General features: G+C 38.9%; 1 protein-coding gene and 1 long non-coding RNA gene across 6 annotated transcripts; one reads left to right on the top strand and one right to left on the bottom strand.

The window, feature by feature from the left end:
* Positions 1–29,807: 29,807 nt before the first annotated feature.
* On the bottom strand, positions 29,808–125,650 carry TBC1D32 (TBC1 domain family member 32). Of its 5 annotated transcripts, XM_020794087.3 has the most exons (34): positions 125,201–125,650; positions 121,438–121,592; positions 118,629–118,790; positions 114,905–115,082; positions 112,905–112,976; positions 110,763–110,888; positions 108,771–108,849; positions 108,583–108,686; positions 108,422–108,483; positions 107,485–107,629; positions 106,821–106,880; positions 106,322–106,421; positions 105,832–105,969; positions 104,696–104,785; positions 104,259–104,401; positions 100,683–100,813; positions 98,715–98,916; positions 97,722–97,804; positions 91,476–91,614; positions 91,108–91,195; positions 87,577–87,695; positions 85,983–86,099; positions 81,113–81,201; positions 77,223–77,345; positions 76,367–76,475; positions 75,264–75,357; positions 66,905–67,030; positions 59,277–59,360; positions 48,594–48,660; positions 42,727–42,845; positions 41,876–42,030; positions 36,565–36,705; positions 34,489–34,677; positions 29,808–30,689 (listed from the first exon to the last, which is right to left on the bottom strand). In XM_020794087.3, the coding sequence occupies exons 1-34, from the start codon at positions 125,246–125,248 to the stop codon at positions 30,570–30,572; spliced, it is 3,957 nt and encodes a 1,318-aa protein (XP_020649746.3). In that variant the 5' UTR covers positions 125,249–125,650; the 3' UTR covers positions 29,808–30,569. The 5 variants fall into 5 exon arrangements, 3 of the variants coding, with proteins under 3 accessions (XP_020649746.3, XP_072853453.2, XP_072853456.2); XM_072997352.2 differs by lacking the exon at positions 59,277–59,360; XR_013540643.1 differs by lacking the exons at positions 41,876–42,030; positions 42,727–42,845.
* Positions 125,651–125,916: 266 nt separating this feature from the next.
* On the top strand, positions 125,917–127,247 carry LOC140706583 (uncharacterized). Its single transcript, XR_012086306.2, has 2 exons — positions 125,917–126,473; positions 126,982–127,247. It is a non-coding gene; the product is annotated as an uncharacterized LOC140706583 (long non-coding RNA).
* Positions 127,248–144,179: the final 16,932 nt, after the last annotated feature.

Here is a 144,179-nt window from a genome sequence, read left to right as displayed (position 1 = left end):
CCATGGTTGACGAGGCCACCATGGAGCGATGAGGATAGCATTGGCGTGGGATTGTCGGAGTTGAATGACTGATCGTTGAATGAGAGGGATTGGTGGGAACAGGTAGAGAAGTTCTCCAGTCCAGTCTATCATAAATGCATCACCTAGTGATTTTGGGTTGATGCCAGCTTGGGAGCAATACCGTTGACACTTGGCGTTTGTGTCGGAAGCAAAAAAGGTCAATGGACAGGACACCCCACTGACAGCAAAGAAGGTTGAAGACATCATTGTCTAGAGCCCACTCGTGTGTCCCTGTGGTAAGACGACTGAGGCTGTCTGTGAGGCAGTTGTCATTTGTAGAAGCATGGACGGCCACTGGAAAGATACAGTGCAGATAGCACCATTCCCAAAGTTCTATCGCCAGATATAGAAGTGATAGGGAGTGGGTACCTCCTTGTTTGTTGACATACTACAGTGCTGTGGTGTTGTCTGTAGCTACCTGTACTGCTCGTCCTGCAATGAGTGGTAGAAAGGCATGAAAGGCTTTGGTGATTGCCAAAAGTTCTAGATGATTGATATGTAGTGATTGTTCTTGTCCACAGACCATGTATCCTGTGATGTTGACAATGGGCTCCCCATCCTGATGGGCTGGCATTGGTAGTGACTTTTATGGAGAGCTGTAGATGTTGGAAGGGTCTGCCTACCATCAAATGAGGGAGGAACATCCACCAGGTAAGTTGACTGATGAGTTCTGGTGTTACTGTGAGACTTTGGAAGGGTGATCTGCTATGGGATCGAATAGTGACAGGTACCATGATTGTAGGGATCTCATTTTGAGCCTTGCATGCTGGATCATGGCTGTGGTAGATACCATGATCCTGAGAAGTTGCTGGGCTTGATGTGCCGATACTGATGCCAAGGGTCGGAATGGTCAGATGGCTTATTTTAATTTGATGATTCTCTCTTGGGGTAGGAAGGCTCTGGCTTGAAGGGAGTCGAAGGACACGCTGATGTAGGTGGTGGTCTGCGAGGGTTCTAGGTGAGACTTGGTAACGTTGACTTTGAGACCCAAGCTTTGAAGAGTGTAGAGGGTTAACTGAGTAGCTCTGATTGCATCGTAGTAAGAGGGAGAGACTATTAGCCAGTCGTCTATATACAGAAATTTGGTGATGCCTTGGAGTCAGAGGTAAGCTGCGACTGGTGCCATACATTTGGTGAATGTCCTCGGTGCCATGGAAAGTCTGAACAGAAGGGAGCAGAATTGGTATGATACATTGTTGAATCTGAATCACAGAAATTTGTGATGAAGTGGATGGATGGAAATGTGGAAGTAGGCATCTTGCAGGTTGATAACAATAAACCAGTCTCCCTGTGAAAGGAGGGGGGTGATAGTTTCAAGAGTTTGCATTCAAAAATGTCTGGGTCAAATACATTTATTGAGGTTCCTCAGATCAAGAATAAGGCGAAGTCCTCCATCCTTCATAAAGTATCTGGAGTAGAATCCCTGATGAAGAGGAAGAGACTAGGAGTGTGGCTTGCTTTTGTAAAAGGAGGGAGACTTCTTCATAGAGGGCTAATGAATATGAGGTAGTCTGAATGATGCCAGAGGGTGCGGTGTGGTAAAATTCAGTGAAATAGCCATTTTGGATAATAGAGAGGACCCAATTGTCATTAGTAATTTTTTTCCCAGACAGAGATGAAAGGATGGAGTCTGGTTCGGAATGGAGAGGAAAAAGATTTATGGATATTGCTTACCCTTTTTCTGTTGGCGTTGAGCGTGTGGTTGTTGGGGCCAAAAGGGCGGGACTGCAGATGAAGATGGTGTAGTGTAAGATCTATCAGGAGCTTGTGGTCAGAATGATCGGTATGACGGTTGGTATGATTGGAATTGCTGCTGGTAGAAAGGTTTCCTGCCATATTGTGAGCATTGATAATGCTAGGATTGTTGAGCAGTATAGGAACGTGCCATCTTAAGAATTTTATAGAGGTTTTCCATGACCTCATCGGTTTTGGCGTTAAAAAGTCCAGGAGGTCATCTATTCTTGTTTTGGTGTCATCAGAGATGCCTGCAGATCGCAACCAAGCATGACGCCTAAGGGCAATTGAGGTGGACATTGCGTTAGAGGCTGCATTTGCTGAGTGATGGGCAGCTATTCTCTGTTGCTTCGCCAAGGTGGAAGCCTTGGTGTGTATTTTGAGTGCTTCTGTTTTGTTAGCATCTGGAGCTGATTGAACAACAGATAAGATTTTGTCCCAGAGTTGACGATGGCTTGATATTTAGCTACCCTCATGATGAAGGAGGTGAGGGAATATAGTCTTCTGTCAAGAATGATAATTTTGCAGTGTTTATTGGTAGGAGTGACAGACGATTTATTTTGCGTCCTCGACTGAGTAGATTCCACTATGACAGAGTTTGGCATAGGGTGTTTGGAGAGAAAGCTATATCATTTCCATGAGTTTTGTAATGGTTTTCTACACGCTGTGAGATTTGAAGTGAGGAAGGAGGCTTATCCCATGACTCTTTAATTAAATCAAACATAGCAAGAATAAAACTGAGGCTAAGTGGCGGTGTTTTGTCCTGATTCAAGTAATCAAATCAAGATCCTTTTTCTGAGGAGGTGGCTCCTCAATGTCAAGCTGCAGGGACTTTGCCATTTGGAAGATCAACTGGGAGTAAGACGTAAAATCCTCAGAAGGTGATGGAGGATGATTCTCCCCAACGTCAGATGAAGGGATGGGAAGATTGGATGGTGATTCATTGGATAAAGTGGATGCAGAATCTAGAGATGATGTGGATGACTGTGAAGGTGATCAGTGTGGTATCATAGTAGATGTCAATGGTAATGATTGATGAGTTGTATGAGTCGGTACCGAATGTTGTTCTGTTTCAGAGGGTCGGTGAGGAGCGCCCTTCTAAGTAGTAGTAATGTGGAGAGAGGTGTAGTGTCTTAACTGCTTGGTATGTTTTGTAGGGATCTGAACTTCTGGCAATTGAAGAGGCCGCTTGAGTGCAGATTTAGTCGGAATCGAGATCTGAGGAGTCAATGAGGAATGAGTGGCAGTAGGTTGGTGCCAATGATGTGGTGGCAAGGGTGATACAGATGTTGAATACCGTGGTGGAGAGGCGTATCTTACTCTCCTGGGCTCATCATAATACACCTGTTCAGTAAATGCCCCTGAGTAATAGGGATCATAGTGATGATACCGGTCTCTATAATCACCTCTGACGTGGTATTGAAATGGCTCAGGGTAATAATATATGTCCCTCTGAGAAGGGGCATAGTGGATTGGAGAGATGTGTTGTCTTTTTCCCCAGTGTTTATGGGGAGAATGATGGGACGACTCTGATTCTGAAAGCTGAACAGTTATCAGCCGCCCTGATGACCGAGGGCCTGAATGCGCTGAGGCCGGGCTGGAATGCACATCAGCTGGAGATAGGCCACTACTAGGCAACAGGCTAGCGATGGAAGCTACAGCCTGGGCCAGTGTTATAGCAGGATCCTCCCTGTCTGAAGTTGAAATGGGCATCTCGAGATTATTCCTCAAGGATAGGTGATGGAATCACCGAGGAGGGTCAATTTGAGTTGATTTCGTCATCTTCTTTGGCTTTTTTGTCTTAGCCTGATCCCTTTTCTTTTTTTGATGATTAATCAGAGCAGGTTGGAGCTCTCGAGATGGGAGTGGAGCTCGACTTCGAGGAAGGTTTTGAAGGTTCCTTTAGGTGAGATGGTACTGATGTCGGGCTCAATATGGAGGGAAGTGTTTCTCTCAGAGTTGGTGATGTTGTCAGGTCCATGGTCGGATTGAGGGACGGTTACCAAAGGTAAGATCGCAGTCTTTGCAATTGTAATTTGAGGGTTAGTTTGGCAAGCTTTTTACATTTGGGGCACAAGTGGGTCTGATGTTTTTCTCCCAGACAAAATAAACAACGATCGTGCCTGTCCATGAGTGGTATTTTGTTGGCGCAAAGGATGCACTGTTTGAATGGTCCTGGGAGGGGGCATAAAAACAGGACAAGAAAGGAGAATGCGGCAATTTGGGGGGGGAGAGAAAACACAGGAAGAGAAAAAACTGAGAATGGGGGAAACAAATAGTTGATAATCACAGGGGAACATCAAAGAAAAAACTTGATTGGAATCTATATAGAAGAATTTAGATAATTGAAAAACACTTGTTAGCCTTCCAAAATACATCCTTCCGAAGCAGCGGTAAAAAGGAACTGAGGGAATGCTGAGAGGGTGGAGCACACGCTCCACAGAGAAACATCTCTTTATAATGTTTTTAAGCTCTAGAAACTTCTGAAACATCCTGCGCAGGCACAGAACAACCCAATTATGTGCATCCACAGAGGCCACGAAGAAGAACAGACCAGTGTTAGCAAGAAAGGGCTATCAGAATTAGAAGTGAAACTATCTGGCTACATGACATCTTTTTTTGAACTGGATTTAATCTGGCACCTTGTAAAAAGCCTGTCCTCCACTTCTTAGTTCTTTCCTTTGCTACATTATGTTTAACACATTAATATGGAAAGTAGTTTGCTATGGGGAGCAAGTAGCCTTTTCTGTGTTAATTATAACTGAGCTACACCCCCATATATCTCTGGGTGTGACACAGATGTTGAAAAGAGAAGACAGAAGACAGGGATGTGGCCATGCACTTAAGGACATGCCACATCTTATTTTGGGGCCCTTCCGTCTTAACAAGGACTTTTAAGCAGGCTGATAGGTGCCGTCAGCCTGTGTCAGGTCAGAGAGTGAAAATAATGGGCAACAGCAGTTTCCAGATAAAGTGACAGATGAAAAGACTCAGCTGCTTTCATCATTTCATTTAGTTCCAAGCTGATGAGTTTCAGCAGGTTTTGCATTTCCACCTGATGTGGAAATCTTTAAGAAGAAAGCTTAGCACTCACTGGGGACCTTCTAACAGCTCTGGAAGAAGCAAATGAACTGTAAGACCTGGAATCCAGCAGGAAGGTAGAATCACTAAACAAAGCAATAAAACAAGATATTTCTCGGTTCTCTCTTTGCATTCTCAAATAACATTAGTGTCTTATTGATCCGTTATGTCACATGTTCAAGAGCTGGATATTATTTCTGAGGACTAACCAACAAGGAGGAAGAGAGCAAAGAATAGACTGGGGCTTTGGTAGCATCATTCTCACATGGATCTACACTCTTCTGGTTTCTAAGAATAACGTTGTTTAAGCCCCTGGAGTCAACTGTCTGGACAGTCTCTTCCAGGCAGTTCAGAACAATATGGAGATGGATGCAAGGAGAGCCCAAGACAGGTTGCTGCCTGAGAGGGAGGGAGACCACTCACACATAATCAAAAAGGAAGCTAACAAAAGACATTGATGTGCACAAAATTGAATGGGTTAATGTATATATTCATAATGTATATATATATTTGAACTGGATTTGTATGTATGTATATATGTATATATGTATGTATGTATATATATATATGTATATGTGTGTGTGTATATATATATGTGTGTGTGTGTATGTATGTATGTATGTATGTATGTATATGTGTGTGTTTACGTGTGTGTGTAAATATGTATGTATATGTATATATGTATATATATATATATATATGTATATATACCCAAAAAATATATATACCCCAAAAATAAGCCCCAGTTAAGTGAAACCCTGCCCTCCACCATTGTGTAGCAACCAGAAGAAGACAACATGACTGTATCTGAATAAATGTAGATTGTTGTACATGAAAAAAAAAATCCCCTGAAAATAAGCCCTAATGTGTTTTTTGGAACAAAAATTAATATAAGACACTGTCTTATTTTGGGGTAAACTCATATTATAAGACACCTAACCTTCTACCCAATGACAGGGCCAGCTCCACTTAGATGCACAAGGGTCTAACTCCTAATGCATGGGTTGCAGCCTGATACTATGCATATTTACTGAGCAGTACATGCCATTCAATTTGGTTAACTGTGTTTAGGATCACATCATGGAACATGAACCATATTCAGATATCTGTGCAGGGTCCTTACTCCTTCTTTTATTGTAGTTCTTCTGATAGGATACCTGGTATTTGCTTTAGGACAACGTTGTTGTTTTTTTAACTGCAGTGTTAGCTGGAAACAGCAGCATACGCGAGCTTTGAATATGAACCGAGTAGCATTTTTCTCATGCATTTTCCTGGTATAAACAATACGAACCGTTCAATTGTTTTACTTTCTTTGTTTGGATTGCAGCTCCCATCACTCCTGGGCAGCACAGATAGTGGTGACAGTTGAGGAGAGGTGCAGCCAAACAACTAGAAGGCAACATATTGCTGGCTCTATTCTAGAACATCTTGAATACAAATGTCCCAAGTTGTGCTCTCCAGAAATCTTGGATTGCTACTCCTATCAGCAAAGCCAATGGCTGGTAATTGTGGGGTTTCCTAATCCAAAACATCAGGACACCACAGGTTAGCCGCTATCAATAGTTGCTCTTCATTCAGAGCTATGCAAACACACAAGAGGGATTTGAACATGTGGATTCATAGTCATGACTTGATGAGGAAAACTGATCTCTCCACAATATAATTTCCCCAAAAGCTGAAAATTAGTGATGAACCATGGCATTAGAGGGACGTGGTGGTGCTGTGGGTTAAACTGCAGAAGCCTCTGTACTGCAGGGTCAGAAGACCAGCAGTTGTAAGATCGAATCCATGCGACGGAGTGAGCCCCTGTCGCTTGTCCCAGCTCCTGCCAACCTAGCAGTTCGAAAGCATGTAAAAATGCAAGTAGATAAATAGGTACCACCACAGTGGGAAGGTAACGATGTTCTGTGTCTAGTCACACTGGCTACGTGACCACACAAATTGTTTATGGACAAATGCTGGCTCTATGGCTTGGAAACAGGGTGAGCACCGTCTCTTAGAGTCAGACACGACTGGACTAAATGTCAAGGGGAACCTTTACCTTTACCTATGGCATTACAGAGCAAAAGATCCATTTACTGACTTGCTATTGGATATAATGATACAATGCAATGGAAGATTGGGTCTGAACTATCTGCTGATGTGTGGAAGCCAAGCCATTAACAGTTATGATGGAAGTATAAGTGGTGATAAAAGAGCAGCATGTACAAAATTGCAGCTTGAGTAGCCATTGGAACAGGGGAGGGAAAACCTGTAATCCTTCAGATGCCATTAGGCTGCAGCCTCCATCATACTCAGCCAGCATCACTAGTTGTATGTAATAATGGGAGGTCTAGCGCCACAACACCTGGGGCCCCTCATCAGAGGGGCCCTGCTTCTGCAAAATAGTGGATCTGCAACTTCAGCTGATCCAAAAGGAAAGGAAATATCCCTAAAGATGAAATACACTTTTAATAAATGAGTGAATATGGTTTGTTAGGGTTTTTTTTCCCCCCAACCACATTGACAAGAAAGCCTCAGCATCTATTTTATTCTCTGTCATACAAGCAGCATAGCAGGGTGGAGGTTGTACACATCTATGCATTTCATTTTAATCGTTTGATTAGGTTTTCATCCCACCTTTCCCCTTAAGGGGACCCAAGACAATGTAAAATAGTTTAAATCAACATTTAATTGAAACAAGCAGATTAAAGCTTTAAACTGTAAGTATTCAAATATCTAAAACCTTATTTAAAAACTATGAATCATGTTTTAAAAGACTCCCACAGCACAAGGGCTTCTGTAGACTTATAAAGGATGGGGCAGACCAGCATAGCCTCTTCAAATGTATTCAGACTCTGTGTGGAACACACAGGAATGTGCTGTTAACAAATACTTGTTAGTCTGGAGAGTTAGATGCAGGTGCCACAGTGGACAGATACTGTGAGGAAACATCTTTGTAGTTGTTTAGGTTTTCTCTACCTATTAGGGATGTCTAGAGGTCACCAATGGTACATCCCTTTGCTTTAATTCAATTTGTGCTGGCTGAACTGACTCCTGTCTTCTGGTTAAAAAGCTCAATAGGAGGCTGCCTGTGGAAGAGATAAGCTCTTTTCCTCTGCTGGGCACTCATTTGCTGCACTGAAACGTAAGGTCTGAACTATTAGCAAAAGGTGCCAACGTGCAGTTTGTGGCTCCTTATAAAAGCTGTTCTTAATAATGGGCTTTTCAGAAATCCAGGTCCAATTTGGATTCCTCCCACCCCCAAGAATTTGCTTTTCCCGCTGTTATCTGGCACGCACAGGGCTCCTGTCCAACAACATGCATTGTAGTGAGCACAACGTCATTGCAAGACAGAACTTCATTGCTGGGAGAAGCCAGGAGAGCTTTCATCATCAAAGTTGTTTGTTTTGAACTGGAAGGAATTTATTTGCATTACATGCAGTGTTGGAGTCACGAGATGAGCAGGCTGATAGTTTATGTAGTCACAAGTAATTTGGTTAGCAAATAGTCTTAGAGAAGAGAAGTTAAAGAAGTCAGCCACACACAAGGATGTCTGCCAGCAGTGCTTCTGATGGGCGACTAGAAGAAGAGGACCTCAAATAAGATGACTGCCCTGCCCCCAGGAGGACTGTGCTTATTAACCTTACAAGCTCACGGGTAGTTGACAGTATACAGATAGTTGACAGAGTTCAGATAGGACAATGCCATTATGATTGGCCATTACGATTGGCCAAAGGAAAGGCAATTAAGCAAGCTCTCTATCACCTATGAGAAAGAAGAAGAATGGGTAGCCGCTCCTCCCAGAAGCAGCTGTGATCTCATCCAAGAGAATTTGCTCTACTACTGTAGAATCACCCAACAGCTTAGCAACTTTGAGGAGGGGCATTCCCCCACAATGCAGTTAAGAGGTTTAAGTCTGGGCACGTATTTGGGAGCAATTTTTATTTCTATTCTTGAACTCTGAAAGTTTTGGCCACATAAGGCAACAGCATCACCTCTCACAGAGCACAGCTACCAACTGTAAGGTGTGTGTAAGTTTAAATACAGTTACCCTCCCTTTGCTAACAAATGGTCCAAGACAAGCAAGAAATGGCATCAATGCATCTCCTTCAGGTGGCAGACTCTTAAAAAGTGACTACAGTATTTCCAAAGAGGATACAAAGTCCCAGGTCAGAAGAGTAACTATAATGTGAGATAACCACTTCAGGTATGAGAAAGCATCCAAAACAGAAAATTGAAAATCAACCATCTTTCCTAAAGGCAGACTTCAGTAGCCACTGCTGATCGCTATAATTTGAGACCTGCAGAAGACCAAGGCAGTGAGAGAAGAAGCAAAATGATAGCCTAAAGCATCAAAGGCATCTGTGGGTGACTGGTACAGAACAAGACTAGCTTTCACCTTCTCAGAAAACCCTTTTGACTCGTCATCTGGTTTCTTTTCCTGAAGTGACACCTAATGACACCGGAAGTGTTGATATATTCCAGTCCTTGAGGGTTGCAATACTGCTGGAGTTGTATTTTGTGGATTAGGGCAGCTTTCTCCAACCTGCTAATCTCTGGAGGAGTTGGAGTATAACTCCCACCATCCATAGCCAGCATATTCAATATAAATAGTAACTGGGGGAAGATGGGAATTGTCACCCCAAATATTTGCAGGGCAGTAGCTGAGGAAGGTACATAGTATAGTAAACAGACTCCAAAGTCATAGTCTTTTAGCTGTACATCTACCTTATAGGGTGGCCAGAAGGATGATGTCAGGAGGAGAAAAACCATGTACAGTGGAACCTCTACTTATGAATGTCCCCACCTACAAACAATCCAACTTACGAACAGCTCCGTTTGCAAAATTTTGCTTCTAATTGCAAACGGAGCTTCGACGTATGAAATGAAAAAAACCTGGGGGGGGGAAGCAGGGAAAGCGCGAAATTTGAACTTTCAGTTGAACGTTGGTCAGCAAAGAGGCTGTTTGTCTGCTACCTCGCTCGTCCCAGCGGTTAGAGAGTGGATAGGGAGAGAGTCTTCAGACTGCCTGATACAGTACTGCCTGGTACTGTACTGTACGGACTGTATTTTTTGGGCTTTTTTAATTTTTGATTTTTGACTTTTTTTAAACAGAGAAACTGCCTGTTCTGGGTGAGTACATACACTGTACAGTATTTACTATACTGTACAGGGTTTTTTGCAGCTTGGTGGGGGGGTTATATTTCTGTGTCCTGATGGGTCTTGCAGGGTGGATTTAAAATGTGAAAAGTAGACTGTAATATTAAATTAAAATTAAATGCGAAAATTAGACTGTAATTTTAAAATGTAAAATTTATTTATTTATTTTTGCATTTTGTGGCTAGGGTTTGTGTACTGTGACCTCTCTGTTGTTTTAAAATGTGTGGGTTTAAAATGTGACTCCAAAGTCTTTTTTCCCCCCCTTTGGGGATCTGTTTGCTGTAATAATGGTTGCTGGTTGTTGATGCAGGCAGGCTGTAAAATGCAGTTTAGACTCCACATTCTTTTTTTCTTAAAATCGGAAAATATTCTGTGAGGGGTTGTGCTGGCTGTTGATGCAGGCAGACTGCAAAATGCAGTTTAGACTCTCCTTTTGTGATGAGGAGTTCTGTGCTGGAATAATGCTTGCTGGATTCTGTGGCTTCTAGGGTTTGTGTACTGTGACCTGTCTTTTGTTTTAAAATGTGTGTTTAAAATGTGGCTACAAGGTCTGTCTCTTTTAAAATCAGAAAACTGTGGTGCTTGTTGATGCAGGCAGGCAGGGTTTAAAATGGAGTTTAAATGGAGTTTTAAAATGGAGGCTCTCCCCCCTTCTCTCTTTTTGTGCTTAACAGCACAAACCTTTGTCTGAGGGGTCTGTGTGCCCCAGTGATGACCCTCTTTCTTTATTCTTTTCCCCATTGTTCCTTCCTTCCCTCCCTTCCCCTCCCTTCTTTCCTGCCCTTTCTTTAAGCTAAAAGGTACTTGGTTTTCTTTAAAAGGTGCTTGTTTTTAAAGGTATTCTCTTTAGAAAGTGTTCCTCCCCCCCTCCTTTCCTGCCCTTTTTTGACCTAAGTTCATCTTAGTTACAATCAGTGCATGGTTGATTGCCTGTAGCGTACTTTTTTAATTGCATTTTGTGTGTTTTGACCGTATAGTGTGTTTTATGGATTGGCTATACATTTCTGAACTGTATTTTGGCCACATGGTATGTTTTGTGAATTGTTTCTATATTTTTGAACTGTATTTTGTATGTTTTAGCCAATAATATGTTTCGTGGGCTGGTCACCTAACAATAATAAATAAATTCTTCTTCTTCTCCCCCTAGTGGTAGAGTATGGATTAACCGGCTTTGCATTAGTTCCTATGGCAGCAATGGTGAACCTATGGCACTCGAGCCATAAGCCACCATCGAGAAATACTTACCTGTCCTCCAATCCTGGATCAGTGGAGGGGTGTGATGACGGCCATTACTGGTCTAGCCCAACAGGGGATTGGAGGACTGGTAAGTATTTCTCTGTTAATATTGCCCCTAGGAGGGGGGGGGGGAGAAAAGCATTTAACCCTTACAGTGCAGGGCAGTTGATTTTTTTTCTAAACTAAAACCTCAGTACAGTGGTGCCTCGCATAGCGAGGTTAATCCGTTCCGGATTAACCTTTGCTATGTGAATACTTCATTAAACGGAACAAAAAAAGCCATTGTTTAATGCGTTCCAAATCGGCAGAAAACTCACCGGTTAATGAAGTCTTCCCATAGCCGGCAGCCATTTTCGTGCCCTCGGTAAGCAAGGGGAGGGCATGAAAACGCTGCGTGCGGCCATTTTGGCTGTTCCGGCGGCCATTTTGGACCCGCCGAACAGCTGATCCGCGGGTCGCAAAGCGAAGGTCGGTAAGCAAAATGCTTACCGATCTTCGCTATGCGAGTTTTGGCCATAGAGGCTGACACGATGCCTCCGCATTAGCGATCCCGGAAAAGGGATTGCTATGCGGATTCGTCGCTATACGAGGCGCTCGTTAAGCGAGGCACCACTGTATTCAGGTTTAATTGCAGTGTTGGCATTTCGAAATAAATAAGTTGGTTTTGTGTTGCAGTTTGGGCACTCAGGCTCAAAAAGGTTTACCATCACTGTCCTATGGGAACTAATGCTTCAAATTAAGAACGGTGCCTCCAGATAAGAACCAAAAACAGCTGGAATGGATTAAATGGTTTTCAGTGCATTCCTATGGTAAATTTTGCTTCTACTTATGAACGTTTCAACTAACAAACATCTTCTGGGACGGATTAAGTTCGTAAGTAGAGGTTCCACTGTATGCTACTTTTAGGTTACTGAGGGAAAGACAGGATAAAAGAAAAATAATCAATAAAGAAATAGCAACATAAATCAAAGATAATGTTTCTTACAATAACCCAGGGTTTGGTGACAAAGAAAAAAGACACACCAGCTGTATTCAGGCATTTGTTTGAATGTGCAAGGGCTACTTGTGAGCACTTTTAAGGCTACAAACTGAAGAAATCAGATTTGCACACAAAGCCTCTCTTGCCTAAGCATGAGGCTTTTGTACTTTCCAGACTTCAGCTCCCAGAATTCCCCCAGCCAGAACTCTGGGAATTGCTGCCAAAAAATCAAAGTCAAAAGAAGAAAGTGGATGGAAGTGGCTAAGCTCCATGGGAGCTGCAAGGAATTGACTCTGTAGAGGGTTCCCCTCAAAGAAATTAACTGTCCCCTAGTCCCTTTCTGCTTAGCCACTCCTACCCTGTCATTCTTTTTCACAGGAATGTTAGGGTTCCCAGTGGAAGCTTCATTCCTACTCCCATGAGAAACTGAAAATTCCTCTGAGGATTTTGATTTTTTTGGCAAAAGTTCCAAATATTCTGGTTGGGGGAGGGTTTTCTGTTGCATTTGGGTTGAAGTTCAAAAAATATGGAAGTCCAATGCCTACTCTTATCTCCCAGTGACCCACTACAAAATAAAATTAAGCTACTTTGAAGATTAAAGCAAACTATTGTTAGAATAAACAGTAGTGCTGTATGTAAAGGATGCATACAACTGCGAGATGATTCATGAGCTAGAGCCTAGAAAATTGGTGGTAAGCATTTAGGTAAATCACAGGAGAAAGAAACAATACTGACATCACTGAGGAGGGTGTCTACTACATACCTTCTGTCTAGATTGAAAATTTGGATGATGCCTCCTTGATCAGATTACTACACATCAAACAGGAAAGGGGTTGTAGTAATGGGAGATTTTGATTATTGTGATACCTGATGGAAGTCCAAATCAGCCAGAACTGTAGAATTTTGCTCTGTCTCCTCCCTAGCCCAGTGTCTGCTCAGACATATGGAAGCCACCAGTGTGCAGTGATTAAGAGGAAACTGCCACCAGTTCAAGCTATGCCACAGAGAACTGAACAAGAAGGCCAAAGCTGCACTACCCCGCAATCCATATCTATCTATCTATCTATCTATCTATCTATCTATCTATCTATCTATCTATCTATCTATCTATCTATCTATCTATCTATCTATCTATCTATCTATCTATCTATCTATCTATCTATCTATCTATCTATCTATCTATCTATCTATCTATCTATCTATCTATCTATCTGTCATCGTCTGTCTGTCTGTCTGTCTGTCTGTCTGTCTGTCTGTCTATTTACAACAACAACAACAACAACAAACTAGTCAAACCTCTCTCAAACCAAAACTTCTAGAATATGGGGAGATTTTTCTCCCTCCTATTACTTTGATGCCTGCAGCCCACCAGCAGCAGGTGCTAATTCACAGGCAGAGAAAGCACACAGATTGATGGGATCCCCACAAAATCAATATAAAAAGGAAAAAATCCATATATCGAAGAAGGCGGCAGTAGAGGCCTAGAGCAAGCAATGTAAGATAGAGGGCAGGGCACAAACAAGAACTCAGCAGCACAACAATCTCATAAAGAGTGACCCAGCAAAAATCAGGTTTCACTACTTTCCAGGCCCTTTTAAATTTTTCGATTCCTTATCCGACCCTGCCTTCAGAAGTTCTGATTGGAATCTAGTAGCCCTCATCATGATACTCAGAACATTATTTGATGAAAAATCAAGCAGATTTGCATTCAATGAGTCACAGGAAGGTAAAATGAAAGATGAAAACATGAAACAACAGAGAATGCAAGTGTTTTCTCTTTTTAACAAATGTTTTGTATTTCAAAGGCTTTCTTTCAGAGATCAGTGAAAGAGCAAAAGTACGAGCCTCTTTTGTGTTTTCCCCCATTCATTTCAATTAAAAAATCCCATCCCTGGTTTCAGTGCCTCTTGTTCAAATTCAGATGTCCATGTATGCTCATACACACGTACGTTTGTGTGGGGGGGGGGCACAGACAGACACACACAGAATGAAATCATTTTCAAAGTAACCCTATTCAACTGCAGAAAACGGTTTCTTCAAGCCTCTTGGGCATCAGCTCTATCATAAAGATCATCACAACAAAAATATGCTGAGCAGCCTTGAGTACAAATATTAAATGCAGGATGAAGTTTTATTCTGTTCTCTCTTATCAGCCGGTACCATTATGAAGCCAATAAAAAGCAGCAAGACAGCAACAGCTGTAATCAGCTCAGACCAAAATATATTGGCATCCGCAAATGAATGACAGACATCAACAGAAAAAGTAATTTTCTGTTCTTGAAAACATAGTAATATAAACAGGCAACAATCAGCAAAAGTATTAACTGGTTAAGTCTCTTTTATGATTTTTTTTAGCCATGCCTGACATAAGGGGGGGAAAAACAGCCAGTAAACAGGCTTGAAAAAACAGAACAAAATCAAACTTGCTCATAACTTGTTTGAATATATTTAGCTGGTGGTTTCTTTCTGACAGGAAAAAATGAGGCTTCTGAATGGGAAGATGAAAACAAACAAAACAGCCAAGTAATTTATCTCCCCTGGCAGAATCCCTTCAATCTTTCTAACAAGAGTTTGTGATTTTTAGAGAGGAGAAACCTCAGTGAAAAAGCCAGGTGTAAATAACAGCTTTCTGAGAACAATGCCAATGCATAATTCACGTGTTAAGACAGGGCCACCCAAGAGGTGACGAGAACCATTTCATGGTGAGCCTGAACTTGGAAAATCTAGTAGCAAAGGAGTGAGTTATTAGCCCTATGTGTCTCCCAGTTGTCTGTGTTATATTTGCAGTACCCAATCAATGCATCAGCAGTGACATTCCATAATGGCAGGCTCACTGCCTTTCTGTCATGCTGTAAAAAGTCCTATTATTTAAGCCTAGGTAGTTAAGCAAAATGGAAGTATTTCATCTCTGCCTTTTATCAGAAGGACTGGACGGGAGGGGGGGTTGGAGAGATGACATTTACTACCAGTGTAACATAAGATGAGGTCACGGTGCTGAAAATCCCCCTTCTAAATGGGCTGCACTCCAAATCATACTTAGTGTCTCTGGACATGAGACTGAATCCACTCACCAACAACACAAACTCAAATGGCAATCTCTTTTTTCTGACCCATTGAACATCTCTTTTTAGGTTATTACCCCCTGAAAATATTCCCCAGTCTTTTGTCTCAGCAGATAAGAATAGCCCATGAAGAGATATGGGGTTAAAATGGCAGGGCAGAAGTGGGGAAAGAATTCAGACTTTGCTTTTCTTTTCTTCACAACACCAGAAGGCATAAAGTCCTTTCATGGAGGATGAGATGTACATTCTTGGTGTGACTGAAGACCTAGAAATAGGATGCTTATCAGATTCTCGAAAGGGATCACCTTGAACTAGCCTGCTCAATAGGAGGCTGACAACTCAGTCCTGAACTTCAGAGCTAATCATTAGGAGCAAGACAGCAAAGCAGGTAAACAGCATATAAACCATGACTTAAAATGATGTAGTCAACAGGCTGGCACGATTGGAGCAGAACCTTTGGAGAAAATATGTTTGTTGCCTGTTTATCACTGATCCAGCACTAAAAGCAACACCATGAAGTGTGACTAGAATATTACTCTTTCCTTTTGATGACTCAGGCCTATTTGACTCCTTTAATGAATTTTATTGAAACACATGTGCTGGTGTGTGGGTTCTGAGGGTTTTTTTTTTCTCCAGCAAAAGGTGAGAAAATGTTGATAATGATTTATTTCTAATTTGGATGTTGCAACGATCAATGCAATTAGTGATGGTCCCAGGGTTAGAGGCTGTAGCAAAACATGCCTCTTTTTTAAAGTGTTCTCCACACTCTTTGAATGCTGAAAAACAAAAACAATAGCACACTCTGGTGAAAGTAGCTTGAGCAGTGCCATTCTTTGTTGCTAATTCTCTTATTGATCCTGCTACTACAGCACATGCATATAGATTTAACTGTAGCAGCCATTGAACAAGGCAGAAAAGTCTGCCAGAGAGAAAGATGTTGATTTTTAGCTTGAATTTCATTTGAATGTTGTTTGAGAGAAATACTTAGCCGCTAGTCATATCAGAGCAAATTGACCTTGATTCACCCACATGTTTACAATATTTGATTCTCCAGCATAATACATTTGCCTTGGTAACGGGCAATGGGAACAGACTATTAAAAAGTATTACATTTAAGGGGGTGTACATTTCTACAAATGATTACCCACTCACGTATACAAATAATAGCTCTTAACTCAAGCAATAACACAGTTGTACAAAGAAAGCGGTTACTTGAAAGTCGTTGAATAGGCTACTGACTGGTGTTGGCAGAACCAATGGGAGCCTAAGAAAATGGGGGTCTGCACATTAACACAGTCCTTTGTGATTGCAGAGAAGAACGGACAACTTCACCTAAGGGTACTATGCATGTCTAAACAGGAACCATGGAAGACTTGATGGCAGCTGCCCCAAAATACTCTTGATATTGCCTGTCATTGGTTAAAAAAATATCTGGCATGTTTATCAGTTCTACTGTGGGGCTTCTGAAGCAATCAAACAAAGAAAGAATAAATGAATGATGCCTTTAGATTCCACCTAATCGTCCAACATGCAGATCTAGGTGCATTACGACATGCTTACTAATCTCCATAGCACTGGTCTCATCTAGAGTATTGTGTCAGGTTCTGGATACCACACTCTAAGGAGAATGCCAACAAACTAGATAAAGTTTAGAGGAGGACATGATCAGGGGACTGGAAACCAAGCCCTATGAAGAAAGACTGAAAGAACTGGGCATGTTTAACCTTTAGAAAAGAAGACTGAGGGGAGGTGTGATAGTACTTTTCAAATACTTTTCAAATATTTGAAAAGTAGTAATACAGGGGAGGAGCAGGAGCTGTTCTCAGCCATCCCAGGGTGCAGGATTGTTGTTGTTGTTTAGTCATGGTCATGTCCAACTCTTCGTGACCCCATGGACCAGAGCATGCCAGGCCCTCCTGTCTTCCACTGCCTCCCAGAGTTGGGTCAAATTCATGTTGGTAGCTTAAATGACATTGTCCATCCATCTCATCCTCTGATGTCCCTTTCTCCTCTTGCCTTCACTCTTTCCCAAAATCAGGGTATTTTCCAGGGAGTCTTCTCATGAGATGGCCAAAGTATTGGAGCCTCAGCTTCAGGATCTGTCCTTCCAGTGAGTACTCAGGGTTGATTCCCTTCAAAATTGATAGGTTTGATCTCTTTGCAGTCCAGGGGACTCTCAAGAGTCTCCTCCAGCACCACAATTCAAAAGCATCAATTCTTCAGCAGTCAGCCTTCTTTATGGTCCATCTCTCACTTCCATACATCACTACTGGAAGAACCATAGCTTTGCTTATGCAGACCTTTATCGGCAAGGTGATGTCTCTGCTTTTTAAGATGCTGTCGAGGTTTGTCATCGCTTTCCTCCCAAGAAGCAGGCATCTTTTAATTTTGTGGGTGCTTTCTCCATCTGCAGTGATCATGGAGCCCAAGAAAGTAAAATCTGTCACTGCAGGATGCAGGATAATGGGTGTAAATGGGCTCAAGCTACAAGAAGCCAGGTTTCGGCTGAATATTAGGAAAAACATATTTTAAACTGTTATAGAGCAGTATAACAATGGAACCATTTACTTCAGGAAGTAGATGCTCCAGCGCTGGAGGGGTTCAAGAGAAAATTGGACAATCATCTATCAGATCTGCTTTAATTTGGATTCTTGCACTGAGCAACGGATTTGATTTGATGGCCTTATCAGCCCCTTCCAACTCACTTTCTTCTATGATTCTACTCTTAAGTAGCGGGGAAGTGTTCTGCCTTGCTATTGTATCCACTGAATAGAGTCACATAAATGGCAGCAAGCTACCACTTTGCCTAGGTACAAATCATTCGTCCCCTCCCCCAACTCAGAAACCCACCACATTGCTGTTATTCTCATGGGAGCTGCTACAAGATTGGTCACCTGCTTGTATCAGATAGTTTCTGTAGCATAACTGTAGTTCTGGTTGTTCATAAACATATGATTTCCTGATCAGGGGATGTGTAATCCTAGCTTGGAGATCAAAGCAGCATTAGCACCCAGATCACACAATGTAGCAGTTACACTCTAAGAACTGCTGCGCAGCTCAGTGGTTTGAGCACCTGGCATAGAGCCAGAGGCAGGGCTGGGTTTAGTGATCCATAGGGTCCCTTCTAGTTCTGCAGGTCTAAGATTATTATCACACATTAGTTACTGTACATCTGGAAAACTGACTAATTCTTGACACCACATTTTCAGAGTTTGGATTTAGCAAAACATAAAGAATTGGCAAAGTACAGGATGGCTAGGGTTAGTAGGAGAGTAGAGTGTGGACTCCGTATGCAACAAGGATCAGTTGAATGAGGTGGGTAAAGGGGAAACATGGCAGACAAACATGTGTAAGACTGTCTTGAAGAAGACGGAACAAATGTCTTCTTGTGTCACTCCACAGCAAGGGGTGGAGATTCAGGAGGTAGATTTTATTAAGCAATAGGATAAAGAACATTGGAAAAGTTCACACCTTTACTAAGTGTATTTAAGAAGAGACTAGGCAGATTTCCATCAGGACTGCTGTAGCAACATCTTGGATTGTAAATCCTGCATGGGGTTAAATCAAATGATCTTGAGGTTTTTTTTTAAAAAAATCTCTATAAGCCTAGCACTGAGAGTAGCTTTTGAGAGGAGGAAGGTAAAGGCTACTGGGCATCGCTGACAACAGAAAACTGTATAGCCCAGTGGTTTAAGTATCTGGCTGAAGAGCCAGGGGTTGGGAGTTTGATTCCTCCTGATGTCTCTTTGAAGGAGTTAGACTCGATGATCCACAGGTCCCTTCCAGCTCTGCAGTTCCAAGATTAGTATTATTAAAACCATCATTAGATCTATTGTATTTGGAAACAACAACAATAGTGATCATTTCAGATTATAGCAGCCAAGGTTACACAGAAAGCAGCAGAGGTTGTTAAAACAACTCTAGGACATTGGAGACTGCGCTTGTATTCAAGGTTTGTTGTCTTCCGTCCTTTCTCCCCGTTGAATTGTTACAGCTGCTTAAATTTGCAGTATGCAATGGGTGAAATGCTGCATTGCAGTGCAAGTTTATGTATGACCCCTTCTGCTCTTGAGAGAATAATTGTGGTGCCACAGCCTTGCTTTTCAAGGAAGGAATAAGGCTTCGTTCCATCTCACTATAATCAGGAAGAAAACATTTCCCTAATTAAATCCTTTCATGCCACGGTCCACCGAGGAGCTTTATTTCATGCTATACATAAAGGCGCTGGGATGGGTTCCTGCTATTGCTGTTGTTGCTGTATATAAATGCTGGGGTGGTGGTGGGGAGGGTTCAAATTGAAAGGGTGAGCCATGCAGCCAAAGGCATAATTAGAGGCCAGCTTCTTCTCTAGCCAGAACAAAGTCTATCAGTCACAAATGATCAGAAAACAGGGCTGGGGTGATGGTAAAGAAATGAAGTTCTGTTCCGGGCTCAGTTTAAGAATCCTCTTAAAGATCACCAGCTTCAAGTTCCAGATATTCACTTCCATGTGCGATGCTTCCATGAATGAAAGCTTGCATGAGTTCAAAAAAATAATTCTTTCCCTTATCTGTATCACACTATATATGTGGCTTTCATCTAAAATCTAAGGGGAACAGGGTGGATAAATACTTCCTCCCTTCCTTTATCATTTTTTTTTAAATATCTAAATGTTTGTGCCCTTCTTGTAAAGTGGGTAAGCAGTCCAAGTGCACACAATTCTATGCATGTTTATTCAGAATCAAGTACTGCCTGCTTCAATGGGACATGCACCTAAGGAAATCTCAGCAAAACTGCCACCTTAAATTTTAGAAACATACTTATCATTGAAAAGATAGCAAAAAAATTTTTCTATCAGATAGCGCGATCATATGAAAGTGTGGAATCAACACCGGCTGGGAGATTCTAAGAGCTTTCATCCAAAAAGAAACTTTTACATTTGTAGGAAAGGCAGTGTTTAAAAAGGCTAGAATAATTTCTCTACATTTCTTGCTTAAAGGCTGGAGGCAATCACAGATGTTACCCAAAGGTAGGGCCGTGTTTCTTTTTAATAGGACGGCCACTTATACAGCCAAACAGGCAAGCAGAAAAAGCCCACATTTGCATAGGGTACTTTATATATATGTACCTCTGCAAAGAATTGCTGTAATTTAAACAGAAATATGATACATCTCACCAAAGTGAGAGACATTTGTCGTCAAAAGACCTTTCTGCTTACATGGTTTACTGTATATTCATCTACTAACTGCAGTTGGCAACTTCAAGGACTCTGATCTCCCTTCTTAGATTTGTTTAAGTATATATTTTTTGTTCTAATTCAGTTGTTTAAATATAAAAACATTACAGGAATAATCGAGTAACATAGTGACATGGAAGTCCAAAGTTACCAAATAGCTCACAAAACCCAGTTTACATAATCCAGATAATCCAAAAATGAAAGCATCTGCAGCCCCCAGTCCTAGTGCCGCATAGTATTGACCAAAATCCACATCAGCTATAAGATTATTAAGAAGATTGAATCTGGAACAGTAGCTGATACTCCATGCTACAGCAATTTCAAAACCTCTTTTAGCTCCAGTGTGCATTTAAAATGAAGATAATGAATAAAGAATTAATTTTTCCAAGGCCAACTTCACACTCCTGGCTCCAAGTGATTTGGCTGCGACATACATTACATTTCCTTTTCAGTGTGGTCTTCAAAAGCTTTGTAATATCAAGGGACCATGGTTTCAAACTCAGTGCTCAGATTTATGCAGAATGAATTTCCTAAGAGGAACTGGATGAATCCGAAGTCATCTAGACAGATGGTCTCTCTTTCCACTCACTTGCTGTCTTGGTACATAATTTTTCTGAAATACGCATCCCCTGCCAAAAAAAGTTGACTGTGTTCTGAATCCCACTTTTCAGTATTCCAGCAAGAAGTATGTCTGTTTCTTTGGGAAAGTAAAAAGTAATGTGCAACGTTTATAGGCAAGCAGATAATATGTATGGAGTTGATTCAGTCTATAAAGACTTAACCTGGAATTTTAGCACCACTGGATTTCCTCTAATACAGTGGGACTGAAGCACCAGATAAGAAAGCACTCTAGAACAAATCCTCTCCATGACTCACTCCTTCCTTGCAGAAAATGACACCTGTTCAGACCTTTTGGTGTGTCTGGAAGCACAGAAACAGCCCTGCCTGCACAATGTTATGGACTTAATGACTTGTCAGATCCCATAGAAGTCCGTGATTTTATGACTGTGGGATTAGTGTGAAGTTTCTTGTCGACATGCCACAATCCAGATGAAATATTTGAGATAAATTTCTAGTCTTTGAGCTGCCCTTTTCAAGGAACAAATTGCTGATTCCAGTGTTGAATATTTGGGGCGATGTTTCAGGATGCCTGATCTGCTGTGATGTAGGGACTCATTTAGTGACTCTTTCTGCAAATAATTGATTCTAATTGTCTGCCTTGGGTGAATACCATGCACAGTACTCCTTCATGCAGTGTCTATTTTCTGCAACAATAAGGTCAGGTATACATTAAAAGAATAAAAAGCTTGAGCTTTCATCATCATAGAGCAAGAGGGCAGCTTAGAAATGTCGCTTTGTTTGCATAGCAGTGTATTTTAATAGAACTGTAGTAATAATTAATGACAATGACCAAACTGGCTAATTGCTTCCTCCCAAAATGAAAATTGTGTGATAATTCAAAATATGAACAGTTCCACTATCTTCTTCTGTGATGAGAATCCAGTCATTCAAGATGATGCAGAAGCCCTCACTCAGCAGACAAATGTAACTCTTCATTTACTGCAACTTATTTTGGCTTCTTTGATGCCATTATTTCCTTTGTTAAAACTTCCAAAGTCCACAAATTAAATTTGTTTGCAGCTGCCAATGATCTTCGCTGAATGCTATATACTTTCTCTTCAACCACAGATATGGGAAGTGAGTTTATTTTGTTCTTTGTTAACACTTATATCCCACTTGGCTTAGTGGGACCACTACTCTGGATGGTTATTACAACATGGTATAAATCCTTATCCCCACCCAACCATTCCTCAACATAATAAACAAGCAAACAAGCCAGCCAGCCAGCCAGCCAGCCAACCAACCAAACAACCCCAAACGAATAAAGCAAACCAAGTAAACAAACCAAATAGAACAAAGCTTAGAGAAGGTAGATATGTTTCTCTAACACTATACCTTAGTGATTCCAAACTTTTTTGACTCATGGCTCCTTTGACTTAATGGCCACTACTTGCACAACCCCTACCGCCCACCCCCGGTGGAGGGGAGAAGGGAAGCCCAGCCTGAGTAGTACTTTTGAAGAGTCTGTGGAGCCCCTGATGGGGTTTATTTATTTATTTATTTGATTTTTTTACCCTGCCCCTCTAGACCGCCCCTCTAGACCATGCCCTGGGTCACTTTTGGCGCAGTTTGGAAACCGCTGAAGTACCTCATTAGATACGCCTAACTCTCATAAAAGCTGTACTTGACTGCTTCATAAGGATGTGGAGGCCACTCTGAGCTTTCAAAGGCTACCACCACAGAGCACAAGTTATGTCAAGTTTTACTAAGGTGGTAAGACTCTGAGTGCAGCCACGTACACCACACAAGAACCAGCCAACATAGGCATGGAGAAGCTAATCACTAGAATGGTCACCCATTGATAAACTAGTGACAGCAACTGTGAGCACAAGATGATGTGGAATGGTTTTAATGTTCAACTAGGGACTGTGTAATGCTTGTACTGGTACAATTTCACCTGTACCAGTGAAATTGTTGATCTTCAAGTTATAATGCCCCATACTGAGACAGGTTTGGCCTACATACCACACAGGCCATACTGCTTCTGTAATTGTCCTCATTATGAATGAGGACAGCAAGGGCAGATGTAATGCAGATATATGCTAAACAGAGTAACTGGTTGTCTGAATACATGTGTGCATATCCCCCCTATCCCAACAGCATGTCAAAATAGGCATTCCTCACCTCTAGTTCTCACTTTACATTTGTGTAATTGGTTATGAACTGGATTACAGACACTTCTTATGTCCATAAAAAACTTGACATGCATCTGTCAGAAATGAGCTGTGATGTGTTTTTAGTTAGCAGCATTTTCAAGGGCTTCAAATAGGGATCAGGACATATGCACATTTCAGGTTCACCCAACTTCCATTTTATATTAGCCCATATTTGTATTGGACTGCAAAAGCATTTTTCCTATTATGTGTAATTTTTATAGACACTTCACATATTCACCTTAGGATAATGTGTACTGCGTAATTTTTCCTATGTGCCCTTGTCTTCAATATACACATTGTTGTATGCCTTGACTTGCAAAACAGATCACAAAATTCTGAAAAGTATACATTTGAAAATGCAAACGAGATTTGCCTGCTTAAGTCTGATAAATGCACACACAATTAAGCCCCAAGAAACCTTGTACATCCTTAGCTGTGTGCCAAATTGATGGCATATTTATGGCTATACCACCTTGCATGTTTTTGGATGGCACTTTCCATCTGAAATATAACTAATGTCATCCAGGGAAAGACTGCAATAGAACTGGGGTTGAATGTCCCTCCATGAGTTTATCTGGCACCAGAGTTATTACTCTTTAAATACCCAGCTATAACCTCATTGCTTGCAGAGACATATGAAATGCTTTTGTTTTATTTCCTGTCTCCCATTGATACTTTTATGTGCTGTACATTCACTAGCCATTTATTTGCTTGTTAAATTGTTCAACTCATTTTTATATAAAATGCCAAAGGCAAATAAGAGTTTTTTTTAAAAAAAGGTAACTGCCCCCCCAATCCAAATAGAAAACAAATGTTGCCCTTTTATTATTGTAAACTGCCTTGAAATCAATTTGATAAAGAGCACTATGTCAATAATTTAGCTTAAAAAATAAATTGCACACACCCCCATTCTTCAGCCTTGGCAGTTTACAGCTATTGGTTAGTTGCATTTGAGTTCAAAATATAAAAGTGAAAAACTGGCCCTCGGCCTCTGTTCTCTAATGAGGTTTGGAACAAGCAGCACTAGCACATCTTTATAATTCAAAAGTCACAGGAAGTAAACTATTGTATCACCATTATAAGCCAAATGCCATATGCTTTAAAAGCAAGGTCACTCAGCTTAGAAACCATAGCAAATCCTTCCACCCTGGCAACTTCAGGCAAATTCAGATGGAAGCTGAACTATCTGAAAGACTGGTTTGATGATCTCAGCTCCTGAGTGAGGTTTTATTTGATGCAGAATAGTGTAGTTAGAGGGGCCTGGAAAAAAATGATGGGAGGAAATTCAATAAAATCCACAAATGTGTTTCTCCACAGGGAGGGGAAAAGAAAAAAAAAATCACTATTACTTTATAATCTGTGGAATAATAATGAAAAACAAAAAAAAAAATCTTACCATGCTGTCATTAAAGCTCAGCGTTTTCCAATCTGTTTTTCTGTATCACTTTTCTCTATATTTTTTTTTGGAATGCAAGGTGCATCTTTGCTTTCAGTTCACTCACTCTATATTAGACATGTTTTGGGAATGCACATATACTGTACACTTTTAAAGCATTGTAAAACTGTAATTGAATGGAGACAAAGGGAATATTAGGTCTCCAAAACAGAGAGACTGATTAACACCAAATCTACTAATTTCCAGTTGCTTAGAATAGATGGTACTTACAAGTTTGAGATAACCAAACGTGTCAGCACACACCAAAAACTCTATGTCAGGTATGAAGTTCAGTGGTTATACACCTGGAGAATAACTACTACTGTTCTTAGTCCTTTTTTATTTTAAGATAGGACTGCATTGCCCCTCCACTGCTTCAGAGAAACGGTCAGTCATCCCTTAGAGAGACAATTCAATATTAGTTATCTGTTTAAATAATTGACATTTCTTAGGGAGTTCCATTTTCCTTTCAGAATGTTTCAAATGAAATTTTGCAGGATATCTGCCATACGCATAATCTAATTTAGGGGTACTTTCAACATCACCATATTCTTCCTCTGCATCCAAATTTCAGTATGAAACTAAAGAACTCTTAAGTAAAGCAAAATCAGGAAAAGGCCACATGGTTGTGGAAAGAACAGGGCAAGCAACAAACTGCCATGGGTTTGCACAATTCATGGTAACTGCTTTGGCATCAAGCAAACACTAAAAACAAGTTTTGTTGGGGCACAGCTGGTCCAACATACTGAGGTGGAGCAGCAACACTCACTGCACAACTCAAAAAGTGAACAGTACTCAAGGTCAATTAAGTTATTTTGGGACAAGAACCAGAAAATCCCACCTTCATGTTATCTTTGCTCTGGCAGCACAGCCGTATCAATAATAAAGACATAGCAATGTTATTTTTTTCATGATCCCAAAAATGTGTTACCTGAGGCAGTTGCCTCACTCTGACTACTAGTAGCCCTGAACAAGGGAGACAACTGTTATGAAACTTTTTTTGAACATCATTTTAAATTATAGATTACCCATTAAAGAAGTTCTAGTTAAGATATTCCATAAACATTGCCCTGTGATTTGGATTTGACCTGACAGGGGACTCTACAGATCTGACCTCACACAGATTCCCTCTAGCACCAATGAGCATCAGACAAACAAAGCAGAGGCATGAACGCAGAGCTTCTTCTGGAGTCCTATGAATGATTTTTCAGAACCTTTAGGGACAAACTTCCCAGCCATTTGCCCATATGATCAATAAAAGAAGGCTGAATATAATGAGAACAATATAATGACGCATCATTATGTAAGTGCATCTGTTTGGATCCAGAAATGAAAGGTTCCTCCTAACATGATCCACACTGCCTATCTTGTACGTACCAAAGTATCCATTTGTCGCATTGTCTCCTGGAAATAATTCCTTAATTCAAGCTTTTGCTGCAGTATGTGTGGCATCACTCCCCACCCAATCGCTGCGTCAGAAACATTTGCCAAAATGTGAAACGAAGTCAAAAGATTGTGCTTGTTGAATATACAATACATGTATTTCAACAAACAGAGTATCTTTTATATCATTTTTCATTTCAGCAACCAGTGCTATTTGGTACCTCTCCCTCCGGCCCGATGAACAACCCTTACATTTTCACACAGTGATTTACGATTTATCTTAAACAAGAAAGTATGTTTGCTTTAGTGGCAATTCTGATGGCTGCAATTTGTGCCCTCTAGTTCTTTTCCTTTTATTTTACAGACATGATGCTTGGAATAGCTATTCCTATCAGCATAGAAGCTGTCAACATGACTATTTATACATTAGAAAAACAGCTTGGAAAGAAAGCTCATTTCAGATACATACCCAGATGGACCCAAAGAGGCTGTGGTATCTCTTTCAATTTCCAGCCACTGCTGTTATAAACTATCCCTTAAAATGTCAGGGTTCTCTCTCCCCCCGATATGTTGTTCTGCCTCTTTCTGAGAGGAGCAAGTGCAGACACCTGGCATATAAGTACACAATTGGTACTGATGCATCTATCCAGTTTTAAAGTCCATTTACAATATCGATCAATCACATATTATAAAAGGCAGGCTCTTTGTTTCTTCTTTAAATGTTTGAAATGCCTGGTAATTTAACAGAGTGCTTTTACCATATGACCTTACAAGCTCAGCTGTGTGTTCTCAGCACTGCAAAACATAGCCAGGACACAACTAAAGATAAAACAAAAATCATAATTGATGTCCAGAATACGTTCCAAGAACAGCTGGATTGTGAGTTTGCATAAAATATACAAATTAGGCAAATGTTGTTGTTTAGTTATTAAGTTGTGTCTGACTCTTTGTGACCCCATGGACCAGAGAACACCTGTCTTCCACTGCCTCCCGGAGTTGTGTCAAATTCATGTTGGTAGCTTTGATGACTGTCTTACCATCTCGTCCTCTGTCGTCCCCTTCTCTTGCCTTCACACTTTCCCCAAATCAGGGTCTTTTCCAGGGCGTCTTCTCTTCTCATCAGATGGCCAAAGTACTGGAGCCTCAGCTTCAGGATCCATTCTTTCAGTGAGCACTCAGGGTTGATTTTTTTCAAAATGGATAGGTTTATTCTCTTTGCAGTCCAGGGGACTCTCAAGAGTCTCCTCCAGCACCACAGTATAAAAGCATCAATTCTTCGGCAGTCAGCCTTCTTTATGGTCCAGCTCTCATTTCCATACATTGTTACTGGCAAAACCATAGCTTTGACTATGCGTACTTTTGTTGGCAAGGTAATGTCTCTGCTTTTTAAGATGCTGTCGAGGTTTGTCATCGCTTTCCTCCCAAGAAGCAGGTGTCTTTTAATTTCGGGGCTGCTGTCACCATCTGCAGTGATCATGGAGCCCAAGAAAGTAAAATCTGTCACTGCGTCCCTATCTTCCCCTTCTATTTGCCAGGAGCTGATGGGGCCAGTGGCCATGATCTTAGTTTTTTTTTTAATGTTGAGCTTTAGACCATTTTTGGCGCTCTTCTCTTTCACCCTCATTAAGAGGTTCTTGAATTCCTACTCAATTTCTGCCATCAGAGCGGTATCATCTGCACATTGGAGGTTGTTGATATTTCTTCCGGCAATCTTAATTCTGGCTTGGGATTCCTCCAGTCCAGCCTTTCACATGATGTATTCTGCAAATAATTTAAATAAGCAGGGAGACAATATACAGCCTTGTCATACTCTTTTCCCAAATTTTGAACCAATCAGTTGTTCCATATTCAGTTCTAACTGTTGCTTCCTGTCCCACATACAAATTTCTCAGGAGGTAGATAAGGTGGTCAGGCACTCCCATTTCTTTAAGAACTTGCCATAGTTTGCTGTGCTCCATACAGTCAAATGCAAACATACATATGTAATATTTGCATGATTCATTCTGTTCCAGTAAGCATTGAGAACAACGTCTTGGAAAGTCTACTGAGCCACATTCTGGCTTTTTTGATTTCATCAATGGCTTAATACAATTGTTACTCCTAACGAGAGTAGATTCACCGAATCAGTGGAACTTGTGTTAAATATTAAATAACATGATCCCATCGGTCAAAATACTATTGACATAAATTTACTGCATGGAAGTTGAATGATGTCATCATCAGGTGTTGGTAAAATTTAATATAAATTCATTGAAAGCTTCCTATCCCCAACCACACCTTCAGGTTCCAAGATTTCCCATATGGCCTGGGGCAACCTTTGGGAGCTTCAGGAAAGATTTTTGATGAAAATTTTGATTTTTTAAAAAATGAGTAGAATGCAGTTTCAGAAAATGAAATGAGAGCTGCTCTCAAGACAACTGGAAAAAATAAAACAGGAGTAGATGGGATATCAATAAAGCTACTTCAAGGTACAGAGACTGGCTCTGTCAAAATGCCAACAATATGCTAACAGTTGTTGGTGGGTTTTCAGGTTCTTTGGCCGTGTTCTGAAGGTTGTTCTTCCTATCGTTTCGCCAGTCTCTGTGGCCGGCATCTTCAGAGGACAGCACTCTGTGCTCACCAGAGCACAGAGTGCTGTCCTCTGAAGATGCCGGCCACAGAGACTGGCGAAACATTAGGAAGAACAACCTTCAGAACACGGCCAAAGAGCCCGAAAAACCCACAAGCATTAGATCCCAGCCATGAAAGCCTTCGTGAATACAATATGCCAATATATAGGCTATGGTAGTCTTCATTACTATATATGGATGTGAAAATCAGACAAAGAAGAAATCTGAAGGGGAAAAATCAATACATTCAAAATGTAGTGTTGGAGGAGACTTCAACAGATACTATAACTAATAAGATAAATAAATGGGTTCCACAGCAAATCAAACCTGAACTCTCATTAGAAGTTGAAATACTGTACTTTGAATGTATCGTAAGTTATAACTAACTGGAAAAGACAATAATGCTAGGAAAAGTGAGAGGCAGTAGGAAAAGAAGACAAAACATGAGATTAATTGACTCAAGAAAGGAAGTTATGGTCTTTTTGTAAGATTTTAGTGTGGCTTTTAATGATACGACTTTTTGGAAATGTATAGCCTTGCTGTATAAGGTACAAACATCTAGAGAGGGAATGGGCTGAAATCCTGTTTTCACAGCTCCACACTCACAAGACTGATGACATCACCTGTGTCACCAATTAGTTTCTGACCCTCCCTCCCAAATTTTAAGACTCCTTGGGGAAGCCTTTGGGAGCCTCAGAATGGGACAGAGTCTTTAATGTCTGATAATCACCACCATTTTTAGACACTAAAGGCTCTCTCTCCATTCTGAGGCTTCCAAAGGCTTCCCTAGGTTCCAAGGGAAACTCAGAACCTGGGGGAGGAAGGGATTGGAAACTTTTAATTTTTAATAAAAGGCTGTAGTTGATGAATTGTATCCATATCTGGATACAATCTAGCCAAATTTATATACTTTTACATTTTAGTGATTCCAAATGGAAAAAATTATCAGATGTTTTCAGATGAAAACATTCAGAGAATACTTGCCCTTTGTTTTAAATCAGCAAACCAGATAATGTTCAGTTGTGCCACAATTTGATGCACCACAGAAGATACATTTCAGTACACATATTGCACAGACGATGTTAATACCTTGATTCCATGTCTATTTTTAAAATTTTATTAACAGTATAAATACAGTACAACATATATACATATAATGGAAGACTTCTTACATTCTCTTTTGACATGAGAAGAAAATAAGAAAACTAAAGAGAATACTGCATTTTATGCACTTTTAATGTATTCACTTAACCAAAATGTAAATTTCAAGGAAAGGTTTCAATATGTGTTGTTCAAAAATTACAGGTATAGAAAGTAATACCAAATATTTTATTCTATCTCAAAATGAGATACTCCAATTTTCTGTATTCAAATTGAGATACCCTTATTTCCTAACATCTCAAGGTCATTCTAGTAAAGAAATATACAGTATTGCTATTTTTCATTATCAACCAAGGCTGCATTCTCACTGTGGGTACTCAGGATTACTGTTTCTTACTGCCAAACCTGCATGCATTTTGGAAATTTTAGGGAGGATGTGAAGGGAGGCTATGTTTAATAATATGGAAATTACTCCTAGGAAATAAAAGAAGAATGTTTAAATAATTCAAGGGCAACTTCTGAAGCTAGTTGTAAACAAGGTGATAGTGTACAACTAGAAAAACACATTATTTTTCAGATGATCCAATTTAGAGGACGTTGTCCTGTGAAAACAGTATGCTAAAAGGCCCTATTAATGATTTGGCAGTCTGCATTTTTAGAATGGATGCCTTTTTACAGAGAAGGGCAGAAAACAACACACAGTGTTTCTTTAAGAACATAACTAAAATTTGAAATGAGATTCTCCTTTGCTTAATCTATGTGTTCTGCTCCCTAATGTTTCTCATGTCTCTTAGCAGCACTGGTCTGTAGGTTACAGCCAAGTTTTCCATGTATTTGACGTAATCGCTCACTTGAAATCCATGAAGTGCTTCTTCCTGCACATTGCAGAAAACAGAAATACTATCAGCTAAGGAAAAATGATGCACACTATCAGGCTAATGTATTTAAGCCCTTTCCATAGGTAGCTAAATTTAATTTTTAACCTCATTGACAATTATTCCCCCCTGTTTCTACTAAATCATGTGAATGCACATTGCAACTAAAGTAAGGAACCAACATGTCTCTTTGTGAATAATTCTCATTACTTATTTGCTGAAAGAATTAAGAGTTAAGAACCAAACACCGAACATGTCCATTAGTATGACTCACTACAAAGTTTCTACGGCGTATTAAATAAGGTTCAATTGGTAAGGGTATAGTTGAAAATTACCCTTTCCAGTAACAAAATGTCATTGTCATTAGGGATTATGGGAATTATAGTCTAACACATCTGGAAGGCAAACCAGATTGCTGAAGGACGTTCGAAGCATAAGTGATTTTGAGCTACTTCACATACTGTATAGCTGAGTGGTTTGGGTAACTGACTGTGGAGTCAAATGTTGGGAGTTCAATTTCCCACTATGCCTCCTTGACAGGAGTTGCACTAGATGATCCATAGGGTCTCTTCCAGCTCTGCAGTTCTAAGATTGTTGTTGTATTTAACAGTGTTTGGAAAAATAAAATTCCACATGCAACTTTAAGTTGACTCTCAAATGTGGTAATCTGACTAGCCCTGTCTGTAAATACTCCAGTCCTGAGGCTTAAGAACAAGCAAGCATAAGCCTTTGTGAACTGCTTCACTGGATGCTGCAGGTGAAGGGAGCTGCAATCCACAAATGGATATGTTCAAAATTCTTCCCGGTTTAATTGTTTTGTAAGCTACAAGATAAACCATTTAAAAATTTTATTGCATTTTGTATTAAGAATTATGAGAAAAGGCTTGTGTAACTGACTCTTTATAGGGAATTCATTCTGAACACATGCTTGCAGATAATACACTGCATACTATGTGCCCTAAACCAAAAGTCCCCAACCCCCGGACCGTGACCTGGTGCCAGTCCGTGGCCCGAGCCGGACCAGGCCATGGAGACAGACCTTCTGCCTCACCCCCCGCATACACTCACCCCCGCACAGCTAATTTGAACATGCGCTCCTGCTCCAGCGCACCCGTGCAAGCGCTGTGCCATTTGCACATGTGCCCAAGCGCCCGCACGAGCGCCATTTGCACATGTGCGAGAGAGCGCTTGTTCACGCATGCGCAAAAGCATGGGGAGTGCCCCGCCTTCCCCAGCTGGTCCGTGGGGTGAAAAAGTTGGGGACCCCTGCCCTAAAGTCTACCTAGAATTGTGCTGTTATGAACTATGGTCTGGTTTATGTGAATATGTCAGTGTGTATGGTGTGTGAGAGATAGAGAAGGAGAGAGAAAGAAGAGATGTGGGGAGAGAGAGACTGATACTCTCTCAGAATACCATGGGCTATCATAAAGATCACATAATGCAAAAGACAGTCCTTTCTTTACAGAAGCTGTCTCTTCCGCATACATTATTAAGAAATAACACTCCAAAGAACAGCAGTTTGTAACAGTTCCAGGAAAAGCTAAATAAATTTTTTTAAAAGCAAACAAATTTGACACATGGACTTTCAGATGTTTGTGGATAGAAGAGGGAGATGTAATTTGAGATGATACAATTTTCTAGTAATTAAAAAATGACTATTGAAGGCAATGGCATAATAGGTAATTAGCTGTTTTAAACATATGACACTTGCTTTAAAAGAAATATTTATTTTTTTCTGAGAGATTTGTAGTCGATTATTCTATTCTAGCAAAAGAAATCTATGTCCACAAGGAGATTTTCAGGAGAATAACCAACATGCTGAAGTCCTTTTGCATTAGCAATGCCCATCTGGATTGCAGAAATCTGGCTGATATGTTAGTGGCTTCAAATGAGAGTTATAAGCTCATTTGCATCTAACTGTTGCACATGGCTAGAGGTAGAATGGAGCCTCCAATTAATTACCCATTTTAATGATGCATCACTCTATTTTCATGCATTTAGTACTATGTTCACTTAAATTGTTCCTAGAGTGAAATTAACAACCAATTAAAGTCCATGGTATATACCGTATTTGCCGGCATACAAGACAACTTTTTGTCCCTGAAAAACATGCCTCCAAGTGGGGGGGGTCGTCTTGTACGCCGGGTGCATGTCTAGCAAACCCTCCCTCTCTCCCAGCGAAGTCACTTACCTGGTAGTAAGACCCAGTAGAGCCCCACTCCTAGCCTGGGAACAGCCTGACTCTAGCGCCGAACAGCTGACTGTCGGAACAGCAGAGAGACGGCAGCCATTTTGAGATGCGACCACATGGCTGCTGCCTCTCCAAAATGGCTGCCACCTCTCCAAAATGGTTGCCGCCTCCGAAAAGGAACCAAAAGGGGCAAAAGGAACTCTCCCCATGATGCAGCCAAAGCAGAATCACACATGCGGAAGAGGGGGTAGTCTTATACAGCAAGTATATAACAAACTCTACATTCTGAGTGGGAATGTTGGGGGGCCGTCTTATACTCCCAATCGCCTTATACACCGGCAAATACGGTAGTTAAAAATCAGTGGGATTCTGTTCTGGATTTCATTCCTAAATGTCTGTCGGGTTATTTAATTAGTAAACTAGGATATTTTGACAGATGATAAAAATTTAAATCTTGTTCTTTCCTCAAATATTTATTTCCACCTTTTCTATAATATAAATAGAATTAGCCCTGCTACTCCTTCTAAAATGCATTCAGTAGTTTTAATGAGAGTTTTATAATTTCTGACCTATCATCTGGCCCCTGTGCCTTAAGAGCTATTTAATCTTGATGGCCTGTCATCAGATGTTAACATGAATTCTATTAGGAGGAAAAACAGTTCTGGTGTGTTGTCATCTACGATATAATGAGGACTACAGTTCTGCCATGGTATTTTAAAATTAATGTCAGAGCTTTTAAATTAATGGTATGCTTGGGCATTCACATTATACAAGATGGCTGTTATAGACAGACCACAGCTCATGACATGTTTAAACAATTAATATTTCTTGCAAGCCTAAAATATTATGTTAATAAAAATTCAGCTCTGATGTTATAGTGATGGATACCAAATACAGCTGATCACATTTAATATTCACAAGGTCCAAGGCCATTTCTCTTTTCATGTAAGTCCAATTTGGAATTCTGGTTTGCCTATCCCTAGAACAAGGGTGAATAAGCTTCAGACGAAAGTCCACTTCTGGTTTCATAACTCTTGTTTTTTGAGGGCAAGGGGACTGAGCACCTTGAATAATTGTTCCTGGAGATTTCTAGGACCGGCAAGAAGCTGAATGTTTAAGCGGGGTATTGCATGTATGTATTTGTTTGGATGGGGTCTAGGGGGCACAAAAAGAGTGGAGGGATGCATGAAGATGTTGGCTGCCATTACCATGAGATTCACTCAAGCAGGGTGGCTAGAATGTGCTACTCTGATCATATGAATCATTGCTACGAAGCAGTGCCTATTAGCATGACTGCAGTCGGACAAAATTCAAGAGAAAGTGCTAGATCTATCACAATTCCCTGTATAAAAACTGTGCTATTCTACTGCTCTTTTTAAACTTCTGTTTCTTGGTCTCATTGTGTCACAGTATGGCCATCTTTCTGTGTCCATTTGCCCCTGTTTTGTCACTATTAAAGTGTACATGCCTACAACATGTGCAGAAAAATCCATAGCTTAAAAATGAACATTTTGAATACTACTTCTTGTTGGTCTCTCCAAATGTTTTACCTCAAAATCTTTAAGCTTATTCTGATATTAAAAGTTATAAAGCTAAACGAGAAATTACTTTAAGAAAAACCTGGAGGTCCTGCATCTGGGTATGCTGGAGAATTTCTTGCTGTAGATGTTTGAAAACAGATATACACATATATATCTGATAATCTGCGCCAAGAAAAATACAAATGGCAATATAATGGCAGATCTCACTCCAGTCCATGTAATTCCAGAAGCACTGAGTTAGCCACTGCTGACAGATCTAGAAAAAAAAATACATTCAGAGTTTAACTCTGTACCTTGCTCCAGAGGAGACATTTTATTGTCATTTAACAGATCAAGACAAAACTTCTACTCATTCATTCTTAAATCCTGTGGTATACACACATGATGAAGGGGAACATAGTATTTCTGCCATTCTCTGTCAGTTCATTAATTCAGAAAGTGTCTGAGTAACAGTTGCTTTAGCAACTATTTGAAAAGGGAGAGGATGCTCTATCTTTGTAGTCTGTGTTTAAACCCACCATTTCCATTTTAGCTAGAACTCCACTTTTTCAAGTTCTGGCTCTAATGAGAAGCCAACACAGCTACAGCAGTTGCTCCATCTTCAGATAGTCCCCTTCTATGATGGGGACGAAAAAGGATGCATGGTTGTCAAGCTACCCCTCACCACATTGGCTTTTCAGACATTTTAGTAACAGCTAGATATGGCTAGCACTTTTACAGAAGCATGTTCTTTCTCGGAGCTGTGTGTTTCTTCCAATAGCCAAAATCCTCTTGCCTAGTTATGCCGAAAAAAGACAAACACCATTACTTTTGGAAGCAAATTGCCTCACGTTAAGAAATCACTGTAGATATTATCTGTTGTGTAGTGAGTAGTGTAACTCAGCATGCAACATAATCGCTATGGTGATTTCTTAAAGTAAGGCAATTTGTCTCCAAAAGGTATATGCTATGCAAAAGGATTTTAGCCACTATCTTCTTTATAGGGCTGAATAATAAAAGTGACTTAGTAAAAAGAAACAGAAAGCTCAGGCTCATGAGTGCAGCATCAGTGATCCAACACGATTGTACATTACAGTGACAGGATGAAGTGAAATATGAACAAATTTGGTTCCTCCTCATCCCATAATTTCAATTAATGCAGGAACTGCAGTGTTCACCATTGTCCTTGTTCTGGTATATACAGCTCTGGAAACACAACTTCACAAGTTGTCTTGGCTAGAAGCATACCTAATTCTGAATGAGCGAATTATGTCACATTACCTTTTCCTAATTTGCCTTTGCAACATCCCCTTCTGGCCAATCCAAGTACGGTATATATACTTCTCTGCCTTCAGTCGACTTACTGCCAGCGATTAATGCTGACAAAACTTCAGGTGTGAGTAAAAATCTCTTCATTGATTCAAAGTTATTAATTAATCCAGAATTTTAATTTTTAGGCAATTTTATCTGTAAATATGTACTCATTTAATTGAGGAGTCTTACATGTTTTAAATAAATCTGGCAACATATGGTAATGAATTTGATTTTGGAAAATATTATTGTAATAATTGTTCTATTTTAGCAGCATATTTCAACTAGCTGTGAACTGTCAATCTTTTATATCTACACTACTTTGATTGCAAAATGCTTTAGAGTAGATTTGAGAAAATTTTGATGCTTTTATTTAGAAAATAGAAATACAAGTTACAAAGGCCAGTATAACAAATACATTTTTGATATCCACTCATAGGAATTTTTATTCACAAGAAAATCTTGCTATTCCCCTAAGCATTTATGCATTTGTCTCCTTTTGTAGGTAATTTGTGTGTGTGTGTGTGTGTGTGTGTGTGTGTAGATAGATAGATAGATAGATAGATAGATAGATAGATAGATAGATAGATAGATAGATAGATAGATAGATAGATAGATAGATAGATAGATAGATAGATAGATAGATAGATAGATAGATAGATAGATAGATAGATAGATAGATAGATAGATAGATAGATAGATAAGTACATTCAGATCACAGCAGCAAGAAGGCAAATCAACAACAACAAATCTTTTGGCAATTTCAGTCAATAGGATCTATAAGGCACTTTTATTTCATTATTGCAACTAAGGCAACCACTTCAAAAAATTTCTGGAACAGTTTTTGTATTACCTGTGATGAAGTAAAACCAGACATACGAAAAGCAGAAGATACAAGTGGCAACTCAGCCTTCAGCAACATCTCAACATAATGTGCACTGCAGAAATAGACTGGATGGATGCCAGACATCGCAGTGCGAGGAGGCAGGTGGATCTGACCAATGAAGGAACAATATACAAAAAAGAACATTATCATGCAGATTTTGAAAGAGCATGTTACTTTCTTTCTGCCTCAACACCTAAGCAGGATGGCAATTATAAACACTCTCCAACTAGAGAGACAGTACCAAATATCATCTGGTGCCTACCAAAACTACAGTGGGGTCTTGACTTGAGAACTTAATCCGTATTGGAAGGCGGTTCTCAAGTCAAAAAGTTCTGAGGTCAAATCTGCATTTCCCATAGAAATGCATTGAAAACCATTTGATCCGTATCTGCTCTTTTCCGTCCATAGAAACTAATGGGAAGCTGCTATTCTGCCTTCGACCACTAGATATTTTGTTTCTTTTTTTTCTTAGGTCAAGAAAGGTTCAGGGAAGGCAGGGAAAATACAGTCCAGGCAGTACAGTACCAGGCAGTCTGAAGACTGTCTCCCAATCCACTCTCTAAACGCTGGGAGGAGTGAGGAAACAGACAGGCACCCTTTTCACTGGCCAACAGTTAACTGAAAGTTCAAATTTTGCACTTTCCCTGCCTCCCACGTGGTTTTTTTTAGTTCTTAACTCAAATCTAAGTATGTAAGTCAAGTCAATATTTTCCTATGAGAGTGGTTCTTAAGTCAAAATGTTCTTAACTCGAGCCGTTCTTAAGTCAAGACCCCACTGTACAAGACTTTTTTTTTTTTTTGGTGGCAAAATGCAATGGAGAAAAGTTTGTCACATTTAGTAGCCTTTTTATAGTCTGTAACTTTAGTCTGTGGAACATCACTCCTTCAGTAACAGAGATTGCACACTGTTACTAGGCATCCTTCATTCTCGAGAGACTATGGTAACGTGCTCTGAAGAGAGGTCTTGGAACAGTGTCTAGTGTGGCTGAGAAGCCCAATTCGAGAGTGACAATCCCTTCTACATGGAACACAAATACAATCTATCTCCTGTCCAGCTCCATGATTTTGCTGGTTTGGGGACTGCCTCTTTGCCTCAGAACAAGTGTCTCTTCAAACTGGGAGAGGCCATGCTGCACCGCCTGCCTTAGGCTTAACAGTCAGATGTCAAGGCTTCCCATCTGTTGAGGTCCATTCCTAAGGCCTTCAGATCCCACTTGCAGATATTCTTGTTTCAGAGCTGTGGTCTCCCTCTGGGGCTGCACCAATTCTCCATACAGGAGATCTTTTGGAATCCATCAGTTATTCTCACGATATGCCTGAGCCAACATAGATGTCGCTGTTTCAGTAATATATACATGCTAAAAATTCCAGTTCATTCTAGGACTACTCCATTGGGAACTTTGTCCTGCCAGGTGATACCAAAAATGCATTGGAGACAACGCATATGGAATGTGTTCAACGTCCTCTCCTGCTGTGCACAAAGGGTCCAGGACTCACTGCAGTACAAGAATGTACTCAGGACACAGGCTCTATAGACCTGAAACTTGGTATATGCCGTCAGCTCCTTATTAAGCCATACTTTCTTTGTGAGTCTAGAGGACATGGTAGCTGCTTTCCAACTCGACATCTAGAGAGAGTGAATGTCAGAGATTATTGAGCCAAGGTACACGATATCATTAACAACCTCCAATTCTTGTGGAGAGATGGTAATAGAGGGAGGCGAGTCCACGCTCTGGCCCAATGCTTGTGTTTTCTGCAGGCTGATTGTTAATCCAAAATCTTGGCAGGCCTTGCTAAAATGATTCATAAGTTGTTGGAGGTCTTCGGCAGAATGGGCAGCAACAGCTTCATCACTGGTGAAGAGTAAGTCCCGCATGCATTTCAGCTGGACTTTGGTCTTTGCTCTCAGTCTAGAGAGATTAAAGAACTTTTCATCTGATCTAGTCCAGAGATAGACACCTTCTGTTGCAGTTCCAAGAGCGTGCTTCAGCATGACAGCAAAAAAGATCTCAAACAGAGTCAGCGTTAGGACGCAGCCCTGTTACACTCATCTTCAGATGTCAAAGGGATCTGATGTTGAGTCATCAAAAACCACAGTGCCCTTCATTTCCTCATGAAAGGACCTGATGATGTTAAAGGAGTCAAGGTGGACATCCAATCTTGGGAAGTATTTTTAAAAGACTGTCCCTGCTAACCAAACCACAAAGATTCATTGTGGCAGGGAAAGAATGAAATACTCCACTCCAAATTCTTATCATCTCTCTTTTATCTTGCTTGTCATGTACGGTTCCAGACACTGTTACAATTAAGTGACAGAAAGGGAAAGAAATAGCCCTGAAGGGCACAATGGGACTTCTGAAATGATTTTTTTTGGGGGAGAGGCAATGTTAATGGCCCTAAAGGATACAGTATTGGCGGTGACATCTGAGATCCTGGGAGCTACAAGTTGTCCATTCCTGGACTATCCAAACAAGGACAACATGGGTTTAGACCCATGTAACTACAACGTAGGAAAGTACTGATTACCTACAGCATTTCATTTTACAGAGATCAATGCAGGAATGACTTAACAAGATCTGTAATAATTTTAGTTTCTACACTGCTTGTTAATGCATGCAGCTCTTTAAAAGGAAAGAACAAGCAAAGAGAGGTGGGGTTTTCAGAAACTTAAGATTAAACATATTTCAACTATATCAAAGAAGTGAAGATTTCTAGTCAAATGAAAGGTGACAGACTGCTGTGAGCTGTGAAACCACATGATTTTATCTCTTAGTAACTAGATTTGCATTACATTGATAATTTTGAGGTTTTGGTAATTTGTTCACAAAGCACACTCTTATTTTTATAAATCCTTGTTAGACAGCCTAACACGATTAGTGGAACTCATATTAGCAGCAATGGCTTTCGTATGGTAATTTAGGGCCAAACTAAACCAACATGGCAGATACATGATCTTATACTCTTCTTTATCCATTTGTGAAAATGGCAATGAAGAAACTTTATTCAGACTGGAGTTGTGGAACTGGCAGATCTTTTTGTTTTGAACCCCATCCAAGACCACTGGCCTAATTTAACCTTCCCGATGTTTAGTAACAGAAAGTGACGGAAGATGGTACAATACAAATACATGTTTTGTTTCTGTTGCTAACAGCTTTGAAGGCCTGATTGCATGGGAGAAATCACAGAGGTGGGGAGTATGTTCATGTAGTGCTAAAGTCCTGCAGTACCATATTTTCAGTACCTTCAGGGCTACTTTTTAAAGCAAAATGGAAATATAAAAAAATTTAACCATGAATATTCCATGACATGCCTAATTTGGCTCTTAAAATGCTGATTTCACTGAAATGAGATTATCCATATTCTGCATAATACTGGCAGCAATGTTCCCTCTAATTTTCAGCCTCACTGGGTGGGGCTCTACCTCTTTCATGCACAACTTCACCCCGGTGTGCATGTGTGACTCTGCCCTCCCCCTGCATGCAGGGTTCTGTTCTGACCGGAACCTAACACAATCATTGCACAGAGGAGGAAGACACAGGGAGGCAGAGACGTGCATGCACATGCACACACCCAGCTTAGAGGGAATCTTGAATGGCAGTAATGCAGCAGCCAGATTGCTGACTGGGCCTGGTTACAGGGATTACATAAACTCTCTCTTACAGCACCTCCACTGGCTGTTGATCAGTTACCAGGTACAGTTTAAAGTGCTAGTTTAAACCTATAAAGCCCTAGATGGCTTGGGCCCAAGCTATCTCAAAGACCATGTCTCCCATTATGAGCTGGTTCAGGTGTTAAGATCATCAGGAGAGGCCCTTCTCTCAGTCCCACAATCTTCATAAGTGCATCTGATGGGGACCGAGGAGAGGGTCTTCTCTGTTGCTGTTCCCAGACTCTGGAACTCCTCCCACAGGTCAGACTGGCTCTATCTTTGCAGTCCTTCCACAAGCAGGTGAAGACTTTTCTCTTCAGACAAGCCTTCCCTCAGTAACCAGCTGTGTGTAAATTATAGATAGATTGTTATGTGTTACTGCTTTGACTGGATTTTTAGAACTTGTGTTTTCCATTTTTGTGTCTTCCATTTCTCTGAGTGACTTTTACTTTTTTTTGTATGCTTATTGATCTTTGCCTTAATATTGCCTGTTAATGATGTAAGACACATCCTTGCTTGTTTGTACCATATTTTTCCATGTATAAGACTATACTTTTGTCTCAAATCTTTAGACTAAAAATTGAGGATCGTCTTATACACGGAAGTAAGCTGAGGAGAGAGAAAAAACAAGTGGAGGGGAAAGCAGGGATTAAAGTGATCCTGCAGGGCTTTGATCCCTGTTTTCCCCTCTACTTGCTAAGCCTTAGCAAAAGGAAAGCAAGGATCAAAGTGCTGCAGACGGCTTTGATCCCTGTTTTCCCCTCAGTTTTAAATAGTGTTTTTAATGATGTTAACTACCGTGTATACTCATCGTTTTCAAGTTTCAACTTTAAATACAGTATTGTCTTTCATTGTTGGGTCTTTTTTAAGGGAAAGGTGGGCTAAATATTTTAAATAAATAAATAATAAATTACCACTAGTAGATAGTGAAAGAGTTTTCTAAGTAGTAAAGAAGCTTTAAATAAAGGGCAGGTTTTGGTGATACTAATATGTTATAAATTGAAACCCAACTAATCTTGCTATGCTAAAACTAGATTGGAGCAGAGGATATGAAAGGATATTTTAAAAATAAGTATATTATATATTTTATTATGTTTATAGTAACTAATGTTAAAAGAAATTTTCATAGCTAAAGAAACCATTGAAAATGATGAAACAAGACTGCAAACGGAACTGACAACACAAGCTGTCATTTTTTTAGTACAACATTGCTAGTTCATGGCATTTAATGATTTTACAGTAAAACAAAAGCTAATAATCTAAAGAATGGGCCTGCACAGAGCAATAATAATAAAAAGGCCATTGAATAGTTTTCTCTGCCTACATACAGAATATAACACTACTAATAAAGTGCATTTTATTGCTCACTTTGAAATTCAATAACACCAGCACTGCTATCAGTCTACCTGTTTTTCCCTTTTCACCAGGCTACCATATGAGCAGATGCCAAAGCCAAGGTTTTTTGGAGATAAATTTTACAGGGAAAAATTTGGCCAGAAAGCCTTTAAGTGAATCCTTTCTTTTCTTTTCTTTTTTCTTTTCTTTTCTAAAAACATTCTGAATTAATAAACAGTCATTTAAAATGCTCAAAGTAATCTTGTTAAGATAAAACCTCTTTTGAAGTCTTACAGAACAATGCAGTCGTGGCATCCAAAGGAATGCTGAAACAAGAAGATGAGAAAATTGTTGGAGGAATGTTAATGTCTTCTCTTTGTCTCCCATCATTATTAGAAACACAGAAGATGCAAACCAATCATAGCCTGCATAGCCTCCCTCCAGACCACCTACAGGAGTATGTTAAGGAAATCCAGCATTACTTAATTATCATTAGAAAACATTGTGATCTAAAATGCTTTTCTCTCTCTCTCTCTCTCTTTCTTTCTATCAGAGTGTTGCATAATTTTAAATTATGGAATATATGTAATGTAGGTAAAATTAAAACAAATTAAAGACAATCTTCATTGTCTTAATGTTAATTGGACTATTTCTGACCAGAAGTCAAAATAACTACTTCAATAGCATTATCTTGGCCATTTGCTAGATTTTCTTTTGTACACGTTGTGGGGCATAAATTGCATGCACTTAAGTGTTGCAAATTGGTAGATGATTAGAAATAGCTATAGAAAACATCATTATGCTAAGCCAGAGATTCATGTGTATTGTACATTGAACTCTTCATGTATAGGACATCCCTAAATCTGTATTTGTAGAACATACGTGGGAATCTGCATTCTACACTGGAATGAATAGGAAAGCCAGGTGTAAAAGCAACGCAAAGAGATCAAGCAATGTCTCTTTAGAATGTATGCCTTTACAGTAAGGAATGTTTGATGAAGTTTATCTTTATATAGCAGAAATAGTAGTTACACAGTATTTAGTATACACAGCAACAGAATTCATGAGCAGGCAGAAACAGTTATCATGACAGTTGCCCTGACAAAACACATAATGAAGTCTAACTCATCATAAGAAAAGGATACGTAATGATGTCATTACAAATGCTTGTTGTTGTTTCTTCAAATATTTCTCACAGTACATTAATATTTCACTTAGATCATTCTCAGCATTTTCTCCAAGGAGGTTCAAATGTTTACCATAGCTTTAAAAAGAAAGAACAGTTTTTAAACTGAGGATCTCAGGAAATGTCACTTATGCCTTCTTTTAGTCAAGAAAGGCTGTCTTAACATAGTGAAGCAGCCTACTAAAACCTCCACAATTCTCACCTCAGTGGAACAGTGGGACACCAAGTGCTTTTTTTTCTTGTTACAGTCTGCACAGTCTGTGCAAAATATCTTTAGCATCTTTTTGTTCATGAAACAAAGCACCTGCTGAGCATCAAAGGACTAGCTTAGCTGATTGCTACAAAGACACAAACCATCCATCCAATGCTTCTGCTTGTTAACAGTGCATGCAACAAGGCAGTAGTTACTGTATTTTCCAATTTTGCATAGACATATATAAAACTGCACTCTGGATCCCAACAATAAATTTTTGGAGGTGCTTTTGTTTACTGCATAGAGAAGAAAGAGGTAATGATTTACTTTGCTAGTTTAACTGGAAAATTTCTAGGGCATAGAAAGATCTGCAATGGGCACCCCAGTTGGTAAGGTTGGCATCTGTAGTAACCTGGATTGTGGGTGGGGTTGTTGAAAGAGCCGTCCCACCATCAGGTTCTGAGTGGAGTACCACCATGCAAACTGGGAAGCGCGTTCTGGAGTGACTCGCAGCAGCATCTGTGGTGGGTCTGTCAATGGGTTGAATACGGCTAGGAACCATGCCTGGTGTGATCTCATTTTGAGGCAAACATGCTGAATCACAGCAGTCATGGATGCCATAGTGCCTAAGATACGTTGGACTGTTAGCGCAGATACAGACATGTGAGGAGTAAAGGCACATAGTAAAGAAATTAGATTGAGGCATTTGTCTATGAGAAGAAATGCCCAAGCATGTTTGGAGTCTATAATTGGTCATATGTAATGAACCAGTCTTGTGGGTTTTAATTTGGATTTTTGCAGGTTTACTGAAAGGCCGAGATCCCGGAGAAGAGACAAAGTGAAGTGAATATCTTGTTGTGCTATGTGACGGGAGCATGCTTTGAGCAGCCAGTTGTTGATGTACGGGAATATGTAAATTTTGGGAAGCCTGAGGTATGCTGCCACATGGGCCATGCATTTGGTGAATACTTAGGGAGCTGCTGCGAGTCCGAATGGAAGTCTTTTGAATTGGTAGACCTGAGTTCAGAGTTGGAAAAGTAGATAGGGTCTGTTAGAAAGATGGATGGGGACGTGGAAATAGGCGTCTCTGAGGTCTACGACTGTGAACCGGCCTTTTTTGCAGAGTAGGGGAAGGACAGATTCCAGCGTAACCATGTGGAACTTGGTGGTAGTGATGTATTGATTTAGCTCCCTGAGGCTGAAGATGGGGCGAAGGCCTCCATGTTTTTTGGAGACGGTGAAATAGCGAGAGAAAAAACCTTTGACTGCATGTTGTAGTGGTACTGGTTCTATGGAATCTTTGAGTAGTAATGATTGTATTTCGTCCTGTAGAGTTTGCAACAGAGGTGTGACAGTGGAGGAAGCTGGTGGAATTCGATGTGCTACCCGTTCTGTATGATAGAGATGACCTAGGCATCTGTGGTGATGTCTTTCCACGTAGGCAAGTGCTTCCAAATGACAAAAGAAGAGGTGTAGTATTGGGATCTCGGCCAGTTGGACATCATTGCACCTGGTTGTGGTTCATTGATGAGGTTTGGCTCAGTAAGGTTGTTGTTTATAGTAAGGCATATAAGATGTTTGCCTTTGAGGTTCTTGTTGGAATTTTTGATAAGAGGTGTAAGGGCAGTGCCACTGATTGTGCTGAGGGCATTGCTGCTATATGGGGCAGACTCCCCAACACCTGGCAGTTGTCCTCTTTTTCTGAACATTCTCAAGAATGTTGTCCATCTTGGCATTGAAGAGACCAACATCAAATGAGAAATCTTCAATGCATGCATGCACATCCTCAGCTAGACTCACAGTTCTAAGCCAGGAATAGCGTCAAAGTGCTACAGAGGTAGCCATTGATTTAGACGTGGCATCAAAAGTGTGTCTAGCAGATAGCATCGTTTCGCTACTGAGAGACCCTCTTGTTGAAAAGTTTGTGCTAAGACCCTTTTTCTTCTGGGAGTGCATCAATAAAGGTAGACATAGTGTCCCAAAGAAAATGTTGGTAGGGCCCATAGCTCCTTGATAGTTGGCACCTCTCATGGTGAAAACAGCAGAGGAATATAGCCATCTGCCCATTGAGTCAATGCGCCTGCCATCTTTATTAGGTGGTATTAGCACTTGTCTGTGTCAAAAGTGAGATTGTGAAGCTTCAACGAAGATGGAATTGGGAGCCGGCTGTTTCTGTAAAAAGACTGCGCCCTGGTCATGTACTCGATAAAGGTTATCGATGCATTTTGACACCAAGTGGGATGATGCTGGTTTGGTCCAAGAATGCCTAGCTGTGCTTAGGAGAGAAGGGTGCATGGAGATATGGACCAGTGTGGTAGTATCTTTAGAGAGGGGATCATAAAAATGATCTGCTGGTTCAGTAGTGGGTCTGTCGATTTGTAGGTCGAGGGATTTGGCCATATGAACCATTAATTGTGCATAGGTTTCAAAATCCTCCGCTGGCAATGGAGGGTCTGTGTCTGCCAGGTCAGAGTCCGGTGATGTGAAGAGTACTGATGGTGTTTGGGGCCTCTAACTGTGGTCAGATGGATCGGTCTCAGGCCTGGAGTCAATTGACTGTCGATCAATATCCCTCAAAAGACTGGTGTCAATGTTGAGGGGCCTTTGATGGACAGTGGTTCATATCGAAGGTCGTCGACTGCTGTAGACATTGAAGGTGCGCCTATGAATAATGGTCGATATTGAGGAACATTGATATCTGAAGGGCTGGTATGGAGTTGATGTTGATATGGAGGTTGTGGTCGGTGTCGAGACAGCTGCCAGGTTGGTAAAGACATAGATGGACCACATTGTATTATAGTGGAATAGACAGATGCCGGTGATGCCGAGCGGATGAACACTCACGGTCATCCTGATGGGCAAGAAAATAATAACTTGATGGTGCTGCATATGTGCCTGGAGTCGAAGAGTATTGATAGGCTTATTTGGGTTTCTTAGGCACTGTCAGATAAGAGGTGCCAGGTAATCCTGGGCGATCATGGTAATAAGATCACTTTGACACCGAAGGCTCCCTTACAGGGACAACATGGTCTGGCAGCACCGCCGGACCAGGAAAAGCAACTGGTCGATAGTGTTTCGCGGGCCTCTCCTTTGGGCACTGATTGGGGCAAATGGCATCCCGATGATGGTGCTGAGCATGATCTATTTCTGCGCGAGAAGGCAAACGGACACTCTTATAGGCTTGGTGCCTTTGTTGATGTGCCAGAGGCCAAGGTAGTAGGCCTACCGGTGCAGAGTAAGGCATAGTTTCTAGTTGCATTTTGGCACCGTGGATGTCTGGCGAGGCAACTGGTGAAGACTCACTCGGAGAGCCCAAAGATTGTTGTGGGCTATTAGGAGAAGTGGTAAGTCGATCCATACGCTGTTCCCATTCAGGAGACTGCAAGAGTGATGGTTGATGAGGTGAATGTGCCTCCTCATCTGAAAGAGAACCGACACAGATTAGGTCTCCGGACTCCAGTGGTTGTGGAGTTGGGGAAATGGTTTTGGAAGGCTTCGACTTCAAAGACTTGGCCTTCTTTGGAGGCGAAGTTTCAGATGCTGAGGAAACATCCATGGATGTTTTTCTCTTAGCGGCTGTTTTTGATGTTGAGGGTTTTGACATCGACTGTTTGGCTTTGTGCACCAGAGTGACCATTGATGTCAAGGGGAGAGTAGATTCCCGATGATCGGAACAAGATGGGGTAGCTGTTTTGTCGCTTCAGAAACAACTTTATCCATGGCTTTAGTGTGGGACATGGATTCACTGGAAGGTTGGGCCATGGGTTTAGAAGGTTGGAGAGATTGCTCCCAAAGCCAAAACTTCAGCCTAGAAAGGCGACTGCGGAGAACTCGACATTTAAATTATTTGTAGTGAGGGCACAAGGAAGTTTGACAAGCCTCACCAAGGCAAAAAAGCATTTAGTGTGGCTGTCAGAGAGTGGGATCTTGTTGTCACAGGCCACGCAGCATTTAAACAGGCCTGAAGAGGCCACAAACTGAGAGCCGGTTGTGAAAAGAAAAAACAGAAGGGGGGCGCTTCAGCCCTAAGGCCGGAGTGTACTTTGTTTTGAAAATAATAAGTATAATAATAATAATTGGTATGGAAAGATTATAAATAAAAGTTCAATAACTTTCCTTCTTTCACTTTCAGATTTCTCACAGAAGCAATGATCAAGGCTCTCAATGTGGCACTTGAAAGAAACTGAAGGGAGAACCTTGGCACCAAGTACATATACCGGGGGGAGGGGTCTGCATTAATGTAACTTTTTGCTACCATAAAAACTCTAGAACATTCCAGCGAGGCTCCTCGCATGCGCAGATTGACCAGAGTGTGATTCACAGAGGCCAAGAAGAACAGCAACTTTAACTAAATAAATTAGACTGCTTTTAATTATATAAAAACAGTCTGACCAAATACATTAAAATAAATCCTCAGCAGGAAAAGCAGTCCATGCTTATATTAGAAGCAGATAATCAATCACAATAAATCTGGCCTGATACACTTTGCCCAGGAAAAAAGAGTCAGGAAAGAGAACATGGAAATAAATTTATAAAGCATAATCAACCAGTCCACTTAAAAATTGAACAAATTAAAGACAAAACTGTCAAATCCACTGTAAAACTAGTAGAGATTACTCTTAAAACTTGACATTGGCATTAAATGTTATCTAGGTATGACATTTGGTTCCAATTCTTCATTATAAAGTATCTAAGATACTGTATTTGCATCATAACACTCAATTTCAATGCACCAGTTGCATCCAATTAAAAATACTTTATGCTGCACCCATACAATAGAAATTTAGAAACAAAAACGTTTCCCCTCCAAAGTAAAATAAAAATACATAAACATAAAATTGCAAAAAGTACAAACACTGATAATCACCTTAACATTCATTATTAATCAATGGTAGCTGAATGGTGACAACAGCAAAAGCAACACACATCATTTTTGTTGCATGTTTTTTACTTAAAATTTTAAAAATGGTGGCTTCTTAAATGCTAATGGTTCCTCTCTCTTGGACTGCAATCAATACCCTTGGACCCATGGGCCAGAATCCTAGTGATTAGTTATGCTAGCACAGATGCAATGGTGCAATTTGCTGTGACAAATTACTCTTCATTAGCAACTCACTGGATCCCTTGTTGCACGTTGATTATATGAGATGGTGCAAACCAAGACATACAAGTAAGAACTCATTAACTAGCAGCAATTCACCACTGCTATTTATGCTGCTACAAATCCATCAGCATAATTTAAAAGTAGGATTCTGGCCACTGAGTACAGAGAATTTAAAATTACTGTGATACATTAATGATAACCCAGAATAGGCAATAGTATAGTTGGGTGCTGCCAGGGCATTTCATAACAATCTTAATTTACATTCCATACACTTCATTTACTCTTACAGTATCTAGATAATCTGGCAATTCTTCTGAACTCCAAAGTACTACAATAGTGCTAAAATAAATCATAGGTTTATGCAGAATATAGAAGTCATCAGCAATTTTGTAGTTCATGGCTATATATTCAAAGAAATTATTGTCGCCAACAGAAATAGTTAAGATTAGATAATGTTAATGCTTTAATGTTGAGTTGATAGATTCAATGTTACTAAAAAAGGAAACATAAGTAAACTAATTTGAGTTACCTGATTGTGATTTTAATGCCAAGCTGCTGCACAGATGAAAGGTTTTTTATTTCCACATTTTCATCAGCTGAAAACAAAAGAAAAAAGATACATTTACAGACTTTTTGCTACTACAGTAGTACAAAATAAACATTTTTGGAAATTATGATGTAAAATATGCTTAGAAAATGGAAGTCCTGAAACTATTTATAACTGAACATTGTGAAAGAAATCAAGTTTTCATAGCCATGATGAGCCTGCCTCAAATACCAGTGACCTTCTTTTTAACAACTGAACTCTTTCTGAACTCAAAGTAGACTTTGTCTAAAAGGGCGGGAAAGAAATCTAAATAAATAAATAAAAATTTGCATAATCCTCCAATTTACAGATTCATGGTTCGGCTCTCCTTATGTAATTTAATAAAGCTGTACAAATAGTTCCTCTCCTACATCTTTTGAAGAAGTAGACTGATGGCAGCATTCAAAGCACTTAACTTTTTACAGCACAGAAGCCAGCTTCACTTCTTCACTTCTACTTTTTCCTCAGTATGGCAGCCTGATTTACTATAATTTAAATATGACAATACTAATGGCCTTACCAACAAAAAATGAAGAAAAAAACATTAAATGTTTTAAAGTGCACCACCTTGTTATTCTCGACAATAGCAAGGAATATATGGAGCAGTTACCAGGTTAGAACAGCGACCAGGTTATTGTTGAAACCATCATAGTACATGTGTTAATCAGCTGATCTAGTCAAATATAAGTATCTAAACCCAACTAATGTTTGTTACTGATTACCATTATGGCAATTGTCAATATTTGTACTTTTTGTATTTCAGTTCATTTTCACCCACTAATTACATCCCTATTCATTCATTAGTATAATAATTTGTATATATTAATTTGTCATTCGTATAATAATTTGCCAATTGAGCCAACACTCTATGCCTGTGAATACCTGGCTAGTGCCATAAATTTTCATATTAAATAAAACCTGTTAGCCTTTACAATGACACCGGACTCGTTTTTCATTGCGACTAATATGACAACTCCCTGGACAATACAGCTATGTCTTAGCTGTAATGAAAACTTGTAATAAACCCTTTTGACATTAGGATTTTAAAGACCAGAGTGACTTGAAGGAGAACTTGAACAAGTGAAATATCCTTAATATTCAAAGATCAAAAAGCCCGCAATTAATACCAGTGTTAAAGCTAACTAATTCTGGCCTATGCTCCACAAAGCCAAGAAATCAGAAACCAATATTCATGGCTTCATAGAGATATCCTGCTGTTAGGACTGATGCTGGTGTGTCTTTCACAAATTGTACTTATGCACAAATAAAAAAAAAAGTTCCCTAATAGAATAATCAAAATGTAAATAGGTATTGCCTGGCCACACCTATCTGTATGCAGATTGGTAGTCCTAATAGCTTCACAAAGCCACACAATAGAGGGGGAAATATTACAGCCATCTGTTGATTTCCAAATATAGGAAATTGGAGGCACAGTTCCATTTAACATTACAGTTAGGAAACTGGTAGTATTAGCATGCTAGCTTCAGAATGAAACTGAGCATATCTGACATAACTCTGCCAGCAGCAGATTGCATTTCTTTTCCAGAGGGCATGAAAACCTTAAGAATTTCCTAACCACTGATCAGGATCTCACTAAACCAATGAAAGACTTTATTGATAATCATGAACAAAATGCAATATTAGTATTTTTAAAACTACAGAAGTGTATGAAACGGCTTTCTAAACTCTGGAGAAATTTGTTTCAAAAGTATACATTTTCAGCATGATGCACCTCTGATGGTGTGCATCAGATAGATTCAAAATTTTAATTCTTGTTAGACTTTTTCAAATTGATCATGAATGTGAAGTTTTGCACTTAATAGCTCCACAGGGCACATTGTATGAGCCATAATACTTTGGCGGGTATAATAATGTAACATTTTTCTTGGGGAAGTTAATTTGCACTGATTAAAGCAACTAAACTAAACCTTAACTCTTTGATTAAGCAATTGATTAATCATTGGTTTGACCCACTATGACAGTTCTTATTTAAAAACAACAACAGATTAAGAACATACCAATTGTGTTTAAAGGGAGGGCCTATGAATTGCACTGTTTATGTTTTTTTTTTAATGCATCAGTAGCTTAAGTATTCAACCGGGAAAAAGAGGAGATATGAAAGCTGTGATTATAACCACGCACAAAATGTATCTTGTTTATGTAAGATACTGTACATTATTTAAATTCCCACACAACTGATATTAAACTTGTTTCACAGCAACTGTCTGTCTCACTTTCCTGTACGATTTGTAACAAGTCTCCTTTCCATAACAGTACGGATAAAATAAGGATTAAAGGAGAAAAGAAAGAGAATTAATTAATTAATTAATTAATTAATTAATTAATTAGATTTATATCCCGCTCATCTGGTAAATCTATACCACTCTGAGCGGCTAACAGGAGCATGTATACAATTATAATAAAATAAATTAAAAATATCAATTAACAGAAAATGACAAAAATCATAAATAATCGTAAATAATAAATAGATAAGGAAGAGAAAAATAAATTAAGTTAGATTAGGTGCTGGCAGGAGGGAAGGCCTTGACATAGAGCCATGTTTTTAATTGAGTTTTGAATGTACCCAGCGTAGAATAAATGTAACATGTTACTACTTTGCGGAATTTGAAACCATTTGCCTTTTTATCTCTATATCTTTTATTTCAGTGATTAGAAGGAGCACAACTTCCTATGCATGCACTTCTCAGAGCACTGAGACCAATGAGAAGAGACCTCTTCCATATCCCACCAGTGAAAGGAATAACTAAGGGAGACACAGGAGAGGGTCTCCTTCTCTGTAGCACCTCACTTACAGAATATCATCTTTATGGAGGTCCAGTGGGTGCCAGTGTTCATCTCATTTTAGCATCAAATCTTTGGAGTAAAGGATTTGCCATGAGTAGGGTGTGAAGTTCAGTTTAAATAGTTTATTAATTTTTTAAAAAAGATTCAAATTGTTTCAACCATTTTATGCTGGTTTACATCATTTAAATTGCTGCTTCTTTTAAACTGGCTCTGAGATCTTTCGATGTAAACAGGATGTTGTTGTTGTCTAGTCATTAAGTCATGTCTGACTCTTCATGATCCCATGGTCCAGAGCACGCCAGGCCCTCCTGTCTTCCACTGCCTCCCAGAGTTGGGTCAAATTCATATTGGTAGCTTCAATGACACTGTCCATCCATTTTGTCCTCTGTCGTCCCCTTCTCCTCTTGCCTTCACACTTCCCCAATATCAGGGTCTTTTCCAGCGAGTCTTCTCTTCTCATGAGATGGTCAGAGTATTGGAGCCTCAGCTTCAGGATCTGTCCTTCGAGTGAGCACTCTGGGTTGATTTCCTTTAGAATGGATAGGTTTGTTCTCCTTGCAGTCCAGGGGACTCTCAAGAGCCTCCTCCAACACCACAATTCAAAAGCATCAATTCTTTGGTGGTCACCTTTCTTTATGGTCCAGCTCTCACTTCCATACATCGCTACTGGAAAAACCATAGCTTTGACTATGCATACTTTTGTTGGCAAGGTGATGTCTCTGCTTTTTAAGATCCTGTCGAGGTTTGTCATCGCTTTCCTCCCAAGAAGCAGGGAATTTTGTGCCTGCTGTCACTATCTGCAGTGATCAGGGAGCCCAAGAAAGTAAAATCTTCCCCTTCTATTTGCCAGGAGGTGATGGGACCAGTGGCCATGATCTTAGTTTTTTTGATGTTGAGCTTCAGACCATTTTTTGCTCTCTCCTCTTTCACCCTCATTACAAGGTTCGGTAATTTGTCCTCACTTTCTGCCATCAGAGTTATATCATCTGCATATCTGAGGTTGTTGATACCAGCAATCTTAATTCTACTTTGGGATTCATCCAGTCCAGCCTTTCAGATAATGTATTCTGCATATAAGTTAAATAAGCAGGGGGACCATATACAGCCTTGTCCTACTCCTTTCCTAATGTTGAACCAATCAGTTGTTCCATATCCAGTTCTAACTGTTGCTTCCTGTCACACATATAGATTTCTCAGGAGATAAACAAGGTGGTCAGGCACTCCCATTTCTTTAAGGACTTGCCATAGTTTGCTGTGGTTCACGCAGTCAAAAGGCTTTTGCGTAGTCAATGAAGCAGAAGTAGATGTTTTTCTGGTACACTCTGGCTTTCTCTATAATCCAGCGCATGTTAGCAATTTGGTCTCTAGTTTCTCTGCCTCTTCGAAATCCAGCTTGTACTTTTGGGAGTTCTCGGTCCACATACTCCTGACGCCTACCTTGTAGGATTTTGAACATAACCTTACTGGTGTGTGAAATGAGTGCAATTGTACGGTAGTTGGAGCATTCTTTGGCACTGCCCTTCGTTGGGTTTGGAATGTAGACTGATATTTTCCAATCCTCTAGCCACTGCTGAGTTTTCCAAGCTTGCTGGCATATTGAGTGTAGCACCTTAACAGCATCATCTTTTAAGATTTTAAATAGTTTGACAGGAATGTCATCACCTCCACTGGCCTTGTTGTTAGCCATGCTTTCTAAGGCCCACTTGACTTGGTTCTCCAGGATTTCTGGCTCAAGGTCAGCAACCACGCTATCTGGGTTGTCCGGGACATCCAGATTTTTTCTGGTGTAATTCCTTTGTGTATTCTTGCTACCTCTTCTTGATGTCTTCTGCTTCTGTAAGGTCCCTATCATTTTTGGCCTTTATCATGTCCATCTTTTTACAAAAGGTTCCTTTAATATCTCCAATTTTCTTGAACAGATCTCTGGTTTTCCCCTTTCTATTATTTTCCTCTATATCTTTGCACTGTTCATTTAAGAAGGCCCTCTCGTCTCTCCTTGCTATTCTTTGGAAGTCTGCATTCAAGTTTCTGTAACTTTCCCTATCTACCTTGCATTTTGTTTCCTTTCTGTTCTCTGCTATTGGTAAGGTTTCGTTGGACAGCCACTTTGCTTTCTTGCATTTCCTTTTCTTTTGGATGGTTTTTCTTGGTGCCTACCGTACAGTGTTACAAGCCTCTATCCAAAGTTCTTCAGGCACTTGTCCACCAAATCTAGTTCCTTAAATCTGTTCCACTGTGTATAAGGGATTTGGTTTAAATTATACCTGACTAGCCCAGTGGTTTTCCTACTTTCTTCAATTTAAGGTTGAGTTTTGCTATAAGAAACTGATGATCAGAGCCACAATCAGCTCCAGGTCTTGTTTTTGCTGACTTTATTGAGCTTCTCCATTTTTGGCTGCAGAGAACATAATCCATCTGATTTCGGTATTGCCCATCTAATGATGTCCATGTGTAAAGTCACCTCTTGTGTTGTTGGAAAAGAGTGTTTGTGATGACCAGCTTGTTCTTTTGACAAAACTCTATTAGCCTTTGCCCTGCTTTGTTTTGAACTCCAAGGCCAAACGTACCTGTTGTTCCTTTTATCTCTTTACTCCCTTCTTTAGCATTCCAATCCCCTAGAATGAGAAGAACATCTTTCTTTGGTGTCCATTCTAGAAGGTGTTGTAAATCTTCATAGAGCTGGTCAATTTCAGCCTCTTCAGCATTGGTGGTTCGTGCATAAACTTGGATTACTGTGATGTTGAAAGGTCTACCTTGGATTTGTATTAAAATCATTCTATCATTTTTGAGACTGTATCCCAGTACAGCATTTCCCACTCTTTTGTTAACTATGAGGGCTACTCCTATTCCTTCTATGGGCTTCTTGACCACAATAGTAGGTATAATAATCATCTGAATTGAATTCGCCCATTCCCATCCATTTTAGTTCACTGACGCCCAGGATGTCAATGTTTATTCTTGCCATCTCCTGTTTGACTACATCCAGCTTACCAAGGTTCATAAATCTTACATTCCAGGTTCCAATGTAGTATTTTTCTTTGCAGCATCGGACTTTCCTTTCACTTCCACAGGATAGTGGAAAAAAGATACTTGTAAACAGGATATGAGTATGCTAAAAATATATGATTTTTGCAAAGTAAATAAATGAAGGACAGTCTGAAAAACACAGTAGAGAAGCTATTGCTCAGAAGTAGTCACTCTGCCCAGAATACTGAAAAATTCTCCTTCTTTGATTCTTCCTAGTCAATGTAAAAAGAGAGAATCTTGGATGAAATCAGGTTGTCTTCTTACAAAATGGCAGCCGCAACACGTGATGCCTTGCCATGTGTTGCTGCTGTCTCATTATGTTTACCCATAGAATTATTATGTATACTTTCCGTAAAAAATGGAGACGGATCCAAACTTCCCAAGAACCATACTCTTGATTAGAGATCAACTGTGATGAATCATGAATTACAATTTTTTTCTGACAAATTGATGAATTGATTTGTTGTTGTTTTTTTACTTTAAAACCTTATAAAATGCCCCCCAAGCACCTACAAACACCTACAGACACCGGATTCACAGAAAAGCTTCCCGTGATTTACAAGCCTTGCAACTTGGTGAAGACTGGGTTTCAGACACCCAAATTATATACCCATAAGTGCTCCCCCAGCTGGCTTGGTGAAACCCAATCTTCACCAGAACTGGAGGGATTGTAGAGGAGAGTCATGGGAAATGTCATTGTGATTTTGGTTTCTCTAGGTACCTGGGAGGGGAATTTCCTGGGGGTGGAATTTTTTGTGGGTGTATGACTCAGACATCTGAACCACACTCTTCACCAAACTTTGAGGGATGTTAGAGGAGCGTCAGATGATGCATCGTTGCAATCTTGGTGTCTCCAGGTGCCTGTGGAGCCATTTTATAGCCCAATGAATCCAAAATCACTATGATTCATTGATTCATATACATCAGGCAGCGTTGATTGATATGAATGTCAATAGATGAAAAAGTGACTTTTTTGAAGAAATCTGGCAATTCAGTTTTTTAATTTATGTCTGTCTCTACTCCTGATACTACCACAGAACTGGTTAAATTGTAGTAATGAAGTTTAATGTATTTGTGATTTAAACCATATAAGTAACAAAACGATATAAACAATAAATAAAGGGGACAAACCTAGCTACACGAGTCAGAATATGGGCAACAACTTATCCTCATATGTATGTATATATATTTTCTGACATCAGCATAGAACTATATCAATATTCCTGATTGCTTACAGACTACAGTGGTGCCGTGCATAGCGATCACTCCATTTAACGAAGAAATCGCTTTGCGATGATGTTTTTGCAATCGCTTAGTGATGGTCCCTATGGGGAAAATTCGCTTTGCAATGATCGCAGGAAAGCTTTCATCGCAAAGCCCCCATTTTCAGCCAGCTGATCGGTGGTTCCAAAATGGCCACCGGGTAAACAAAATGGCCACCCGCTGTGTTGCCTCGCTTTAGAGGCACTGAAAATGGCCGCCCCTATGGAGGATTTTCGCTTAAGGTTAGTTTTTAAGGCTATAGGAATGCATTGATGCCGTTTTATTGCGTTTCTATGGGCTTTTTAATATCGCTTAGTGATGAAATCACTTAGCAGCGATTTTTGCTGCACGGATTAACATTGCTAAGCGAGGCACCACTGTACTACATTATTACGACATAACACTGTAAAACTACAATTGAACGATATTTAGCAGCAAAGCATAAAAACTGCTACTAGAACAATATATGCAAGTTAAAATGCTTTTATAGAGGTCATGAAATTTCAAAAAGGAACAAGCAATTATCATTTTTCTTAATTTACTAAGGTCTAACCTGTGACAAGTCTACATATTAATGAAAATGCATTTCTCTATTTCCATCTTTACTGTCTGTTTGGTAGGCTGGCAAAAGTGTCCTCATTTGTGATATCTACTGGAAAGACTGAAATAAATTCAAATAATAAAAGGTCAGATTTTAAACACAGTCCATGAGTTTGAGATTTGATTGCTACCTTGAATGAAAGAGGTGAAAAAGAGATGTAAAATCTGTGCCTCATCAAATTTAATGAGACACATTCAGCTCCATGCTTAGATTTAGCATGACACTAAGTTTGTCAGCACTTCAAGGAATTCTTTCAACTGGAGTTATATGTCCTTTAACAAATAAGTATTCCATAGAGTTCAGGCAGGTTTTACAGAAGAAGAAAATTAACCATGAATGAAGTACAGTGGTGCCTCCACTTACGACCATAATCCGTTTCAGAAGATAGACGTAAGTCAAAATGGTCGTAAGTTGAAGCACCATTTCCCATTGGAATGCACTGAAACTCCATTAATCCATTCCAGCCAAAGAAAAAAATCACCAAAAAAATCACTGCAAGACTCATTGGAAAGCAATTAATCCCTTCCAGCCAAAAAGGGGGGGGGGGGAAGAAAAGCAATCAAGCGTGCAAGACCCATTGCAAATTCACAGAAAACAAATGGAGCAGATTGAAAATGCACAGAGAACAGAGGGACAAGGTCAGAAATGCAAAGGAAAAAGCAAGGGAAGCATGCAGAACCCATCGCAAATGCACAGAAAACAAATGGAGCAGATTGGAAATGCACAGAGAACAGAAGAACAAGGTCAGAAATGCACAGAAAACAAAGCATGCAGGACCCATCAGAAAAGGGGGAAAAAACCCAAAAGCAACCAAACCCCCCAAGACCCACTGGAAATTGGGGAAACCCCAAAAAACAAACAAACCCCCAAGACCCATCACAGCACAGAAACATAACCCCTCCAGCCTAAAATCACACTGCGAAAACACCCAGAAGTTTTTAAAAAGCAGAAACAGCACCTTACCTCCTGCAAACACACACACACTCACTCCGAAGCAGAAGGAGGCAGTCCCAAGCCTCTGATGATGACACAATCTCTCTAACTGTCGGGGTGAAAGAGCTACAAAGAAGCAGCCTCTTTTGCCACATACAGTTAGCAATTTGAATTCCCGCCTTTTTCCCCTGCCTTTTTCTGTTCATAAGTGGAAGCTCCGGTCACAAGTAGAAGCAAACTTTTGTGGCCGGAGCTGGTCATAAGTCGATTGGTCGTAAGTAGGGATGTTTGTAAGTGGAGGCACCACTGTAAGAAGTCTAGGCTTTTAGTTTTAGACATCAGTTAAACCCACGTAAGTGCCATGCACGCAAATAAAAACACTGTAGGAATCAACAAAGAAATGTTATTTTAATAGCCATTTCTCAAATCAAACTTGCAGTGTATCTTATACTTGTGTAGTTAGTGCTGTGCTTTGTAATTACTATCACAACTATGAGGCAGTAAGTGTGGGACTTTGTTTACTTGGAGGCAAGGCCAATTCCACTCTCAGTTGACAGTCCACATGACCAACAATGGACACCAAATATGAACAAGGAAACGGAAAATATGTTTTGAGATTGGGGGCAAATCTACCTTGAAACATGCAGAGTAGGACTTTACTGACCAGCTTTCTTTCAGCGGTGGCTGGAGCATACTACTTTAAAGTGAAAGTACCATATGACTGAGTATTCTTGCATGCATGCCAAATGAAATAAATTTCAAGACCCTAAAAAATTACACCAGGGAAATGGGTTTTAGCACAGCCTTTTGCCTAACATGGTATTCTTCTGCAAAGGAACATTAAAGCATAAGGAGCTCCCATCTGCAGTCTGAAGGAGCACAGTACAAAACCACATCCGGTACCATCATAGTATCTTTATATTTAAGTATGAACACTGTTATCAGCACTGACAAGACTCCACTATTACCACTAGAGCTAGTTGGTTAGCCTAGGTACAGGAAAAGAACAAGTGTGTGCTGTGTGCTGTGTGCGTGTGTGTGTGTGTAGGCTTCTGATATCTGTAAGAAGGCATAGTTCTGCAACAGTGGTTAAATCCTAGAAATGACACATTCACTTCAAGTTTAAAGGATTTCCTACAGTCTTGTGACAGAAACTTTAAGTAGACTCTTTACTTAAGGTCACATAGGCAGGCAATACAGAGTTAACTTTTGCTGCTGTTTATAATTAAAAAACTGCAACTGCATAAATGTCAATATATTAGCTTATTATTCACCCTCATCTTTAAAACGTTAAGCAAAACTAATTTGATTTTTCCAGATTTGCAAATTTTGTAATGGATTGAAATCCTGAGGGATTTCACAACAGCTGGATGAATTGTGTTATTCTAATTTCAACTACCTAAGGGTTTAGAAAGCTGCTGTAGTTTAAGATAATCAATTTCTCATTTCCAGAAACATAACACTGAATATCAATGCATTGTCCTAAAATTACTTTCATATAACACATTGATTCTATTCATTAAAATTCTAGAATAAACTATTATTACACTCCCTGTTGGTTAGAAAACTAGCTAAGGGATTTCTCACTCTCTCTCTCCATGCGTGTGTGTGTGAGAGAGAGAATTTACAATATATGTTGCAATGGTATACTGTTCAATACTTTTAACAAAGAAAGTAGAGATATGGAAGATACCATAGCACAAATTTTAATTGTTGTAAGCCGCCCAGAGACCTTTGGGTAGAGTGGGTGGCATATAAGTTAAATAAATAAATAAATGTCAAATGACTAATCCTTTGAAAATACAATGGGTGGCCATTGCCTTTTGTCAATTCAATTCTCTAACACAGGCTAGAATAATAAAGTTAAAGAATTTATTTATTTATTTATTTATTTTGTACCCCACCCATTTAATCAACTGACTACTCTGGGCGGCTAACAACATACAAAATAAGCCACTTAAAATATAGAACAAGCAATAGAACAAGAAGAAAATTACCTTCATTTTCTCTGCTACTGAAGTAACATTCCGATGGTGTTTCAGAAAGATGCAACACAAACTTTTCAATTAATTCGGACAAATCTGCAATAAGCCAAATGATTAAGCAACAGCACAAAAAAACAAACCGACTCCTGCAAACCCATATCAATAGCAAAGTTAATGCGTAGAGGAAAGCAAAGAGGTCTGAACCGCTGCATATTTATCGAGACTTACCCTGCAAACAATTCAAAACATCTATTCTATTTTTGTATTCATAACAGCATGCCCAATTTAAACTTTTAATGGCTTCTCTGACAATCTATTCAGTGTAAATGGAAAAGGAATAATTTGTTATGCTCATATCCTCCAAGGATTACTTCAAATTTGTTGGACAGTTCCAACATAAGAAAAATTAGCTGTAATTAGATTGTGCTGTCTACTTTGCCTATGCAAGTGAACTGAGGAGGAAACTTTGGCCTTCATCTTGAAGTAAAGGTCAATGCACTTTAGAGTTTCTATTCTTCCTTGAAATACAGAGTGCCAACACAGCTATCTGCATCCTTTCACATAATCAACAATCTTGCTATGCTGTCTAGGCAGAGTCTGCATGTACTGAATGAGATTGCCATGAATTAGAGTTGGATGTCGACAGCACCTGACTGATCTTCAGTATAGTTCATCTCCACACAGGTTAAAAAATGATGGTGCAGATATTAGTATTTTTATTAACTATTCTTTGTTCCTATCAGAAGCATTTCAATGATACTTCTTGAGTGGAAGTATCAGCAGACAGGGCACTGTGAATGCTAATTAGACATGCAAATGTGTTCCCGGTCCTCACATTCTGTGTCATTCTGTCACCTTTTAATAACTACAGACAGGATTGTTTGGCTCCCCAAGGATAGATCCCTGTTACAGTTCATAGTGGTATAATAGTGATAAACCAGACAAAAGCAGAAAGATATATACCTCAATAGTACCAAAATCATGACACTATATGATGGCACACTCCTTCTCTACAAAAGGGATTGAACTAATCTTGTCTAATATTACCAGATGTTCACAAATTCACAGGACAAGCATTCTATCATCCTCAGCAAGCATACTGAGGTAACCCAAATGCAATGGAAATGAAGAAAACACAACGTTCAGAGTTTCACTGTGCAGAAAAATATTGGTATTAATTAGTGGTCTGTTATTTTCTCATTCTTTCTGAAAGTCATCTGTATAAAGGCAAACTTGCTAACACTGTTTTTTTTAAAACAAATAAAATTAAAATTAGGAAACGAACCTCTTATGTCATTATCGCCTCACTGATTTTCTTATACGTGGGCAGTAAACCATGCAAATAGTTGGAGCAATGTTCAGATAGTCATACAAATTACCTAAGCATAGATCTGACTCTAAACATAATTTTGATTGATTTACATAATTATATATCTGATTTCTTAATCACATTTAATTAAAACATGAATACTGATAACATAACTCTTGGGTTTTTTAAGAAATCAAGGGCTTAATACTACAGGAAAATATTCCTTTAGTTGACTCTTGTCTTTCACCTTAGCAAAAGGTGCAGGGCACCTTGTAAGCAATGTAAGTGGAACAATTAGTACTATGTAAAATTTCCAAAGTTTCCTTCCAATTGTCACACTGAGGAATTCAATACACTGCTTTAGCACAACTGTGGTTAAGGACCCCAAGCTTAAAATGGTTCTTCTCAGTTCACAAGACACAAGTAATCAGACAAGTGGATGCATTGTAAAACATAGAAAGCTTTTAGAGATGTGATAAATGTGGTGTTCAGATCAACAAAAGGTTGGAAGTTTAAAACAAATAATGAGCCAGTATGAATAAACAGAATGAATGCAGTAAAGTAGGCTGGATATGCTCCCACCTCCCCAGCCCTTATCCAGAGGTGGATAGCAGCATTTTGTACCAGCCAAAGCTTCCAAGCCCCTCAATGTTAGATATAGATAAAATGCAGAGATCAATATGGATCAGTGTGGAAAGATCCCTTATTTATTATTTCAACTTCTATATTGCCCCATTAGTGTGAACACTCTCTAGGAGGTTTACAACCTATCTGATGACATAATTATAGATCACACAAAACAATAACCACAGTATACAAGAAATACAGTGGTGCCTCACATAACAATTTTAATTGGTTCCAAAAAAAAAAAAAAAACGTTATGTGAAACATCGTTATGTGAAACACCATTTCCCATAGGAATGCATTGGAAACTGGTTAATCCGTTCCAATAGGCACGGATTGCCGTCCTTAAGCGAAAAAAACCATAGGAAACATCGTTAAACAATACAATGTTTCCTCCATTGGAATGTATTGAAGCTGACTCAATGCATTTCAATGGCTCTGCGAAGTCAATTTTTGCAAATTTAAATGTGTCATAAAAGGGTCAAAAATGGTTTTAAATGCTTGGATTAGCTTCTGCACCCTCTAAAACGGATGCAAAAGTTAATTTGGCTTTGATCTTACTTTTCGTTAATTTATGGTGAATTTTTCCCCCCCAACTTTTGACACCTGTCAAAATCTGACAGCTCCATTGGTTCCTATGGGGGAAGAAGAAATTCACAAAAAATTAACGAAGACTCAGCAACTGTTCTAAATCCTTGGATTCGTTAGGGGACCCCCTAAGTCATATTCAAACCTGATTTGGCTTTGATCTGACTTTTCGTTAATTTATGGTGATTTTTTTTTTCGGCCCATAGGAACCAATGGAGCTGTCAGATTTTGACAGCTCCATTGGTTCCTATGGGCGGAAAAAAAACATTCACCATAAATTAACGAAAAGTCAGATCAAAGCCAAATCAGGTTTGCACACAACTTAGGGGGTCCTCTAACAAATCCAAGCATTTAGAACCGTTTTTGACCCTTCTAAGACACTTTTTAAATTGAAAAAAGAAACATCGTTAAGTGAATCAGGGGACCTAAAATTGCATTCGTTATGCGAAGCATGGTCCCAAACTTCGCTAAGCGAAAATTGCCCATAGGAAACATCGTTATACGGTGCATATTATTTTCTAAAAAAACACATCGTTATGCAAATTCATCGCTAAACGAGGCACTCGTTAAGCGAGGCACCACTATACATTACAAGATCTGTCACTAGCTAAATCAATAAATCAATATGAGTAAAAATAAATGAATTTAAATGAATTTAACATCTCAGGTCAATTAGGTAAAACACTAATAAAGGCAGTTTTATACCATTCCATTATAATTAACTTCCTAAAAGCTTGGAGGGATAATGGTTGTTCTGGGTTTTTCGGGCTCTTTGGCCGTGTTCTTAAGGTTGTTCTTCCTGACGTTTTGCCAGTCTCTGTGGCCGGCATCTTCAGAGGACAGCAACCTGTACTCTGGTGTAGTTGACTTGGGAGTGAAGATGCCGGCCACAGAGACTGGTGAAACGTCAGGAAGAACAACCATCAGAACATGGCCAAAGAGCATGAAAACCCCAGAACAACTATTAGATCCCGGCCGTGAAAGCCTTCGCGAATATATTGGAGGGATAGCACGTGAATAATCTCTGTGGGAAGCTTATTCCAGAGGGAAAAGGCCAAGACCAAGAACACATAGTTCCTGGCATGAGCATTTTTGGCCTCCTTAGGTGTCACAATTTTTAGAATCAAGAATTACAAGGAGCGGGTGGGACAGGTAGCTATTTTGTAGAAGAGACATTTTGACAAGTATCGAGGTCCTGAAACATTAAGGGCTTTATAGGTCACGATCAGCCTCTTGAATTGGACATGGAAACTAACAATGAGCCAACGAAGGTGTGCCATAACTGGGAATTTATGTTCATATCTGCTGGAACCAGTGATCAGTTTGACAGCCGCATTTTGGACCTGCTGAACTTTTCATATCAAATTTTCCAAAAATGGTCATTAGTTACAGAGGTTGTTTGTCAATGGAATTCAGATGCATTTTTCTTTGCTACATATCCAGAAGTATAATATCTAGCTTATTAAAATCAACTGCTTTATCCATGACAATATGCTTGTCCCAGGAAAGAATTGCAGTTTTGTTTTCTGAAATTGGAGGTGACTGGAATTTATAATATGGAGGAATAGCCAACTGCTGAAAAATCATCTTTGCAACTTAGTTATGCTTGCACATATAATCAGTTGTTGTTAAAACTTCTTCTTCTTCTTCTTCTTCTTCTTCTTCTTCTTCTTCTTCTTCTTCTTCTTCTTCTTCTTCTTCTTGTTACAGTGTTTCCTTGAAACTTTATAAGACAGGGTCTTACATTAATTTTTGCTCCAAAAATGCATTAGGGCTTATTTTCAGGGGAAGTTTCATTTTACAGTCATGTCATCTTCTGGTTGCTGCATAATGCTGCACAATGGTGAAGGACGGGGTTTCACTTAACTAGGACTTATTTTGGGGGTAGGGCTTATATTAAGAGCATCCTGAAAATTCATACTAGGGCTTATTTTCAGGTTAGGTCCTTATTTTCAGGGAAACAGGGTACTTGTAATCCATCAATGTGCCGAACCACATGGGGAAGTCATAAAAGCAGAGCAGACTCCACTGCACATATTCACACTTCAACCTGCAACTGGGGAGACCATGTTTTTCCTCATTCTCTGTTCTGAAATTCTAACAGAGGAAGGTTAGAACATAAGAAGAGCCCTGCTGGATCAGGCCAAGGGCCCATCTAGTCCAGCTTCCTATATTTCACAATGGCCCCACCAGATGCCTCTGGGGGCACACAAGACTTGATACCTGTCTCCTGATAATCCTCCCCTGCTTCTGAGGATATTTTGGGGTTAAAATATTTTGGGTATATATTACAGTTGACATCAGTAAACCTGAGTGACGCTAGTTTCTACTGTATCTGGTCTAATATAAGAAGAATCATCCCCATTACAACTTTCTTATCTAGACATCTGGAGAAAAATGATTAAATATATCGAATGTTGGTGCTTTAACTGGCTAAAGTTTTTAACCTACAGATTTCAAAGAGACCATGGCACTTGAAATTGGAGTGCCCACTTCCACAACTGAGTGAAAAGTTACTGAAACCCATAAACTTCAAAAGAGTTATTGAAGTGGACTGTTACTGTAAGCCACTCAAATCTGAGTCCAATGGAGTTGCCACAAAACATTGGCGAGAACTCTATAGGAATTCATGTAAGGTTTTGTATAGTTTGCAGTGGAAAACTGTAGCAAATTGATAAGGTGCTGGGATATATTTCAGTAATGTCCATGGTCACATACCCATCTGCACAACAGAAATGTTCTGTAACATCTCATGAATTAGCTGCAATTAGTCACGGCAAATTATGCAAACATTACATGAACACCAGTAGAACTGCAGCAATTTTCTTTAAAAGCCAAAATACTTTTTTTAAAAAGCCACTTCCTCACAAAACCCTTGACAAAAGGACATCAGCCCCTCCTCCTTCCTCCAACAGCAGAACAAATTGCTAGAAGCTGCTTGTCTGCTAGTGAACTGCCTCATAACCTGTTGCATTTTAATATGCCCATACTATTAATACAAGCTATTTTAAATCTGAAATTTTGCTTGGTTAAAATCTTCTGTCGTGGCAGTACTTTTTATGAAACTTCCTCTCTGAATAATCATTTCATTTCCTGACGTATTAATATGTGTTCATCTGCTTTATTGCATAGCTATTTGCTACAACTGCTGGAAGCACAGAAATTTATCAGCCTTCTCACTACAACATTAACAAAATGTAAATATAGAATTGTGTCCATTTGTTACCACAGAGCAGTTATGATAAATAATATGCACTTGCCTTTGGATAATTGATATGGCCTCTTTAAAAGCAGAATATATTTCTTCCCACCCCCCCATAAGTTCATTAGTTTTAATCACCAAGGAGCCATGAGTGTAGAATTTAAGAAAATATTTTCTCTACAACTGCCAACATATTTTTATATCTTGTGGGATATATATGACTTACATTATTTAAACCACACAGCAGGCTTGGAACTATATTATATTCACATAAATTGTACACACTGAAAATATTTTGAACACTATCCCATATATGTGTTAGAAGTTTCTAGTCAAACAAGACTAGCATTCTACTTCCATTCTAAAAATGCAGCAGAACCTATTATACACTTTAAATTAAACCCCATTATACACTTATTCCTTGAATTGCACAGGGCCAAGCAGCACGGTTCTGCTTACAAACAATATTAATTTTTTGAGGCCTTTGACTGGCTCTCCTGCTGGGACGGATGGCGAGGAAGCAGCAGCCTGGGCTGGAGCCAACTGCTTTCAGCTTTGCTCGCTCTCCAGACTGGTTCTTTATTTTTCACTGGCAGCTTGGCTCCCACTGCAAAAGAGAAGGCTGGTCACAGTCGATGAGGCAATTTTCCAGCTGTGAGGAACAGCCAGGAGAAGGTTGGGATACCAGCAGCAGTGAGGTTACCATATGCACAAAGCAGCCACCACCACTACTTGGGCTACAAATGCCAGCTTTCAATTCTCCCCTTTGTCCCACAGCTGCCGGCCAGCAGGGAGGCAAACAGCAGCCTCTGGCTTCTCCTGTGCCATCCTCTGGAATAATCACTTAGTAAGAGCCCAGCTTCTCTGCTGCAGCAGCAGTGGCAGCAACACAGCTTGCCTCTGCAAATGGCCAGCCCTGCTTTAAATCTGGTGGAGGAGTCAAGCCAACCTCTGCCAGACGCAACCCCAGCCTCAACCAGCTTTTGCTGAAGCTGGCATGTTTTGTAGTTATGTTTTGGGGAACATAAGAGTTATATATGAATTCTGAACTACATGGGGCCCCTAACTCCAGCATTATTGAAGTTTATTGCTAGAAACAAGGCTTTTATTGTATTCATTGCATTTTGTGTGATTGTTTGTATGACTGTAATTATGTTTTGATGGGCTGTGAATCACACAGAGAGTGTTTGCACTGTTGGGGCAGTACAGAAGTGTAAATAATAATAATACACACATACAAGTCTTCACCTTGTATGGTGGACTTGTGGTCGACTTTGCTTCTTCATAGTTTTGTTGTGGAGCCAGGATCCCTGCACCATGGGTTTACTTGTGAATCCTTCCCCTCTCTGTTCTAAAGGGCACGAATGCAAATCACAAGAGAACATGATCCTCCTATTTGCACGAATGTAGGAACCTAGGCTGCAGCTGCCAGAGAACAATGCATTATCTCCCTGGCTACTATTTCTCCTCTGTAAATGATCTCAAGCAGTTTTTAATAGTTTTTTTCCAGCCACACCACACAATTCAAAATATTCCTTGCAGGAGGCAACAAAAGACCTCTCAAATGCAAGAGTTCTCCCACTTTGTCTCTGTAATCATGTTGTCCTGGCAAACACAAATTTGGAAACAGAAACTTCCCTGGATAATGTACACTCAAAACTAGGTTTACCCCAAATGAAATGCTGTCAGTAAATTTTAGTGAAACGTTAGGTTATTTCAAGATAATCTGGTGAAATAACACTTTTAAATAAACCTTCAAACAAATAATTCTTAGGAATCACCATAGAGAATTATCAATATAGTATTGCAGGGTTTTTTTGTTTGTTTGTTTGTTTGTTTTGTTGTTGTTGTTTTAAGAAGAAGAAGAAGAAGAAGAAGAAGAAGAAGAAGAAGAAGAAGAAGAAGAAGGAAACTCACTGGTGCCGTTCATAACGTTAGGTTTGTTTTCCATAATTTCACAAAACTGTTTCTGAACATTTTCAATCCATCCCAGCTGTTTATCTGGATTCTTTAAATCAGATAAAAGTCTGCTAGTATCATCATCTAAAAGGAAGATGGAAACACTAGTAAGAAAATGGCTACTTTATTTTAGACTAAATAATCACCACAATTAGCAAAAAAAACAAAAAACACCTGGTTTTATTTTGGTCTAACAAAGTTTCCTGAAAAGAACATTTGAGAAAAGAAAGATTACATTTTCCCCTAATCTACACAGATACTTTGTTCAGAATATAACCAAGTCTAATGAGTGACTGGACACATTCATAACAATAAAGACAAGTATAAATTGGTTTTTACACAAGTTACTATAGTAAACATAGTCCTGGGATTGCAATGGGTGGGGAAAGTGGCGCCGTAATTACTGAAATTACCATTTATTCTACTAGTCTACCTCACAGTTCTGAGCCTGCATAACAATGAGCAAAATCTATGTTCCTGATGCGGAAGAAAACAACCAAGTGGCCAGAGAAAGGTTTTGGGAGCCTATGGCTATGTGTGGGCGTGATAAAACCCTCACCTAACCTATCCAGCATCATCAAGAAGAACATGATTGATTGATTGGAGAACCAATCCAGAGAAGACAACAAGGGATAGTTAAACAAGAGAGAAGTTTTTAAAAGAGAGTTAAGAAGAAACTGTTAGAGTGTATATCAGGACAGGAATGTGGATTTCCAGGGAGCTATTTATTATACAGTGGTACCTTGCATAGCAACGATAATCGGTGCAACAAAAATCACTGCAAAGCGATTTCGTTGCTATGCGATTAAAAAAAGCCCATAGGAATGAATGAAAACCCCTTCAATGCATTCCTATGGGCTTCAGACTCATGTTTAAATGAAAATCCTCCATAGGGCGGCCATTTTTGCTGCCCGGTAAGCGAGGAATCTGTCCCAAAAAACAGCGGGCAGCAATTTTTTTAACCTGGCGGCCATTTTGGAACCGCTGATCAGCTGTTAAAAAATCATTGCTTTGCAATGATCGGTAAGCGGATCATCACAAAGCGATTTTTGCCCATTTAAAACATTGCAATGCGATCGCTTTTGCGATCGCAAAATCTTCATTGCTATGCGATTTTGTCGTTAAACAGGGTGCCCGTTAAGCGAGGCACCACTGTAGTTACTTTGTATATAAGATAACTTGTTCTAAAATGAAAAGTTGCTACTGCTCACATATTCAACCTCAAACTTATTCAACCTCACTTAACTGGGGTTGATTTTGGGGGTATGACTTATATTACGAACATCCTGAAAAATCATACTAGGGCTTATTTTCAGGTTAGGTCTTATTTTTGGGGAAACAGGGTAATTGGACTTCAGATTGCAAACCTAGCCATTTGTTTACTGGAAATATTTTAGTCAATGGGGCACACTTCAAATTGAATACTCCTGTGTAGTGTTCCAAATGCTCAGCTAAGCTCCTTTCTTATGTTACTGAACTCCATTTCCACATCCTCATTTTCTACTTCCTCCACAATGAACTGTAGCCACTGAGCATGCTCAGCCCTCACCGGACTATTTCAGGGGGGGTTTCTTCTTCTTCTTCTAAACATCTTGATATTTTTTCCTGAGACAGATGTTTTGTACTTCTGCAAAACTTAAGGTTCCCCAAAGAAAGCAAATAATTTTCTTTTTTAATTCTGAGCCACCCTACTTTGGATATATCACCTGGGTACACATTTTCTGAGAATGCTATTACTGGAGGTGATCTTAAAATAAAACTTCTTAACTTTTATCCTCTTGTTAATCGTCACAAAGCTCTGTATTGCATGCATACAGGAAGATATTTGTGCGGTTTCAATATCTTTAGTCAGTCAAAATTAAAAAGGTAGGAGGAAAGAATAAAATGTTGTTGCACCTTACATAATAAGATATTTATTTTTCTCTGAGCTTTTGTTTATTAAAATCTACTTCCTCAAAACCTGACATAGATTTTGGAAGGAATGAGGTTTTGATATACAAAATCCTCATATAGAAACAAGTATGTAAGTCTTTAATGTGGCACAAATTTTTGTCCTTTCCCTCCCCTTCACTTATGCTTGTCATCATGTTGAAACAGACAAACAAGGATCTCTCTAATCACTTAAGACATGTTCACACTTCACTCCTGGGGATCCAAAACTAAAATATTCTCCTTGTCAGTTGTGCAAGCTAATAATCACAGGGAGCCAGTTAACTCATGCTATACCAACACAATATGTGGCTAAAATATGCAAATCAGCAATTAGAGACTTTCAAATACATCTGAATGAGTACAAGGTTTTCTAAAAGGCTATTTTAAAGAATATAATCTATCTAACACAGAGAAAAAGATAAAACCACGTGAATTACACATGAATGCAATATTAGAAGCATGAAATACTAAAATTATTTTTAGTATTTACTTGAAGACCCCTGAAATTAAAATTTACTTATGGGTTTTTTCAAATAACCATCAAGAACCAGCTCTGAATCAGCCTCATGAGACTTACAAATGTGATATTCATAACTTTTAAATATCAAGCTTTTAATATAATAATAACTTTAGAACTGCAGAGCTGGAAGGGACCCTTTGAAACATTGAGTCCAGCCCCTGTCAAAGAAACAAGTTGATCAAGTTCATTTATATATATATATAAAATTTATATATTTATGACTGGAGGTGATCTTAAAATAACCTCCAGTGCAATGAGATATAGATATACAGTGGTGCCCTGCATGATGACGATAATCCTGTCAAAATCGCTGTACAGCGAAATCATCGTCATGCGAAAAAAACCCATTGGAATGCATTGAAAACCGGTTAATGCATTCCAATGGGGAAATACCTCATCGTCAAGCGAAGATCGCCCACAGAGAACTGCCAATCAGCTGTTTAAAATCGCTGTCTTCTGAAGCTTCTGTCCGGAAAACACCCATTTTGCAAAGGGAGGGAAGCCATTTTGCAAAGGGAAGCCATTTTGCGGAACCGGAAAAATAATCGTTTAGCGAACAAACGGTTTGCGAAGCAGGGACCTAATCAACATAAAGCAGATTTCCCCCATAGGAACCATCATTTTGCAATTGTCAAGCTATTTCGTCGTTTACCAGGTTAAGCATCTAGTGGGGCACCACTGTATATCTATCTATCTCATATATGGTGCTATTAATCACCATAGATTTAAAAATAAAAATGGAGATGAAACCTGAAACTTATTTGTTCAATATGGTAAAGCTAAACTCAAGACAAGAGACAAACATTTGTTTATACATATTAGGCACAGCCAGAATTCAAGTGGCAAAACAATGGAAAGACAAGGAGGAACCTTCGATGGATGATTGTTTAATAAAATTACAGGAACTAATATTAATGGATAAACTAACAGACTCATTGAAAAGAAAGAGTAGAATGGAGCACGGATTTCAATGGGGGAAAGGAAAGAATTATCTTAGAGAAATGGAAGAAAGATTCCAAACTTGTACCAACTGACTTAGGCTTAAATTAGAAGCAGAACTGCTCTCAATAGAAGTAAAAACAAAGTGAAGCAGCTTGTTAATATGGATATAAAATAAGAATTTAAAAAGGTATTATTAAGATTGCGAAGAAAATAAATGTCTGTTTGCAAGAGATAATAAAAGGTTATTTTGGTTATGTGCTAATATTGTGATAATTATTAACTTATTTTTATAATTTTTAAAATGCAATAAAGATTAAAAGTTAAAAAAAGAGGCATGGTTTAATTATTTATGTGGTCCAACTTTAAAAACATGTTTCCCTTAAGTTACTTGATATTCTTGCTTCATGGCAGCATGCTAATGCTCCATTCAGTATTCAACTTCCTTCAACTTCCTAAATGAAATAATCACTTGCAAATGCCAGTAGCCTTTTCTTTAATTAAATAGAAAATATCCGCTGTTTGTTTCACTGCAAAAATCCATTTAAAATTCCCATTAAGACCTTAATAATTTATACTTAAATTGTCTTCCTGTTATTGGAATTCATCTGACCAATCCAGAATATTTTGCAAAATTGTAGTACAGTTCTTCTCACCGATTCAGCATACAAAACTGCCAAGGAATCAGAGCAAAAGGCTTCATCCCTCAAAAGCTCTGCTGGGGCAAAGCCCAATTTACGTTTCTGCCTTTGGTCAACTTCATTTAGCTAGGCCCAAGGAAAAAACAATAACTGTTATGCTGACCATTATCTGTGGCAGCAAAACCCTCCTTGCACTTTTTTTCTCTGTTGCCAGTTTTGGTAACCACATCTGCAGAAATTCTTTTAGAAGTAGGGCGTTTGAAACATTAGCTAAAATTCCTGGCTGGATATATCTCACACCATAATTATTCTACATCTTATATTATTTATTTTATGTCTACTTGTCCTATGCCTATTCTGTACTTAAACACATAATCTTAGAGTGTAGTTCGAAAAAACAGGTACACATCTTTTTGTGATATACCAAAGCCTAGCCTCTTAAACAGCAGCAGTAGCACTGAGTATACTTGGCCTGCAAAAGCCTCTCCCTCCAGCAGTAGCCATCTTTATGTGGGCCAAGCTATAGATTTCCTTTCAGATCTTACCATTCTTACCCACTAGAAAAGAGACAGAAGAGCAAGGGACAGGTTTATAGTTTTTTTTTTTAATGCTTTCTGATGTTCCTGTTTCTATCTTAACATCACACTAATATAGATTTAAATATCTAGGCATCTCTCTACAAAGGTAGAGCCAATTGAGGAACAGAAGTATGCAGTGGGAACATGTATTAGGCTAAAACAGTCTGGCCCAGTAAAATAAAAAAATTAAAAAAATAAAATAAAAAAGATATCTTGTTGTAGGTTTTTCAGGATGTTTAGCAGAAAAACCTACAATCACCATCAGATCCTGGCCATGAAAACCTTTGAGATTACAAAAAAGATCTTTATTTATTGTCTGCTTTATCACACATTTCCTTATATACTTTTAAGTTCAGTAAGTCTGCAATATTTCTTGGGATTCCGCTTTCTGCCTACAAATGATTGCCTCTGAACGCCTACAAATTATTAGAGCAACACCTTAAGCTGGTTGCATAGCAGAATGAATTTGAACAACTGGCTGCAAAGCCAGGGTACAGAGTTCGATTCCCCACTGTACCTCCTCAGAAGGAGAGCCAGCTTGTATGACCTCAGACAAGCCATGTTATCCCAGAGTGCTCCCAGAAGACAGCACTTGTAAAGTATTTCTGTGCACTTTATATCATGAAATCTCTGAGAAGCATCACCATAAGTTTCGTATTCATATACAAATACCACTGCACAGCTAAACTTACTGAGGGTCCAGCCCCTGGGGCTGGACTGTGCACTCACATACCCAGCAGTGGCAGCAGCAGCCTCGGTCAGCCTTCAAATCGCTCCCAGACCGCCGCTCTCTTTCCGCTCATCTAGCCACTTGGCAGCCGTGCAGGCAGACTTGTCCTCCCTAAACCTGCCTGGAGTTGGCTAGATGAGTGGAAAGAGGGCGGCAATGCAGGAGCAATTGGAAGGCTGACTGAGGCTGCCGCCGCCACTAGATGCATGACTGGTCGTCCGGCCCCTGGAACGTCCAATCATACCTTGTTAAGTCCAGCTCTGCAGGGATATTCATATCCGTATATGAATACCTCCATCTCTAATACTAATTAAACTCCAGTTGGAAAGTATTTATATAGGAAAATGATTCCTAAAATTAGTCTGAGCTTTCCTTAATGGTATCGGGAGGGGGGGGGACAGAACCCACAACTAATTCATTTCCAGACTGTCCTTTGTTAGATTTGCATAAATCATTTTACCCTAATATCTGATTTCATTTGTTATAAAAACCTTGCTGTGTTTGCATTACATTTAAGGAACAATAATACTGTAAAGCCATCCTGTTTTCAATTCAAGACTTAATGATGGACATGGATATTAAACACAGTTTTAATCCTAGTGGATATATATGCCTTATAATTCAAAGTAGAAGAGAAGTGGAGTAGACACAAGTAAAAAATTAAATTAAATTCTGGCACACTTTGAACACATAAGACTGTTTTTCAAGAGCACAGCCCATGGAAGATAACGTACATTCAGCAAAGTTCTTTATTTTGTACAGATAAGCTTCACAGAGATTTTTATTTTATCTCTTGAAAAGGAGCCTTAAGTGCTTTAAGTGTGTGCAGCACTTATATTGCTTGTCTGGTCAATAAATATCTACATCCAATGTGCTTTTTTTCACATGGGATTTTTGCTTGGTACAATCTCTACATTTGTGGTAACTTCCTGTAATTCAATGGCTTAATGGAGACCCATAAAGTACAAACCAAACTATGTAAGCAGACAGAAAAATGGAAAAAAAATCCTCTAGCAAGTGACCATGGTGAACTTCAGGTACTAGACAGATGATATGTTTACTACATATTTTCCCTACTTTTTTAACACTTGTATGTCGATTATGTATATAGATTATCTAGAATCAATTCCACATGATGTCTGGTCTAGTTATACGAAGGAGACAGCTTTGACTGCCTAGGATGACCTATGTAGAGAACTGGACAGGGGGGAGTGTGTCCCTTTTGGTTCTGCTAGACTTCTCAGTGAATTTCTCAGTATCCATCTTGGGCATCTTTCATAGATGGGTCTTGGAGGCACTGGTTCACAGAGGTTTCATAGAGGTTCCAATTCTATATGGCGGTCAAAATTCAGACCGTAGTATTGGATCCCCTGGCCCATTGGCTTATGGGGTTCTCTGAAGTTTTAGTTCTGTCCTCATGACATTTAAGATTTAAATGAAACTGCTGGAATGTCTCGAGAGTTAGGGTTCGGTGCCATCAGTACCTAGCTACATCTCTTCTTTCCATCTGATTCTAAGGAAGTTATTTGGCATCTAAACCAGTATTCATACTCAGTAATGGATTGGATGAGGGCAAACAACTAACACTTAATTCAGACAAGACAGAGGTCTTCTGGTGTCAACAGGTGGGTCAGGGATAGGAATCCAGCCAGCACTGGGTGGGGGCAAATTTCCCCTGAAAAGTCATATCTGCAGCTTAGTTGTGCTCCTAGATTCAACCATGAGCCTGAATACTCAAGTTTAACAGCAGCCAGGAGAGCATTTTATGTTCAAGCCAGTGCAAAAACTTCTGTCTGTTCATTGAGATGTGTGATATGGCTATGGTGACATACCTTAGTTACTTCCCATCTGGTTTACTGCAATGAACTCTACTTTAGCTGTCTTTGAAAAGTGCTTGGAAATGTCATCAGGTTTAAAATGCTGCAGCCAGGCTGCTGACTGGCACTAGTTATATGGAGCACATATACAGTGGTGCCCCGCATAGCGAGGTTAATCCGTTCCGGATTAACCTTCGCTATGGGGAAACATCGCTAAATGGAACGGAAAAGCCCATTTTCGTTTAATGCATTCCAAATGGGCCCAAAACTCACCGTTCTGCGATGTTTCCTCATCCGCGAAAACGCTGCGCGTGGCCATTTTGAGTGTTCCGGTGGCCATTTTGGGTGTTCCGGTGGCCATTTTGGGTGTTCCGGTGGCCATTTTGGGTGTTCCGACAGCCATTTTGGAACCGCCAAACAGCTGTTCCCCCATCGCAATTCAATAAAACATCGGTATGCGATCGCATTAGCAATTGCAAAATCCGCATCACTATGCGGATTCATTGTTAAATGGTGCGCTCGTTATGCGAGGCACCACTATCCTATTACAACAGCTTCACTAGTTGCCAGTCCATTTCTAGGTCCAATTCAGAGGGCTGATTATGACTTTCAAAGCCCTATACAGCTTGGGTCCAGGCTAGCTGAAGGATCATAAAACTCCATATAAGCCTCCTTGGCTGTTAAGATCTTCTGGGAAGCCCCTTGCCTTAGTCCTACTACCATCTTTGACTCATTTGGTCAAGATGAAAGAGAAAACGTACTTCCTCAAGAAGCCTGTCTTTCTGTCATCAGGTGCAGACCTTCCCTGTCAGGCATGCTTTTAAGCGATAATTTCTTTTTCTTTTTATAGGAATGCTGTGTCTACTGAATTTAGAGATTTTAAAACCATTTAAAAAAAAACTTTTTAATGGTGGTTTTTAATACTGATATATGTTTAATTGTTTTTATAGAGTTTTTGCACTATTTTTAATGGTCATTATTGTGTAGTTTTGGCTAATTGTGAGCTACCTCGAATGCTCTATGGGAGAAAGGCTGCATACAAAACAAATAAAAAGCAAACTAACATGTAGGTGCACAAAGTCATACAATATCAACGTCAGAAATAAATAAAAATTTACATAGTTTATTCCCTTTTCCCCCTAATGTATCAGTTCCACTACCTTGCCTCGAATCGGTCTTTCTAGGAAATTCAGCAAGATAGCATGTGGGTAAAGGATAGGATGAAAACATTGGCCAGGGATATGGATCATCACCCTAAAGGGGAGCAAGAGAGAATAAAATCATGTTTCTAGCATTTCTCCATTCAATAATTCACTTACACAACCATATCTTTTATTTATTATTTATATACCAAACATACTGCATTTGGCATTGTAATTAAACATTACAGTAGGACTCTGGTGTCTGAGCAGGATCAGTTCCAACCCCCCCCCCCTTGATACTGAAAACTGTAGATGTGCAAATGCTACATATATAGCATAGTCTCTAATTCCCTTTTGTTTGTTTGTTCAGTCGTTTAGTCGTGTCCGACTCTTCATGTCTGACTCTCTAATTCCCTTTAGTGGCCAGTTCTTTGGAAACTCATATTTCTAGGGCTTTTTATTTCATATTTTCAGTCAGTGGATAACTGAAAACACAGGTACTGACCCCACAGATATGGCAGGACTACTGTATCATTCTTTCTTTTTATGGATATCAGGGCTAGTAAGCAGCTAAGTCTAAAAATAGAATCACCTACATGAAAAGCTAAGAAATTTTTATTTTTTAGAATATATACTTGATTTCCAGTTTTCTACACTAATTGATTTGCAATACTATACTGACCAATTCCATCTGATCTTTTAGAAATATAGGAACAAGCTAGGCAGATAAGAAAGGGGAATGCTTTCTTGAGATATTTATTTTATTATCTGAAGAAGATCCTTTAGTGACTGAAATATGTACAAATGTAAATAAATACTATACCATACAAAAACTCAGAATTTCATGGGTAAAATTAAAAATGACAATCGGGAACAAATTCAGAAAGCTTATCAACAAGATTATACAAAAATACAACAAAATGTAAAAACAGGAGTAGCATAATCGCATTATACAACTCTTTAAAACTACGTAAAAGGGAGTAGCTATGCAGGCAGCCAGAAAACATCTTTTAAATTAAACATCTCAACTAAATTAAAACATTAAAACCCCAAAGAATTATTCCTCAGTTTCAGCAAATATCCCCTGTAAAGACAGATGTGCACAAATGTACATTTACAACCTTCTGCAGTATTCTTGGAGGCAAGATCCGTTCTGTTGGTCCCCCAACATGAGTGATTCGAACAAGAATATGGTTTCTCTCAACCGATAAGCCATCAATTATAAAGTCTCTGCAAAAAAGTAAACCTGAATTGTGTTTGGAAACAATGGAAAGCTTTTAAATGCAACACTCAATGGCTAGCTTGCTGTTAACATGGGATTTGAGTCTCAGCTTTGATCAAGATAACCAAATTCCAGTGCTGGACTCACTGGGAGGTAAGCAGAAGTTCAATAGACATGATCCTTTGTTTGTCTTACCTGCACAAAGGAAATCCAAACATGGTATTTATGATTTAATTATGGGACTGACTAGACATGAGTTGATTTGTGTTCATCTCGTAAGAGTAAATTACAAAGGAAAACACAAAAATGGGAAATGACTAACAACATTCTCAGGTTATTAAAATTACAGATGTGTCCCCTTCCATGTTAGGTGATATCTTTTTTCAGATATGGCTGTGTAACATAACAAGGATCCACATATTTATGCATGTTGCTACTCTCCTTTAGACATTATCGCTTATTGGTTGTGCACTGGCAAGTGACATAAAATAATCAATAACTGTCAGATTCTCTGCCAAGAACCGCTGAACTGGGGAAACAACAGTATACCATCACATCTCATTTTCATGACTTCAAAACTGATATTCTGTATCAAAAGCAAAAGATGTGATCTTTCCTATAATTTTCCTGAACTCAGCATGCAGAGCCATTTCTTCCACTGAGTGGAACAAGTCTATGTGTGGAGAAGCCCCCAGAGTAGATTACACAGAACTAGTGATTAAGTTGATATTAAACTTAAATTTAAATATTCTTACCGAGTTGTTTCAGAAATATTGATGGCGTTCTCTTTCTGAGCATCTAGGAGAACTGCTGATATCTTATACTGTGATTCTAAAAGCAGAAGTGTATCTAGCTCACAGCAAAGCACATTTAATAATCTGCAAGATATAATATTGAAATTGCTGAACATTAGCTATATGTTTTTGTAACACACAAATGCTAAGCTAGAGTAAGAGTCTGTTCTGTAACTGCTATAACACAACAAAGACGTTAGAAAATGCTTAGTCTTTTTGCAACTAAGCACAAATGGATTGTGAATGTTTCTCACAATGTTGCTCCCACTCACTGAAAAAGGTGACCTGAGCAAACAAAAATTCCAGAAAAAGAACTCATCTAAGAAAAACAACTTCTTTTTTTTCTAGAAAACCTTTTTCAGAGTTTATCACACAGAAAGTATGTCAAAATGTATCTAATCAAGGCCATCTTACCCAGATGGTTTATTTCATGGACACGTGGAAGAAAAATCCCACTTGATGTGATCAGTTGTGATTTCCTTCACATTGGAAGGAAAAGGAAAAGCAATGATAACTATTTTTAGTTATAACAGTATATTCATGAGTCTAAATATTTTATTCATAAAACTGTTCTCTCAAATTCTCAAGACAAGCCCTAATTTGCTAGTATAATTCAACATGTGATGGATTACTAAAATCAATACTTTGACTTCTACTGTTTGAGTGTAGATTTATTGGGGGGGGGGGAAGGCCTGCATATTTTTATTACTTATGATTATATTATTCTAAAACATTCCTAGTATGAAAAACGTATTATGAATTACTTATAATTAATCATTCAGAAAAAATAATATTATGATGCATTCACAAATGCTATTTTATGCATGGAATATCTTTACTGTTTAGATTTAATATCAGTAACAAAATAAAAAAAAAACAAAAGCATCTACAGATACGAAAGTGAAGAGATTTTTAACTTTCAAATGACTGCTGAATAAGTGGTCTAGTATGACCAGATAGGCGGGATAGAAATAAAATAAATAAATAAAATAAATAAATACCAGGTAAGATATTTATGGCCATTGGCTGGACAATGAAAATGTTCAATAAAACTTTATTTTCACTGGCTGTTTTGCAAAGTCCAAGGAGGGGGACAGAATGTATGTAAGAATGGGTGAAAATTTAGAAGGGATCATAGGCACAGAGACAGAATGATAGTGTTACAATACACACAGTGAGGTAGAACAAGATTTCTAGAGAGAGAGGACTTGAAAAGTTTACATGTAGGTTGCAAAATTAGGACTAGGATTGTGTCTTCTGTGCCATCAAGTCAGAACCGATTTATAACAACCTTAAGAAGGCATTCAAGGTATGTGAGATATTTAAGGGGTGGTTTTAACATTCCCACACCCCCAGTGAGTCTCCATGGCCAAGCAGGGATTTGAACTCCATTCTCCAAAGTTTTAGTCTATCACTCTATCCACTACACCACACTGGGAATCCAGGACTATAATTAGGTGAGACCAAAGACTGCATCAGAAATGTTCATACATTTATTTTGTATCACACATCTCTGTATTTTCAAGTGGCAGTTATCACTTAAACACCCACATTGGAACTGGTGTCAACACCACTAGTTAAAGGGTTGAGTTCTCACAAAAGACTAAAATATCTTTTGCAGAGTGAAGTGGAAGTTGAAGAAGAGGTCCAGGTGTCCTAATTGTCCTAACACAGGTTAGCAACAAGCTCAGATCTAAAGATAGTCCCTGTGTACTAGTGGAAAGTGGCAACCTAACTGAGGGAGGCTTGGACATGTGGTGCATGAGGAAATCCAAATAGATATTTTCTAACTTTCCAAACAAACATTTCTACAACTGTAATATCCATGCTATCTTGCAGTAAATCAAACAAGACTGATTCGACTATTAATTAGAGTTGGCTGTCAGAATGCCTGAATAGCACTTCCAAAAACAGAATTCTATCATGCTACAAGTGAGGAAGACAATGCCAGAGTACTCTAGTCCATTCTGTCTTCCTACATTTTTTTTCTCCTTCCCTCACAATTCAGTGCCCTCTGGCCATTAATTTCACTCCAATGAGTAATTTTGTCCTTCCATTAATTAATTACTCTAATGACAGGGGCAAAACGTCTCTGTTGGTCCTCCTCGACATCTCAGTGGCCTTCGATACCGTCGACCACAGTATCCTCCTGGGGAAGCTTTCTGAGTTGGGAATCAGTGGCTTGGCGCTAGCCTGGCTCCGTTCCTTCTTGGAGGACCGACCCCAGAGAGTACAACTTGGGGAGAATATCTCGGCCCCGTGGAGTCTCAATTGTGGGGTCCCACAGCGGTCGACTATCTCCCCAATGCTGTTTAACATCTATATGAGGCCACTGGGTGAGGTCATCGGGGTGTGTAGCCTCATGTCACCAATATGCCGATGACACCCAGCTCTACATCTCCTTTTTACCAACTGCAGGTGATACCATCCTGTCCCTCCAGCGCTACCTGGGGGCTGTACTGCAGTGGATGCAGAAAAATGGGCTGAGGCTGAACCCGGACAAGACGGAGGTTCTGAGGGTGGGCGCCCCTGGGGTTGGTGGCCCAGGTGACTCAGTTTTGGGAGGGTGACCCTGGCTGCTAAGAGTGGGGTTCGCAGCTTGGGGGTACATCTGGACCCGACACTCATCATGGAAACCCAGGTGACGTTGGTTGTCCGCACCGCCTTTTTCCACCTTTGGCAGATTGCCTGGCTGCGATCCTACCTTGACACAGGGGCGCTCACTACCTTGGTACATGCACTCATAATCTGAAGATTAGACCACTGTAACATGCTCTATGTGGGGCTGCCTTTGAGGCTGATGTGGAAACTTCAAGTGGTGCAGAATGCAGCAGCCAGACTCCTCACTGGAGTGAGAAAACACCAACTTATTTCTCCCACCCTGACTTCAAAGTTCTAATGCTTACCTATAAGGCCCTAAACGGTTTAGGACCTCGATACTTGGCGGAACACCTGCTCCCACCAAGATCTACTCGGATCAACCATGCGAGTCAGGAAGTGAGGCTGAGGAGCCTGACACCGAGGGAGGCCTGGAGGGAAAAGACACGAAACTGGGCCTTCTCGGTGGTGGCTCCTCGTCTTTGGAATAACCTCCTTCTGGAGATTTGCGAGGACCCTACGCTGGGTACTTTTAAAAGTCAACTAAAAACATGGATGTACATCCAGGCCTTCCCTCCTGTCAACATCTCTTTCTTTTCCTTTCTATCTATTATTTACTATATTTCTGCACACCATTTGTTATTTTTGTACGGAAATGTTCTTGTATTATTTTATGCTGTAAGCCGCCCAAGGTGGTAGAATTTACGAGATGGGCAGTATATAAGTCGAACAAACAAATAAATAAAATAAATAAAATGAGTAATTTTGTCCTCCCATTTCCTTCTTTTATTATGCTTCTATGTACTAATTTCTCTTTCCTATCTGAAAAATGAAAGACACTTACTATATAGGATGCAAAAAAAGTATATAATTCTCTATAACACACCACACCATTGTATTTTAGCTGGTAGAATCATAAAGTTGGAAAGCTGGAAAAGGCTTGAAGAGTTATCCAACCTCCTGCCAAAGTAGGAAATTCATAGTTGAAGCATCCCTGATAGGGGATCAACCAACCATTGTTTAAAAAAAAAAAACTGCATTAAGCTACAAAAATTTTAAAAAAAGAATACTGCCTGGCTGCAAACTTGAACTGCATGAATGACTAGTACACTTCACTGCTACACAGCATTCAACCTATATATTTCACGTTTCCACCCCCAACATGGAAGGATTCATAAGAACATCAACTAATCATCCTTGAATAACTAGCAAAGAGACAAGTTATTGGACCTGATGAAAACTGAACCTCTTACCTCAGTCCAAAGGTATGTGACTGCTCATAATTGAATAAAGAGTGAATTTTAGCTTCCATATTCACAATTATAAGTCTGTCAATGATATCCTGAAATATAATAACCTATTTTATTAAGTTTTAACCAAAAGTCTGCATATAGATTTTTACTCGACTGTTTTCATTAAGGTGGTGTTTTAAAGTATGCAGATGCTTGGCCAGAGAAAATTAATATATTAAAGATATGGATTTGGTCATTAATTTTCCTCATAAGCAGTTAAGAAAGAAATAATTAAGTAAAGCATTCTTATATTTTAAGAAAGGTGTTACACTGATGCAAAACCAAATTCTAAGCAAACATAAGCTCAAAAATAGTTGTTATCAGACATTTTGTAAATTCAATACCAAAGTGCAATTATTTTTAGATAAGTACATACATCGAGGGAAATACAATGAACAAGTTTCCATTAGGAAAGTCAGTTCTTAATTGAATGCTTGGTTGCTTCCTGAAACAACAGGATTTATGCAGCTTTTGTAATATGAAAGCACAAAGACTGTGCAAAAACTAGTACTAGCCAATATGATAAAACTTTGGTTTCATGCAAAATACTGTGGCATCTTATATGGTTCACAAGGAAGTTTACAAGTGAGGCAGCTGAGTCCCTTGCTCACCTGTCACCTGAGTAACAGATAAGAGTTACTCTTGAAGGCTCTCCCTCCCAAAGACCCTAAGCACAGGAATGACATTATAACTTCTGCTTTCATAGTATCAATAAAATGGTTCAATTTCTCATCCGCCAAATGAACAAGGAGTGTACTTAGTATGACACACTTAGAAGAACTTGCTGGCAAGACCTGTTGTGTTTTATGATTCTGTGGTTCCTGAATCAAAAACCTGAAAGGCTTTGCAGAGTCAACTCAAAGGATATGTTGTGTGTTGCACTACATTCTCTCCTTTTCCTTTAAGCCTGTCAGATTTATTCATCAAATTTTTCAAGCAAAGGTCCATGTGTGTAATTTGTTCTTTATGATTCTGTTCAAACAACACATTTCTACTTTGAAACAACTTCAATGGCCTATTTAACAATCTGGTTCTGTGTCAAATGTTGCCAACTTGATTCTGAATTTTAACAATCCTAGTTATGTGAAATATTTCAGGAATTATTTTACAAATGCCAACCTCCTCCCAGTGAATTTTCATGGCCTATGAGGGATTTGAACCCATCTCCTAAATCTTAGTCTGACACTCCATCCATTACACTACACTGGCTCTCTAGCAATTTAAAAAAAGAGCAAAAGAGTAACCCTACTGATTTTCCCTAGCCTTTAATAAAACTGATTTTTAAATCCTTCTGGGACTTGGATCATGTGTACCAAATTCAGAAGAGCAATATGTGATCTAATCCACACGAATTTTCGAGGTTCTATATATACACACACACACACACACACACACACACACACACACACAGAGGTGCTCATGGTTAGCAACTGAAACAACTATGATCCCATTGTTAAAATGAGCTAGTAAGACTGATCATAGTTCTGTGGTACAGCAATACTTTGCAAGCACAAAGTCCCAAGATCAATCTTTATCACCTCCAGGTAGGACTGGAAAGCTCCTACATGCAACTGTGGAAGGTCACCATGCATCAGTGGAAGTGCAGAACATGCTGAGATAGATGGACTAATGCTGCCTTAATATAAGACAGTTTCCTCTTTTTCTGACTCTTAAGAACATCCACCTCTGAGATGTAACTAGTTAAATCATGAGAGCACCTTTCCCACAGCAGCACTGGCCTTAAGTGGTTTCCTGCCTTGTAATGTATCTATCTTTCTACAGCTGACCTTCCACCTGATTTCTTAATTATTCCCAATTTGTTTTTATGGATTGTTTTTTTTTTATGGATTGTTCGGTGCTCCATCTTGCTAACCTACCTAGTATTGTTTTAAAGCTGTGTGGATGCACTTTAGAAGTGGAAAAGTGGCACAATGATTGGCATACTATTTAGGAAACCAACTGACACAGTGCACTGAGTTCTATTTTTCATCCCTGCACTCAGATAACAAACCCTAGAATCCTGCAGCCAACAAGACCACATCATACCTTCTGTGAGATTCTAGAACTTGTAGTCCAAAAAGCAACATTTCTCATCTCTGGGCTAAATGGGGGAACACACATTGAGCCCAAGAAAAACAAAAGAGCTATAGGTTGGGGACCCACATAATCAGAAGGAAACATCCATATGATTATTTCCTACATGGCCTATTTTGAAAGATGCTTTCATTCACATCATTAGAAAGAAATTGCCTCTGGATTTTCAAATTCTAGAAGTAAAATCAATATTTTTGGACAGGATAGAAGACAGAGACTATAAACAGCACTGTACTTTATCAAGCATCTCACAATCCCATGCAGTAAAAAGTCTAAGAAAATTGTATCCTGATCTGTCATAGGTTAAAATAAAACATATACAGTATATCACAGAAGTGAGTACACCCCCTCACATTTATATATTGTAGTATATCTTTTCATGTGACAACAGTGAAAAATGAGACTTTTCATTAATATGAGTTAGCTTCTGAATATTTGTTCTAAGTTTTTTTAAAATATCTTTTAAAATATTTTTACAACCAGACACAGAATCCTTTCCCAGCACCAATGCCTATTTGGCCAGGAAGGAGTTAAAAAGTTCTCCTCCTGAGTATCAGCTAATTGGGTCCTGACATACAGGGTCAAAGTACAGATAGTCCCAGGCGTGCAGCTAGTCTTGTGTCAGGAACATAGTTTCAGAAATCCAGAGAGAAAGTTTACTGAAAGCGCTCGGGGCTGAGACAAACACAACTGCTCTGTCCTTTTATAATACAGAAATATTGTGAATGTGCCTTATAAAATTGTATGCCAATCCACTGGAGATACATGGGAAAATGTCCCTCTGTGGAGGACTGTCACACCATTACCTTCTTTAAAGTAAACCTATCTTTGACTGCTTCTGTTACTTTTTCTTGGCCTCCAAATATCTGCCTTCCCTGGCTGCAAAGTGTAACAATTACCTTGTTTTCCCAAAAATAAGACCTAATCTGAAAATAAGCCCTAGTATGATTTTTCAGGATGCTCGTAATATAAGCCCTACCCCCAAAATAAGCCCTAGTTAAGTGAAACCCCACCTTCCACCATTGTGCAGCAACCAGAATATGACATGACTGTATTTGAATAAATGTAGATTGCTGTACATGAAAAAATAAAACATCCCCCAAAAATAAGGCCTAATGCTTTTTTGGAGCAAAAATTAATATAAGACCCTGTCTTATTTTCAGGGAAACATGGTATCTACTTTGAAATGCTTTTGCTGGTATGCCTGTTCTAAGCCTGCTCAGTCTTATAACAAAGTGGCTGTTTTTCCATTTTGAATGGCCTTGTTTGAAGTTCAGTATTTCAGTCCCTGCAGCCTGGATTCTTCCCTAATTAAAAAAAAATGGGTGGGGTCAACCATTCCCTTTCAAGATAAGCAGGACTTATATTTTCAGTTTGTATGAACTATTTTAAATCTGGGGACATTTAGAGTCATTTGTTTCTGCATGGTGGTGGTGAAATAGTTTTACTTTTGAAAAATCATGACTCGAAAACCCTTCACCCAAACTTTCCCAAGCTGTCTGCTACAACTGTGCCAGCTTTGATGATGATCCGAAGTCCAGTTTCAAAGTCATAATTGTTCTGTTTGGGATTACCACATTTTAAAAATTCCTTTGTAGAATGTTGGTATGTTCAAACAGCACAAGATCATTGCTACACTCTCATGCAGCAATAATAAAGGATTTTATCATAATTAGACCAATCACCTATACAGTGGTGCCTCGCACTGTGACATTAATTTGTTCCGCAAAAATTGCTCGAGAACAAAAAAGTTGCAATGCGAAATAAAAAAGCCCATAGAAACGCATTAAAACGCGATTAATGCGTTCCTATGGGCTTAAAACTCACAGTTCAGTGAAGATCCTCCATAGTGCGGCCATTTCTGGTGCCTCTTAGGCTAGGAATCTGTCCCAGAAAACAGCGGGCAGTCATGTTTTTGTCCCGGCTGCCATTTTGAAACCGCCAACCAGCTGGCCGAAAATGGTCACTTTTTAAAAATTCCTTTGTAGAATGTTGGTACGTTCAAACAGCGCAAGATCACTGCTACACTCTCATGCAGCAATAATAAAGGATTTTATCATAATCAGACCAATCACCTATACAATGGTGCCTCGCATTGCGATGTTAATTCGTTCCGCAAAAATTGCTGCAGAACGAAAACGTCGCAATGCGAAATAATAAAGCCCACAGAAACACATTAAAATGCGATTAATGCGTTCCTATGGGCTTAAACCTCACAGTTCAGCGAAGATCCTCCATAGTGCGGCCATTTCTGGTGCCTCTTAAGCGAGGAATCCGTCCCAGAAAACATCGGGTGGCTATGGTTTTTTTCCAGCAGCCATTTTGAAACTGCCGACCAGCTGGCCGAAAATGGTCGCTTTGCAATGATCGGTCATCGGAAAGTGAAATTTCCCCATAGGGAACATCGCAAAGCGATTGCTTTTGTGATCGCAAAAAATGCATCGCAAAGCGATTTCGTTGCTAAACAGAGCGATCGCTATGCGAGGCACCACTGTATATAAATAACAAGAGGAGGGAAAGCTGCTTCTGCAGATTATTTAAGTGTTACAGTTTTCCTGTGACTGCAGAAAAAAAACATACCCACAAAGAATACTCCATATGCATACTCTGTGCTGTCATGTCGCATCCAATAAAAATGGTGAAAACATATTTTGAAGCTATCATTATTTTAAGTTTGTTTCAATCATTACAAAATAATCAGAACTGTTTTAAAGAGATACAAGGAAAAGTTACTTACAGTAATGTTAGTGGGAACCTCACGAAGTGAATATTCTGATTTATTTGGGATATTTTGGTCACCTATCAGCTCATAAACAGCAGGGTAAGACAGCAAGTTTATCAGAGCTAGAAAATACTAAAACAGGAAACAGTGTGATTCACTAACAAGAATGCTTATTGGCATTTAAAACTTATTACAGAATTACTTTACTGTTCACGAATATGGTATACAAAATACATGAAGTCTCACAATTTTATGGAACAATCCCTGTCAGTGGGAGGTCTTCAAGCTCTTGAGTTACGCACAATGAATAGGTAAGTATACATGTGAGGCAGGGTAAGTTTAATTACCAAGGACTAAACACATTTTCAGGGTGCAGCATACTGTGGAACAAACTGGAAAGATATCTAAATAGAAAAAGCTGGAAAGATTTAATGAAATTAACGCAACGCCAGCTAGAACTTTTGTGATGAGAGGGCTGAGATGCAAGGAACAGGTCAAGAAAGGTGGTATTCAGCCCAATAATTCAGCACAAATCTGGGAGAAAAAAAATATCAGGGGTTGCCAGAGTTCAAACGCTAGTGCCTTTAGCCACCCCTTGTGTCACCTCAGCTGAGCTTTTAAGTCTGGAGACTGGATAAATTTGGCAAGCCTGGTTATCACAAACATGATTTAGCACCATCTTAAACAAGGCCATCTTGCACTGTAGTATGAATGTCTGCAACAACACAGTGGGGACAAGACACCAGTAGCAGATTATACTACTCGCTTCAAACCACGAGTCCCCTTTTCTCCCATATCAGGATAATCATAAAACAGGTTGCTCGCAGAAAAAAAAAAAAACAAGCTGTTCTTGGCTTAAATAATGCATTTTTAAAAAATCCCATATTCCTATATACAACATAGAAGATGGCCAGATAGAAATCAGTGAAGAAAATTTGTGCTATATTTTATAGAGACAAAAAAGTATAATAAAATAACCTGACACTTCACAAAGCAACAACTACCTCATTATACAGCAAAAACAGCCATTTAATGTTATTTTGCAAAAAAATACACTCATTTACATTCTGCCAAAGAATGTGTTATTTTGCTGAGATGCAGATTAGTTGTAAGAAATGTGGATCATGACTTTTCTATGGGCATTGCTTTATTCTGGATAATTGTCTTTATTTGTAGATGCTAGTAATTGCATTCTATATTATAGACTCTAGCTGAGATAATAAAACTGACACTGAAATGTATTCACTGAAGTTGAAGACATCCTGATGTGATTACATGTAACTCTTCTAGAACCAATTTTGTTTGCATCCTTTAAGTTACGAGGCTTCAAAAATATGAAGACTAAACTAATTCAATACTTCTTTTCTATTTGATTTAGGAAGCTAGATCCCAGCTTTGTAGGGAAAAAGCTTTAACAATAAAAGGGAGTCAAAGCATGTATACCAATCATATGCTATTCTTTTACTGTTTTTCTAATACTCTGATATATTGTAATAGTTTAGAAATGGCCAAACTACACACAACTTGAAGAAACACTATCACAAGGAAAATGTTATAATTCATTTCATCATCATATTCATCCAGGAATATGAAACAAAGGTCAAATCACCTTTTGACAACTTCGGTCAATGGGATCTACGGGTGTTGATCTAGGGTAGGTTACACGGACATCATCTCTTCCACACTCTAGAACACCCCACAATTCAGTAATAATTGCTTTTATAAACCCTAGGGGGGAGAAACAGTTTATTCATAAATTTCCAGAATGTACACAGGCAAAGCCCAATTATAGAACAATGCACAGGAAAAACTTTCTCGCATTCTCCATCACACAAGGTATGTTCAATGAAAAGGGCTAATTTGCTATTTGTACTGTAATCCATGAAAAGAACAATTATTCCTCTTCAATCATATTTCTTAAAATGGTCTCTTAAAAATGTATTTGCATAAGCTGTTCTTTCACAACACTCCTGATGTCACCTCCACGGTCTCTCTCTCTCCCTCTGTCTTTTGCTTATAGTTTGACATGAATTTAGGACCTAGTCAAAAAGATTCTGATACTAAATCGGATGGAAAATGGCTTAAAGAGATTTTATAGATGGCACTTTAAAACTGGTAAAAAGGATGCAAGAAGTTAACTTTAGGTTATAATATTGTAAGCAATTTGGGATTCCCGGTTTATACATGGAGCTGATAAGTATAATAAAAAATTGGAAAGTTACTTGCTGAACATAATAGAAACTATTGATTGGAAGGTACACATTTAAACATAAACTAATGTGATTAACATACTGTCAGCAATTCTGGTCATGCTTGGATTTAAACGGTTGATGAGTACATACAACTCTTAAATTAGAAATGCTTATGTTGAATACAATTATTAGAAGTTATTGATGGTAAGATAGATATATAGAGATGTTAAGCACATATGAATTATAATGTGAGTATGTAGTTAAGGCTCCACACATATGCACCTTTTTTCTTTTTCTTCTTTAAATTATTGATTTTTGGTGATTTAAATGGCTGATAAATATACACAACTTTTAAATTAGAAATACTCATGGTGAATATAATTATTAGAAGTTATTGATGGTAAGATAGATATATAGAGATGCTAAGCGTATATGAATCATAATGTGACTATGTAGTTAAGGTTTTACATATATACACCTTTTTCTTGTCTTCTTTAAAATATTGCTTTTTGTTGACTGTAAAGCATTAATACTCTGAAATGTAATTGGATAAATAAGGGTGTAGGAAAAAGAATCTACACATCTATCTTTTGTTGCATAACTATTTTAAGGTATATTTTTAGTAATTTTGGACTTTCATATATAAGGTAAAGTTAAAGGTTGCCCTTGACATTTAGTCCAGTCGTGTCCGACTCTAGGGTGCGGTGCTCATCTCCGTTTCCAAGCCATAGAGCGAGCGTTTTGTCCGAAGATAGTTTCCGTGGTCACATGGCCAGCACGACTAGACACAGAACGCCTTTACCTCACCACCGAGGTGGTACCTATTTATCTTAGTCACATTTACATGCTTTCAAACTGCTAGGTTGGCAGGAGCTGGGACAAGTGACGGGCGCTCACTCCATCACGTGGATTCAATCTTACAACTGCTGGTCTTCTGACCCTGCAGCACAGAGGCTTTTGCGGTTTAACCTGCAGCATCACCACGTCCCTTGGGTAATAGATAATGATATATAAATCTTAAACTAGAGTGATTCATATTAAATACAATAATAGAAATTATTGAGTGGAAGATGAATTTAGGTCTAAGATTATATTTTAGATAATGTGTGTATGTTAAGCAGTAAGGTTTGTTCTGAACTTAATATCTGAAGCATTGATGTGAAATACATGTGTGTATGTGTGTGTGTGTGTGTGTGTGTGTGTGTAGACAGAGAGAGAGAGAGAGATTGGAGAATACAGTATAGTATGGCTTAAATATGTTAGTAGGACAATAAGGTCTATGTTGTCAGAACTATATATTGGATATGATTGTATGGAAAATACCTTCCCCGCATATATGTTTTTGCCTGTTTTGTATGTTTATTTGTGACATAATAAAATAAAATAAAAAGATTTTGATTCTCCTACAGCCACAGTATTCCTCATGGTACAGTGGGGTCTTGACTTAAGAACGGCTCGAGTTAAGAACATTTTGACTTAAGAACCACTCTCATAGGAAAATATTGACTTGACTTAAGTACTTAGATTTGAGTTAAGAACTGAAAAAAACCCACGTGGGAGGCAGGGAAAGTGCAAAATGTGAACTTTCAGTTAACTGTTGACCAGTGAAAAGGGTGCCTGTCTGCTTTCTCACTCCTCCCAGTGTTTAGAGAGTGGGTTGGGAGACAGTCTTCGGACTGCCTGGGACTGTACTGCCTGGACTGTATTTTCCCTGCCTTCCCTGAACCTTTCTTGACCTAAGAAAAAAAGAAACAAAATATCCCCCTCTAGTGGTCGAAGGCGGAATAGCAGCTTCCCATTAGTTTCTATGGACGGAAAAGAGCAGATACGGATCAAATGGTTTTCAATGCATTCCTATGGGAAATGCAGATTTGACTTGAGAACTTTTTGACTTGAGAACCGCCTTCCAATACGGATTAAGTTCTCAAGTCAATACCCCACTGTATCTTAATAGATATGGTGGCATATATTTATTTACATTTCTGTCCTCCGAAGATGGTACCAGAAGTTTAAAAAATAAGAATAATACATTCTTGCAGCACTTATGTTTGGAAAGGGATTCATACAGCAGTATACCAGTAGAAGTACATTATAACCCTCGCAGGAGTATGTTGTATTATTCTCTGGCCACGACGACACAGGACACTGCATAGAGACATTCATGGCAAACAGAGATCTGTCTGCAGTTTGAATCATCATATGACCGGAATCTCTCCAGGCCTTAGCTCCTGGAGAGAAAGAAATCTAGAAATGGGAAACTAGAAAGGTTAAACTTACCAGATGCTGCATGGTAAGAGCACCTCGCTTCTCTGAACGTAACTAGCACATTAGCTGCACAAACATGAAACAGCTTGGCAAAGAAAGATAGGATTCTCTTACACCCATACAGGAAGTAAGCACATCAGCCTTCTCCACCCACAGAAAGTTGTTAAATCAAGCATAACCAACTATATTACATACACATCCCTCTGAATTCTCTATCAGGCCCCTTTGGTCCACACTGCACCATGGTGTACTCTGAACACAAAAAGGCAGCACAGACTTAATAGAAAAATATATCATATTAATGAGTCTAACTGTGTACTTGGGCTAGTAACCTCACCCTTTCTACTTCTTTGTGGTAATGCTCTCCTTTATCCAAACAAGAAAATTAAGGTTTATGATTGTCCTACAAGCCAAGAAAGTAGGAAAAGATTTGCCACTCACAAAGGGAGATTGAATGGATGGAAAGAAAAAGAAAAAGCCCGGAGGTGACATGCGTAACATCAAAGTATGCCTTGGCATTATGTCTGAACTGCTCCAGTGAGTAGCACAGAATCAATGGGCAATGTACAAATACAGATAAAAAACATAATCTGTAGCACGGGAGCTGTGCTGAAAAGAAAGCTTTATTATTAAGCTTTATTTATAATATTTTACAATAATATGAACTGACTAATAAAGCTTACCTGAATTTTGCAGAGCTACAGCCCCTGCAGCAGTTGCAGCCACTTGTGAAACAATTACCCCGTAGCCAAACTTTTCACATCCATTGACCTAGCATAAAAAATATGATCAATTTCAAAGCCCCAAACAGAAAAGTGCTACAGAAAAAGAACTATGCAAGATAATACCAGTCATTTTTATATAAGTTACAGTATGTTTGTTTTGAGAGCAAATAAATCTATAATAAAATGTGCCATTGGGCCCTAACCTCTAGATGCAGCTTTAACACAGAACAATTATGGTGTGGACAACAAAGCTTTTTCGAGCAAAGCAAGCAGTGAAAACAGTATTTTCCAAGTGTACATACTAATTACTAAATTATTACTGCTACCTGAAAATTTTTTGTGAATCTGTTGAACATGAAGGTCACACATTCATTAATTGTTCCTGTATTCTGCAGCAGTAAAAGCCCTTTTGGTGTGGCAGCAAAATTTAACAAGTCATCCAGCAATGTCTCTTCCAACACAATACTGGAGAAAGCAAGATAAACCCAATGGAGAGAACAAAACAAAATAAATTGAACAATCCACCACAAGTTAAAGTTGTAAAATAAATATTAAGATTGCTTTTTGAGGATTCCCCCCCCCCAAACACACACAAAATTCTTAATTATACTAAAGACACATGCCATTTCTACTCAGTGCCTGAAATCCTGTTGCTTTCTTTCTTTCTTTGACTTACATTCTTCCCCTTTAGTGCAATGTACAATTCTGGGGAATTTACAACAGTAGTAATAAATGATGTATATTATAAAATACAACACACACTAAAAAGTTACAACATTAAGCAAGTAAAACCGAATGGCACCAGCAATAAGGTTGCATTTGAATAGGTGCATTGAACCAGCTGGGATTTCATGAATCAAATCCTCCATAAATTAGGTTGATTCAAATGAGCCTACACTAGTTGTGACTTTCTATCTAGAGCTTTGCTGGAGTCAGTGAGAGAACTGATGGCTCCTGTACTTATGTCTTGCCTGACGAGTTAGGTGGTATATTCTAACTCTTGTGTGTCTGAGATAAGTGTATCTAGCACTGTCCTGTGGGTACTGGTCATTATGATCTCAATAGCTGCCTAGGGCAACACATTAGTCTCTAAGTCAGCTTCCAATCAGGCTTATTCTTTAAGTTAAAGCTTTTTATAGTGTTTTATACTAAGTGAGTGTAACTAGGAGGGATCATTTGGTTGAATGTAGAGCAATGGTTCATAACCTTGGAATTCAATAGCCTTAGGTTCCAATTTCCAGAAGTGTTGAGAAAGAGCACAGATTCTTAGTCATTCTAAGGCTTTTAGTCAGTCAAATCCATTCATGGGGCCAAAGCTGGACCAGCTAGAATAAATCTAGTTTTCAAAAGGAAACATTTCCCCTTTTCCCTTAAGGAGGGGGAGTGAGGTATGATATGTACCTTTCTCAGTTAATATTTTAATGAGTAAAACTCCTGTTAAACTTATTTTTCAAACATTGTATTTTAAACTTCACGTTTTTAAGAGCCTTTTTCAGGAATCTGTCCAAAAACTAATGAATTTAATGTTAATATATTGATTCGAATATGTTGTTTTCAAGCTATGACCATGGCTAATGATAATAAAAGTTTTCATCACTTGTGATTAGGTGACCTCAGCAAAAACTTTGGATACAGCCTGCTCCCTTCCTGTATCCATAAGCTGCCTCTCAACCTCTTTACCAGAATTTCAAGTATGTCTTGAAAAAGCAGGTTAGGATGGAATCATATTAATATTCAAGTCTGAACCATGCATAATATTATATAAAAAAATCACTGTTTCTCCTGTTCAAAAGGTCTTTTTGAGGACAAATTTCAGTCGCATCAACCTGGATTCTTTCTAAACAAAAAAAGTAGATGGGGCTTATTCTCTTCCAAGAAATGCAAGATTGGTCTTTTCAATTTATATTAGCTATTTTAAATCTTGAATAGTTTTGGGTTGCCTATTTCTGAACAGGGGTAAAAATGTTTTACTTTTAAGAAATCATAACTCAGAAACAGTCCCAAATTTGGCATTGAGCAGGAGCAAATGGTCCCTTATAACTACCAAATTTGGTACTGATCTGAAACACAGTTCTAAAATTATAAGTTTTTATTTAGGCTGTCCCCATTTCTAGAATTGCCTTGTAAAATGTTGATTTGTTCTGCCACACAATATCATTGCTGCACTCTCATGCAGCTATAATGCAGAAAGTTGTATAACATAAGAGCTTGGAAAATTCCCTTTTTGGATTAGAGCTCCCATCATCTCCCAATCCAAATTCACAGTTTACCGGTAAACTCTTTTTTATGCAGTGTCTGTAAGCAGCTCTGGAAGGACCAAGAATTACCACAACTGCCCAATTTACTAAGAACCTTACTTTTTACACTTCTGTGAGTTCTGTTAAACTACTGATGGCTTCATTTATTAACTAACACATGGAATAGCTCTCTTTTTCACTGATTACATATTTTGCCTTGTATCTTCACCTCTACAACAGAAAAATTTTTTAAAAAGGAAGCCTGAAATCTTAAGTAATTAATAGTCAGACCAAACATTCCAAGCTCTGGCCATGGTTACCATTTATGTAGTTTTTTAAAATGATGAAAAGGAAATATAGGGAGATCTGTGTTGGAGGTGAAAGATAAGAAGCCTTCTTCTAAAGCTGGCTTCCTATTTGCAAGTCATGGGTTACAGCAGTGGTTCCCAGCTTTGAGTCCGCAGATATTGTTAGACTAAAATGCCCCAAAGCCTTAATGACTAGCTGTGCTGGTCAAGATTTCTGGAAGTTGCAGAACATCTAGTGATCCAAAATTGGGAACCACTGGGCTAGATATGCTCTATGTCTTTTCTAACATATTATTAAATTGCTAAAAAAATTGAAAGAATAATTTAAAATATGAAGGAAAAACAGCAGTATTCTAGATTTACTACCTGAGCAAAGAAGAATGAATCCAGGGTTTGTTTCGAACTACTAGAGTTCACCAACATGGGGAAAAGCAATAAAGTAAGAAGAAGACATATGCAAACCTGCTTATGACACCTATTGCTACAATTAAATTGTTACACTGTACAGTACAGCTACTAAAAATCAACTACACAGTCTATTGATCCAATTACGACACTTTTAATTGGGCCAGTTAACAAGTGCTATTTTATTACAAAATGTGTTATTATGATAACGTTCAAAACTATAGAAAATGTCATTAAAATAAGTAGAAGCATTTATCCATAAGCTATCTGTATTCAGGGAGATATCTTGACATTACATACTATTAAGAAATGATGTGGCTAGATATCACCACCGTCAATCTTTAATTTCCAACACATGCTGAGCTGAAATCCAGTCTTAAGTCACAACTACAGTAGGCCCACTGAATCAATGGAACTTACAGAATGGACTCACCAAATCCCTACTGATTCAACAGTCCCACTCTACTTGCAAATTACTATCAGATTTAAGTCAATGTTCTGTACATAAAACCATACTGAAAACAGTCAACTATCTACCATGGCAAATAACAATTGCCTCCTCGTGCACAGGCATATAGATTTTTATAAATCAAAAAGTTTGAGATTTGTTTTTCTATTTATGATTGTTGATGTGCCACGATTTCAACAAATTTCATTTTTAGTGTATTTCAAGACACACAAATAATTTAAATGTCAGACTAGAAGAGACTATAAGTATTCATCCTGGAATCTTCAACATGCTAAGTTCAACAGATGGAACATCTCACACTAGAAGGGACTACAAGTCACCAAAATTATATCTTTCTAAATGAAGCCAAAGCATATCTCACCACTATACTCTGTAACTGAATGATATGGAAGTGACTGGGGCAGAAAAAGAGTTACAAAGGAAGATTTGAGGGGAGGCAGGTGTGAGTTCTGGACTGTCTGCAGACTTAAATAAAGGCTTTTTAGCTGAACAGCTGAAATCCTCTTACATAATTACAATAGCATTAACGCAGTGCAACTTTTGAAAGTGAGGTACTTTAGGCTGAGCAATCACTGAAGATATTATCTGTTGTGTGCTAATTCATGTGATTCAGGTCTCAGCAAAACATTATAATACTCCTGCTTTTGCATCAGGCTTCACATGCTTGAAATTGATTAAAAATATCTGCTTACACAACTTAAGAATGCATATTTTTTTTGGTTGGAAAGTAAGTTTTCTTTAAACACCCACATTGAGGTTGTTTATTTTGAAATGGTTTTGGTTGCACTTTCTTAAATTTGTTTTGGCATGTGTTCTTGTCTGTGTAGAAGTGCACCACCTGCATCACACCAGCAGAATCCCGCAAGAGGATTTTGCTCACATTGAATATTAAAAGGCAGTTTTCATTATAATCCTGCTTAAAGTAGCAACCTATATAGTACAGCATCAGAAAAAGATTCTGAAAAAAGCTTTCTGCAGCAAAATCTTTCTACTTCAAACATCAGTCTGTTTACCTGAGAGATGGTCAATTGCTCTAGCAATCACCAGGATGTTTATGCCATCAACACTCTCAGAGTTCATGATTGTATTATTGCTATTTTCACTCTGAAATATTATCTGCAGCTGTACCCATCTGCACTGAGTTCCCACCCCCAGAATGTATACTTGCATATAAATCTTGTTTAAATATTTTACTGTATGTATCTGAGGATTGTAAATGGATTGTAATACATGATAGCTCCCAATGACATAAATTTATTGGTCTTTAAGGTTCCACAATATTTGTTTTATTTTTGCTTAATTTTTGTTATATATTGGCTAAAACAGTGGATGCTTCAGCTGCATTTTAATCACGTTGTTCAAAACGTCTTTTGCATATGCTAAAGGCTATTAAGCACAGACTTCATAATGCATGCTGCATGATTTTTAAAAAATGTATGTCTCTATACTGATCTATTTTTCTTCTGAGGAAACCTCATTTTAACCAATATATTTACAAAAACTATTTGGTGTCCTGTAGCTTGACAGCATAACGACTCACTCCATTTTGTAAACAATCAGCAGATGCTGACATTCCAAAAAAAGATAAAGAAAAATGGCAGCTAAAATGATTTAAATATAATGGAGGGGGGCAGCTATAATTAATATATGCGTATACATTGTGATGTCTTCATTGCCTTGGATAATACATCTTACATAGAATAAACAAGGCATATGAAAATTAACTGCAATGCATTTTCTGTTTTAATGCAATGGATGTGGCCCAGTGATGGAGCACATGCTTTGCATGTTGAAGATTCCAGGATGAATTCTTGGCTAAGGGTGTAATGGGTACTTGGCCATTTTTGCCATCCCATGGTTTTTTTACTTTGTTTTGTTTTTGACATTTTGCCTGTCAGCAAAACCCTCCAGGACGCTCATGGAGACTACAAAATTTCATGGAGCAGAAGCAAGGACAAATGTCAATCACTGCACCTCCCACCTCCACTACCTCTTCTTGCCAATTTTCTGCACAAGATTAAATTTGACAGGCCTATCTTGCTTGTGCAGATCTTTTTGTTGCTTTTGTCAATTTCAAGTGCCTGCACTAGTCATTTTCAAACTGCAGTACTAGTTAGAGCAGTATAAGAGCCTGAAATGATAAGAACTACAAAGAGATACAAAAGTCCTGCAAAGAATAATATTCAAGCACAAACAGTGCAATCTTAATCTTCTGCAGGAAGCAGTAGCAAAGATTTATTTAGAGGAGCTAATAAGGAATCCTTCAGAGAATGGTAGACATGTAAGCCTGCTGTAGCACAAAAGAAGTCTTGCAGTATCTTTAAGACTAACTAGTTTCATTTTTCATAAGCTTTCATGTGCCCAAGCAAACTTTTTCACATGAATAGAGTGGCTGTTCTCTGGGGGGTTTAAAACTGTTGGCCGGGAAAGTCTTATCTCTTGATAGTCAAGAGGTGTCATCAAGTCCACCAAACAATTTTCATTTAGAAGCAAAGCAAGTATTGAATTTTCATGCAGTAGTCCTTTGTTTTCACCAGCGAATACAAAAGTAGTAAAAACCCATACTATACCTTTCAATGTGTGATGTCTGATCCATCATTTATTACCTCATTCCAAAAACTGGCTGCCTTGGGACTTTACAACCACATATGTAATATTGCTTCTTAGTCCCCACAGCCCTCTAATGCTTGGGTGAAAGTCTCCATACACACATGGATAACTTAACAGTACATAACCATAAACATCATAATCATCACCATGTGCCAACAAGTCAATTCTGACTTATGGCAATCCTTTTCAGGATTTCCCAAGTAGAGAAGACTCAGAAGCAGTTTACCATTCCCTTTTTCTGGGGGCATCCTGGAGCAGTGCTGCTTGCCCAAGACCACACAGGCTGGCTCTTCTCCCTGGAGACACAATGGGGAATTGAATTCCCAATCTCTGGCTCCATAGGCAGGTATCTAAACCACTAAGCTCACAGTACATGTGATTTTCATATACTATTTTTTATTAAGTTTTTCTTTGATCTAGTTCTGAAAGATGACAAGAACCAAGAATCCTGAGTTTTAAAATGTTATTTAAATTCCATGATTGCAGATTCAAGCACTTTTATCATACATATAGACAGGATAATTTTGAAAAAAAAATACTAACAAGCTCTGTGATTCTTGGCTTCTTGTTGAAGCACAGTCTGTGCCAGCTACAGGCGTAGGAATTCTCTCTGAAAGCAAACTAGTCTGTCAAAATGAAACAAAAACAAATTGCAAAAAATTTAGACAAATTACAGTGTAAGCAAGACATCAATAATTCTGATCTCAAGCTAACTGTTAGTGTCAACCACAGCAGACCTACTGAACTGATGGAACTTACATAAGTGTTTACTTACCAAGTTCTAATTAATTCAAGAAGTCTACTCTAGCTGGGGCTAGCAACTGGATTTAGATTTAATGAAGACTCTCTCCCTCTGTTATTTCGCTTCTGCAACCAACCACTGAGCATTTCCTTCTACAATCAAAAACCCGTTGTTTCCTAAATGCTCCATAATCTCTGCATGACCTACACAGATGAATCAGAGTCTGGACAGAGATACCACAGGTACCTTCCCTCAGTGGTTAAAAAGATTCTGCCCTTGATCATTAAGCACAAAATACACTGATGTATCTGATTAAGTCTTCAAAAAGAGTTTATTACGAGGATCACAAAGTTATTTACTAAATACTTTTAGGATAACTCTGAAGACCAACAGTACTCTGGATCCATTTGTAGGCAATGATGCACTGGACATTCATGACCAACAATAGCTCACAAACATCTCTATAATGACTATGAACTCTTGCAAGCTCATTCGGGGCAGATTACATACATCACACCTACATACTGCTGTTTCAGTATTTCCCAAAGTCTGTAAGGATCATATGTGTCTATCTTTAACTATGTGTACTACACATATTCAAGGCAAATCATAGACCTCTCAGCTATAAGCAGGTCTCATCTACCTTTGGTACATTATAATGTTAACTGTACATAGAAGATGCCATTTTTACCATATTGTTTATATCACAATGCAACTTAAGTATAAACATTTTTGTTCATATGCCATCAGTTATTTTTATGGGATTTCACTCTGCAGAATAAGTGTAGAAGTACCTTTTTCCAAGCCTCCACAATAGACTGATGTAAATGATAAGGCAGCAGCACCTCTAAGCCTTCACAGGTACTATACATCTGGCGGCACACAAAAATGAAAGCGCCTTTGAGGACGGGCAACATCTCAGAATTGGACAAAATGGAAAATTCTTCATCAAGAAGCTTCTTAGTAAATTGTCCGATTGTATAAGCACCCCTAAGGCTACAAACAATGAAATATTTCAAAAACATTGTATTTAACTGACTTGCTTCAGTGCTATAAAGAGGATCACTTTCAATGAGTAACTGAAATGCTAATGCATCTTCCGCTCACGTGCACTAAACTAAAACAAGTTAAAGACAATATCTATAGAATCTTCTCATGACAGCAAAAACATCACAAGAAAAATCCTCTCATCCTTCCCCTCCCAAATAGACCATTCATAAGCAAGGCTCTTCCTCAACAAGGACAACAACAACAAAAAGTAGCAGCAAGGAAAGTCCAAACTGGATGGCTCACATCAAATTTAAATTAAATTTCCATAGGTACAAATTGCAACCCCCCTGTAAAATCTTTCCAAAATGGGCTTAGGAAGGTGTTATTTTGGCTTAATCATCATTGCATCTAGACCAACACCATTCCTGAAAACCAGCAATGGCTGCTCTTTGTTAAGAACCAATTAATGGTACATTTCCTTAGCAAGTTACAGTGGTGCCTCACACAACGAGGGCCTCACACACTGATAAATTCACACAACGATGGCTTTTTCTGAAAAATTTGCTGCCTCACACAACGATGTTTCCTATGGGGAATTTTCACACAATGATGTCTCTTTTCACTCATTTAAAAGTGCCTTAAACTGTTTGAAACCTGTTTTAAATGCTTGGCATCGATAGTCCAGCTTGTGAAACGTATGCAAACTTAATTTGGTGTTGTTCTGAGGCGTCGTTAATTTTTGGTGAATTTTTTTATTCTCCATTGAAAGCCATTGGACAGACCAAATTAAGTTTGCATAGGTTTCAGGAGGTGGGCTAATGATTGCAAGCATTTAAAACAGGTTTCAACAGTTTAAGACACTTTTACAGGAGCGAAAAGGGACTTCGCAAACCCATTCAAATGCATTGAGTCGGCTTCAATGCATTTCAATTGGGGAACCGCGTTTCCCTCAACGATGTTTCCTATGCCGATTTTCACTTAAGGACGGCAATCCGTTCCAATTGGAACGGATTAACCGGTTTTCAATGCATTCCTATGGGAAATGGTGTTTCACAGAACGATGTTTTCACAGAACTTTTTTTTTGAACCAATTAACATCGTTGTGCGAGGCACCACTGTATTTCAACGTTTGTTTTCAAACCCTGTACAATGTGTTAACCCAATTAGTATAGGGGAATATATTCCTTAACTCACACCCCATAAGACATTTCTGTTTTTCTTGGTAAAGAATTTGGCTTGTCCTTTCCTCTAGAATTCTACATTTGGCCTACATATGGCACTTAAAACACTGCAGAGAATCAAGAGTCTCTGTTAGTGCATGAACATATATAATGATGGCAGAATCTGAATACTGGTAATCCATCCATGTCAGTTTTCAGATATTAAACCACAGGTCTGTCCCATAGTTCAAAAAATTTAAGTGCAAAAAACAAAGATAACACATTGTTATATACAGATTTAGCTAATATGTGCATTTTTGTTTGCAAGTTGTTGAGTGCTTATTTGCATTTTTGAGCCCAGAATTGTCACAGAGATCAGCCAACAGAGCAGCCAGAAAAAAATAACTGTGCTCTGATTCACGTATTAGCCTGGAGAAAGGAAATTTTATCAGTTCACCAGAAAATGCAGACTAAACAAAATTATTCATCATTCCGACTTGCAAGCTACTCTTACTTCACAAGTTAGTCATTACAGCACCTCTTAGGCATATACAGGAGCAATTACTGAAAAGAGTGATAACTATCATTATTGCTTAAAATGTGTTTACATACCTAGTACCCCCCTTGAGAGGGGACTTTTCTTCTCCATGAAGAAGAAGTGAAAGGCCATCATCTACAGCAGCAATCCTGGCCAAAATATCAGCTATATGTATTAAAGTAGTCTCTGGACAATTCAGATGCACCTGCATGCATGTAATTTAAATATTTATTTATTTACAAGATTTTTTTTAGCCCCGCCATTACCAGTGGTCTCTGAGCATCGTACAATATTAGAACTTTAAAAACATTTAAAATAGGCAATATTATAATGATATCCCATATTAAAAACAATCATTAAAACATTAATATTAATACATCCTGATGCTCATATGGCCAGCTAAAGAATACTATTTAATTAAAATCCAGGCTAAACAGAAAGGTCTTTGCCTGGTGCCAAAAAGCCAAAAGTGTTGGAGACAGGTGAATCTCTATAGGGAAGGTGTTCCAAAGTTGGGGGGCAACAGCAGAGAAGGCCTTACTTCAACATGCCATCCCCCTCACCTCTTTCAGGGATGGCACCTTCAGAAGGGCCTCCTGGCCTGATCTTAGAGGACGGGCAGGCTCATACGGAATAAGGTAATCAGGTCCTAAGCTGTTTAGGGCTTTATATGTCAAAGTAAGGACTCTGAATTGGGCCCAAGCAGCAACCGGCAGCCAGTGTACATTTTTCAGAACCGGCGTGATGAGTCTGTGCGGCGGCACCACTTACCAGCCGCGCAGCCCAGTTCTCTGCCAGTGGCAGTTGCCGGACCGTCTTCAACGGCTGCCCCACATGTAGCGTATTGCAGTAGTCCAGTCTGGTTGTTATTGTTACATGTGTGACTGTTGCCAGGCTCCGCTCATCCAGATAAGGGCGAAGTTGATATATTCTCCGCAGCTGTAAGAAGGCACCGCTGGACACTGAGTCCACCTGGGCTTCCAAGGTCAGACTCGGGTCAAGGAGCACCCCCAAGCTGCGGACCCTGCCCTTTAGGGGGAGTGTAGCCCCGTCTAACGCAGGGAAATAGCCCTGTAGCCTATCTGGCGGAGCACCTACCAGCAGCACTTCTGAGCTGTCTGGATTGAGCCTCAGTTTATATATATTTTAGAAATAGATGGTGTGCAGAGCCTCCATCTATAAGTTCTGTAGAATAAAAGGCAAATCAAGCCTAAATTTCGAATTCTTATATTATAAGCTGTACTCTCAATAAAGCTGTGTACCTTTTACTGAGACATTTCTCAAGCAGTTTTACTGTTCCAATTAGCTAAGTCAAGCTGACATGTAACTAAACAGAGAGCATGGAAATGGTTTCTGTTTCGGACTGTAACTCTCAGAATCTCTTCACCAGATTACGGGAGCTGTAGTCACAAAAATAACTTTTCAATGCTCTATCTAAATATTGTTTTAAGAATTACAGTGGTGCCCTGCTTGACGATGATAATCTGTTCCAGGAAAATCGCTGTTAAGCGAAATCGTCGTCGAGTGAAAAAAACCCATTGGAATGCATTGAAAACCGGTTAATGAGTTCCAATGGGGAAAATATCTCATTGTCCAGCGAAGATCCTCCATAGGGGAAGCAATTTTCGATCGCTGTCTTGCAAACAATCGGTCCGGAAAACAGCGGGGAACCATTTTGCGAACTGCCAATCAGCTGTTTTTAATTGTCGTCCAGCAAAAAAACGGTTCCCGAAGCAGGGACCGAATCAACGTAAAGCGAAAAACCCCATAGAAATATCGTATTGCGATCACTATAGCAATTGCAAAGAAGTCATCGTAAAGCGATTTCAGCGTCTAACGGGGTCGTCGTCAAACGGGACACCACTGTACTCTATGTATTCAATGAAAAACACATAGCAGAGTAACTCCAACACTCTTAATAATACAAAAACTTGTCCTTTTGGGTACATTCTGACTTTTGGCAACACTTTTCAGGGTTTTCTGTGTAAAGGGCACCCACTTTAGAAGTGGTTTACCATTCCCTTCTTCTAGGGCTGCTCTAGGACTTAACTGGGGTGAGGTTCCATAGGCTGACTGTTCCTCAACTGGCACTGTGGAGAACTGAACACCCAAACTCTGGCTACCCAGTCAAGTACCCAACTCACTGATGTATGCAGCTAGCTAGCAAAACCTCTTAGGGATACAAACATATTTCCTCCACACAAATGAAAAATTGAAATAGATTTGGTCTGAAGAAGCAGACTTGTTCACAGTAAAATATAGCAATTTTAGGGCTTTATATGTCAGAAAGACATATCTTCGCATTGCATACATAATTATACAACTGTGTCTACAAGTGCCACAACATTTTCATCTTTTTTTTTAAGTTTTGTTTTGTTTTTGCCTGAAACAGAGGAGACTGTTTTATAAGACATACATAAGGACCACACTTTTCTTTTTTTAAAATTGTCTCTTTAAACGCTTTCTCTTTCGAGCTTTTTTCAGAATCTTTTTTTAAGTTTCTTTAAACCTTTCTTCTACGCAAGTCCCCTTAAGATTTCAAGTTCTATATTTAATATCACCTCTTGCAAATTCACTGAAATTCAGCCTAGTGTGCAATGTACTGCATCTGGTACAGCTAAAGATGGGCAGGCCAACCCAAAACGGGGAAAACATAGCTTTTTTTCTGTTTTATTTTTCCAAAGCCATTTTTTTCCTGGAAAAACTGAAAAGAAAATGAAGTGTGGAATAAGTTCTTTTACAATGATAAATAATGTGTCTATGACATAGTATTCAAACTATATTATTATTATTATTATTATTATTATTATTATTATTATTATTATTATTATTATTATTATTATTATTATTATTATTATTATTATTATTATTATTATTATTAACAACAACAACAACAACAACAACAACAACAACAACAACAACAACAACAACAACAACAACAACAACAACAATAATAATAATAATAATAATAATTGTATTTATACCCCGCCTATCTAGTCATTTCGACCACCCTAGGCGCCTATATAACATAAAGACCTTAATGAAAGAAATACATAAAATCTCAGAGAGTTCTCTGCTGTACAGCCCAGAACAGAATTCTATGAAGCAGACATATAGACAGTTGTAGGGAGCTGTAGTTAGCCCAAATTAATTCAAGACATGTCCTTCTCTGCACCTTTGGGGAAGGGGAACTTCCCAGCTTAACCTGCATATGTAGTCTGTTGCTCACTTGCTATGAAGCTTACTGGATTTATTTCCTGTATCTGGTGATGGCACTTTCATCCCTAAATGATAAATCCTATACTGACACACCTCTGAGCTAGCCCCACCACACTATGTTTCAGTTCAGCAATCCAAGCACAGAAGCAGGCTTCCTTAGCCTTTGATAGATTGGAAGCCTCAGATATAAGCAAAAAAGGATATGGAGCCAAAACAAAGTGCACCCAACTGAATTCCTGCATGTATCTGGAGAGGAATTCATGCTTCTATCAGTCTTGTAGATTAGAATGCACATCCTTATTCACTCAGTGTTAACAGACTATTAGCCATATGAAAGGATTTTCAGTGTCTCCAACTGCAACTGGTTTATTGCTACCATATTTCTCTGCACTAAAAGTTATTTATGCTTATTTAGAGGAAATACAACAAACCTCTGCTCCATTTAGTAAACAATGGACTGGCTGAAGAAGAGCTTCTATCACGGTATTAGTATACAGACATTCAGCAGCACATTCTTTTCGATCACAAAGAATTCTAAGCACATCAGTAACAAGGCCAGCTGGAGAAGAATTGGCTGACAAATTTAAAAAGAAATTGTTTTAAAAACAGTAGTGAGAAACTGTATAATAAATACAGCTAGGGAAATTACGGTATATAAAGGAACTAAAGTTATTTCTTTTCCCTTATCATCCTGAACTTCAAATCCCAGACAGATGTCAAGAACCATTCTATCTTCGCATTGCATACATAATTATACAACTGTGTCTACAGACACAGAGGAAATGAATAAACATGAAAGGAGAGAATTGTTTCTTCACAAAGTGAGGTGATTAAGAAATAACAGAGGAAATATAAAGGGCAATGTTACCTGAATGCACAGTCAGTGTCTTTGGGCAATTTGGAGAACAATAGATAAGACGGGTAAACATTATGACAAGGTCTGTCAGAGACATCAAATCTATGAAAATCAGAATGGGGAACAATACTTAAAAATATGTGCTATTTATAATCTAATTAACAACAATGCATGAACAATATTTTACATACCAATTAAAATTAAATGGATACAGCTTGTCTTGTTTTTCCAACAGCTTCACAAAATGAAGGTATTATTTTAACCATAATTAGGTAATTACCTGTGTAGAGCAATTCCAGAAGCGCCAAAAAAGTTTGTCAGTGGGATATTTTTACTCCTGGAAATATTTTAATCAGAAGGTTGTTTTATTTTGTTCTTGCAATAGCCGCTGGCATGAAGAACAAATGAAGAAGTCTGAGATAAACTTAAAATCTTGCTATGGCTCCATGGATCTTCACAGCCATAAACTGGCCCATTTCAAACAGAATACTAAACCACAGTTTAGCAGCTTGTGCTTGAGCCTCAGGCTTACATTCATTGCTTATGTTTCAACACATCCATGAAGTGACTGGGTGGTTTAAACTAAGCAGTGTTTTATTACACCTGAAATGGGATCTGATTAACCCCACCTTCCTTCCCCACCACTCTTTCCACAAGCATATCAGAAAAAGCAATATAAACAGAAAACTGATAGCGCAAGCAGCATGCATTAACTCTCCCTTCGACAGTGGCTCACCCACTTCTCCCCTTCCACATGCAGGAACTGCCTGGAGAGCACCGCACAGGGCATTTGAGGCCTGTTGATCAACCTGAATTTCCATTTATTCTCTGGGACATGACTTCATTTGTGAAACCTTTCTGTGTTCTCAAGGAAAAAGGCAACCCAAGGTTAACAGCACCATAGAGATGCATGTACCTTACCACACATAACAAAAAGCCGCTTGGACTGTTTGTTCAGTAAGCTTTCCTACAAATCTTCACCCTTTTTCCATTTCCTGTGGAATAGCTAGCCCTCCACTGAGAGTGTTCTCCTGCCTTCCAAGACCACTGGTATTCCAAGAGAGGCATGCAAAACAACCTCTCCTGGAACGGAAAAGAAAGCAGGTCTAATATAAAATAAATTCTCATTTGTTTCAGTATAGCCTTACCTTTTTTGTTTTTCAGCAGAATAGGAAAGAGTTTTCTGCCTTGTTTATATATCAACAATCTGCCTAAGAGGCTCAGGGAATGAACAAAACATATATACTGCAGGTCTTTTCCGGTGTACAAATTCTTCTGCTCATTACCTTGAAAGATAAGATAATCTATGAAAGAAACTTATTCCTTCTTCCTTTGCTTCATACATAAAAGTTGAAACAATTACTACTACGAAATGGAGAATAATGTATTATTAACCAAACTGCAGAGGCAGATAAATGGAACTCTCAATAAAGACTAGGTTTGTCATTTCAAAGCAGAAAGCCCACAAAGAGAAACCGTTTGAAAACTGATTTAGGAATTCTGAGTAAGGCCACATTCATACCATTTGTCAGACATAAATATTCTGGTCACTGCTATAAATTTTTATTACAGTGCCAGCAATTACGATTTTTTTTTCACAGAAACATACATTATGCAGGACACAGAAATATTATTTACCATTATGTAATGTGGAGAAAGAATGAAAGTGGCCTCTTCCATCAACTGCTGATTCACAAGCTTCCAAATAGGAGGCACACTGCTCAACAGATGCAATTATCTAAGAATGAAATATCAAAACCTTATCAATATACAAAGCAAATGCCTGAAACTCCCCAAATGCTTTAGAATAAAAAAAAAAAACACGGTCCACTTTACTGGGCTTTGAAGCCGAGGTAGATTTGTCTCATTGAAGTAAATTCTATATTGAAAGAAAGGTATACACACAATAATGTGAAACACTGGGCAAAATCCTGTTGATGCAGTTACATTGTTTTATCTTCCGTACTGAAAAAATAAATGACCCTTAAACCTAAGAATTCCATAACCACTGTATTCAATTGCCTCAAAGCATACACCTCCAAACAGCCATGTGAAATGAAGGAAATATAATGATAAAAACCATATTTTGGTCTTCTAAAAATTCACTGCCAACCTGAATCTGAAATCCACAACTTACCAACGATCTGTATTTCTTTTCAAGCAACCTTAGCACCACTGTTCTGCTGTAATAAGCATGCTAAAATGACATAAACAAAACACAGCTCAATTTAACACTTGGCTTTATTTAATATAATATCACACTTCTTGAATTCTTTAATTATTACAATGAGTGCTAAAATAAAACAATATACTCAAATATTAGCACATACTGTCCGAAAAATCTGGACAGCACTATTTTTCTTTTGTATGTTCCTGCCTGCTGTATTTTCCTGTCTATTTCTTCTTGGAACTAAAACCAATTCTACCTACACTCTACTAAAACCACTGTACTGCATCCCTTCATCAACAGCAGGTTTCTCACCTTGCTGAAAGTTTCCATTGCCAGACAAGTCCGCTTTTTGTTCAATTGTGGAAAGTTTCAAAATAACTGAACCTCTTAATGTGTTACCACAGCATGATGGCCCACTAGCAATGGGTTGCTTTGCCTCTTCAACAATCTCCGATATGAGAATGTATTGAGGGATAAAGCAAAACCCAACAATATTTCATACAACTGCTTAGAAACTGTAACTCTTGTCCTGATTCTACATTGTAAACAGATGCTCACAGGATTATTAGCAAATTAATTTTAAAGACTAAAAGAGTGAGATACAATAAGACAGACATTCATACTCTCTTACCATCCATTTTTTAAACCATACAGCTTTGAGATCAACAAGAGCCAAGTAATATACTGGACCCAAAAATTCTGAAGAAACAGTGTGGCTTAATTCATGTTTGACTGACAGAAGTGATAGAGTACTTTCCATTATTTCTTCCATGTATCTAAATAGGTTATAAAGGAAAAGGTATTAAATAAGAATACAAGGTTATTGAAGTCATTCACATTAAAAATTTTCTCAGATAAGAAATTATAATGCAGGGGGGCAGAACAAATGCATTTTAGATGCTTCCTAACTTATTATCGATAATGCATCTTTAAAGGCTCAGAAAGTATACATACATTTTTTCTGTATACAATTAATGGAAAGTCACCTTTGAAAGTGAATTAAATGTATGATATGTAAAACTGCAATATTGGGAATATATTTATTGAGGAGTCAGTAGACTGTGGAATTAAATATTAAGAGCAGTGAGGAACTGCAGTTTATGCTTAAATATAGGCAAATGAGATCAAAGTTAAAGGTGACTATGAGGTGACTATGAGTCTCAGTACAATTTTTATAAAAAAACACACACACACTCACACACAAATAACCCAAGTGGACTTAGTCTTACACACAGGATTACTGTCTAAACCAAAACAAAAGCCAGGAAACATCAGGGCCCTCTGTACAAACCTCATAAGCAGAGAATTGCTGGAACAAATTAAATTTTCTATAAGAAAACTAGGGGTTCTGAGGTAAGTAATCATATTCCCCTTGCATTTACCCATACCTCAATCTATCTTGTGAAAGTCTCCACAAAGTCAGGAACAAATAAACTTACTACACCAACAAATAAATTGCACACTGTACTGTAGTATTTAGTTTAAGATAGTAGTAGTTAGTATTAAGAATTCCACACATGGAAGTTGTAAATGAAAAAAGAAAGGATGATTGCAAAACCATGACATACTTTTCTGGGTGACGAATCCAAAAAGATGGGACTTCCCTCTGGTACTCATTTAGCAAACGTATCTGTAAATAAACAAGTAACAGTTGCTTCACTCCTAAAAAATCTAGTGGAAAATAGCTTACATTAGAAAAGAAGTACAGTACAGGAAAATTGATCTGTACCTTTTTAAGCAAATGTATCACATTTGGGCTACTTATGTCAACACCCATTGACATGGTAGGAATATGATGATCCTCAGAAAGAAAGAACAGCTCTAGGTATTTTGCTGTAAAGTGGAAAACACTGGCAGTTAATTCAACAGCAAAATAAAATGGTGGTCTACTTTGGAAGGAAACTTTAATGAACATACCTAAACTCACATAGAGTTCTTTTGTCATATTCAGTGAAGAGGAAGAAAATGTCTTGGCATAGAATTTCAGAACTTTGTCCTGCAAAAGTAATAATTAAAGCTGAATTGTTAAGTCAGCATGCACTTATCTGCAAGATGCCAAGTCTGCCCAGGTTGGGAGCCATGTTATGCACAACACCAAAGACAAATCACACATATATCGCACATTTCCACCAAGAAGCTCATGGTGGGATATATGGTTCTGCCTTTTGTCTCTCTAACAACCCTGTGCAGGAAGTTAGGCTGTCCTCGCAACTGCTTTGAAAGTGAGATGCGTTGCCATATGAACTTCGTGGCCAACAGGTGATTTTTAAGCTTATCTTTCCAGTTAAAATCTGAAACTAGCTACTATACAACATGGGCCTTTGCAGCTCCATTAACAGACACCAGAGTATTACAGCATCTACATTTTCACTAAAAGTTTTCACTATTAGCAGTTACCTCTTTCCTTTTATCACTGGTGCAGTGCTTGTTAGAAAAGAGATTAAATCAATAGGGTTTGGCTTCAGGCATTCAGGAATATTTAAGGATGTGTTTTGTTTTGTTTAATTTTCTGGACCATGGATAGCACAATTCTCCATTGTGAGAATTCTACCTACCTTGCAGACATCTGAGAAACATCTCAATGTGATGAACTTAGAAGAAAGGCCTAAGTGCTGTGGCTTGGCTAAGTCGAGTTCCATCCAATTGCCTTGCTCAAAAAGAAAGTTTCCAGATAGCACCAGGGCAGGAGGAACAGGATACTTCACCTAACTCAGTCTCAAGGCCTTTCTCTGAGGTGCATCATACTGAGGCGTTTCTCAGGAGCTCACAAAATACAAAGAACTTTCAGAATAGGTAATTATAGTATTTGTGGTCCAAAAACTTCAAGAATCTGATCCCTAGTAATATTCTGCAGCTTGAATACTACAGCTACCTGCTTCACATGGAATGAAAAATTCCACACCAGACCGGCATATTCACCTATGGAGTAGTATAGGGCCAAAGTTATAGTTCTAGTATTTGCAGTTGTGTCCCACAACTAACTCCTGAAGACTTTCAAATAACATTGTTCCTTGTGGAGACCCTTTTCTTGGTATTTTGGCAGTTTTTCTTATCTGTCGGCATAATGTCCAAAGTAACATACGGATATTTAGGAGCAAAACAATGTTGTAATACAGCCATTCTCAACCTTTTCTTGGCCACAGTCATAAACACAGTATGAAAGAAATACAGGCATAACAAACCTTATAAGGTGGTGAGTGAAGAACTATATCCAGTCAGTGGCCCCCTTCAAATGTGCCAGGGGCCTGCATATGGCCCTCATTCAGAATGAATTTTCCAAGATCACTGCTTCTTTCTCAGGAGAAAGACACATATTTGAATCTTAGGTTTAGTTTTAGTTGTCTTCTGTCATAATATGCACCAATTTCCTCTAATGTGCCCATTATGTGATGTTCTATCATATGAAAACTGTCAGCAACTCAGCAGCAAGTAAAAATCAGCATAAATAAAATTTCTGGTGCCTTGGGAAAGTGGTTGCTCATTGGTATAGAATTTAAACAAAATAAAATCACTACACTGCCCTGGGGTAGGCCAGCACCAACATATGGTCAGAATGATTACTGACCCTCCAGGCAAGTAGTGGTGAAGGTTGTAGTCCAAAATATCTGATATGCACCAAGTCGGGAGGGTTCATTTTCACCCTTTCAATGAACATTGCTTTATTTATCCACTTTATGTTCCTCAAGGAAAATGTAAGTCAACATATAGTTTGTTTTTTAAAATAGTGCTACAGGGGATCAGGAGTCACAAAACTGCATGGCTCTGCTTCTTTTCAAATCCTTTGGAGTCACTCTGAACTAATTACTTCTGATAACCATGTGATACTTTTGCATGTGTTGAATGCATATATTGCATAACATGATATTCAAGTAATATAACAGCAATAGTAAAAGCCAATAATTTCCTTACACTAAAACTGGAATCTGGATCTGACAGTGCTGTTGCAAGGTGCTTACGTAAATTAGTCCAGTTCTCACAGCTTAATATATCAGATGGAGGTGCAGAACACAACATTTGTATGGCTTCTTGGCGCACCTACAACATCAAAGGTGAGATGTGAGAGTCAAAACTATTATTCAAAAAAGTCCTGCTTGTTTATAGAAAAGGAAGGTCATCAACCTCTACTCAAACAAACAACTTACTGTTGTTTATTTGTCTCTCCCACCCACTTGATACACAATTCTTACTTCAATATTTCTTTCCACTTCTCTCCTACGCAAGAGTCTACTTAGTACCGTTCTCCATTTGCCTGTGCTCCGCTTCTATCTTTCTGCAGCAGTAGTACAGAAAAGAGTTTATCTATGTCTGCTGGCAATGTTTATTTCTCTTCCCTTCCTATATACTCTTTTTCCTCCTGCAAATGGCAAGGCTTCATGATGACCAGCTCAATACAATATAGAAATGGTCTCCAGCAAAAGGGAATAATGTACACACTGGGGCTTGTTAGGGACTCCATTTGCACCACATTTGTTTGCATCCACTGAAAATCTGCTAATGAAGATCAATGAACTCAGTAAGAATAAAGGGCCACAGCAGTAGTAAAGTACATTTTCCATACAAGACATCTCAAACTGAATCACCAGAAGTGGTGTAACCCAGAATCCAAGCAGGAATTGTTTAATTAGCAGAAGCCGTACTGTGAAGCCACTCAATTCTAATGCAATGGCTCTAATGTATTAATATAATAATTACACCCTGTCAAGTTAACTCCAACTTTCCATGGTTTTACAAAGTACTGAGAAGTAGGCTTGCTTTCTGGAGGACATTCTGGCACCTTGTAGTTTGACCAAGGCCAAACAGGCTGGCTCCTCTCCTACAAGCACAGTGGAGAATCAACTCCCGATTAGAGATGCGCACAAACTGCAGATTTAGCGGTTCGTGCCAGTTCATCCTTGGGAGAAACTGTTGTTCCCAGCCTCACCTCTTTCAGCAAGGACCCACTCAGTGGGTGGGCACCTGCCAAAGGTGGCGGAGCTCGGAAGTGCTGAACACCTGTTCATCCCAAAATGGAACTGGCACAACCACCAAACTGGCAGTTAACGCCCATCTCTACTCCATATCTCTGGCTCCACAGGTGCTCCTAATCAATGAGTTAGCCAGCCACTTGGATTCTGGGCTATGCTGCTAAAGGTGACATTATTTCTCCTGAACTGAAATAAATTACAGAAGAGAACATTGGCCATTATCTCTCACAATCATCAATATAAAGTGACCAAAGGAAACACAAGCCTTATATAAAGGCAGAGATCTCAAACTAGTAAATTACACTTCAGTATTTCTACCCTAATCTGTTTCTAAACTAGGAAATTATAGTTCTCACTACCCAGAAATCAAGATCATTTTATTTTTAAAATATTAAAATAATTTTAAAACATAAAAAATGCATTCTAAACAAGACAAAAACACTTTGGTGTTTAAACTCTTGGTTCTCAAACTGAAGCACCAGCTGTAGGTTATGAAGAAATTCCAGAGGGACCATGAGAACTGAGATATTAATTATCTTTCACATTAAATGCATTTCATTTCTGAAGTTTCTTAAAGTAATTTATATTTTTATTAATTCTTTTGACAGTAAAAACTGCTTATTTTTAATCTGAACTGTGCCAATTTTAATTTGAAATAATGTTTGCTATATTTCTGTTTATTTTTAGTTTAGTTTAATTTTAAATAAAAAACTAAAACGTTTGTTAAAAGGGGTTGGTTGGTGGCAAGTAACAGGTACCAAGGCATTAGGGTTTCTCCAAACCAATGGGTGACATCCAACTTTAAAAAATCTAGGAACCACTGATTTAAACCAATAACATCTGATCTAATTTTTTTTCTTTAGCTCCTTCTAGCCTGCTGATGTGTGCTGTTTTAAAATTAATATTTGTTTCTAAAATGTTTTTGAAATATTTTTGCTATTTTTGCCATAATGATCTAAAATGCCTTTCGAGATGAGAATAGTCCTATAAGGGTGGAGTTTCCTCTATTAATATGGGCTTAAATTGTGCCAGAACAAAAATAAGAAGGTATTAGTTTTATCTGAAACATCTTGCCTTTTAGACTCACCTCCTTGGATTGTGCAGGATCAAGCCTTTCTACAAGCAACTGCAACTGTTCTTGGTTCATGAATGTATAACTCTGCAATACATTGCAAAAGCTCATTAAATAGATCATATAAAAACAAAGGTTTAATGGCTATGGTAATTAGCCAATAGTGATACTTAAATTATTTTCAGTGTTTCACATTATGTTGCTGAAATACCAAAAACTATATTTTAAATTATTATATCTACATACTGTATGTTTCTTATGTGCTGTCAAGTTAGAACCAACTTATGGCAATTTTAATAAGATTTTCTATGAAAGTAAAAGTGCTCTTACAAATTTCACCCCCTCACCCCCCATTACTTTCCATGACCAAGAGGGGATATAACCCCAGGTTTCCTGAGTCCTAGTCCAGCACTCTATCGAATACATCATGTTGTGTATCATGCCTCTTAGTACTAATCCCCCCAAAATATATGAAAGAAGTTTAAATGCATATTAAAATGTTCAGATTGTATTGTTAACCAACCGAATACAAAAGTATTGAAATGAAGCACAATATTTAAACGTAATGACTATCAAAACTCTAGGCAGATCTTCCCTTCATTTCAGTAGAGAGGGATTAGTCCTGTATATCCAGGAAAAGTTTGTGAAGAGACTTTCTCTTGACTAAGCTGAAAGAAAAACCTTCCTTTTGTGTAAAGAAACAAAAAACAAAGTAATGTTGCATCTTTAAGACTAAGGAATATATATCAAGGGTGGACATTTGTGGATTTCTCCTGCAAAAACAGGAAAATTCTAGGTACCTCAGAGTTATACCCTATGATTAAGAGTACAACTCTGAGGACAGGACATTTTGGAGATCATCATTCATTGAATCCCTGTAAACTGGAGGTGATTTGACAGCATGTAACAACAGAGTTACACACAAAATAGGCTACCAGCTAAATGCAGTTTGGGTCTCTAGCCCTTGATCTAAATGGAACAGGTTTTATTTACTGATTTTGTCATTACAATTTGAAGAAAATACAGCTCAAGTCTAGCACAATAAGAGCAACAGACATATCAAACTGCTTTCACAGAAATCATCTAGGGCACTCAATTACCTTCAATGTAAATGCATTTAGGTATGATAGCTATTTTTCTGGCCTATCTGTGGAAACAGGAGGTAGGGTGGGAAAGGTTATAATGCCAGCTAAGATGGTCACATAATAATTCTAATCTTCTCACCCCCATCTGCCCATTTCCTCAATTTCATTATTTTAGCAGATTCTGTAACAACTGGTGCCTTGTTCCTGAAACCATTTTCACTGCAATCCCTTCCTCACAAAGCTTCAAGACATACTTGCACATGCGTTTTGGACACAGTTCAATACAACTGACTTCAAGCCCTTGAACAACTGAGCTTTGCAAAACTGTCTGATACATGCAACGCCTGATAAAGGATGTTTTATTGTGTGTTTTCTTCTTCTCTCTTTTGACCTTTGAGACAACAGCTGTGTCCAGGAGATGGGCAACACAACTGTCAAAGGCACTGTACCATTGCAATACAGCAAAAAGACAAGGGAACACTAGGGAACGCAAGAAGAAGAGGAGTGAATATACAAGCAGAAGGCCAGCTATGTATCCAAAGTAAAGCAGATGATGGCCAGCCAGTCAATGAAATATTATCTTCAAGACTCACAGAGATGTAAACAGTCTTCCACATCCATACATATGCTTTATAGCAGTGGTTCTTAACCTTTGTTACTCAGATGCTTTTGAACTGCAACTCCCAGAAAGCCCAGTCAGCACAGCAGGTGGTGAAGGCTTCTGGGAGTTGCAGTCCAAAACTCCTGAGTAACCCCAAGGTTAAGAACCAGTGCTTTATAGTACAAGTTATTTATTTATTTATTTATTTATTTATTTATTTATTTATTTATTTATTAGATTTTTATCCTGCCCTTCTAGACTATATCTACTCAGGGCGGCTCACAATAAAATTATTCATAAAACAATTAAAACCATGAATTATTTCATACCTGATTAAAAGAAGAATCACTATCAGAACAATTATCTGTATAGTAACTGCTGTGTTGTTCTGTTTTCACTTTTCTCTGCATCTCTTTGTAGCGCATCTGATCTTCTTCAAATTTATTAATCAAGGATTCAACCACAACCATCATGACACTCTTCAGAGAATTCATCATTTCTCTATACCTTCAGAATCAAAGAAATGATTAAAAATAAAACCTAAAATTCATGAGCTGTATTATGCACAAGCTGATATTTAAGCATATTGACCTCAAACATAGATTTTATTTGTTTCTTTGTTTTTCCTTCTTTGGAAATCCAGTTAAGTTGATTTAGACATGCTTGCAACATTTTTTTTCTCACCTGTTTCCAGATTGTACTATGAAGTATATGTATGTACATGATCATACAAACACTCTTGTATTATCTTCTCAAAGTACATGATGCTTTTGAGAAGAAAAAAGGCTTCGAAAAGCTGCCCACCATCACCTTACAGAATCTCTGACAATGTTTTGCTGAATTTTAATAAGCAATTGCTGGCCCACAGGCATGAATTCTGGCTTAACAAGAAGTCTCTGTATTTTCTAATAAATCCTTTCATGTGCAAAGAACCTCATATAGTTGACTCAAAACAGACATGTAACTCCTAAATGTAAATAAATGGCTTATTAGGAATACAGCAGCTCAGAGATTAATTTATAAAAGCAATTAAATACTGATTAAGTAGCAAAGTTGTTCACAATGACATTTTTTATTTCCTCCTGCAGAACAAGGCCATCCACATATAACTGAGATTACTTTTAAGATGCTTCTAAGATTGATCTCACCATTTAAAGGTTCACTGAAATTTCCTATAAGGGAAATTTCCTTTAGTCCTTGGAACCTCTGTATTCATCTCATATGTTTCCATATGAGGTTATATGTTTAATCATATGAAAAACAATCCATTTTCCCAATTATGTTTTATTTATTACAAACTTACAGTTACTCTAACAGAAATAATTCAGTTTTCAGTTTTTTGAACGTTTTCCTTAGGCTTCGTAACATTATCAAACAATACAATTTTATAACTCTGCTATTCTTGCTAAATACTGCTCACAAAGTATAAACTCTAATCCAAAATCAATTCAGCATAGGGTGCACTAATCACTACCATACTCACAACAGCCTCACCAATTACTGTAGTGTCAAGGTCAGATTTATTGTCACATCCCCATGGCACTGCCTCTGGCATTACTCCAAATAGAGCACATGTCACATAGCAGAAGGTTTTGTTTTTTTAAACTAACACACCTAAAGAGCTCTAGGCAGCCATTCTCAATCTTTTTTTGGCCATGGCCATAAACACAATATTAAAGAAGTATACGCCGAATCAGGATTGTATAAGTCACATAATGAACCTTATAAGGTGGTGGAAGAATTATTTCCAGTCCATGGCTTCCTTCAAATGTATCAGGTCCCATCAGGGGAACATATGGCCCCTGCTGAGAATGGCTGCTTTAGAGCAATCCCTTCTCAAATCCCTTTTCAAATTAACAGAATATGCAAAACTAAACAAATAAAATCTATTACCTCCTTGATTCAGCATAATAAAGTCTTTTGCGGAATGCTGCTTAAAATATTAGTTAAAATCCTGTTATTTAACATAGCAAATTGGAGCAGTGGGGCAATGGGGAATTAGAAAAAAATTACTTCATAAACTCTATTGATTCAAAAGGGCCAACTCTAACTGCTATTTACTATGCTAAGCAACAGAACCCAGACAAGACGGAGGTCTTGAGGGTGGGTGGCCCTTCCATTAGCGGTATAGGTGACTCCCTTTCTTTTGGGAGGACAACCCTTACCGCAAAGAGCGAGGTCCGCAGCTTGGGGATACATCTGGACCCAGCGGTTTCCATGGAAACCCAGGTGGCATCTGTGGTCCATTCCGCCTATTTTCATCGATGGTGGATTGCCCAGCTGCGACCATATCTTGATGGGGAGGCTCTCACTGACTCTAGTCCATGCACTCGTAATATCGTATTGTAATACACTCTATGTGGGGCTGCCTTTGAGGTTGATGCGGAAACTTCAGATGGTCCAGAATGCGGCAGCCAGGCTTCTTAGTGGGGTGAGAAAATATCAACATATCTCCCCAACTCTGGCTGCCTTGCACTGGTCGCCCATCCATTTCCACATTGACTTCAAAGTGCTAATGATTGCTTACAAAGCCCTAAACGGTTTGGGACCTCAATATTTGGCAGATTGTTTTCTCCCACCTAGATCTACCCGAATCATCCAATATAGCCAGCAGGGAAGGCTGAGGGGCCTGACGCTGAGGGAGGCCGGGAAGGAAAAAACAAGAAACCGGGTCTTCTCGGTGGTGTCCCCTCAGCTGTGGAACACCCTCCCAACTGAAATTCGGCTGGCACCCTCGCTGGATGTATTCAAAAGCCAGTTAAAAACTTGACTATTCAAGCAGGCCTTCCTTCCAGTCAATTAAGTGATTTCAATTTTTTCTTTTTCTCTTTTCTCCTTGAGTCATGCCACCTTGGTATTGTGTTGTTTGGAACTAATTGTTATAATTGTATTTTGATGATTTTATACATCTCATACTGTTGTGTTTTTATCCATGTAAGCCAACTCGAGTAGACATTGTGTAGAGGGGCAGGATAAAAATCAATCAATCAATCAATCAATCAATCAATCAATCAATCAATCAATCAAACAAACAAAAAACAAACAAAAAAACAAATAAATAAATAAGAATTTTGGCCACTATTTTTAAAAGCCTATTATGAAACAAGTAAATAAAAAATAAAGCAACAAAAGGGAAAAGCTGCCATTTGGGGGGATTTAGTAGTCTGATTTTTCTAAGATACAGTGGTGCCTCGCAAGATGAAAGTAATTCATTCCGCGAGTAGTGCCATTTTGCAAAATTTTCATCTTGCAAAAAGCAATTTCCCATAGGAATGCACTGCAATGCATTCCTATGGGAAACCTCGCAAGATTAATGAATTATTTTCATCTTGCAAGGCATTGGCCTTGCGGGGGGGAAATTGTCTTGCGAAGCATGGCCATAGAAGAAGCCGTCTTGCGAGTCACCAAAAGCATCGCAAAACACTTTCGTCTTGTGAGTTTTTCATCCGGCAAGGTGTTTGTCTTGTGAAGCACCACTATATTTTGTAAAATATTATGATGTGTACTAACTTTTGAACTTTTTGGTCTTATATAGTAGTAAGGAATACCTACTGAAATCCAGCAAAATTAGTTTTGAGAAGGACATAATTCTTTTGCAATACCTCTGACTTATCTAAATTTTATAGACTTGCAGCTGCAATCTTACACATCTACTTTACATTAAGCTTCCCTGAATACAGTGGGACTTTCCCCCACAGTAAAAAGCAGGGATAGGATTGCACTGTGTAACAACAAATCTAATGAACAAAGAGTATGCAATTTTACTAACAGTAGTTAGCACTCTTGTTTGGTAATTAATTATTAAGGAAAAATCAACATCTCCAAGTTGGACTAAGAAAAATTATATAAGTTTCCAATGTTACACCTGAAACTGTTTTCTTCAAATGTTTAAAGTCAAATGTAAACAGATAAGCAGCAAGGCATCACTGTTAAGACTGACAAGATTTCAGAAGGAGTGTTTCAGGTACTAACATTCATAAGAAGGAACACACAGTTAAGAAAGACATTCTCTTCAGAAAATGTCATTTTATATGGATTTGTACATTTACTTACTCTTTTGATTCTCGTGTCTTTTTGGTAACATGCTGCACAAGTGTGTCATAGCCAGATACTTCACCCTGATTTTGTGCAGAAGTACATTTCTCTGTTTCTTCTTCTATCACGGAGCCCAAGGTGTTACTTATATATTGCCTAAGATACTTCACAAATTCATAACTGTAACAAACAATTAATTGAATTTGTTACACCACGGTATTTCAAATTGTTTTTAATATTACATAAACTGTATTTCATCACACTACTGTCAGGATGTTCAATGAATTTTGGAAAGGTATGATACGAAGTTATCAGAAAAGTTTTACAGCAGATTTTCACAGGCAAAGAGAACTTAATAAAATAAAATAATTTTATTTATAAACCATCTTTCTTCTGAAGGAGGGACCCAGAGGAGCTTCCATTTAATGCAATCAAGTTAACTAGAGGTGCAATCAGGCAGGCATTTAACCCACTACAGTGGTGCCTCAATTTACAAACCTAATCCGTATTGGAAGGGTGTTCCTAAGTCAAAATGTTCGTAGGTCGAAGCACCATTTCCCATAGGAATGCATTAAAACTGATTAATCCGTTCCAGCTGAAGGAAAAAATCACCAAAAAATAAAAACACAGCAAGCCCGGTTGGAAGGTGATCTGTTGCTAAGGTCTAAGAAGAGGAAAAAGCCTCCAGAAACAAACACCAAAGCCACCTCCGTTGTTGAGGTTTAAGAAGAAGAAAAACTCCATAAACAAAAAGTAAAGCCACTAACAACACAGCACAGACACATACCCACCCCAGCCAAAACCCACCCAGAACAGTTTTTAAAAAGGAGAAAACAGCAGCTTACCTCCCTGCACACACACACACACTCCAAATAAGGGGGCTCTCCCAAGCCTCCCACGACGACACACTCTCGAACTGCCAAAAGTGAAAGAGCTACAGTACAAAGCAGTCTCATCACCACCTACAGTTAGAAATCTGAATTGCGGGCCTTTTTTCTGTTCATAAGTGGAAGCTCCGTTCGCAAGTCGAAGCAAAATGTTGAGACCGGAGCTGTTCGTAAGCTGAAATGTTCATAAGTAGGGATGTTCGTAAGTCGAGGCACCACTGTATATGGTTCACTTTGGGGATGGGTTGGTTCACTCCTTTTTGCAGAGATCACAAAACAAAATCACTGGGGTAAACCAGCCTGCCACCAGAGTATTTCTACCCTTTGGAATAAACTTCCTACAGAGGTTTACCAAGTGCCATACCTATATTTTTAGAAAGCTAATTGAGACAGAATAATAGTGTAAATAGTGACATGAGATGCTCAAATGAGTTTTAAATTGTGTATTTCTATTTAAAGACAGATTCAGTATTTTAGCTAGTGACAAGGTTTATTGTATTCTATTGTATTTGCTGCATGATTTTATTTTATGTTGTGAACCACCTAGAGAGTTATGGGGCTGGGTACAGAAGTAGAAATAATACACAAATACACTTTCTGGGTTCCTATCAGGGACTTCTACATCTTTGGTGCAGGAAAAATTGCTGTTTTGGTGTTTTAGCTCGTTTCCAGCACATACAAATCAAAGCAAGCTTGCGGCTGTCAAGGCTCCTTCCACCGTTAATTCTCCATATTGTGAAGCGGCCTAAAAAGACAGTCACTGTCTTTTCGGTAAAGTATACGCTTATTTTGCTCATGGAGAAGCAGAACAAGTGATTTTGTTTTACACTCTATTAAAAATTGTAAAAAAATGGAAACTTCTTTTCAGAAGCAGGAGGAGACAGGATGGAGCAACAAGGGGCTTTTTCCTTTCTTTATTTTTCAAGCTGTCTTAAAGATTGGATTGAGAACCAACATGCAGCCAAATCCACCATTTTCAAATCCAGACCACTCCTATGAGCTCATGTGGATAAAACCTAGGTATTTAATTCCTATGTAAAATTAATAAAATGTATGCCTTTCTATCAACTAAACTTTTTGAATGTCTTTCATAAACTAAAAGAACATTGCATTCTGTATAATGCAATTAGTCATGTTGTAATATAACACAGAACTGTGATATGGAAGGAGAGAGGAAAATTTAAAGACACCTTTTGCTATATTTCACAAACAAGTTTGCAAGATTACTATAATGCCTCAGTGCTTGCCTGTATCATGCTATCCTGCATGACACAATCAATAATTGCTTCTATCTGAGTGGCTTGTCAGAATCATTCCTCACATTACGCTATGATGTACAAGTGAAGATAAGTGAACAGAAAAGGATTGTTATAGATTGTTATTTATTTTATCCTTCATATCTATGAAATTGTAACAGTTCATTTTTAAATAAACTGATATTATGAGTACTAGCAATGTGTTGAAGGGGAAGGAATCAAACACAATTTTTTTACTAATTCTAGATTGTATACAGTTATTTATATGTATGGTTTAATTACTGTATGTGGTATCACCAAATTGCTTTAGAATATATATTATGCTATTCTGGAGTTTGAGGATTGTACGTTTTACAACACAGAACACAGACAGAGTTCTAACTGCTGTCATCTGAAGATGCCAGCCAGAGAGACTGGTGAAACATTAGGAAGAAAAACCTTCGGAACATGGCCAAACAACCCCAAAAAACATGCACCAACCATTAGATCCTGACCATGAAAGCCTTTGAGAATACATTGTAAGTTTTAATCTTATAAACTGTTCAATGTAGAGCTTTCGCTAATGGTACAGTATATAAACTGAATAAATGAACAAACAAATAAATATAGAGCTCAGTTTCCATTACAGACTTGTAATCACTACTAAATTCCTTCAATGTCCACAAAGTAAAGATTTTAAATTACTTGTGAAAATTTTCGTCTGTTTCCTCCAAATGCAACAGAATCTCTTCTGCACACTCAACAGATGGTGCCCCTGTGATTTTCTCTTTTACGCTTTGCAGTAACTGTCTGAGCATAGACTGCAAAAGAGCTTCATCTTCACTCGTAAACTGAGACATCTGCAGAAAGAAGCATAAGAATAACACATAAAAATATAATACTGTGCACTTCCACAATCCAGTTTACTATCTGCTAAATATTTCATGGATTTGCACAGATAAGAGAACAGTATGAATAAAATCCTGTGTATTATGAGAAACAAGCTGGATTGTTTGATTGTAATTCTAAACCAGAATGTCCTATCGTTAACAGCTCTGCTCAGATCTTGCAAACCAACATCTCATGTCAGATTGTTCTCTTCCTACACCCTCCCCTTCCTAGCAATATTGTCTTTTGCTTTAAGTTCTGCTCAGATATTGCAAACTAACAGCTGTAGATTCATTTATTGAGTCAAGCAATCTCATATTAGGTCTTTCTCTTTTCATGCTGCCCCCAATCACACTACGTTGCCCAACAATATTGTCTTTTCTGGTCAGTTCTGTATTCTCATTATATGTGCAAGGTAGGATAGCCTCAATCTACACATTTTTGCTCTAGTGAGAGTGTAGGCTTGACTCTTACTTACTTATCTTTCTGGTGGTCCATGAAACACCACATTTCAAATCAATTTTTACACACACACACACACACACACTGTCCATCTTTTACATAGTGAAAGCCTTGGTTTCACCTTGATTTCAAATGACAATCTTGGCTAACTTCCAGCTCTCTCTTCTTATTGTTATTTCAAAAGACAAGGAGACGTCTCTTGGAGAACATGCAAACAATATGTTTGTAGAGCAAGGGTTCAAAAGTTAGAAGACAGCTTTTGAGTCTGCATTCTGAGAAGCAGACAGAGAAACATTTATTTACTTGAGAGGCTAAAATATGTGTATGTGTCTCTGTTGTATGTGTAGCACTCACTCACATTTTTTCCTTTACCATTTTATTAAATCCAAAAAAGCCCTTCAAAATATTTTGGCACAGAGGAACTACAGCCACATGCTGGCTGTGCTTAGTTCTTCCCTTCCCCAGTAACCATATTACAATCATCTGATCATGTTCTGGAACTCTCTATCACTGGGTAATTCTACAAGGGAAGTTGCTCTTGGAATCTGTATGTAATGTATATACACTGAAAACTTCAATTTTAAAAAGCCAAAAAAATATCAATTCTTCAAAAAAAAATCTCCAGTTTATGAAATGGCTCAATATTGCTGCACAAAGTCATACTCACATTACCAGCTGGAAAAAGCATGCCAAGCTTCATATAGCAAAAGGCAACCTGAATGTTGATAACACCAATATCAGCAGTAAAGATGGTCTATATGATACCTTCCTGTGCTCGTTACCATTCATAAACAGACACTAGGCAGGGGAAATCCCAGAACCCTACTCCTCCTTCTGTCAGTTAACTTCTCATCCAGCCACAAAGCAATTGTCAGGGCTGTTTTTCAATTAAGTGGGTTAATAAAAATTAGTAGCACAACTTCCAGACATGTCAGAGTGGGGCACTTAAGTTTCATAAAGGCTAAGTGATTTCTCAAAACTATAAGGGTTTAGGCCTTGGTATCATGTTCAAATACAGCATATACACAAATATACCCTCCTATTTCCTCAATTCTCAGCACACAGCACTCCTTAAAAGCTTTTACAGAGTTTGGAGCAAAGAGAATGGGACTTAGCTTAGTAACCCTCTCAGTAGGAACAGGATTGCTACAAGATTCTAACTTTGATTTTATGCTACAATTATTAGCTAGAGAGCTAGTAACATTCTTGCCAGTTTATAACTTTCAAAGCCTCAGTTCTTTTCATTGTCCTCTTTTAACAGCAACAGTGCATCTTACACCTAACGTAGTTTAAGAGGGCTGTCATGAGTATGGCTATCTTTATTAATAGAGCATATAAGCTATTGTTCTGAGCTGACAGCTTTGGTTTCCGAGTAAAGGAAAACTAGGGTTTTAGGAGTCCTCAATGCCATGGGCCATCTTCAGTCTTAAGAATATAAAACCAGTAAGGGTTTAGGAAAGAATAGGATCAGAAACAGCAACAGACTTGTTGCATACACAGATAAAAAGAAGTGGCAGGAGTTACAAAGTCAATTGTGCTTTTGGACCTGACAGAAGCAATATGTGAGGTGCATATTTTTTTCAAAATCAGAAGACCTGCTGCCTGCTAGGTCATGTTATTTATATCCAAAGGGTTGTAACTGCATATTTGTAAGTAAAACAAATATTACAAGGATGACATAAGTTTCCAGTGCTCTCTCAATCCAAAGAAAATAAACTTTCCACAAACTTTAGAAAGTGCTTCAAAGGCGCCCAAAGTCTATCTATTTCTGTGTTTATTATATATATATATTTTAAGTCCATTTGCCTGTACCAACTTTATCTGCAATCCTCGTAATAAACCTGAGCAAGAACAAGACAAATGCTGGTTTGATTGTAGAAGGCAAATCCATGCTACAACACTCACAGTGAAACCATGAACTTCTCTGAGTAGGGTAATATTAATGCCTACAGTCAACAGATAATTAATATCGCTGACACAGCTCACACATTATTTGTTGGAGCATCTTTCCCCAAAGTAATCTGCCCGACCCATAAGGTCATATCAGGCAAGGCTCCTCTGGACTGTCAACCCAAGGGAAAGCCCATAAATCATCTACAAGAGGCAGGGCGGTAGCTCCAACCTTGTGGAACCAGTTTCCAGAGGAGCTTCACCTAACCCCCTCCCTGTTGATATTTAGGAGGCAAATAAAAACACAGCTCTTCAGAGATACTTTCCACACTGACCCTAGCTGACCACCCATTTCTCTTTTTTGTCTACTTTGGTTTCTGTATGATGAGTCTGGGCTAACTCCCTTTAATGGTGACTTCCAAATTGCTTTTAAAGTTTTTATCATAATTTCTGGCTTTATATTATACTTATTGTAAACTGCCCAGAGTAGTGCCTTGGCACCAATGGGAGCAATATATAAAAATGAAAAAATGAATAAGGAAATCATGCAAACTCTGGCTTAATAAACCTGGATATGCACAAGTAGCATGAGTGAACAAACCAGGATTCATCACTTAAATATAGCCTGCTACGACACAGCAAACTGAAGATGAGTGGCTGCAAAGATGCCAGAAGATGTGGGTAGTGGAGGAATGGCTGTTGTGGGTTTTTCGGGCTTCGAGAATACAGTGGAGGAATGCTTTCTCTGAAGCTATCCTTTCCCGAGGAGGGCACTAAAATCCTTTATCTGTTTTCGGCTAGTACTGGTTGGTAGCTAGACAAAATAATACCTCATCATCTGTATCAGTTGCATAGCTTGCACGGACTTGATGCAACTGTTCCAGGGGGCACATCCGGATTTCTGAAAAGCACCGAGCCGCGAGATAATGCTATAGCCAGAAACAACCACAACACAGGACACCATCCCAAGGCGTGGCAGGCAAAAAGCTGCTGCCTTGCCCCGTCCTTTGGAGGCGGGAGTTCGAGGGAGGGGGAGAGGAGGCCAAAAACGAAATGTGGTTTTTTTATTATTATTAAATTGAATACATCCCACGCGGGGGAGAGAACCCAAGGAAAGGATTAAGGCTGTGATAGCTGTGTACTGTACGGGGTTACACGCGGAAACCGAGCCCCGGTGCTCCAGGAGAGTAAAAACGCCCCCCCTCTCTCCCTCACCCCAACGGCTTACCGGAGCAGGGGAGGCCGCGGAGGAGGAGGAAGAGGCGTGCGCCGCCATCTTCTTCTCTAGGCCGGCGCTCCGGGGTTGCCAAGGCGCCGCAGCCTGGCGCCCCTCCAGAGCTCGTCAGGGGAGCGACCTCTCGCGTCATGAAGCCGGATCGCTCGCTCGCTCGCCGGCCCGCCCTTCTTGCTTCGACCCGGCGCCGTTTGCGTTGCTGTCTTCTTCACCCGAGTCCCGTAGGAGTCCACCGTTTTCTTTTTCGCCGGCCATTCCTATCTTTTGCTTTGAATCAGTTTGCTTTTCCGGCCGGAAAGCTTCCCCCACCCGTCTCCATCGCCCCGTCTGCCCAAGCGCGGCTGGCTGCCCTCTTAACGCCGCCGATGCCGGCTGCAAAGGGGTCCTTCGAGGACCCCTATGTTGTAGGGCTAGGGAAGAAGCTGAGTGCCTCTATTGCCTTGCTCCCTTTGGCTTGGGCTTCGATGGGGAGCTTGGGCTTGCTGGCAAAGGATGCTACTGAGTGAATTTAGAAGATGTAGCCGGCTTAGTCTGCACTAACATGTCAAGCAGAAACCACCTGCTATGTCTGAGGAAAGAAAGCTCTCACTAAAATGTACTTTTTGCCTAATGAGTGAAGACTGTGCTCACAAGCGGGAACCTACTAAGTGCGGCAAGACTGCTGGCATCCTCACGCAGTATTACATCTTAATATGTACAAATGCGGGGGGGGGTGATACCTTTAGAGACCACTGAAAAAAATTATACAGTCTGCAAGCTTTCGTGGATCAGGGCCATCCACTTTGTCAGGCTTATTCCAGTGTGAAGAACATCACTTGCCAAAACTTCATGGCGAGATGGGTCTTTCCAGGAAAGTTTTTCTTAAGATGTAAAGTCCAAATGTTCTTGGCAAGTTGGATTTGGCCAGGCACGTTTTTCTTAGATGTAAGTCAGGAAAGATGCAGGCTGCATCAGGGGTGCTGTTTTATAGTAAAGCTGAGGCAACTTTGGTTTGGGTATCGCACCCCAGATCTTCAAACAAAGAGGGGCAGACCTATGCATGTACAGTATGTTATAGATATGAAGCAGTATTGTAGCAGCTTGCGTTTCCTGGGTTTCCTTCTTGGGACTCTTTCTGTTAGTCCATTTCCCCCTTCACCCTTCTAATAAGCTTAACCAATGTTTCTTTAGGTAGAAATCCTGTTGGCTGTTACACTGGTGACAAGTTGCTGCTTGTATCCATCATGCGCCAATCATCTGAGTTGGTGTGCAGTGAGGGATAAACATTGTAACTCATTGATTAGTATCAATTCATGTTGGCAGTTCGTTTAATTGCATTTATGCTGGTGTAACTAATCTCTAAGATTCTGGCCTCTGTTATATATTATAATATGTTTAATTGCACTGTTAATTTTGTTTTTACTTTAATTTTTGGTTTGTAAACTGGTCAGATGGGAGGTATAGAAGTCAAATAAATAAATAAATAAATTCCTGTCCTTGCCAGTGCAATTCTTGATTACTAATTAATTATATGTTATCTTTCTTTACAATTTATTCCTTACAGTTACTAACATATATTTTCCCTAAATACTATTTCCCTCCAGTTCTTTCCCCCTAGAATTAATCTACTGTACTATTTAATTCACCTTAAATTACTTACTTTCAACATTTTTCAATTTATTCCTGCCAAGTCACAATGTTAATTCCCACCCTCTCATATCTCTATGAATCCACATATTTTATTCCTCCATTAACTCATTGGTGTTTTAACTCTGTGGTCATTTCTTGTACAGTAGGTGGAAATTTCCCTTTCTGCCACTCCGAGACACTAACAAGAATGGGTGTGAGTTATAACATATCCAGGTAATCTTGATTGTGACAAGTGGATTGAAGAAGGATGCACATCTGATAGATTTATAGCACAATGGAGTTTGGTCTTAAATATTGGAATACATATTTTTGTGATATGTGCATTCTTCTGTGTTTTCTTTACTATAACATTGTGGTGGAGTGTATATAGATATCAAATAGTGACATGAATAATAAAAAATCAAATCATAAAGTAGTTCATTTTGTTGTTTTTGTTTTGTTCTGTTAAATGTTGTTTGTCCTGTTAAAGATTTCTCAAATTGGAAAAAAAAGGAGCCATTTTGCATGGGAGAAAAGATACGGAGAAATAGTGGGGGGCTGGAATGTCAGTTCTTAGAGTCACTTGAAAATGCATCCCTGATGGATCCTGAAGCTGGAATGGTGACTCCAAGAATAAAATGGCTACTTGAACTGGAATGAGAAACCTGGAAAGGAAATTATAGTCTCTGGGAGCCAAATGACAACCCCTGAAAATAAAATGATAGAGCAAGTACTGGAAGAATAACTCTTGATAGTAGAATGAGAGGCCTAAGGCATTCTCTTGCAGTAGAATGACAAAGAACTGCAATGGTAGCCCTTGAAATAACAGCTTTTGAGATTTAAATAAATGTTTTCAAAGGTAAGTAAAGCTATAATATTTCCAGGGTCAGTGAGAAAATGGTCCTAAATTCCAAAATTGTTTTCTGCTTTCCTTCTTATACCACTTCTATTGAAATTTCATATTGATTGATTGATTTAAAATATTTTACCCCACCCTTCTCCTTAAGAAGGACCCAAGACAGCTAACATCATTAAAAGGCAATATTTAAAGCTAAAAACAGTAAGTATACAGTTACTAAAGGATCAAACAAATACCACAGTAAAAAAAAGCACCCAAAACACATTCAATGCAGAAAGGCAAAACCATCCATTTAAAAGACCCACTTAAGACAGTTAGTTATTAATGGAAAGCTTGTCTGAAGAGAAGTCTTTAGATTGAGGAGCTGAATAACTTTTGGGTGGGTTGTTAAGATACAAGTTGAATAGTGTGAGCGCCAATATGCAACCTTGATTTCTGGATCCGACTGGGTGCGGTAAACAAGTGTTTGTGAATTTGAAGCATTTCTTTTATCCTTATCTTTTTTCCTTATTCTTATCTATTATTTTTAGCAACATTTTCTCTTTGTCCTGGTTGACCAGGCTGAGACCCTGCAGAAAAAGCTATTGTAGCGTTCACACTTATTAGGTAACGTAGTTATGAATGTTCATGTTTTAGGCTAATGTTGCTGAGTGGTGGAGATGAGAGAAATGTAATAAAGAGGTGGAGTTAGAGAGCAGTCAGTCAGTAAGAGTCAGTCAGAGTGGAGAAGGAGAGTGTGGTATTTGGGAGATCCGAGGTGATTAGAGTGAAAAGAGAAAAAGAACTGTAATGAAAAATAAAACGTTGAGATTAATGATAATAGAAGTTACCTATGATTAATATTCAGATATCTGTATTCAATAAAAATGTTTATTTAAAATACAGTGAAGTTTGGACCTGCATCTTAATCTTTCCATACTTAATGTTGATTTAGTGATGAACTAGTGGCAGGAGGGTTAAAAGACGATTAGTTTGCCTTCGTGTGCTCTGTGTTTGGATGGTCAGGCAAGGGGCACGAGGGTGAACACCACAGCTGTCTTTTACCCAAGACTGAAGTGTAGGAAAGTTTGGAGGAGTTTACTCCTCAGAACATAAACAGCTTATTACCAGGACTCATTATTGGGGACTCAGCTTTCCTCTCAGCTTCTGCTACTGTTGTCACTCCAGCCTTTTGCTATGGAGGTTTAGCAAACAGAAGAGCTTGGGAAGCGTACTTTCTGTTCCTATTAAGGTGGTAATTCAGAATCTCTAGATCGGCTATGGCAAACCTATGGCACACGTGCCACAGCTGGCACGCAAAGCCCTCTCTGCGGGCACACGAGCCATAAGTTGCCCTATCAGTACTCCCCCACACACCCCGCAGCCAAACCTGAGGCGGTGGCTGCAGCCACAGTGCTGGTGCCCCGACAGGCAGTGGGCCAGGATCCGGAGCAGCTGGCACTGGTGGCAAATCTGAAGTGAGGTTTCAAGGGACCTTTGTGCCTGGGATTCCCCCTCTGCTGCTACTTCTGGTTCTGTTGCCCGCCACCTGCTGGGTTTGTTTTGTTTGGTTGTTTGTTTTTCAGTTTGGGCACTTGGGCCCAAAAAGGTTCATTGTCACTGCTCTAGATCCTGTATTTTGTATCCAGTATTAATCCTGTATCTCCAATCTGAACTTACAGAGAATCTACTGAGAATGGAGCAGTCTATTTTCTGTATTGATGAAACACCTGATCAAATACAGTACTTGATCTTATTCAATCTCCCCCAGTGCTACAACAGGTGTTAAGATGTCCTTCTATGACCATTACCCCAGTGATTGAGTTTAGAACAAAGAGAAAGAAAAGTGAAACCTTGGATCACTCACTAAAGGACAAATTCCTGAGTAGTAAGAATGACATTAAAACTCTAAGAACAAGGAGACAAACCAAGATGACAGACTACATCTAGAGGCAAAAATCAGATCACTCAGGAAGGCTAAGCAATTCATTAATTGATCTACCAAATTCAGTCACTGAGCAGAGGCACCTCCTGGATCTCAGTCACTTGAACAGCCTCCTAAGTGAGTACAGTGGTGCCTTGACTTACAACAGTCTTGACTTGCAACCAATTTGAGTTACAACCAGCTCCAGTCGCAACATTTTGCTTTGACTTGCAACCGGCACTTTGAGATACAACCAGAAAAAATACCTATTTTCCCCATTGTTCCCTCCATCCTTTTCTGCCCATTTTTTAACCTTAGAGGTCATTTTAGGTTTAAAAAAATGTTCCTCCCTAGCCTAGTGGACGGATTAACCATTTTTTCATTAGTCCCTATTTTTAGTTCCTGCTGGAATGGGTTTGTTGTTGTTGTTTTAGACTCCAAGCTCTTCCCCGCCCCCAATTGTCTTCTCTCTCTCTCTCTATCCTCTCTCTTTTTGTGCCTAAAAGCACAAACCTTTGTTTGAGGGATCTATGTACTCCAGTGATTAAACCAGTAAACATGCACTATAATCCAAGATGGTAAGGTGTGAATTTAAGATACAGCAGGAGGGAAAGCCTGCCCAAATAACTAGGTCTTGAGTTTGCTTCTGAAGACACCCAGAGAGGGAGCCAGGTGGATCTCCACAGGCAAGTTGTTCCAGAGATGAGGTATTCAATGTATTCCTATGGGAAATGGTGCTTTGAGTTACAACCAACTTGAGTTATAGCCATCATCCCGGAACAAATTAAGTTTGCAACTCAAGGCACCACTATACTTTGGCAAGCTGCAAACAGAATATTTTACATCTCCGGTATGCAATAGGAGCACTCCTGCAGTTACTCCTGTAGACTTGTCTGCCAATCACAACAATACTCATCCTGAATATCCAACAAAGCTCACCACATTCAGGGAGAACATAGTTAAGGAGTTGATGGACCTGAGGACAACCACATCTAATATTGCCCAAAGTAATCAAGTCCCTATTCCACCTTAAGGAGGCACTTTTTCATCTCCGAACACCCTACTGGAAATTAGAGACTCACTAAAGGAAATAAAAGGTCTTTTAGGGCGGTTGGTTGATCTAATGGAGGACAGGGTTATTTCTTCTTTAGCCACTCCCCCTGAACATACTTGAACATCTAATCTACCATTGTGGGCAGAAGCAGATGAAAACTTTAATTTATCATCTGATACCATCCAGAAAATCGCCAGCCTCACTTATGAAGAGCTCCTGTCCTGTGTCTCCCTGACAATCCAAGGGCAGGCCTTTCCCATCAGTCAGGTCTCAAACAAAATGAATGTGGCTTTACTGTCTCAAACCTCCACACAAGAATTCACCTCAAATTCTCTCAAAAGAAACACCAGCAAGGAATTGGCAAAGCCCAAAACAAAAAAAATCACCAAAGTTTCAAATAAACAAAAGTCTGCAAAACTCACAACACAACTGAACACCAAGCTCAACAAGTTCAATAAAGATAAGAAGTGTCCTACCAAAAAAAGGGTGGAAAATGCCTTGTAACATGACCTACAGAATAGAAACAATCAAGTCACTTGGAGGCAAGGAAAAGGAAAGACAAATGAAGCATCTGCAAAAGAAGGAAACCAACCACGTACTCTGGAAAAAGGAGGAAAGACAAAACGCCAGTAACAGAGAAGTGGGAAGCTTCTGCCAGAAAATAGAATCAAGTTATTAAACAGTCATCAAAGATGCCATTGTCAGATGTACACCCTTCATTTAATAGCCACATGGAGTCGTCATCAGGAAAGACGGTCAACAATGTAGTAATTGATGACATTGAGCACTGAGGACAAATGTACCTGGCATTTTACCTACTGACCAAACAAATGCCCTGGAGAGCCAGCAAGCAGTTTAAATCCCCACCTGATAATACCTAGCTGGCTGCCCCAGCCAACCCACTTGCTCAGTTCTGCAATATTACAGCTACAGTCTATGTTCAGGACCCAAAAGACAGCCTCCACTTCAAGGGCTGGTTATCTGAAAATCCTTTCTTGGAACATAGCTGGCTGGGACTCCAGACTGAATGACCTGGGTATATTCGATTGTCTCTCATGACATAATCGCTTTCCAAGAAACCTGGAGTAGAGGTGACATCACTTTGAATGGTTACTTAATGTTTAACAGTCCTGCACCCCCTATAATGAGAAGGGTTGTCCAAAGGCGAGGTTGGCCTTAATGTTTTCTACCACCCTGAGGGCTCGGGTGAAATGGCTCCCACCTAGTGATAAAGCTACCATTGCAGGGCTAATAGTCACCCGGATGAACTCTTATTTGTTTATTAACATTTATATTCCCCACTCTTCTTCCAAAGGTCAAACAACCAAAATATGGAACCAATTGGAGTGCTATATTACTTTTTGAGAATCCCTAGCACCTAAGGTACATGTAATACTTATGGGAGATCTGAATGCAAGGATTGGGCCAAATAATTATATCTTTTGCTCCTCCAGTCTTCAGGATGTGCTTCTAGTAGAGTCCTATACCTTGAGGAATTATAGACTATCAAAAGATTTGAAAACCAATTACAGTGGATTATGCTTGCCTCAGATGGCTGTACGTCTTTCTCTTCATATTATTGGCAATGATTTGTTTGATAACTGTGCAGAATTTACTTTCGTTTCAGGGAGAGGAAGTAGTGTAGTAGATTATGTGTTAATTTCCCCATCTTTAGCCAATTTGGTTAAGGGATTCAAAGCTGAACAAAAATTAGAAAGTGATCATCTACCCTTATTGTTAATTCTGTCACTCTCAAATATGATACATCTCCCCCCTGAGCCAGATATAGATGACAATGTCCTATCCGTACGTTATAAATGTTTAATATGGACAGACAAAGTAAATGCTAATGTTTCCAATTTCTTAAATTCCTCATTTGGTGAGAACTTAAGAAATGTAATAATGGCACACATGGAATCTACTACTACCTCAGTTGTCTTAAATTATAACTCGCTAGTCTTAAAAATGTGTTCTGTTCTAACCCCAGAACAACTTTACTTTCATAGATAATTGGACAAGTTCACCCCTAAGTGGTTTGACAAGGGTTGCTTATTAAAGAAAAATTAACTCAGAGAAATTTACAAGCAGTACAGGAAGAAGAATCTATCAGTTCTTCCTTAGGAGTATTATATAGTTAAAAATCAATACAAAGCTCTGATTGTCCAGAAAAAGAAACAATCAACTCAGAAACAGTGGAATGTTGTGTTAGACTCTGTACTGAACAAAGATTCCAAACTATTCTGGGCCTTGGTGTCTGGGGCACTATCTGCCTGCTCAGGAACAGGTCACTGTAGCATTCCACCGCAAATATGGGGGAAGGCATTTTAATCAGCTATTTGAGGAGGCCAAACCTATCCAAATAGTTAATATTTCATGGTGAGATTTAAACAAACTCCCATATTGGGATCCAGTCAGTGAAAATGAAATAAGGCCATTAATAGCCTGTTTAAAATCTGGGAAGGCACCAGGCCTGGATCTAATTCCATCAGAGTCCTAAAAGTCTAATGCAGACTAGTGCCCCCCTGCCCTTTTAGCTCAGTAAACAAAATTTAAAAATAATAAATGGTAGATTACTCCTAGACAGAGATCCCAGAGTATAACAGTCAAAAGGCATTATGCACCAATTCCATCTTTATCACCTTAGCATATTTTCTGGTTTGTTTTAAGAGTTGGTGGGAAAACATAGCAAGGTAACATATGGAATACAGCAACATCTTGCAGCTCCCTATAAAATTTCATGAATATGACAGAACAAATACTAAGTAAAAAATAAATTGTACCATCTCACCATTCTAAAAAGTAAGATAGTTATGGTTCAACTTAGTGCTTTGGTAATGTCCTGGTCCATTTTATGCAAAGCATGTGAGGCTCCTGGCCAGAGAAGCTCAAATGAGGATCGGCAGCAGGAGCAGGTACTAAAGGGCAGAGATCCAAAGTCACAGTCTAATACCACTCCAAAGTCAAAGCCAAGTCAATCTTTTTCCCAGTCCACAAGCAGAATCCAAAGGTGTAGTTTAAACATAGCAGGAGTCAGGCATAGTCCAGAAATCTGAAACAAGGGGTCCAGAAACACAGAAAAACAGATATAGAAACTAATAGGCACATCTCCAGTGGCTTCCAATATCAACTGAGGGTTTTTTATAGCTGGACTGATGGAGCCCATTGAACACTCGGCTGCAGATGTTCAGACAGCAAGGTGAAGCACTCAACTCCAGGACTTGGTACTTTGGTCTCTGTGAGAACCTGTTCCTGAGGAGGCTCTTTCTGTTGATGAGTCCTTCTCCAGAGCAAAACATTTTGCCTTGGGGCTTCAAGTCAGGCTCATGTCTTCAGCTTTCTCCATTCATTTGGACTGGATGGGGTCCCACCTCATCCTCGTCCTTTGACTTTGCCCCTACATGCTAGTCATCCACAGGTGTGGGCTCCTGGCTTCCTGAAGGACAGGAACCAGCAGGGCCGGGCAGTTCTTTTTTCCTACTGGGTTCTCTTGTGTTAGATTTGTGCTTGCAGGAGGTCTCTGCCAGGTATAGCAAAAATAGCAACTAAAGAAACTTCCTGGAAGATAGCTTATGGAGATAAAAACAGCATTGTTAAATATCCTTGTCCTAACTTCTACTACTTGTTTGCTTTTTTGGTTTTACATCACTGTATTGTATTGTGGTGGTCTTGAAGGAGGTCTACCAGGGTTTCACATTTCCCTGAACTGTTGAAAAAAGTTTTTACTACTTACAAATAAGACCTGGGATCTGGAAATGTAAAACATGCATGCACACCATCATTAGAAGTATGTTAAATGAATCCTCAAGGAGATTGTTTCCTTCTTATAAGTGATGATAACTATGAGTAGTAGTGTGACAAAATACTGTTGTATCATTAATATTAATAGAGGGGGCACATTTTAGCAGATGGCTGCTCTAAATAATATAGAGATGCATCACAAGTAATAAGCAATGTAGTTAATTATGAGGATGAGCATGTATTATGCATGATTCCTGCTATGCAAAGATAATATATTCTAAATATGTGTTCATTTACAGAGATTTTTCCTATTCTCATGTTCCTCAAAGGCTAATAGTATTTCTAAGTACACATAAGATGAGCATGTTCTCATTATATCCAAATAGGCTGGATGTGTTTCCATTGCATATCTCTGTGGCTGTAATATAATGGTTGCATTGCAAGACAGTAAGGTGGGACCCAAACTCCAATCTGGTAGTTCAGAAAAATGCTTCATTCGATTGAGAATTATTTGGAAGCTCCTGATCTGACTTGGTTCAAGCCTAAAGATTTGTTATCTTCAGATCTTTGTTGGCTACCATGAGAAATCCACAAAGAGCTTCTTCTCTCCCCACTCCCACCAGAAATGGATGATATTTTTGAAGGTACAGGAGATTTTTCTGAGGAAATGAGGCATGCCAAATATCAGAGAAATAGCAGCAGAGCTTTTGATGCTCGAACTGCCACAAATAGTTCAGCCATTTGTGCCAGTTCATTTTCCCAGCAGAACAGGTGTTTGGTGCTTCCCAGCCCCGCCTTCTCGGGGAGGCAGGGCAGGGAAGCTTGGCTGCTGCCTCTGAGTGGGCGCCTACTGGAGGAGGCAGAGCTGGGATGTGCCAAACACTTGTTTGGCTGAAAAACAAACCAGCATGAGCCACCGGACCAGCGGTTCATGCTAATCTCTATGCTAGACACTTTTGCTTTTCCTTCCAGAAGAAAGTAACTATAACTCCCCCGTTTTCAAACAGAATTAGATGACATTTGCCAGCAAAGTTGCACTTTCTTGGGTGGCAAGAGTGGCAAAATATGAGACAAACAAGTTTTTGTGGGGGTGTTCAAAATAAATCTTTATAATAGGTCCCTTACTGTTTGATGGGTCCTGTGAAAAACCACTCATTGGGAAAAATCCTTTTGACATACATTTATTCAGTGGAAGCTAGTGGTAAAATGTAATTTAAATCAATTGAAAGCTTCCTACCCTCCCATTTTGGGTTCTGAGACTCACTAGGTTCCCTTTTGTCCTGGTGAAGCCTTTGAAACTCTTAGGATGAGGTAAAGGTAAAGGTTCTCCTTGACATTTAGTCCAGTCGTGTCTGACTCTAGGGTGCTGTGCTCATCCCCGTCTCCAAGCCAAAGAGCCAGCGCTTGTCCATAGACAGTTTCCATGGTCACGTGGCCAGCGCAACGAGACACAGAACACTGTTATCTTCCCACCATAGTGGTACCTATTTATCTACTTGCATTTTTACATGCTTTTGAACTGCCAAGTTGGCAGAAGCTGGGACAAGTGATGGGAGCTCACTCCCTTGTATGGATTTGATCTGCTGGTCTTCTGACCTTGTAGCACAGAGGTTTCTGTGATTTAACCCACAGTGCCACCATGTCCCTGCATTAGGATGAGAGGGAGCCTTTAATCACCAAAAATCATGGCTGGATCACCCTTGGTGTGATCAAGACCTCCATTGGTGATCCAGTGGTGATTTTTGGTAACTAACAGTTCTCCCCTCCACCCTGCAAAGCTCTCAAAGGATACCTCATGGCAAAAGTGAGCCATAGGAAATAAATACTTACCTTTTCCTACATCCTCAGACTCATTCTCCCATTCTGGTTTCTGTTACCATTGGATGTACCACTTCCTTGTGTTTCCACCTTAAGAAAAATCCCATGTCTCCTTGGAGAATTTCAGAACCTTTCCAAAGCAGCCTGATTTGATTGGACTCAATCAAATCCAATGAACATCCCATATTCTAAAATTCAGTTAATCCCAATGATTCCTAAATCTGTTGAATTACATTGGTCACTAACTTCAGAATTTATATCCTAAGGTATTAATTAACTCTTCTGAAACGTCCATTAACATCTTAATATTTTTCTCCCCCCCCCCCTTTCTATTGCTCAGTGGCTTTCATCTTTAGCTACATGAATCACACATTGAAAAACAGAGAAATGTAGAAAGATGGTCTCTTTGCAGGTTAGAGACAGTCAGACCTAATGTTTTATGTCATCTTGTTTAGTCATTGCTCTGAAAAGTGCCTGCAGATGATGTGAGCAATGTGGGAAACATATTCTTTACTGCTTGATCAATTTGTCGTCTGGCCACAAAATATAGTTTAAATTTAAAATTTAATAAATTTGGGAAGGTCTAGTAGCTTTTTTAAAAAGTGAGCTGAAAGGATCCTGGCTCCTTCACCTCCTGTCTCCTGAATTTATTGAAATTCTGTGTGTGTTTCTTTCATTTTGCTACTTTGTTTCCTATTATATCATTGAATAATTATCTTGCTAGTGTATTTCACTCATTATTCTTCTGTTGATGCACCTTACGGTGTAGTTGGATATTAGATTGCATATAACTCAGATATTAGATTGGGTATAACTCAGAGTATAATACCAAGCCACTGATTTTCATCACTTTAACAGATGCCTGCATTGTGTGTCAAAAGAGTTATAAACAAAATGTAGCAAATTGCTATTTTTCTTTTTTAACATTAACTGAAGGAAGAACACAACACAACAAATATGCTCATTAATAAGAAATATACTACCCATAGATCACAGTAGGAACTAGAGGCAATAAAATTCTTGATTTCCCTATCCTGTATGGGTGTTTTTAGGAGAAGTTTAAACTGATTGAATCATATCATACCGGTACTATTCATCATAAAATAAATAAAATAAAACAAATTATATTACCTTGTTTTCAAAAAGTCACTAAGATACAATCAGGAAACTATTGAATAGTTTGTATTTAGACAAATTTCTAAAGAATTTTGTCTTATCAAAAACAAGTCATAGCTTATGGCTCCCACTAGTTGTGGGCCAGGCAAGCCAGAGTAGGTTTAGATGTCACAATAGACAAATGGAAGATTCCTTTGTTTGTTTGTTCGATCAATCGTTCCTTCATTCTTTCAATCAATCGACCGATTGATTTTTTTTAATCTAATGGCCAGCCCATTACTCAGGGAGGCTTACATCACAAATATCTGTGGTTTGTACAGCCCAATTGTAGCAGAGTGATTGAGCTGCAAGCATGGGTATGCTGTGCTTAATAAGTCAAATTCCTGAACACTGTTTTAAGATGATGTGCAAATCAGGCCATTATGTTATGTATCATATTACTTCTGATGAGTCACACACTACTGAGCAGCAATTGATTTAATCACTTACCTGAAGCATCTCAGCACCTATCTAGAACTGTATGTGTGTACCAGCATATGTTGTGTTTCCAAGGTGTCACTTGCACTACTTGAAACAAAAATTGCAATTTAAAGGACCGAATGAAAAGCACAGCTGGTCATACTGAGTTGGCCATTATGACTCTTCAAACGAGGAAGATGGCCTGCTCTTTTCTTCGAGCTGCTTTTGTGTAGCCTCTCTCGCACAATATGGGTATTAAAGAACTAAGAGTCTGATTCACAAGCAGGGAATGATAATAGTAACTGGTAGTTTTCTTTTATTCTTGAGCTCTTTGAAGGGCTATGCAAATCTGTTCTCTGAATTTGCTCCATCTTCCATCAGGTGAAAATACACAGCTGAACAAAACACACACATGGACACACATGCACACATACACTCCAAATTACACCGGGACAGTGTAATGAGACCTGTTAATAACTATTTCCAGATTCAGGGTGGAATCCACTATAGTGGGCTTCTGCACAACAGGACTTTTAAGGCTATTAGAATCATAGAAAAGTGAAGTTGGAAGGGGCCTACAAGGCCATCAAGTCCTATCCCCTGCTCAATGCAGGAATCCAATCATAGCATATCTGCCAGGTGCTTATCTAAGTTCTTCTTGAATGCCTCCAGTGTTGGAGCACTCACCAACTCCTGAGGTAACTGGTTCCACTGTTGTACTGCTCTAACAGGAAGTTTTTCCTGATAGTCAGCCAAATTCTGGCTTCTTCTAACTCCAGCCCATTGTTGTGTGTTCTGCACTCTGGGATGATTTAGAACAGATCCTGCCCTTCCTCTGTATGACAGCCTTTCAAATATTTGAAAAGTGCTATCACATCACCCCTCAGACTTCTTTTCTCAAGGTTAAACATGCCCAGTTCTTTCAGCCTTTCCTCATAAGGCTTGGTTTCCAGCCCCCTGATCATCCTTGTTGCCCTCCTCTGAACTTGCTCCAATTTGTTAGCATCCTTCTTAAAGTGTGGTGTCCAGAACTGGACACAATACTCAAGGTGAGACCTAATTATTGCTGAATAGAGGGGGACTAGCTCCTCACAGGATTTAAAAACTATACTTCTATTAATGCAGCCTAAAATAGCATTTGCCTTTTTTGTAGCCACATCACACTGTTGGCTCATATTTAGCTTGTGGCCTACAACAATTACAAGATTGTTCTCACTTGTAGTTTTGTTGAGCCAGGTATTCCCCCATCTTGTAACTGTGCGATTGGTTTCTTTTTCCAAAGTGCAGCACTTTGCACTTGTCCCTGTTGAATTTCATTCTGTTGCTTTTGGCCCAGTGCCCCATCCTATCAAGGTCATTTTGAATTTTGTTTCTGTCTTCTAGGGTATTAGCTATTCCACCCAATTTGGTATCATCCACAAATTTGAGAAGCATTCCCTGCACTCCCTCATCCAAGTCATTAATAAAAATATTCTTTCTTCCTTCTTGTTCCTAACATTCTCTAGAGGAGCCCCCAACCATGTGAGGAAGTTTGGGGGAGTACAAATGGGCACAACAGCAGAGAAGGAATCACTCTCCTTCCCCTCTTCACTGGCAGAAGTTATTGAAACAAAATACCTGCCAATTTCGCATAGCCTTCGGTTTTCTTGCAAGATTGCTGTTAAAGGAAGCCACATCCTGAGTTTACAAGAGCTGAGCAGGGCTCTTGAGGACAGGAAATGTTGAGGATCACTCATTCACAGGGTCACCATACATCAGAAGTGACTTGATGGTACGTAACAACAAGCTGTTATTTTTAGTGGCTACAGTAATAGGAGGGCTACAACACTGCATGATGACACTTCACCTTCCGAAATGTTTCCTTTGGTGTAATCATTGCTACATCCTATGGACTGCTGCTGGACATGCTTTTGAATGAAGCAGACAGAGCCATGTGTATACTATATTGAAAGAACCAATTGTCTCCTACACTAAATCTGGCTCCCTTAATTCCCTACATGTTTTAAGTGAGCCATTCCAATGATTATTCATTAAAAGCAGGGAAATTAAATTCCCATCTATTTTCCAGTTAAAATTACTATTTGCTAATTCAGGGCATAGTTTGTGGGTAATTAAAGAAGATAGTCTTTTCTCTCAAATATGCTTAAACACATTTGCTAATTTGATATTTGCAATAAAACTGTTGCCAAATTCATTCCTGAAAGCTGCCTTTTAACATGCTATTTTACTAAAGAAACACAATATTTATCAGCGGAACTATGGAAATAATATCCTAGTGAATACTTGCTTTGTATGGATTAGCTGTCATCACATTCTTTTATTCTTCTTTTAAACTTTCCATACATAGGGAAATACAATACAGAATACAATAAGAATCCCAGTTCCCAGCTGTCTATCAATATCCATCTTACTTGTCCCTTTAATAGCGTTAAATTGCAGAAAATAATGTAGTAACCATCACTGGACACAAGAAAGGACAAATTTGACAAAGCTTTAGATTTATTGTCTTTTTTAAAGTCAGATATTAGATTTTCTAATATTAGATAACTGCTGCGTGTCTTTTTTTCCCAATCCTTATTAATATTTTAATAACTTTTAGGCTAGAGAAACTCCTAATTAAGGAATACAGGAAGCCACCTTATTCCAGTTCACATTAGACCATCTGTTCTAGTGTTGTCTATTCTGAATGGTGTTATCTGAAGTCTCAGGTTGAATTTTAGTCCTGAGCTTGGCGAAATTACACTTTGGGGTGGAGTAGCAGTGTTACAAGATATTTCAAGCCAGCATGGCTAGTCATCCTAGTTGGGGAATTCTGAGACTTTTCGTCTGAAAAAGCAATTTTTGCAAGCTATTTCTGATCTCTTTAACTGGAAATGCCAACGATTAAACCCAAGATTGTCTGCCTCCAAAATATGTGTTATACTAGGGAACTGTAATGTGTTCCAAATCCATCTACACTACATTCCAAAACTTTTGGAGAAATCAGTCATTGCTTGGATACACTGTCAAGTATTTATTGGGATGCGCTGAGCAAAGCAGGAGTGCAACCAGCCTCCATGGTCCTCGCAGAGAAGAAAAAATGAGACAACAGCTTTTTCCTTAAAGCTTATATTACATATGTACAGTCTTCACAAAATACTCCAACAGCATGTCCTCTAGCAAAACGCCAAACTCTCCACACCACATATGTGTACTTCTGTACAATATATAGTAAATATAACCAATCTGGTAACATTACCTCATCTCAGGTGATCTCATATGAATGACATCAGCCTTCTACCTAGTCAGCATGACTCAGCTTTATGGGGCTGGATTACAAAAGACATTAGGCCATGAATACAAACATCAAGTGAATTGGACTGTCACTTTACGTCTGAGACTGGATTCAAATCTAACCCTAAAGATGATCAATCTATTAAAGTGGACTTATTGAAGCAATTATTGATGATACTGGATTGATTACTTTAAGCAATTGGACATCTTTCACTTGAAATACAAATATTTAATCTTGGGACATAATACTTCAACAAGGGAATTTGGGGAATGAAACAACATCTACTCTTCAAGCAATTTTAGAGATAGTAAGATCCCACAATGAAGAGGCAAAATCATTCAGTGACCAATTAAGGAAGGACTATATCCAACAGGAGACAGGGAATAATGAACAAGGAAATGTGAGTGTGGTGGATGATAGAGGAAGAGGAGAACATTTAGGAGATTTAATTCTAACCCTGGAGATGAGGAGAGTTTTATGTGTGCTAAAGCACTGGTTCTTAACCTTGGGTTACTCAGGAGTTTTGGACTGCAACTCCCAGAAGCCTGCCCCATCCCATCCTAACACTAAAAATACTATGGGCTAGATCCATAACTATGTACCACTGAGTTTAGTTGCTTTACTCTAACTGTGAGTAAATTCAGAACCAATCCAATAACAAACAAACAACAGTTTGCTACCTTTTAATTATACCACAAGCCTGCTTCCTACAGCAGCTACCTCACTCAGCCAAAGGCCAAACTTGAAACAATTCAGGTTGAAATTTAGTTGCATTGAGACCTCCATATGTTCATGTGTCACAGGAAGAATATTAGCTCAGGAAACACACGCATGCTTACAATGGACATTTCCAACAGTTCAGTGTATCCTGCTCCTCAGAGAGTTTAGTGCTGGACAAGATTTACTTGGATTTTTAGAATTAGTTTTATATTTATGAGCTTTCTTGAGTCAACATTCAGAAAAGACTTGTTTCTTAACCAAGAATTGTTTCCTGCCTTTCAGTGTTAGTTTACACATTCACACTGACAGTACTTTCTGTCTTCCCTTTAGTATTTGCACCTCAGTTTCATCCACCATAACTCACCCCACAGCACAACCCATGGAAGACCAACTGATGAACTATCCCAACAATGGTGAACTATCCTAACAATGGAACTAAGGATCCTTACTTTGCAGTTTTGGTTGTATTTCTAAACTGCCCCATATCAAGAGGGAAGAACAGCAGTTAAAACCAAAGTAAAATAAAACCTCATGACTAAAAATAAATATTGAAGTATGAGCCACTGTTTACTATATAAGTTTCAACTTTATTCCATGGTGACTTAACCTTGGCTAATAAAATCCACCAGAGGCAGGTTTTATAGTGTTTTGTTAATATAGACTCCTTGAGTTTGGGCAAAACTCCAAACAAAGCTCATACCTTGCCATGATACTCACAATATCTGCTGTCCATCATTAGTTCAGCCTTCTCAGGATTCAGCTATACTTGGCTTACCCACATTCTTTGTCTCCCACTGTGAAAGAACCTAATTAAAAAACTGATACTCCAGTGAGACTATAATGTTGCTTGGGACTCTGATCCATCTCACATGTTCTACTGTTACTTTGGATTGCCACGGATCTTCTTGCCTAGACGACTTCTATCCTCAGAAATATTTCAGGAATATGAATTTACCTTCTATCAACCAACATCTAACATTTTTTGATATTTGGATATGTATTTGAAGAAGACTAAAGTGGACTTGGACGGGGTCTTTGTCTGGCCAGCTTTGTGTTTGAGACAGTCCTGGGGGTAGTCAGTTCTCTCAAAAGGCATCTTCTGCATCACTGGTCTCTGACAGGCTTAACTGGCTGTGAGAGACATACTCCAGGCAGAAGATTCTACCCATGCTTTTCATTTTCCCAAGTGCCCCATGGTGATGTTAGGCAGGAGAACTGTGGGAAACCAAAATAGGTTAGGGCTTGTACCTGACATTGCTTGGAAAGCTGAGCCAGGGGAAACAAATTATGTGTAGAGGGGACCCCATTCAGGGATCAGCACTAATGCTAACACTAGTTTTCCATTACAGCTACAATTGTTTGGTGAAAGAGCATCAGTTTTTTTTAAAAAAAAATCTGTGTGCTATGCTACGCAATATGCTTTGCCTCCTTTCACCTGGGTATTTCCCCTCCTTCTCCTCTCTTTCCAAGGCTGTCAGTGTGCTCATTAGTGGTTTTATTATTCTGATCCTCAAATAGGCAGTCATACGCAACATGTTTACAAAGCAGATCATTTAATAACTTTATTTTCCCCCATCTCCTAAGAGCACAGAGATTGCCGTCAAAGATCCCTCTTGAGCTTTGTGTATCATTCTTTCTAACTTTGTCTATCACAGATATTTTGATATGCATGTAGATATAGTACAACTGAATTTTAAAAGCTGGTCATCCAAATACTGATAACCCTTGATGCCTTTTCAGAATATGTGGCCAACGAAAGGGAGGTAGAATTGCAAAATGGATATATCTGAAAATATTCTGAAGGACATACATTTAATTAAATATTATGACATATATTGACAGCTACAACAAATATGGAGGACGCTAAAAGCAAAAGCAAAGTGTGCTGCTTATATCCCATCCCATAGCGCTGTAAGTGGGTTCAAGCTTGGGCTCTCTCCATCCTCCTTTTCCTTCCCCAAAAAGTGGTGACGACTCCTCAAGATGCATACACTTTTTATTAACTGGCAATGGAACAACAACTTCTGTAGGACCAACAGGTCCGCCTAACATGTCCTTTTTATATCAACCGTCCTCAAACTCCGGCATAAAGGAAAACTTCACCAATGGGGCTTCACCCCAAATCACTTGCGATCGGTCAGTTTTGAGGTTCGGTTCCTCAGTCTGGGACAGATGGGCCCATGACAAGGGTGGTGAGTCCACTCCCCTTCTGTAAGCATTGTTGATCGATGGCTCGGTACCGATTTGCCTCCCTTCTTCCAAAGATCCTCCCCTTCTGGGTACACATAAATGGTCCATTCTACAGGTTCTATTTCTTCTAATTGCATGGCTATCCCTTCTTTCCCTTTCTTCTGCTTATCTCATCTCATTCTCTCTTTCTCAACCTCAGCTGGGGCAGTCATATAGTACTGCTGTCTCATCTCT

This window comes from Pogona vitticeps, chromosome 1 (genome assembly GCF_051106095.1).
Source record: "Pogona vitticeps strain Pit_001003342236 chromosome 1, PviZW2.1, whole genome shotgun sequence".
Classification (NCBI taxonomy): domain Eukaryota; kingdom Metazoa; phylum Chordata; class Lepidosauria; order Squamata; family Agamidae; genus Pogona; species Pogona vitticeps.
This window is presented reverse-complemented; position numbering and strand designations above follow the sequence as displayed.

Excerpts from the sequence above, each read along its gene's own strand:
- TBC1D32 (XM_020794087.3), bottom strand. The coding sequence starts at position 125,248 with ATGGCGGCGCACGCCTCTTCCTCCTCCTCCGCGGCCTCCCCTGCTCCG. Across the intron at positions 105,970-106,321 it reads TTTCTCCACATTACATAATG|GTAATGAGCAGAAGAATTTG; the intron begins GTAAATAATATT and ends TTATCTTTCAAG. Across the intron at positions 98,917-100,682 it reads CCTCTCAAGGGGGGTACTAG|CCTTAGGGGTGCTTATACAA; the intron begins GTATGTAAACAC and ends CATTGTTTGTAG.